Here is a 144,179-nt window from a genome sequence, read left to right as displayed (position 1 = left end):
CTTTATTCAGTTGCCTGTAGTCCACACACAACCTCATAGTACCTTCTTTCTTTTTAACCAATAACACTGGTGCACCCCACGGTGAAACACTCGGACGAATAAATTTCTTATCCAACAGATCTTCCAACTGACTCTTCAATTCAGTTAATTCAACAGCAGACATACGGTACGGAGCCATCGATATCGGCCTAGTACCAGGTACCAAATCAATCGAGAACTCAACTTCACGCTCTGGCGGTAATTCATTCACTTCTTCCGGAAACACATCAGGAAAATCACACACCACGGCCAGGTCGCCAATCACCAGTTTATCTTTAGCCTCCAAAGTCGCTAACAGCATAAACAACTCTACCCCATCTGCTACTGCCTCATTCACCTGTCTGGCTGATAGAAACAAACTCTTTCCTTCCTCAATCTCAGGAAATATCACAGTCTGGAAAATTCTTCCTCAGGAATCTCTCTCTGAACACAGCCCAAGTGATCTCAGCATTACCAGCAGTTTCTAACTCAGTGCGGGTAGCAACCCACCAATCATCAGCTTCCTCTGACAGCATATGCGTACCGAACCTGACCTTCTGGTTATCGGCACACTCCGTCACTCGGAAGATCCTCTCTATCTCCTTCAACCACTTCTGAGCGCCATCTGGATCGTATGCTCCCTTGAACATTGGAGGATTGTTCTTCTGGAACTCACTCAGTTGACGAGCAGCTCCCATTCCCACAACATTCGGATTTCCTCCAAGTACTCCAGCTAGCATACCCAGAGCCTTAGCAATCGCAGCATCATCTCTACCTCTTCCAGCCATCTCTATTCTGAAAACCCAACAAGCTAAACAATAAGTACTGATAGGGTCACACAACACCTATCCCGTACAGGGGAAACAGAATAATTACGACTCGACTCGACCGACTATGCTCTGATACCACTAATGTAACACCCTTCTAAAATACCCCAAATATTTAATTAAAACAACATATAAAACTCAGAGTAATTATGCAGTTAAGGGTGTCACACACAAACACTGCACACCATTCACCAATATAACTGTCATGCTCTTTTATTAATTCAAAACATAAGCATTTGCATAATACGCAGCTGATAGAAATCTCATCAATCATGTAAAACATGTAACATATTACATGTAAAATTATTCAACAAAATAAAAACATCCCATCCCGATGTTACATCTATCAGAGCACGACCCACTACGGAGACTACACTAGACTCCAAGCACTAGCTTCTACTCAATCACTGCTCGTTACCTGAAAAATAGTGTAAGGGTGAGTTCCTCAATCGATATAACAAGCATTATAAAATATCATGTAATGCTAAGTAAATAACACATTTCATCACCCAAATCAGATTACACATTCAGCAACGGCAATATCAACTCAATCATACTCAACATCAACACAACACACAACACACAACACACGTATAATACTGGAATACATCCATTCATATTATACGCCATACATCAATTATGCAATGAGACTCCATGCATGCGGTACCGACTATTTGTGAACATATAGTTCACCTCACCGTCCAAATCCAGGCACGGCTACCAAGCCCACTAGTCCCACTCATTTGAGACCTAGTGACTCACTCACTAATTCCTCACCATGGGAATTAGCTACCACCCCAAATGGGCCATGCTATGCACGCTAATCACCTAGCATGCAAACATCAACAACAGTCCAAAATGACTAACTCACTAATTCCTCACCATGGGAATTAGCTACCACCCTAAAGGCCACAATATGCATGCTAATCACCTAGCAATGCAACATCACAACAATAATCCACAATGGACCTATGCTCACACTCTAAGCCATAAAACAGTCCATTCACAACACATGCATAATATATACATTCACAATATTATGCATACAATCATACATCATCAACATATTCATCACATAATCAAATTATGATATGTCACATAATCAATCACAGCATTAGCACACTCTACTAATACCCCTTTTACTCAAAACAATGGGAAATGATCCCTATTACATCATACGCCAACATAGGCCAAACATCAAATGTGTACATAATATTTGAATAACAATTTTCTCACTTTCCAACAGTGTTAACCGGTTAACGCCCTGGGTTAACCGGTTAACGCAGTATAAACACACTTCCTGCCCAAAACTTAACAGTGTTAACCGGTTAACGCCCTGGGTTAACCGGTTAACGCAGGCAAAACAGCACTAATTTCACAATTCGCAACAGTGTTAACCGGTTAACACCCTGGGTTAACCGGTTAACGCAGACAAAACAGCAGTTCCTGCGCTAACACAAAGCAGAATGCAGAATTCTCCGCATGTTCCGCCGTTGGAGGACTTCCGGACCTCCGATTCCAATTCCGTAAAAAGCTATACGTTAGGGAAATTACAACACACTCAATTACAGGTTCAATTTCAGTTTTTACACAACATATCCATCACAATTTTCAGCGTTCAACAATCCCAATTAGGGTCAATTCAACGGTTTATCACTACCCATTACATGCTAACCCATAATACCCATTAAACGACGATAAACCCCCCTTACCTGAGTTAATCCGGCGAATCTTTAAGCTTCAAGCTTTTCCGTTCTTCAACCTTGCCCTCTTGCTCTTCCTCTTGCCCTTTCTCCACTTTCTCAATCGCTTCTCTGTTTCACGTGAAACTTTCTTTTTACCAAATGGGATTCTTTTTCCTTATTTCACACTTATATATTTTCCAATTTATATTATTATCCCAATAATAATAATAATCCAATAATATTCTAAATTTTATTTAATTAAATTAATAAAATAATATTAACTCAAATTAAATAATTATCTTATTTTAATCGGGGTGTTACAATTCCAGCGTTCGAGGAAGTACAAACTCCTCTTGAATCCCAGTAAGTGTACTTTTTAGGGATGGCAATTTGACCCATCCCTAATGGGCACCCGCAAATTTACCCATAACGGGTAGGGTAAAAACCCGTAAAAATGGGTATGAGCATGGGCTCGGGTAATTACCCATAAAAATAAGTGGGCATGGGTGCAGGTATGGGCACCTTGGTACCCACCCCGCCCCATACCCGCACACTATATATTTATGTATTTTCATTTATATTTATATATTTTAATTTATATTATTATATAAAAATGTATGTCTATCAATTATAAAATGTATGTCAATGTTAAACCATTATATATTTAATATAAGTGTTCGTTCATTTCAACAATATATTGTTTGAAAACTTTTTAATGTTTTTAAAAACTTAAAATTATATGATATTTCATAATTGATCTATTTATTTTTAATAAGAATGCGGGTCATGGATACGGGTATGGGTACTTACATACCCATAGGGTACGGGTACGGGTGCTAACTTTGGCACCCAAGCGGGTATGGACTCGGGCACGGGGATTTTTTCAAATCACGGGTATGGGGATGTGTACTATAGTACCCTGCCCAAACCCTACCCATTACCATCCCTAGTACTTTTGGTGTTTGTTCTGGTAAATTGTTGGGCTTTATTGTCAGTGAGAAGGGTCTTGAAGTTGATCCTGCCAAAGTCAAAGCAATACAAGAAATGCCTGTGCCCAAAACTGAGAAGCAAGTCAGAGGTTTTCTCGGCCGCTTGAACTATATCTCAAGATTCATATCACGTATGAATGCCACACGTGCGCCTATATTCAAGCTTCTTCGGAAAGATCAGTCTTGTGATTGGACCGAAGATTTCCAGAAAGCTTTTGACAGTATCAAAGAGTATCTACTTGAGCCTCTGATTCTGTCTCCACCTGTTGAAGGAAAACCGTTGATCATGTATTTGATTGTGCTTGATGATAGTATGGCCTGTGTTCTGGGTCAGCAAGACGAATCTGGAAAGAAATAATATGCAATTTACTACCTCAGTAAGAAATTCACCGACTGTGAGACTCGGTATTCTGTGCTAGAAAATACTTGTTGTGCGTTGGCTTGGGCTGCTAAATGTTTGCGCCAGTATATGTTGAATCATAGTATTTGGTTGATATCCAAAATGGATCCAATCAAGTACATTTTTGAGAAGCCTGCTTTAACTGGGAGGATTTCCCGTTGGCAGATGTTGTCATCTAAGTATGATATTGAATACCGATCTCAAAAAGCTATTAAGGGTAGTGTCTTGGCTGACCATTTAGCTCACCAACCAATTGAAGATTATCAGCCAGTATAGTTTGATTTTCCCGACGAAGAGATGCTGTACCTAAAAATGAAAGATTGTGATGAACCATTGCTTGAAAAAGGGCCAAAACCTGGTTCCCGTTGGGGCATGGTATTTGATGGAGCTCTTAATCAGTATGGTAATGGCATTGGGGAAGTAATTATCGCTCCTCAAGGCACTTATTTTCCGTTTACAGCTAGATTGACTTTCAAGTGTACAAACAATATGGCTGAATGAAGCTTGCATTATGGGGCTTGAAGAAGCCATCGATCTCAGAATCAAGTATCTTGACGTCTATGGAGTTTCAACTTTGTTTGTGAATCAGATCAAAGGTGAATGGGAGACGAATCAACCCAGTTTGATACCATATAGAGATTATGCGAGGAGGATTTCAACTTTCTTTATAAAGGTTGAGTTTCATCACATCCCTCGAGATGAAAAGCCGTGGTATTTTGATATCAAGTGTTTTCTCCAAAGTCAGATTTACGCCCCTGGAGCATCTTTGAAAGATAAGAAGACGTTGAGGAGGTTAGCTGGCAACTTCTACCTGAATGGTGATGTGCTTTACAAAAGAAACTTCGATATGGTTCTACTCAGATGTATGGATAGACACGAAGCAGACTTATTGATGACCGAAGTCCATGAAGGTTCCTTTGGTACTCATTCCAATGGACATGCTATGGCTAATAAGATGTTGAGAGCAGGTTACTATTGGCTGACAATGGAATCTGATTGTTGCAAGTTTGTGAAGAAATGCCACAAGTGTCAAATTTATGTAGATAAAATTCATGTTCCTTTTACACTGTTGAATGTCATTTATTCTCCACGGCCCTTCTCCATGTGGGGAATTTATATGATTGACATGATTGAGCCTAAAGCTTCGAACGTACATCGTTTCATTCTGGTGGCTATTGATTACTTCATAAAGTGTGTTGAAGCGACATCATACACAAATGTAACCAAGCAAGTTGTAAGGTTTATCAAGAATCAGATTATATGTCGGTATGGTGTGCCAAGTAAGATCATTACTGATAATGGATCAAACTTGAACAATAATATGGTGGAAGCACTTTGTAAAGATTTTAAGATTGCACATCATAATTCTTCTCCCTGCAGACCTAAGATGAATGGGGCTGTTGAAGCCGCGAACAAAAACATCAAGAAGATCATTCAGAAAATGGTTGTGACGTCCAAAAATTGCCATGGGATGCTCCCATTTGCTTTGCATGGGTACCGTACATCCGTCCGCACTTCAACAGGGGCAACCCCTTTCTCGCTTGTTTATGGTATGGAAGTTGTACTCCCAGTAGAGGTTGAGATCTCATCATTGTGTGTTTTTATGGATGCCAAGTTAACAGAAGTTGAATGGTGCCAAACCAGATATGATCATCTGAATTTAATTGAAGAGAAGAGGTTGACTGCCATGTGTCATGGTCAGTTGTATCAGCAGAGAATGAAGAAGGCATTTGATAAGAAGGTTAGACCTCATGTGTTCCGAGAAGGTAACCTTGTGCTCAAGAAGATTCTATCTTTCAAACCTGATGCTAGGGGCAAATTGACTCCTAACTATGAAGACCCATATGTTGTTAAGAGAGCCTTTTCAGGCAGTGCTTTGATTCTTACAACTATGGATGGTGAAGAGTTCACTCATCCTGTGAATGCTGATGTAGTCAAGAAATGCTTCACCTAAAAAAGAAAAGAATAACTCGCTAAGTTGAAAACCCGGAAGGGAGACTTAGGCAAAAATGAGCGTCTCGGTGGATTGAAAACCCGAAAGAGCGATTCAGGCAAAAACTAGAGACATGAAACATAAAATTTATCCCGATAGATTGAGTACCACACCCTGGGGCAATCTATGCAAAAAATAGGGATTATGGCAAGTAACTGCATTCGGTTGGTCCTGATCATTGGAGCCTTTTTGAGCAAGTCAATCAGTTCTGATTCATCACTCTCAACCGAAGCCAAGAGCGCAACAGATATTGAAGTTGGTAGAAGGATTAGTGATCATTATATTCAATGTAGCCTTTTTCCATGTAAATTACTATTTTTGAACTTTTGTAAAATATCTATGGAGTCTTGTCATTTATAGACTACCATCCTATTAAATAAAGTTGAGTCTTTTATCCAATTGTTACTACTCTTATTTATTCAGCCAAATAGAATTGAATTTGGCGATGATAATTTTGAAATTGAATTAATAAGTAAAAATCATTTTTGTCAAATAATAATGAATGCAATTACTTTAAGGAATATCAACAGCAATCTGATAACAGGTAAGTCCTAAAGTGCGAAGTATTGTTGGTTTCCCCCAAGCGGTTGGTTTGGTAGCCTTTTCCTCCCCAACGACAAGTCAGTTTCCCCAGTTGAGTTTGTAATCACCTCCTCAGCTGAGTTGTAGGCTCACATCCTCAACAGTTCGCATGGACCCAACACAAAGTTTTATATCCTGTAAGTCCCTAGCGGAGTTCATTTATGATCCCCAACAATGTTGATTCTTGAGCAGTATTTGATTTGGTCCCCTGCGAGGTTGTCTCATTTGATATGATGTTGACCTAAAATTCCCCGCAGAGTTAACAGTTCAGGTCCTCGACAGATCTTCTCTCTCTATCCCCAACCAGGTTTGAGATGTTTAGAGCCAGTTGATTTGTGTCCATTCCCCAACATGTTTATCCAGTAGGTGTTTCCATCTTGTTGAGATTAGTCGAGTGTTGTAAATGATGATTCAAATCAGTGACATTTGTATCCTTTGTGATTGTTTTGTCAGCAGAATCATCAATCATATACATGTGAATATACATCAGATATTTCATTATGCGTGCTATTGCATTTGATTCCTTATTTTCTAATCCTCTGTTATGGGGATATTGTTTCTCCATGCAGATTTGGTGCGTCTGTCCTCCTTCAATTGTAAAGTGTCAGCCCCTTAAGTAGAAAGAATTTAACCTTTCTCACTCCCCACTAAGTTATTTCCTCGTGGATGATTATTATTTCAGTTTCCTCCCCAGTTGATTACCTGGATGGAACCACTCCCCCTGAGTTATATCCTCATCGGGTCGAGTCTTTGTTTGATTGTTTCTTTCTAGCTCTTACCTAGACAAATATTTTTGGTTCCCCGAAAGTCTATTATCCAATAACTGGTAATATTCTTTCGATTTATGAGTATTTTATTTTTACCCAATACCCGGTAGGAGTAATTTACCTCCTTTGTTTTCTTCAGCGGATTCGTTTTCACGTTTCCCCAGGCAGTCTATCCTTGATATGATCATCTTAATTGATGACAAATATTCTCCTTTTTTTGGTTTTCTACCCAGTAAAAAGGTAGTTGTAATCCCTATTTCATTCCTCAGAGAGTTAATCCTTGATATGTTCATCCTAACCGATAACGGGTTTTCTCCTCTTTGCGGTCTTCTGCCCAGTAACTAGTAGTTGTAAATCCTATTTTCCTCTCTGAGTCTATCCTTGATATGTTCATCCTAACCGATGAAAAATATTCTCTTTTTGGTATTCCTACTTTTTCAGGAAGTCTATCCTTGATATGTTCATCCTAACCGATGACGGATATTCTTCCTCTGAGTCTATCCTTGATATGTTCACTTTAACCGGTGACGGATATTCTCTCCTTTTGGTCTTCTGCCCAGTAACTGGTAGTTGTAAGTCATATTTGATATTTTCCCCAGTAGTTTATTCTTACCCAGTAACCGGTAATGAATACACCTCCTTTTTCCTCAACGAGTCATCCTTGATATGTTTACCCTAACCGGTAACGAATACTTCTCCGTCAGATTATGTTATCTTCCTACCCGGTAACCGGTAATAGCTAGTGTAATTCTGGTACTCCTGTGTTGAAGTTAATTCTTCCCCAATTGAGTTTAGGTGCGTATTTCCTTAGTGAAATCACCATTGCCTTGTTTGGTTCAGCTATTTCAGTTTTGTTTTGATCTACCCGTTTCCCTTGCAAATTCTTATTTATCCCCAACCGAGTCCTTCCATTGATTTATTTTCATGGAATTTCCATCGTGTCTCCAGCAGTTTTTTAATTCATAGCCTGACCTACACACAACTTTTATTTCACAGAGTCTCTGTCTCTGCAGTGAGTTTTCCTTACGGAATGCATTATACTCCTGTGGACTTTCAGTCTCTCCGAATTTCTTTTCCTTTGTGGAAATATTTTCCCCACAGATATTATTTGAGCATTTTCATATCATATGCATCATGACGTCTCTTAGGGATCAAAATTTGTTTCTATATTTTGTTATTTAAGTCCATTCTACTGAGTCGATACGAAGATTTTAACCTTCACATCCTCAGTTAGAATGTCCTTAAATTGGGGCAGCTATAAGACCCCAATGTTGACCCTAAGATCCCTAATGTTATCTCATCATGTGCATTAGCTTTGGGATCACACCTTGGCATCCTCCTCACCCCTTATTCCTTGAGATTGCACTGGGAGAGGTCACCAAGAACATTTTGATTGTATCATACTTTGTCTTTCATTATTTAGTAACCAAAATACCAAAAATATGTCAATGTATAGTTTGTTGTTTTTGTAGGTAGTGTGTATGCTCACCTATGCTCCATCAAGCTCATATCAAGGGTTTGAGACCCTTAATGCAAGGAGACTAATCAAGAAATGGTTCAAAACGACTCTAGACATTATATATGGATCCCCATGGTCTTCACATATCATTTTGATCAAAAATTCATCAAGAGTTGGAAGCTTGTTTGCCTTGGAAGCCCTAATTCATCTGGGTATCTTGTGTGACTTCCTCAACAAGTTTCTTCACCATTTGATCAAATATTTAAAGGGATACTTCATTTTAAATTATATTATGCATATATGATCCTCAATGAGTCTCAAAAGTCAATAGAATATCAAGCTAGTAAGATGGTTCATGGTCGTTGAATAGAGAAAGTCAACTGTTCAAAACAGGGGTTCCCTAGATCCTATCTCCTACAATATTTGTCATATGAAAATTATTACAAAATATACCTTACTAAAAATGACATTACAAACAACATTCATGTTGAATTCAAGATCTAGTTTTGATTGGAAAGTCATTTTTTATGGTGAAAGATTAAAGGTCATTTTGTTTGAACCCCAGTTAGGAGGTAAAATTACCAAGACAATAACTTGCTCAATTTTTATGATATGAATACTATTAAAATACCATGATAAAATTAAAGATGTATACTTCAACTTTTATGTTTGGAAGAAGTTCAAATTCAACTTGCAATTGCATGTGCCAAGAGGAAGCATTATAGGTCATTTTGGGCCATTACCATTGAACAAGTGATTTTCCTCAACTTCTAAAATGCATAACTGCTTAATGAAAAATCCATATGAGGTCAAATTCATGACTAAATTGAATAGGTTTGAAATATCTACAACTTTTATGATGGAACATTTTCCATTTGAAGTCCATAGGAAAAGTTGTTCAAGGTGGAAGAAGTGAACATTTGACTTGGTACTTAGAAAATATTCAAATATGTTTGATTTTCCTACTTCCACCTCAAAATTCATCATGATCCAAGCGTCAAATGGAAACATTTTCAACATGAAAGTTGTTCCCCTTGATCCCACCTTTCCAAAAAGTCCGAGATCATCTCATTTGGATCAAAATTGAAGGACTTGGGCATGGGTGCAATGTGTGGTACCATTTGGAAGAATTTCATGACCAAACTCATTCCAACATTGCATGGCTTCATGCAACACTTTCAACATGACATATGCACGATTTTTGACCTTTGCAAATGATTGCTTGGGCTTTGTGCACGCCCATGCTAGATCATGAAGAAACTTTCTATTTTTGAATATTTGAAAGAAAGTGTGTGGAAATCAATTACATTGGCTATAAATAGGAGTGCATTGTGATCAGAACTCCATCAATACCTTGCCCAAGCTTTGCCAGACCAATCAAAACCCTCCATTCCATATAATTTCTGAAGATTTCTTTTGAAATCGAGCTTGAACTTCATCTTCTGTTTGGAAGTTCAAACTCCAGAAATTCACTTCCCTTTTCATCTCAATTGACTTCTGCAAGCAAGAGGAAGAGAAAGCAAGCAAATCCAGATCAAGATAAAGTGAATTTAAAGCAACTCGAAGGTGATTTTTCAGAAACTTCATGTCTTCAATTCTCTCCCAATTCTAAATCATTCTTTTTTATTTTTGGTTGTCTGAAGTCCTACCAATATAGGCGACAAGATTGAGTTGTTTTGAGGTCAAATCAAAGCAACTCAATTCATGATCCTCAAAATTCAAATCCCTGTATTTTTCTATATACTTGGAATTGGAGAAAATTGAGGCCAGATTCGAGCTCCTGAGCATTTTTTCTTTGAATCCATGTTCTTTTTATTTTATTTTAGTGATGGTTGATGGTGGACCAGTCCCGTGAGGTCCATCGGAGAAGAAGACCGGAGCCCTAGCTCCGGTGGTGTGTTATCACACCTCTCAACCATTAGATTTGTTTAAATTATTTTAATCTTGGCCTTTGGTTTTAATTACAAATGTTGCCATGCGCTGACTTTGGAACACCATGGACATGATGCACGTGGCCATCAGATCTGCCACCTCAATTAATGAGGGAGATCTGATGGCCCTTGTTTTTTTTTTTAATTTCTTTTTATTTTCCGATTTTCTATTTAATCCATTTATTTTATTTAATTCATATTAATTTCAGTTTTAATCCAAAAAAATATGGGACTTTCACCAAAAATCTTTAAATATTTTTCTCTTTCATTTCCTGAATTAAGATTATTTTTTGGATAAATTTTGATATTTTTCATTATTTAAATGTTTTTGTGCATATTTTTAATCGTTTAAAAATACTTCTGACTTTTCAAAAATCATGAATTTTTTTGTCTACAGTCCTTTGACCTTGTTTGGCCTAGGATAAATCTCTTGGCCATTTATTTTGTATTTTGAAGAGATTTTAGGTTTTGACCAAATTAAATTGAATTTAAATGTATTTTTAATTGATTAATTGTGTAAAAATTATGTTGAGCCATTTTTATTGACTTGTGATGTTTGACTATGTGTTTGGGTCTTGGTTAAGGGTTAATTTGACTTTTGTTGAGTTAAAATCATTGGATTTAGAGGATTATTGAAATGTACATTTTATCTCCCAAAATGATCAAATGATTTTAATTTGATAAAATTCCTCCCATGACCAATTTGTGTTTTTCTTTTGTCCCCTCCCTCTTCATCTTCAATCCCATTCTTTCTCACCCCTTTCATTGACCAATGAAATCTCAAAAATCCTAAGGCTAATTAGTTCATCAATAAACTTGTGTTAGATGAACCAATACAAGTATGGATGAGATAGGTCCACCCTTTAATCTTTTTTTATTTTTAATGTGTGGTATGTTTTAGGAGTTTGGTTCATTATACCAAATCTCTAATATGCATTAGCACCTAAATTTGTATTGCGCAACCTCAGATAGTTGTGACTTCTACATAAGTCCAATTACGATTGCTTAACATAGAGCTAAATTTGACCCTAAAGGCATAACATTCTAGTAAGTGAGATTGTAAGTCTCCCATCTTTCATGGTATTGTATGGAAACTTGGCCCTTTTCCCTTCCTTTGGAAGATGTCTTGGTTCAAGGATCCATGCTTATGAATAGATGGTTAAGTGGTCTCCAAAGAATGACTTAATCAATTGAAAAGCAAAACATCACTAACATCTAATTAACTAACATTTGACTAACTTTTATTAATATTGCTTTTACTTTCAAGTCATTTATTTTTTTATGCAATTTAATTTCTAGTCATTTACCATTCATTGTCATTTACATATACTTGTTTATGTTTATGCCATTTTCACTTTTCTCATTTGAGCGATATGTTGTGATTGTATATATTTGCTTGAGTATTTTGTTTGTGTTTGTGGTCTTAGGACCTTAAGATATCTAATAAACAACAAAAAACCGTAAAAAAATGTTTGTGTGGACTATTGGGTTTGATCTAAACTTTTGGACTTAGGATTAGGCAACATTCCAAATGCAAAAGGACTTGGCCAATTCCAACCTTTCTTAGACCAAGTTATTGTAAATTGAGCTTTCATCTGATGCAAGTATTGAGATCCACTTGAATTCATCTGCTACATGGTCTTGATGCAACTATTATTTTGATCTCATGCCTAATACGTTGTTATGGGCAAAATCAAGGAGTATTTTATTTGGTACATGAGAAGACAAAAGAAGACCATTGACTATGGATTTTCTTGCTTGGATGTGGCCATCTTTATTTGATGCCTTGCTCTTCATATTGCTAATTGCTTGTGGATATTTTCTTGATTCAAAGTCCAAAGGGAAAGTGGGTTTTCTATATGACATTCTTGTTTGTTGGATTGCATCTCATTGGTCAGATCTTTTCAACTCTTAACTTTTAATTTTATGCTTAGGATTAGTCTCTTCATCTCCTCCCACTTCTTAAATTTCAGGATCTCTCCCCCTTTTTAAAAAAAAGCCTTCTTTGCTTGTGATTTCAAAACTTAGACCTTATTTCAAATTAGAAACTTTGGCCTTATGCCATTGCATTTTTTTAAAACTATTTTCTTAATCAAAACTTGTAAATGAACTTAAAAATATTGACTTAAAATTTCAAAAGACAAAAAGAACTAACACTCGTTCAAACTTTTGCGCCCTTTGTGCCTCTTTTAAACTTAAATTTTGATTAAAAGCAATCCACTCATTTTGAAATTGTTACCACGAACTACGAGGTTTTGATCCCTCATTTTTATGTTGGTACGTAGGCACAAGTCCGAAGGTCTTGTCAAACACAAAAATATGATCAATAAATTCTTTTCTCATCCCCACACTCTATTTTTCTCAAACATATTTTATACCAAAAACACATACACACATAAAAAGGGCTCTCTAGGAGTACCTAGGACACTTTGGGTGCTAACACCTTCCCTCTGTGTAACCAACCCCCTTACCTGTAATCTCTGGCATTTTATTAGTTTTGATTTGAAAACTTCTTATCTTTGAGTTCTGTTCGTACTTTTCCCTTTTCCTTTAGAAACAATAAAAGTGTTGTGGCGACTCTGGTTTTATTGACGTTAAACTTATCCATAGTTTGATGGTCATGAATTTACCGCTACAGGAGCAAAGGTGAAATTTTGAGCTTGAACTTGAATTCTTGAAACACAACATTAATGGTTTGGTGAGAGCATCAGGAATTTGCATTGTTCCTGGTATGTGTTGTATCATGAGCTTGTCAGTTGATATTATTTCTCGCACAAATTGGTTGTCAAACTCAATGTGTTTTGTTCTTGCATGAAGCACCAAATTGTATGGAATCATGACAACATTGATGTTGTCACAAAGTAGAGTTGGGATTTGATACTTAACATGGAGTTTTGTGAGTCGATATTCAATCCATAATATCTCAATAATGGTGTGAGCTAGTGCGCAATAATCTGCCTTAGTGCTCAAGTGTGCTACCAATGATTGCTTCTTGGAGCTCCATGAGATAAGGTTAAGTTCAAGATACATACACAAGCCCAATGTAGATTGTCTATTATCCGGGTGACTAGCCCAACCTAGATCGCTATAACAGAGAAAAGAATTTTTTTGCACAAATTCAACTGGATTTAAAAGAAGACCACAGTGTGTGGTTCGACTTAGATATCAAAGGATGCGTTTTACTACACTCTAATGTGATTACAATGGCTTAGCTATAAATTGACACGCTTTATTGACACTGAAAGCTACGTCAGGCTGTGTTAAGGTCACATATTAAAGGGAACCAACATTTGATTTGTATAGGGTGGGATCAAGATAACTTTTATGCCATGCTTACTCAACCTGCAGTGGTTAAACATTGGTGTGTTCAGACCATTAGCACCTATCATGTTTTCCTTGGCCAACAAGTCGTTGATGTGTTTGGTTTGGGTGATAATGATAACTCCATTTTTCTCATCATGTACTTCAATACCAAGTAAGTACTTTGACTTCCCAAGTTTTTTAAAAGCAAACTTGTGACGAAGCTTGAAAATTAGGTCATGATTAAGCCTGAAAGAGGTGCTTATGATCAGGATGTCATCTACATAAACCAAAGCATACAAAGTGATGTTTCGATGTTAATAGATGAAAAAAGAATGATCACACTTGCTTGAGATAAACCCAAAATGGATGATGGATTTATAAACCTTTTCATACCAAGCCCCAAGGGCTTGTTTAACACCATAAATTTCTTTCTTCAGTTTGCAGACAAGGCAAATATTGGTGTCCACAAACCCAATGGTTGTTACATATATAATAATCCCCGGTTTTGTGTACATTGTGTATAGTTTATGTATTAGTGTAAATATTGCATTATTATGTAATTATCATTGAGTTTGATTATTTTCATCTCATTTTTGTAGGTATTCAAGAAATGATATTTATTCATTGTAATATAGGGCATTTAATAATATTCCCAACGCTTCTAACCGTGCGTAAATCAGAGTTACGGTTCTCAAGTTATAGCAAAAATAAGATTATGATTTTTCGCATTGCAGCAGAGCACGCTTAGCGGGATCTGCTACCGCTAAGCACGCCTTCACTTTCTAACACACTATATTTTCACGTTTTTTTCATTTCTAGGATCATGGTAGGGTATCTATTGCTCCCACTCATCACCAACATTTTTTGAGTAGATAGGCTTAGAAACAACATTAGAGGTTACATTTTGATGATCCGGAGCTGAATCTACATCAATCGGCATTGACGAACCGAGAGATTCCTCTTCATCTTGATTCTTCTCTTTGTACCCTTTATTGTTGGTGTTTTGTATGTAAGTTTATCTTGATTGTATGTATATTTATTGATCATGGTTATTGTATACAATCTCTTTTACAAATCCTTATCGATGTTATCTTTGATTTCAATATTTATCTTAATGGGTTTGGATTGCTATAGACATATACGATTCAAACTCGGTCTAAGATGAACATATATTATATTCTAAACTCTAGACATTGATTTAGGTCTAATATTCACAGTGGGTATCGATTATTAATGCTCCATATTGTTTGATAGGCTGAGAGATTATCTATTAGACAATATGGTAGAAATCTCGTAAGTGTTGTAGAAATAGACACTGTGTAAGACCCTAATTTTGACCCTAAGATACCTCATGGCATCATATCATTGCTCTATGCATTGCCTCAAGGATCATAGCATGTGTGGCTCCTTAATCCTAGGTTTGGGACTTGTGTGAGTTGGTTTGAGACCACCAAGCATGCTTGAATTGTATATTATTTCTTTTCTTATTTTGTTTGCTAAACAAAAGCACAAAAATATGTCACTAACCTCTTTTGTTTTGAAGCTCAAGTAATCATGAGATCCCTTGCTCCTAGGAGGCTTCTATGCTCAATGGAATGGCTAGATGAAGATGAAATCAAGCATGATAATGGTTCACAAAGCTCTAAATCATCATATATTCCTCCCAAGTATCTCAATTTTCCAATTTGATCAAGATAATCCAAAGGGCTTGAGGCTTGTTTCCCAAGGAAACCCTAATTCAATTATGCATTGAATGTGCCTTGCTCATGAAGCAACCTCAATCCATGATCAAATTTAATCATAGTAAGTTCTTTCATTCTTTATTTTATGCATATATGAGCCTATGTGAGTATCCTCAATCATTTATTCATCAATATTTGAAGTTTGGACTTGAGAAGTTGACCAGTAAGTCATCTGGCTAAACTGAGGATCCCTGAGACCTAACTTTTGATGTGTTTGTCAAATGAATATGAACCCCAGAGAAACAATGTTCTTAAGAACCATATGTACAACTTTTATGTTCATCGAAAATCCATTTGAAACTTGGAAGGTCGTAATTCATTTCAAAACATTATAGGTAATTTTGACTGAAACCCTAATTTTGGGTCAACTTCCCATGGACCTAACTTCTTCATTTTTTATGATTTTGAGGTGAGACCAATTTCATTGGAAATCTTAAGATGTCTAATTCAAATGTTATTTTGGACAAAAGTTCATAATCCTAAAAGAAACACATGTGATAATACAAAACATTATAGATCACTTTGGACCAAAACCATTGAATCTTGAAAAAGTCCAACTTCAAGTGCCCATAAAGTTCTCATAAAAACTCAAAATGATTCCAAATTTAAGTCCAAATTTATAACCTATAAAATATCTACAACTTTGATGTTGGAGGTTTTTCTATTTGAGGCTTGCATCATTGAAACAGAAGGGCTTGAAGTTGGTCACTTTTGGCAAATTTTTCAAAGGCATGTTTTGTACCTCAAACTTCAAGACCAATTTTCACAAATTTCAAAACTCCAAATGGATTTTTTCCCAACATAGATTTTGTTCCTTATGTCAAGACCTTTCCAACCATTACTCACATGCCTATGTTTGGATTTTCTATGTGTGACTTTCAAAGAGGGGAACATTTAGGCCCAATTATGCATTTCACTTTGAATCTTCATGCACAAGCCATTGCAGTTCAAATTGCACGTCCAAACCCTCTTCAAATGAGCTCATCACTCATTTCCATCCAAGATTGGGCCTCATATGCGCATGTACAGGCCCATGCATGGAGGACCCAATGATCATGCACACAAGTTTGGCACTTGCTTGCTTGCATCTCAACTATAAATATAATGCTTGCCTCATTCAAATGGGAACCTCAAGGCAACCTAAAACTCTGCAGAAGTGAAAACCCAACCATACCAAAGGAATTCTGATTTTTATTTTCTCAATTCAAGCTTGAATTTCAACAAAATCAGTTGATCTTCAAGACTTATTCCTTAGCCTTACATTCATATCACATCTCAAGATCAAATTGGAAGCAAAAGTTGGAAGGAATCATGCTGATCAAAGCTTCTCTTCAAAGGTATATGATCCAACTGTTTTGATCTGAATCTCATCATACAATGTGAATTGCTTGTGTTCAAATGGTTTTTTGAAGTCCTCGTGCAAGAGGCAAGCCAGTGTTGGCTTTGATTTCATGTTTTAAAGCATTTCAGTTTGCATACCTGGATTTTCAAGCTCAGATTTCTCATTATATAGAGATCTTGAGGACAATCCAAGGTTACAGGGGTGATGTACATCACCCCATCTTCATTTTGGTACCAGGCTCATATGTTTTGGTTGAGGTTCAAAAACCTGGAACTGGTGGCAGGAATCAGTTGGTCCACCGGAGAAGATGGTGGTTTCCACCACCATTCCCACGTAGATGACTCCAGGCCCTTGGATGAGGCTCCCACGATCTAATCTTGGCCATGCATTCAGTTGACTTATTTTAATTCGTTTCATTTCGCGCTTGACTAGTGACTTTGGTACCCACGCGCTTCTGAACCCTTGGATGTTGCCACGTCAATTAATGAAGTGGATCCAGCGCTCCCTGTTTTTTCTCTTTTTCTAATTACTGTTTTATTTTTCTTTTATTCCTTTTTATTTTAAAAATTCATAACTATTTTATTTGGAATCACAAAAATATGAGACCAACACTAAAATTTTTCTTGAAAAATCTAGTTTCATAATCTGATTTTTAATTATTTTTGTGATTCCATTTATTATATTTTGTGAATTATTTTGTTTTTAATAGTTTTTAATTCATTTTAAATACTTTTTTATATCAAAAAATTCCAAAAATATTTTCTTAACACATATGGATTATGATAAGTCAATGAAAAATATTCTCATCAATTTCTTAATTGATTTGAGATTTATTTGAGATTTTAATTCATTTGTGTTATTTTCCTTGGTTTTTAATTGTTTTAAAATAGTTTCTATTTTAAAAAAATGTTAAGAAAATTTGTCAAAACTTGTTTGTCCATGTTAGACTTATGATTATTCAATTGGACTTGTTGAAGTTGATTTAAATTGAAGTTGAAGTTTGACCATATTTTGTTCATTTTATTTTATGTATTATTTTAATTCCAAAAAATACCAAAAATTATGTTTGACTTTGTTGACCTCTAATCTTCATTTCTCTTCTGTTTTACATTGGTTGATGATGATTTCATTCACATTTGATCATTGTGTTTTGATTATGTCATTTGAATTCTTCTTTATCCATTTCATTTCATCTTCATCTTCTTCTTTTTATTTTGGCCAATGAGTTATTGATTTGTGGTTAGTCTTGACATATGAGAGGCTTAACATTCTTTGATCCAAATCAAACTCAACTTGATCAAAGATCAAGTGAGTTGCTTTGTATCCAAGATAGGTTGCTTCTTGGTCAAGCAAAAAACCTAAAATCCATACAAGGCCTTTCGTTCTTTTTTTTTTGGCATGACAAGTTGTAGGAGCTTGGCTTACTAGTCATGATCTCTAACTTGTGTTTATTTGCCTATAGTTTTATTGACCGGCCTCAGATAGGTGTGACTACTACATTAGTCCACTTACGATTGCTTAACATAGCGCTAAATTGTCTTATGACACACTAACATTAACCATTAGCTACTAGCTTTAATTCAAGCATTTAATTCTTGCAATTTACTTTAATGCAATTTAATTTGTTGCTCATTTATTCATATTTCCTTTTCCCTTTGCTCACTTGAGCTCATATTTTATGTTTATGTCATTTTCCTTTTGCTCATTTGAGCTTATTATTGTATATAAATATATTGTTGCTTTGTGATTATTTTGTCTTTGTTTGTGTGAACCCAATGCAAAAAGGAGAAAGGACTTAGAAGTAGAACCTTACCTATGCTTAAAGGAGTTCAAGAGCAACTAGGCCTCATGCCTTTAGAATGCTAAACTTGTTAAAGAGCAACTAGGCCTCATACCTTTAGAATGCTAAATCTTAAAGTTGAATTCAAAGGACCCATAATCTAAACTCATTCTTTGTCCATTCCTCTTATTGCATTGTGAACTTTTTGATTGTTTGTTATTGTGTGATAGGGATTCCAAACTTGAGATAGTAAGAAGGACCATTGTCATGAATAGCCAAGTTAAGAGAGACAAGCCAAATGGAGATCCTAGGAGCTTGAATGAATATTTGTTTGATTGCTTGAGTTAATTGCTAAGTCCAAAGGAAAGGAGCATCTTGAATCATCTTTATGATCTCAAGAAAAGGAACTCCAAGGGTTTTATCTCTTCTCTTATATTTACATGTTCAGGACTAGCCCTTCTCTTCTTCTCTCCACTCTAACCCAAGCCAGACTCATTTTGTGCAAACATTGACTTTGTCTCAAATTAGAAACCTAGGCCTTATGCCTTTGATTTTTCAAACTCTTTTCATTAATACTCATTATGAATAGATCCTAATTATACTTTGACTTCATTTTTGTAAATACACTTAACCTGTAAATACAACTCACTTCAAGTTGTTTTATGGTTCCAATGGCCACCTTTGTTAAAACCTTTTTCATAAACATTAGCCATAGGTTTGAGTTATCATAGTGGTTGATGTAAACCTCACCTTATCCTTAGTGATTGGACTATAAGTCTTCCATACTTATTATAGGGTGGATCCTTCACTAGTATGTTGAAGCTCTCCTCACATGGTGGATTGTTGGTTTAGGTTGAGTTTTCTCCCTTTGATAACAAAAGACCTTAAGGCTTTTGATCAAATTAATTCACCAATATTTTGAGATTTTTACCCCGAACTACGAGGTTTTGATCCTACCTTTGTGATGGTACATAGGCAATGGGTTCATCCATTCAAACAAAAAAATTGTAAATAATATGTATATTCTCTTCTCATTTCCCAATCTTGTTTGCACAAATCTTTTCACAAATACCAACCTACAATACACACTTGAAAAAAGGGCTCCCTTAGAGTACTAAGGATGTTTTGGGTGCTTAAAACCTTCCCATTTCATAACCAACCCCCTTACCCAGATCTCTGACATTTTTATTAGTTTTTTTGATTTGATAAAACTTCTTACTTGGTTTTTGTTCGCTTTCTAACCTTTCCTTTGGATAAATAGAAGTGCGGTGGTGACTCGAAATTGTATGCTTACTTTTGATTTAGTCAATAAATTTAAAGGTAACGAATACCCCGCTACAGAAAAGTGGCGACTCTGCTGGGGATCTAGCAACTTACATCTCTTCCTAGTGGGTTTAGCCTACTTTTTGCCTTTGTTGTATTGTATGTTTATATTTACTTGTGACATATTTTTTTTGCAAATTTGGGATGACTATATTGTTTGTAATGTATGATTTGCTTGATATATCAATTGATTGTATGCTTGGTGGTCTCTTGTGAGATGAGTTCTATACTCGAACTCGAGTACACTTATGATAGGAGAATGGCATAGTCTTGTTGACTTGTGTGGAGTTATTCCTCAGCAAGTTGACTTGCGAGTCCATTCACTTGGTGGATGTCTTGTTGGGATCAATAATGTCACACGAGTAGTCGTGGTTAGGCATTACTCTTTCCAATGTATACCTTAGAAGCCAAGGACCTCAGATTACCTAGCCCATCTTGGCCTATTTTAGGACATAGTGCGAAGGTCGTTCAAGTGTAATATTTGATACGATTGTTACGCGATACTACACTCATAATAGTCTCTCTTGAGAATATTTTTGGAATACGAGTAGTCATTTTATTCGATAATATCCAAAAGATGAGATGATGACTATGGGAACCTCTTTTAGAACATGATTGTCAGGTTTAACCATAGCACACTCCCTTTGGGTGGTTCTTAGCCGAGACTCCATGCTTGTGACTTGCAACAAACCCTTGATTCGCGGTTGATCAGTTCTCGTATATCCTCAATATCAATGGAATTTGGGTGTTGATAAGTTATAAACCATAATCCACCAAAATGGATGATTGATATTGAAGATGACTTGAGCCATCCCGTGACCTTTGTGTGGCGTGACTTGATTGATCCTTGAGTGTGATTGTTGCATCCATGCATTCATGCATTCATTTGCATCCATATCATCAACAAGAAAATTTTCAAGGAACTTAAGAGGTCTATTTGAAAATTTTCAGACATGGATAAGCAAAGAAGGAATACGAAGAAGTACAGTTTCAGACAACCTGACTTGAAAGAGTTAAGGAGTTTGGCATCCTATGTATTAGATCCCTTGGAGTTCAAAGCTCGCCATGGGAAGCTTCTGTCTATTCTTTCTACTCAGGTGGATGAAGGTCTGATGAGTGTGTTGGTGCAATTCTATGATCCTATGTACCATTGCTTCACTTTCCCGGATTCCCAACTTTTTCCTACACTTGAGAAGTATGCCTATCTTGTGGGTATACCTATTTTGGATCAGTTGTCGTTCAATGGCTTGGAGAGAGTTGCTTCGGCCCAAGAGATTGCTGACGTGCTTCATGTAGATGTATCTGATATTGGTGCTCATATGACTACCAAAGGTGGAACTCAAGGTCTCCCATCTGATTTTCTCATTACCCAAGCTACTTTGTTTGGGAAGGCCATGAGTGAGGACGCCTTTGAAGCTGTATTTGTACTTCTCATTTATGGGCTAGTGTTATTCCCCAACATCGATAATTTTGTGGATGTGAACACTATTAGGATTTTCTCTACTCTTAATCTCGTTCTGACTCTGTTGGGTGACACTTATTTCTCTTTGCATATGAGGAATGCAAAGGATGGTGGTACCATTGTGTGATGTTTGCCTTTGTTGTACAAGTGGTTTATTTCACACTTGCCGCAGACGCTCGCCTTCAAGGAAAACAAGGGATGTCTACGGTGGTCTACGAGACTTATGTCTCTCTCTAATGATGATATATCTTGGTATAACCGTGTATATGATGGTGTCCAGATTATTGACTCTTGTGGTGAATTCTCCAATGTGCCTCTTCTTGGTACATGTGGTGAATTAACTACAACCCTATTTTGGCTCGCCGTCAACTTAGGTTCCCCTTAAAGGATAAACCTAACAACATTCTATTGGAAGATGTGTTCTTTCAAGAGGGTAAAGATCCCTAGAACTTGAAGGGAAGAATGGTCCGCGCCTGGCGCAAGATTCATAGGAAGCGAAGGAAAGAGCTTGGTCCGAAGAATTGTATTGCTTTGGAACCCTACACCGCTTGGGTGAGGACGAGAGCGCTTGAGTACCACATGCCCTACGACTATCCGAGACCTACCCCTATGGTTATGGTTGGGACTTCAATCCTCCCTAACCAATGAGTAGAGGAGTTGAGAGATGAAGACCGTTCGCGTGCTTGGGTTCGTGAGCGAGAGGAACTACTTCAGCAACTCAGAGATAAGGATGTTGTGATAGAATTTCTGGAGCATCAGGTTATCGATGAGCTTGATGACGTGGTTACTTCTCTTCTTCCTCAGTCATCCAGGTATTGGAAGAGGAAGTACGATCGACTCGCCAAGGAGAAGGCAGATATGGAAGCAGCTTATGAGAGAGAGGTGAAGAGGCTTCGTGCAGCTTATCTTCCGGTCTCAAGAGCTTTGGACGATTGTTTCTAGGGCTCCATAGGATGTTTATTCTCCTTTCCTCTTGTATTGTATTTGGTTACCAAAATTGTACTTCTTCATTGGTGTAAAATTTTTCCAAATATTATTGCTATGAGTATTCCATGATATCTTAAAATGGTTAATATTTCCAAATATTTGCAAATAGATCTCTATAAATTTCCTCTGATTAAAAATAAATCATATGCATAAGCAGGTTTTGTTCAGCTCTGATCAGTGGTCTAACTCTTTGCTCTTCATTTATTTTGAAGACAAGCTGATGCACCGGTATAACACCAAAGCAAACCTTCCCAAGCTGATGGATCATCTAGAACAAGAGAACAGAGAGCTGAAAGAGGAAGTAGCTAGGCTGACTGCCATGATGGAGTCAGTGCTGGCTGCCCAGAGCCAATCATCTCCAACTCCTGCAACTCCTCCCGCGAGGACGGTTATTTTTGAGGTAGCTTCCTCAACCGTGCCTACCGCCACTGCTCATTTTGCACCTACTATGCCAGCTGGGTTCCCCTGGGGGATGCCCGCCAATTTCGTGCCCGAAGGTTTTGGTCCAACTCTCGCCTCTCTGCCGGCATCTATCCCGGTCCTTTCTGTGCCACCTGCCGTTGTGCACACCTTAACAAGAGTAGAAGACACCATCTATCATTCTGAGCCATCCGAGGGCCCAGATGTTTATGAAAAGATGGACGCGATGAACGACCAATTCCTTGAGTTGCGCAAGGAACTAAAGACTCTAAGGGGTAAAGACCTCTTTGGTAAGACTGCTGCTGAGTTATGCCTTGTGCCCAACGTCAAGATCCCTGTTAAGTTCAAAGTACCTGACTTTGAGAAATACAAGGGAAACACTTGCCCTCTCAGCCATCTTGTGATGTATGGTCACAAGATGTCAACTCAGACTGACAATGATCAACTCCTTATCCACTACTTCCAGGACAGCCTGTCCGGTGCTGCACTCAGATGGTACATGGGTCTGGATAGTGGGAACATCCGCTCCTTCAATGATCTTGGCAAAGCTTTCGTCAAGCAATATAAGTACAATATGGATATGGATCCCGATAGGGACCAGCTGAGGGCGATGTCCCAGAAAGAAAAGGAGACATTCAAAGAGTACACCTAGAGATGGCGTGAGTTGGCCGCTCAGATTGTGCCACCCCTCGAGGAGAAAGAAATGACCAAGACCTTTTTGAAGACCTTGAGTTCTTTCTATTATGAGAGGATGATAGCTAGTCTCCCTCGAACTTCGCCGAAATGGTGAATATGGGGATGAGGCTAGAGGAAGGAGTCCGTGAAGGACGTCTATCTAAGGATGAAGGCTCTTCTGCAAAGCGGTATGGGGGCTTTGCAAAGAAGAAAGAGGGAGAGGCACATGCTATGTCTTCCCATATCAAGAGAAGACCCTCTGTGAAGAGGAAGACTGTTCGCCCTGCCGTCAGCCAACACCAGGTGGCTCATATAGCACCTGCCTTTCGAGAAGCTCAACATCATCAACAACAACAACAATATCAACAACATCATCGTCCACAAGAGCAGGCCTACCAGCCTCGAAACAACAATAATACCAGTACCAGCTACAATAGGAAGAGGGTCACTTTTGATCCAATTCCAATGACCTATGCTGAACTCTATTCGTCTTTGATAGATAGAAAGTTAATTACTCCACGTGACCCTCCCGCTGTACCTACCAACCCTCAGTGGTGGTATAAGCCTGAGTTACACTGTGTATATCATTCCGGTGCTCCCGAGCATGATGTGGAGAATTGATATCCCCTAAAGACCAAGGTGCAAGACATTGTTAGAAGTGGGATTTTGTTTTTCGAGGACGTAGGTCCTAATGTCATGAAGACTCCATTGCCCGAGCATGGGAAAGCTGCTGTGAACATGGTCCAGGGTTGCCCTGGCAAGTATAAAGTCCTGTATGCCAATGATATCAGGCAATCTTTGGTCGAGATGCACAGACTGTTGTGTGGATACAGTCATTATGAGCATGACCATGACAGGTGCCAGGTGTGCACTGTCAATGAAAGAGGATGCCGACAAGTAAGGAAGGACATCCAAGAGACGCTGGATCAGGGTATGATCGAGATACTTCAGAATCGCAATGAGGATGAAGTTGATGTTATTTCCCCTATGTTAAGAATACCAGAGCCTGTTGTCGTCAAATATGATGGCAGCAAGAAGAAGGTTTCTCCATCTCTTGTAATCAGGCTAGCGGGCCCTGTCCCGTACTCTTTTGATAAAGCTATTCCATACAGTTATAACACAGTAATGCTAGAAGATGGAAAGGAGGTGTCGTTGCCCTCGACTTCCGTAGTGAGCATATCTGATGTTAGTGGTGTGACCCGTAGTGGTCGTGTTTTTTCGGCGCCGCCAAAACCCCACGAAGATATTGCGAGAAGAACTGTTGTTGTTTATCTTGTCGGTCCTATGTGGACTTCTTCTTCTTCGAATCCAACACTTATTGTGTGATGACACTAAAATTCACCGTATTTGCGACTCCGATTTCGCATGCATTTTAGTAGTTTTATTATTATTTTGTTGTGTTATTACTATGTTTCTCTTTGTTTTCAGGTTTTTACTTTAATCGGAGCCCCGATCGAGAAAAGGAGTGAAAAAGAGCTAAAAACCCTAAAATTCAGCATTTTGTACTTGTGGCTCTCACTGTGGCTGGCGCCATAGACCCTGCCATGACGTGTCCTAGCTCAACTTCCCTCAACTGCCACGTTCCCCACTACTTCCACTAAGGCGCCACAGATTGGCCTTGTGGAGGGCGCCACAAGAGGAAAAGTTATCTCGCTTTACTTTATTTATTTCCCGCACTCGCACTTTACTTTATTTATTTCCCGCACTCGCACTTTATTTTATTTATTTCCCTTACTCGCACTTTACTTTATTTATTTCCCGCACTCGCACTTTATTTTATTTATTTCTCACACTCGCTTTACTTTATTTATTTCCCGCACTCGCTTTACTTTATTTATTTTTCGCACTCGCACTACTTTTATTTATTTTCCGCACTCACACTACTTTTATTTACTTTCCGCACTCGCACTACTTTTATTTACTTTCCGCACTCGCACTATTTTTATTTAAACTAATGAACTTTTACTTTACCATGTCTAACTAAACCTATAAGGTTAGAATGTAAGGATCGTAATTGAACCGATAATCCGTACAATTGTTCGTAGAAACACTTAAGGGCTATTTTAACTTTCAACTTAGGTTTTCCCGCACTTAATTTCCGTTGGGTAAGATCGAAAGTCGTTCAACGTCTTTTTAGACTTAATTGTTTTTAACTATTTCAAAAACAGCGAAAGCGCTTTGTTTAGTTCATTAGGAGTTTTTAACTTAAGAAGAAAATAGATTTTAAAACTATTTTCGGTCGCGTTTATAAGTTTAGAGTCTGGTTCGCGAGAACCTCTTTTGGTTAAGAAATCCAGGTTAAAATACTTTTCAACTTAGTCAAGATACTATATTTCTTAAAAATAGGTTTACTACTCTAACGCAATGCGTGCCTTTTTATAAGTGACAATAAAAGGGTTTGATTAGGGAGTATAACTAGGTTCTGAATACACGAAAGCGACAGTTCCTATTAAATTAGTTCTTTTCAAAGTAGGAAACACTGCCCATAAGTAGTTCTATTAGCAAGTACTTGGATTATTAATTGATTATGTGAATTACATTCGAGCCTGTCTTTATTAATTGAACTTTATTCAATACTTTATTTTTCATTGCACACTCTAAAAACCCCTATTTTGATTACCTAAGATAAACACCATAACAATAGATAACGATAGATTGACACTTGGTCTCTGTGGATTCGACAATCTTTTATATTACTCTGACGCGTTCGTATACTTGCGAAAAGCACGCATCAAGTTTTTGGCACCGTTGCCGGGGACCAATCTCGTCAAATTTCATTACCCTGTTGTTATATCGTTTAGACTTAGGTTATTACCCGCTGATCCATGCGAAGAACTCGCAGCACCGGAAGCTTAGTATACCCTCTAGCAGAACCTGAACGTTACGCTCGCGCACGTTTATTCTTTCATAGAATTAGGAGAGCTATGGCCGAAGATCAAAACCAAAGACCTCTTAAGGACTTCGCCCAACAATCCAATGAAAAACCTAGTTCTAGTATAGTAAACCCAACCATCCCAGCTAATAATTTCGAACTTAAACCATCCCTGTTGCAACTAGTGCAACAGAGACAATTCGCAGGTCTCGCTACTGAGAACCCAAACCAACATTTAAAAATATTTCTCCAATTAGCAGACACTTTTAAAACCAATGGAGCTTCTCCTGAGGCAATACGTTTAAGATTATTCCCTTTTTCCCTCAGAGATAAAGCCCTATCATGGTTAGATTCCCTTCCACCCAATTCCATTACGACTTGGGATAACCTTAGAAGAGTTTTTCTTGCTAGATATTTTCCCCCAAGCAAGACCGCCGTTCTTCGAAACCATATAACTAGATTTACTCAGAACCAAGGAGAATCGTTGTTCGAAGCTTGGGAGAGATATAAAGAGTTGTTAAGAGCATGCCCACGTCATGGTTTAGAAAATTGGTTAATCATTCAAACCTTCTATAATGGACTTCACTATAACACTAAGATGACCATCGACGCTGCCGCAGGCGGCACGCTGATGAACAAACCTTATCCTGAAGCTAGTGCCCTCATTGAAGATATGTCTCAAAACCATCAATCATTGGGAGTCGAACGAGCGACAATTGAGAAGAAGGGAGCCCAAGGAGGAGTGCATGAACTAAGCTCTATAGACATGATGTAAGCTAAAATGGACGCATTAGCCTTTAAGGTCGAGCACATGTGCATAAACCCGAATACTGCAGCCGCAATTTCATCGGATTGTGAGATATGTGGAACCAAAGGACACCAATCTGCAGAATGCAGTCTATTAAACGAAACCCACTCTGAGCAAGTGAACTACACACAAGGGAACCCATACTCAAATACCTATAACCCTGGATGGAGGAATCACCCGAACTTCTCCTATAAAAACAATAACCCTATCCAAAATAATGCACCTCCGAGACAACCTGGTTATCAAGCCCCAAGACCAAATCAACCTATGCAACCTGTACCACCAAAGTCGAGCCTTGAGAAAATTATGGAAAATTTTATCACTGCTCAAACCCAACAAAATAAAGAGTTCATGAACCAGAACATTCACGTTAATGAACTGATTACCCAGTTAGGAACCAAGGTTGACCAAATAGTTACTTATACCAAGATGCTTGAAACCCAGATCTCTCAGGTAGCTTTAAACCAAGCCCCCCAGACCACACCTGGAGGACAATTCCCTGGACAACCCCAATAAAATCCGAGAGGGCAAGCCAATGCCATTACCCTATGAAGTGGGAACACTTATGATGAGCCACCAAACCCAAGATTGAGCGAACCCGAAACTTCTAAGGAATATACAACACCCCCGGACGAAGTAAAGGAACTAGAGGGATCTGAAAACCAGGAAGGTCAAGAAAAAGGAGAAGAGCCTAAAGATAAAACTTATGTACCATCCCCGCCATATAAACCACCTATACCATATCCGCAAAGACTCAAACAAACCCAGATCAATAACCAATATCAAAAATTTATTAAAGTTATAGAAAAACTTCACGTAGAAATCCCTTTCACAGAAGCCATCCCCCAAATACCTTCTTACACAAAGTTTCTCAAAGACATCCTTACCAACAAACATAGACTTGACGATCCAAAACCCTTGGAATGCAATTCTATTTCCGAGAATAAGTTAGCCAAAAAAGATAAAGATCCTGGAAATTTCTCCATTCCTTGTCTTTTGGGTAGTCATGTCATCGAAAAAGCTTTTCTAGACTTAGGAGCTAGTGTGAGCTTAATGCCTTTAGCGGTTTGTGAGAGGTTAAACTTAGGAGAATTACAACCTACTAAGATGTCCCTTCAGTTAGCCGATAGATCTGTTAAGTATCCGATAGGCATTTTAGAAGATGTCCCTGTTAGGATAGGTCAGCTATTTATCCCTACTGATTTCGTTGTCATGGACATCAAAGAGGACAATGATATACCAATCCTTCTAGGTAGACCATTCTTATCAACTGCAGGAGCCATAATAGATGTCAAGAGAGGAAAGTTGACCTTTGAGGTAGGTGACGAGAAAATAGAATTTATACTTTCAAAATTTCTTATGGCACCTGTGATGGGAGACGCATGTTATGCCTTAGATATCATTGATGAATGCGTTAGGGAATTAGAACAAGAACAAATTATAAAAACAATTAAGTTGCCATCAACTCTCATAATGGAAGATGATGACTTTAGAAAACCCTACATCGATGATAACCTTTACGAATGTTTATCCCTTACCCCAGATCCTATGCCATGCCCTAAGAAACCAACCTTAGAACTTAAGGAACTGCCTAAGAATCTGAGATATGAGTTCCTCGATGAAGAGATGAACCGTCCAGTTATAGTCAGTGCTACCTTGAGCCAAGAGGAAATGAACCAACTTTTAGACGTTTTACGAAGATATCCCTCAGCCTTGGGATATAATATCTCTGACCTGAAAGGTATAAGCCCATCCGTATGCATGCATCAAATTTCGCTCGAAGAAGATTCAAAACCCTCCAGAGAACATCAGAGAAGAATAAACCCTATAATGAGTGATGTTGTTAAAAAGGAAGTTCTTAAGTTACTTGAGGCAGGTATAATCTACCAGATCTCGTATAGTAAGTGGGTGAGCCCTGTGCATGTAGTACCTAAAAAGGGAGGCATCACAGTCGTGCAAAACGATAAAGGAGAACATGTAGCAAAACGATTAGAAGGAGGATGGCGGATGTGTATAGATTATAGAAAATTAAATAAAGCAACCAGGAAGGATCATTTCCATTTACCATTTATAGACCAGATGTTGGAGCGTCTAGCCAGACACTCTTACTTCTGCTATCTAGATGGATACTCTGGATTCTTCCAAATACCTATCCACCCCAAAGATCAAGAAAAAACTACCTTTACATGCCCTTATGGAACTTTTGCCTATAGACGAATGCCATTCGGCCTCTGTAATGCCCCAGCTACTTTTCAACACTGCATGATGTCAATCTTTGCAGATTACCTAGATGGTATCATGGAAGTGTTTATGGATGATTTCTCGGTTTGCGGATTTGATTTCCACAATTGTCTTGCTAACCTTGAGAAAATCCTAGAGAGATGCGTGGAGGTGAACCTCGTGCTAAACTGGGAAAAATGTCATTTCATGGTAACCGAAGGAATTGTTTTAGGACATATAGTTTCCGAAAAAGGTATAGAGGTAGATAGAGCTAAAATAGAAGTTATAGAAAACCTAAAACCACCCAAAACTATCAAAGAAGTCCGAAGCTTTCTTGGACACGTTGGATTCTACCGGTGTTTTATCAAAGACTTCTCCAAAATAACTAAACCTTTAACTGGACTTTTAATGAAAGATGCTGAATTCATTTTCGATGGAAAATGTAATGAAGCATTTAATCTTTTAAACCAAGCACTAATATCAGCACCTATTATGAAACCACCTGATTGGTCGGAACCTTTTGAGATAATGTGCGGTGCTAGTGATTATGCGGTTGGAGCCATTCTAGGACAAAGGAAAGATAAAAAATTACATGCCATTTATTATGCCAGTAGAACCCTAGACGCTGCCCAACTTAACTACGCAACAACTGAAAAGGAATTACTCGTTGTAGTCTTCACTATAGACAAATTTAGATCTTATCTAGTAGGAGCAAAAATTATAGTTTACACCGATCATGCTGCCATTCGTTACCTATTAAGCAAAAAAGATGCCAAGCCCAGGTTACTCCGATGGATTCTATTACTACAAGAGTTTGATTTAGATATAAGAGATAAAAAAGGCACTGAAAATGTAGTAGCTGATCACCTTTCTAGGCTAGAACATCTAAAACCTGACTTAGTACCCATAAACGATGATTTTGCCTATGATAGACTGATAGCTAGACTAGAAACCATTGAAGACGATAACCTAGGCACTCATGAGCACTTCCAAAATTCCTTAGCAATAAGTAACGTACCATGGTATGCAGACTTTGTTAATTACCTAGCTGCTGATATCATACCCCCTGATCTTGACTACCACCGCAAGAAGAAGTTCTTCCACGATGTGAGAAACTTTTACTGGGATGAACCACTCCTTTTCAAAAGGGGTAAAGATGGCATTTTTCGCCGTCGCGTTCTAGAAGAAGAAGTGAGTATAATTGAGCATTGTCACTATGCACCCTATGGCGGACATGCGAGCACCTCTAAGACATACGCCAAGATTCTTCAAGCTGGCCTATTCTGGCCTACCATGTTGCGTGATGTCTATGCTTGCATTGTCAAATGTGACAAATGCCAACGCACTGGAAACATTTCAAGGCGTGACAAAATGCCTCTAAGAAACATTCAGGAAGTAGAACTCTTCGACGTATGGGGTATAGATTTCATGGGACCTTTCCCACCATCCTTAGGAAACAGGTATATCTTAGTAGCTGTAGACTACGTATCTAAGTGGATTAAAGTCATAGCTGCACCCACAAACGATACTAGGGTGGTGATTAAGCTGTTTAAAAACTATATATTCCCTAGATTTGGAACGCCACATTTGGTCATAAGCGATGGAGGATCACACTTCATATCGAGAATATTTGATAAACTTTTAAGAAAATATGGAGTTAGGCATAGAGTAGCAACACCATACCACCCACAGACTAGTGGCCAGGTAGAAGTATCCAATAGGGAGATAAAACAAATCCTAGAAAAAACTGTTTCTATCTCTAGGAGAGACTGGTCTCAGAAGCTTCAAGAAGCGCTATAGGCCTACCGAACCGCTTTCAAAACCCCTATAGGAACAACTCCCTACCAACTAGTCTATGGAAAATCCTGTAACTTACCTTTCGAATTAGAGCATAAGGCCTATTGGGCCATTAAAACTTTGAATTTAGACTACCTGACCGCCGGAGAAAAGCGTATCCTTGACATTTATAAACTAGAAGAACTTAGGCAATCTGCCTACGAGAATGCAAAAATATACAAAGAGAGAACAAAAGCCTGGCACGACAAAAGAATAGTAAATAAAAACTTCAATATAGGCGACCTTGTTCTCCTTTTTAACTCTAGGTTACGACTCTTTCCTGGGAAGCTACGCTCAAGATGGACTGGCCCTTTCGAAGTATCCAAGATTCTGAGATCCGGAGCCGTAGAAATCAAGAACGAAACCTGTAGTCCATTCATTGTAAATGGACAAAGACTGAAGCTCTACGAAGGAGGAGACATTCCAGCATACTACTCAAGCCACACTCTGGTTGATCCACCGATTCCTACTACTACAGGTGTATAAATTCTGATCGTCAAGCTAATGACGTTAAACAAGCGCTACGTGGGAGGTAACCCATGGTTTTTCATTTTAATTTTTCGCATTTATTTAATTTAATTTAACTTTTATTTTCACCGAGACTAAATATTTGAATGGTTTGTATTTTCAGGATCCCTTTCCTAACTTTTACAGGATGCAGGATTTCGACGATATGCACGTAGCCTATAGAGATGATGCTTAGAGAGAGCGCTACATCGCTCTTTATCAGCGCCCTATGGCGCCCACACGTTATCCAGATCAGCATTGCATGGAGGCACTGGGCATTGAGCCGAGTATCCGATTTTTGAGCCACCAGCTTCATTGGGACGAGTTCGTTGATGACCTGAGTAACACCTACAGGAACTTGACATTGGAGTTCCTCAGTTCATTTGATTATGACCCGTACTCTGGACCGGATGGGTATGCTGCTTTCAGGCTCTTTGGAGTTGAGTACTCTTTCAGCCAGAAAGAGTTCGGTGACCTATTGGGTTTCCAGACCACTCCTGACGCTATCCCCGAGACACCTATGGGATACTTTCTGGGTAAGGAGGTGGAAAAGTTCTGGAGTGATATATCAGGTGGAGGAAGCCAGGATCCTTCAACGCAGCTGTCTCAGGCTATACATAACCCTGCTTTTAGATACTTCCAGATGATACTGGCACATTCCTTCCTAGGAAGACCGGATGCTAAGACATTACTGAGTGAAGAGGAGATCTTCCTATTATTTTGTGCATCCTAGTCTCGCCCAGTAGCATGTGGTAACTTTCTGTTATGTGGCCTCAGTGGTGTTTCCAGATCGACCGAAGGAGTCATCCATGTAGGAGGGATTATCAAACAGATTGCTATCGCTCTAGGTTTATCTCGCAAGCTGTTACATCTCCGGACCTACTGTGGGTACACTACCATGGATATCGACTTCTGTTTGACCAGAGGGTTGATGAGGAGAGCCTCCTTCCACCCATGTCAGTTCAGATTGCTAGTCGACAGCGAGGCGATTCATTATTTTACACTACCTGGTCCTATGATGACTAGTGTGCATGATCCAGCAAACTGGAGTTATGCTCTGGAGGGCCAGGGAGAGACTATCGAGGAGCCGAGATCGCCACCTATTGCTGAGTATACGCCTACACCACCTTCTCCCAGGATCACTGTATTCTCTATCAATCTATCATTGTAGACCCCAGACATCCGCACCCAGATTGCAGAATGTCGTAGAGAGATCGCAGAGCTTAGACAGGAGGTAGTTGACCTCACCTTACAGATGGGAGTATCTGATCTCACCTACGCTACCGAGGCCGACTGTTTATATCAGGAGATAGCCTTGCTCCGTGGATCTACTCAGGAAAACGAACCCCCTACTATATGATCTTACCATTTCATTTTATTTTATCTCTTTTTATGCTTATATTTCTCGCATTTACATAACTTATTTTATATCATTGCATTTGGATTCTACCTCGCATTTACATAAAATTATGCAAACCTCATGTTACTAGGAAATTACAAGATAAACGCTATCCGGACCCCCCAACCAAAAAGACAACGAGAAGCCCAAGCCAAAGGATCAAAATCCAGCCCAACCGAATTTTGCCTTGTGGCGCCCGCCACAGCGTCTGTATAAGCTCAGGGCAGACTCCTTTTCTTCACCATTTTTACACCTTCAAACCTTCAAAACCCATTTTTTCACCTTGCAAAAACGTCCTTGAACCCCACAAAAGCTCCCACCTTTCTCATCCTCACACCATACAAATCATTTTCCCGATTTCCATTTTCATTTTCATCCGTCAAATTTCATAAAAATCCAACCTTTTTACAAACCCATTCCATCTTCTTCACCACATTGCAAGAGCTACATAATGGAGTTCAATGGATTCATCATTCGAGGAGGGAAACCGGGTGATAGGCAAAGGAAGAGTATCGAACGGTTGCAAAATCGGGAGATCTTCCCGACAAGGTATGTTGATGAAAATTGTCTCTACACTTTGGGTATCTACCATAGCATATTTTATTTATTAGATAATTTAGGTTTGCATAATATCTTTTCAAACAAAGAACCTACCTATGAGCGATTGACAATCGAATTTTTAAGTTCTTTAATCTATATTGTCAATCCTAACACTGCTAGCACAGTTGGTACTGTCCGATTTAGAATGTTTGCTGTTGAATATGAATTCAGTACCGACGAACTAGCAAGCTTGTTAGAAATCCCTCATAGGGACGGTGCTATTTGTGAGGCCCATTTGGATTCGGATTGGTCAGTGGAGGTGTTTTCCTTCTGGAAGAGATTGTCAAACACTTCCATAAATTCTTTTGAAGGAATTCTTGCCTCGACTATCCATAATCCGGCCATCAGAGTTTTCAGATATCTGTTGGCATGTCCTATTTTTGGCCGGGAGAATCCAAATAAGGTCAATGCTCGAGAGCTTCTATTTTTGCAAGGAAGCCTCACAAATAGAAGAATTAACTCGATCCCGTTCATGCTCGCTCATATGACTTTGACTTTAAACAAAGCGGGACCGATTGTTTTCGGAGGATTGATTACGTCTATTGCTCAGGCGCTTAACCTGAACAATGAGATAGCTACCCTAGACCCCTTACCTCCTCGCACAATCAACCTAAAATTACTAAGAGACATGAAATTGTGCCGATTGAGGAGAGAATGAGGCTATGTTCTTATGGTTCATGGTGTAGCTATCCCATCTGTTGTTTTACCATGCACTAGACGTACTGATGTACGTGATGAAAGTAATTGGACCTACGTTTTAGATGCTTCACTTGTTTTAGGTCCTCTTCCTCCTAATGTTCCTGATGAGGCGGGACATGACATTGATGAAGAATATGATCGGAGAGAGATATCTCCCATACCTGATGTATCCCCCCATCATCCTTCACCACCACACACCGCACCATCTTTTTCTTTTGCAGGTACTGCTCCTGGCTTTTATATTACATAAGAGATGTGGCGTGACCACATGGCTAGAGAGCAAAGGCATAACGACCTACTCTCTACCATCCAACAACAACTGGCGGATAACATGAGCTTCATGCAAGAATCGCAGTGGAGGACAGATAGATCTTATGATACTATTTTACAGTCCCTGCTTACGATTACAAATACGCAAGCCCGACAGCAACAATACCACCGTCAACATACTGCACTCATCGAAGCCACTCAAGGTTCCATTTTGGGTAACCTTCGAGAGGTGAGGACTGCTCAGGATGCCCTACAGGCCAGGATGGATCAGAGAGACCGTCGTCGTATCCGATCCCGTCGTCCACCTCACGATGGCGAAGGCACCAGTGGTCAACAGTAGGTTGTCAGGTAACTCTTCCCTTATCTTATTTCGAAACATTGGGGACAATGTTCGATTTAAGTGTGGGAGGAGAGTTTATCGCTTTTCTCTATTTTTTGTTCAGTTTGTTTATTTTCTTTCGCTTTTCTCTATTTTCGTTCAATTTGTTTATTTTCTTTGCTGTTTTTTAGATAGTTTATTTATTTTTATATTTTATTGCCTTTTAGTTGTTTATTTTATTTTGCTTTTAGTTTAAATGTCTTAGATAATGCATGAGTCTGACGAGTCACCAAATATAGTGTATCTTTAGTACAGTCTAATCTCCCCATTACTTGAGCCCTACCAAAACAAAAAAAATTTGCAAAAATAAAACAGTGTTAGTCTGAAAGCTTTTGGGTTTTAAAGACGGGTTTGAGTAAGGATGCGGTGACTTAGGAGAACTTTGTGAAACATCAGTATTGTTTTAGCACCATAGAATTCGTAAATATAGGAATCATTCCCGAAACCCCATATACCATGGCCTTAATCATCATTTCAGTATAAGTCCTCAGTAGTTTATCCCAGCAGTCAGCTCCGACCTACGCATCTTCTATGTAGGGGACCGATGAAAATAAATGAATGATCCAGTAAAATAAATAAAAGAAAGCAAAAAGGAAACTCAGGTATAGGTGACCCTCACAAAGTCATTTAAACCAAAAAGTTTGTAAAAATTTACTACAAAAGTAAAAGAAAAACTCACCCACTGTTAGTTGGTTCAGAGGTATCTGGTGCTGAACTCGGTAGGGCGGATTACAATCCGATCCCCCACAACTGCAGTTGGGTCAAATAAAAGGGTTTACACAGATTTATGTGCCAGAAACCCCATGTTTAGATCATAATCACTAACATGTCACTCTGCTATGAAGCATGTACGAATAACGGGCTTAATGTGATTGCACCTGAATGAAAAGGACACAAAAAGAGATGAAGAGGCAAGCCTAGGTATTGTGGGATAATATGGGTTGATTAATATAGGAATGAAGTTTATGTCCGTATTTGCGGATTAGTGTCATTACGATACCCTTAGTTCACTTAGTTAGTACCTATCACTGCATCCTGACTTGAACTTCGATATCTTTTAACCTGAAGCACTCGTTTGGTTTTTCTTCTATGAGCTTTTCAATGTTTTGCTTGAGGACAAGCAAAGGTTTAAGTGTGGGAGAGTTTGATGACACTGAAATTCACCGTCTTTTCGACTCCGATTTCGCATGCATTTTAGTAGTTTTATTATTATTTTGTTGTGTTATTACTATGTTTCTCTTTGTTTTCAGGTTTTTACTTTAATCGGAGCCCCGATCAAGAAAATGAGTGAAAAAGAGCTAAAAACCCTAAAATTCAGCATTTTGTACTTGTGGCTCCCACTGTGGTTGGCGCCATAGACCCTGCCATGACGTGTCCTAGCTCAACTTCCCTCAACTGCCACGTTCCCCACTACTTCCACTAAGGCGCCACAGATTGGCCTTGTGGCGGGCGCCATGGACTTGTGGCGGGCGCCAGAAGAGGAAACGTTTTCCCTCCCAATTTCAAACTGAAGGGCATCCTTGTCATTTCCATCATTTTACTTGCTTAGAAATAGAAACTCGAATTCATTTGTTTAATCATCCAAACTTAGAGTAGAGGCAAACTTAGATGCAAACTTAGTTTCACTTAGGCATATATTTAGTATTTTAAAGTGGTAATCGCTTCACATTAGGGTGTTACCACAATTGTGTAATCGAGTTTGTGATCGAGTCTGTAATCGAGTTTGGAGCACTTTGGAAGGAAGTTAATCCTACCGCCATTTTCATTTCCACTTTGCATTTTATTCAACCCTCCGATTGGAGCAGGTTTTTATTACTTTGCCTTTATCTATTTATTTCCCACACTCGCACTTTACTTTATTTATTTCCCGCACTCTCACTTTACTTTATTTATTTCCCGCACTCGCACTTTACTTTATTTATTTCTCGCACTCGCTTTACTTTATTTATTTCCCGCACTCGCTTTACTTTATTTGTTTTCCGCACTCGCACTACTTTTATTTATTTTCTGCACTCACACTACTTTTATTTACTTTCCGCACTCGCACTACTTTTATTTACTTTCCGCACTCGCACTACTTTTACTTAAATTAGTGCACTTTTACTTTACCATGTCTAACTAAACCTATAAGGTTAGAATGTAAGGATCGTAATTGAACCGATAATCCGTACAATTGTTCGTAGAAACACTTAAGGGCTATTTTAACTTTCAACTTAAGTTTTCCCGCACTTAATTTCCGTTGGGTAAGATCGAAAGCCGTCCAACGTCTTTTTAAACTTAATTGTTTTTAACTATTTCAAAAACAGCGAAAGCGATTTGTTTAGTTCATTAGGAGTTTTTAACTTAAGAAGAAAAGAGATTTTAAAACTATTTTCGAACGCCTTTATAAGTTTAGAGTCTGGTTCGCGAGAACCTCTTTTGGTTAAGAAATCCAGGTTAAAATACTTTTCAACTTAGTCAAGATACTATATTTCTTAAAAATAGGTTTACTACTCTAACGTAATGCACGCCTTTTTATAAGTGACAATAAGAGGGTTTGATTAGGGAGTACAACTCGGTTCTGAATACGCGAAAGCGACAGTTCCTGTTAAATTAGTTCTTTTCAAAGTAGGAAACACTGCCCATAAGTAGTTCTATTAGCAAGTACTTGGATTATTAATTGATTATGTGAATTATATTCGAGCATGTCTTTATTAATTGAACTTTATTCAACACTTTACTTTTTATTGCACACTCTAAAAACCCCTATTTTGATTACCTAAGATAAACACCATAACAATAGATAACAATAGATTGACACTTGGTCTCTGTGGATTCGACAATCTTTTATATTATTCTGACGCATTCGTATACTTACGAAAAGCACGCATCATAGGGAAAAATACCTGAAACTGGTCATATTATCTAATGATCTAATTTAGGAGATACCTTGAAGTCTAAAGGAAGCTGAGCTCATGGCAGACATATTCAAGCCCCAAAAGGAGATGTGTGACTTCCTCAAGATGTGTCGTTATATGGTGGGCGAATTTAGGGCTAGGATCAAGGAAAGATATTAAAATCTTTTATTTGTAATGCGTTTTAAATTTTGTGTGTTTCCCTTTCTATAAGTTATGAACAATTGATGGGTTTCTCTTATTATAATTTTGAATTATGGAATAAATAAAGTACTTTGAATTTCTTTTATCTTTATCTTGCTTACAATCAATGAGTGGTTAAGATTCCTCTAATAAAATTGTTGCATACTCATGCATTCATCCATACAAATATATGCATAAAAAAATAAAAAATTATTTTTCTCCCCTATTTTCTCAGAATCATTACTCAAGATAATTTGACTCTCCGGCCGCCTTACCGAAATCGGGCTTGCCAAAAGAAGACCATGGAGAAAATCTAACACAACCAAGCTTCTTTCAGGGAAGATATGGACTCGGTAAAAGTAAATTTTGAGGGAATGAAGGATAAGATCGATCAAATTACATGCACCATCATTAACATGATGGCAAGAGAGGTTGAGGTTGACAAAAGGAAGGTTGCTTCCACATCTACCCTCCACCTGTGGATGGCAACCCCCTACAAGGATTCATCTATGATATCCAAGGGGGTGAAGCTCATATCACTTCAACAAAAATTAACACCCTTCACCTTGAAGGGTTTATCTCGATTTTTTTTCAAAGTGGGGCATCTTGTCCTGTACAAGTACCAGTTCACAAGATAACTACTTGGATCTAAGCCAACAATATGAGAATGAATACCATATGGGTATGGTTAAAGAAAGTAAACTAGTTGCTCACCCTACCACCATTATTAGGGAACCAAGGGTTGATGATAAATATAAGGTCTTAGAAGAAAGATTGAAGGTAGTTGAAGGGTTCATTGTTTTCAGAGTCGACGTTACGAGAATGTGCTTGGTACCATATATAACTATACCTTAAAAGTTAAAAACTCCTGAGTTTTAGAAGTACAGGGGTGTCGGCTTCCCTAAGAATCATCTCAAGATGTTTTTCAGGAAAGTGGTTGCCTATGAGGCTAAAAAGAAACTAATGATGTATAGTTTCTAAGATAGTCTGAATGGGGCCTATCTGGATTGGTACATGCGGTTGGAGAGAGCCCATATTAAGACTTTGGAAGACCTGGCTAATGCATTTCTAAAGCAATATAAATATAACTTGGACATGGCTCCCAATCGCATGTAATTACATAATTCGGCACAAAAGGGGAACAAATCATTCAAGGTGTACGCTCAAAGATTGAGGGAACTGGCTTCCCGTGTACAAACTACGATGTTGAAGAGTGAACTAGTTTATATGTTAATGGTCACTTTACAAGGCCCGTACTACAAAAATATGATAGGATAAATATCAACAGGTTTTGTTGATCTGGTGATATTCAGGGAAAGAATCGAGAATGGTCAACAAGTTTTCCTAATCTGGTGATAAGCGAAAAGATCAGAAAATCATCTTCTGGTTAACATAACAATAAAAGGTACCCTGACAAAAATAATTAGAAGAAGAGTGATACCAATGTTGTTACTATTGATGGGTATTCTCGGATGCCTTACAATCCTTATGTGGCTATGGTAAATCCTAATCAGTACCCACAACAAGCATACTTCAAGCCTCAAGATCAACAACCTAGGGCGCCACCTCCACATAATCAACAACATAATGGGTATCCTTGAAGGGATCAACAAAGGCCTAGGAAGGACTTTGATCCTATACCCATGACGTATACTCAGATCCTGTCGTACTTACTACAAAGAGGGTTGGTGGAGATTTGGCCTCTTGCACCCCCACCAACACCTCCTCCTCGTAGATATGATGTCAACACTAGATGTGAATTTCATGCGGGTTCACTAGGGAGTACTACTGATAAGTACTTGGACTTCAAGTTTAAGGTCCAAGACTTGCTCGACTGTAAAGTTATTTCTTTTGCTGCCAAAAATCCAAATGTTAAGAACAATCCAATGTCAGGACACGATGTCCCAACTATCAACGTCATTAAAAAATTAAAGGATAGTATATTAATCCATAGCATGGACCAAGAAAAAACTCCTATGTCTAGAATATATGAAAAATTGGTTGGTTGTGAGCTATTTGAAGAATTACATGTTGATTGCAAGGTTTATTTGTCTAATCCAGACAAATGTGAAAAGATGAAAATGTATCTTCAATAAATGGTGAACCAAGGTTTGGTTCAAATTGGATACTCAAGGAAGATAGAGGAAGTTTCAGCTATAGAATCTCAGGGGCACATACAACCTTTGAGATTCCTTATCAAAGATGAGAGGCACATGCATCATTCTAGATTCTTGTACCCATGTCTTCTCAATCGCAATTTAGATACCAGTTCTGATACCATTCCAAATTCCAGTTCAGATACCGACAAAGTCAGAAGATCCTATTGTATTTCATGTTTCGTCGCTATTTCCTTATAAAGGTACTAAGTATGTACCCTAGAATTATGCTGCTACAACATATCTGGGGGAAAAGCCTCTAGTGCTTGAACCAGCAGTTACTAATATAACTGGTGTTAGAGGCAAGACTAGAAGTGGAAGAGTATCCACTCCTGAGCAACAACTAAAGAAGAGCACTCCCGAAAGTTTGAAATAAAAAAAAGTTGTAGGCTCAGGGGAAGGACCTTCTAAGAAGGAGGTGCCCCAAGAAGAAGCTGAAGAACTCTTAAGGCTGATTAAGAAGAGTGATTATAAGGTGGTAGACCAACTAAACCAAACGCCTTATAAAATATCCATGTTGTCTTTTTTGTTAAGTTAGGAGGCTCATAGAGAAGCTCTATTGAAGATCTTGAATGAAGCGCATGTTACCCATGATTTAACCGTGAACCAGTTTGACGAAGTAGTGGCTAATATCACTGCTAGCAGTTGTTTGGGGTTCAGCAATGACGAATTACCGCCAAAAGGACAGGCCCATAATAAGGATTTATATATATATATCAATCAAATTCCAAGATAGCCTTATTTCAAGGGTATTAGTAGACACTGGCTCATATCTGAATATCCTGCCTAAGAACATTCTTGGGAAGTTGAATACTGTAAGAACATTCATGAAAGCTAGCACATTAGTAGTCAGAACGTTTAATGGCTTGAAAAGAATGGTGATCGGAGAAGTTGACCTACCAATATTGGTGGGGCCACACACATTTTTAGTTACCTTCCCAGTGATGGACATTAGCCCATCATACAGTTTCCTTCTAGGACGACCTTGGATTCATGCAGCGGGAGTCGTCACCTCCACTCTTCTCTAAATGTCAAAGTACATAGATGATAAGATAATAAAAATCATTGAAGGAGAGGAGGATATGTTTGTTAGTCACCTCTCATCATTCAGATACATAGAGGAAGATGGAGAAACATTGGATATACCTTTCCAAGCTTTGGAGATTGCGGAAGTCAGTCGAAGAAGAGATGGTCCAAAGGAAGAAAAGTCAACCTCGCCATGGGAGAAAATGTCAGAGTTTATCATAGGTAGAGATACATTGGGCTAGGGAAAGCTGTTGGAGATACCGGAGAAAAATAATCTATTTGAGTTGGGTTACAAACCGAATAATATAGGGTATCGGAAGAACAATAGAAGGAAGTTGCATACTCTCCAAAACACTTTCCACAATGTTGGGTATTGAAACGAAGATTGTGTCGCTGTAATTGAAGAAGAGGATGAAGGGATACCCAACTTGGTGTGTCGTTGTGCACCAGACATTTCTCTCAATAATTAGAAGGCTATTAAGATTTCAGAGATGATTTCAATTTCAAAGTTATTTACTGTTTTTTAATAATAAGTCCTTTGCTCTGCCCACGGCAAATTGACAAGCTTTGTAGGGTCTCCCTTTATTTTAGCGACTTATTTATGAATGAAATTGAGTTTTGTTTTCAATTAAGATCACTTTTATTTAATTATAAGTTTTCTTTTTTGGAAAAAATGGTAATAAATCTTTCATACACTTCCATTATAAGCACATCATTCTAAGAAATGATAATAAGAAAAATCTCCCTCATGCAGATTAATAAATGAACCTATTGAAAACAACACTACTATAATCCCGTACAACTTTGAATTCCCGATTAACCAAGTGGAAGAAGGCGATGAGGATGATTGTGAGCTTCCTGAAGAGTTAGTCAGACTATTGAAACAAGAGGACAAAGAAATGCGACTCATCAGGAACCAGTGAATGTGATCAATCTGGGAACAAAAAAAAACAGGAAAGATGTTAAGATTGGCGCTGCCTTCAATTATGATATCAAAGAAAGATTGGTCAAGCTTTTACATGTGTATGCATATGTATTTGCTTGGCCATATCAAGACATGCCAAGACTAGACATAGACATTGTCGTACATAAGCTACCGCTCAAACTAAAGTGTCCGCTAGTCAAATAGAAATTGAGAAGGACTAGACCAGACGTATCTCTCAAGATCAGAGAAGAAGTCAGGAAACAGTTCGACGCAGGATTCTTAGCCATGACCAAGTATCCACAATAGGTGGCTAACATCGTGCCAGTCCCAAAAAAGGATGGGAAAGTCAGAATGTGCATAGACTACAGAGATTTGAGTAGAGCAAATCCTAAAGACGACTTCCCTTTGTCACACATTGATGTACTGGTAGACAACACCGCTTAATTCTCGGTCTTTTCATTCATGGAGGAATTCTTCGGTTATAATCAAATAAAGATGGCTCCCGCAGACATGGAGAAAACCACGTTTATCACTCCCTAGGGCACCTTCTGTTACACGGTAATGCCTTTCAGATTGGAGAATGCAAGGGAAACATACCAAAGAGAAATCGTGACACTCTTCCATGATATGATCCACAAGGAGATATAGATTTATGCTTATAATATGATTGAAAAATCACAGACTGAAGAAGATCATATAATAAACTTGTAAAAGATGTTTGACCATATAAGGAAGTTCAAGTTACATTTGAATCCTGCAAAGTGCACTTTTGGAGTTAGATCGGGGAAATTATTGGGGTTCATGGTTAGCCAGAGATGGATTCAAGTTGATCCTGACAAAGTCAGAACCATCCAGGATATGCCAGATCCGAGGATAGAAAAAGGAGTTTGTGGATTCCTAGGAAGATTAAACTATATTAATAGGTTCATCTCACATCTCATAGCCACCTGTGAATCAATCTTCAAGTTGCTCAGGAAAGATCAAGCCATCGAGTGGAATGAAGGTTGTCAAAAGGCATTTGACAAAATCAATGAATATTTGTAAGAACCACCTATCTTGATACCACCAGTTCCAGGAAGACCACTTATAATATACTTAACAGTACTTGACAGTTCTATAGGATGTGTGTTGGGGAAACAAGACGATACCAAAAGAAAAGAACATGTAATATACTACATGAGCAAGAAATTCACGAATTGTGAATCTCAATATTCGCTCTTGGAGAAAACTTGTTGCACTCTAGTTTGGGTTGCTCGGCGTCTGAGACAATATATGGTGTGTCCTACTACTTTTCTAATATCCAAGATGGATCCTATCAAATATCTTTTTAAAAATACAGTAGGAACTGGAAGAATAGGTTGTTGGAAAATGTTATTGACTAAGTACGACATCCAATATGTCACACAAAAAGCTATCCAAGAGAGTGTGTTAGCAGATTATCTCGCTCACCAACCAATGGGGGATTATCAACCTATATGGTTGACTTCCTCGATGAAGACGTTATGGTGATAAAGGATTGTGAGATTCCAGGCCCCAACAAAGGACCTGAACCAGGATCACAATGTAAACTTATATTTGATGGTGCCTCAAATGCAGAAGGACATGGAATCAAGGATGTCATAACTTCTCCAATAAGTTACCATATTCCATTCACAGATAGGTTATGTTTCACATGCGCTAATAACATGGAAGACATGGTTTTGCTCAGATGCCTGGATGGATATGAAGCATACATGCTTATCAAGGAGATTCACGAGAATCCTTTGGCACTCATGCCAACGGACACACCATGGCTAAGAAAATTCTCAGAGCAGGGTATTACCGGTTGACTATGGAGACTGATTTCTTTAAATACATCAAGAAATGTCACAAGTTCCATATATATGCAAATAAAGTACACGTGCCGCCTACTCCATTGAATGTCCTGACTTCTCCATGGGCTTCCTCCATGTGGGGCATATACATAATCGAGATGATTGAGCCAAAAGCTACGAATGGATACCGATTTATTCTGCTTCTTACACTAACGTGACGAGACAAGTGATCACAAGGTCCATCAAGAAAGAGATTATTTGTCACTACGATGTTCCTAATAAGATCATCACTGATAAGGGGTTGAATCTAAACAACAAGGTAATAGACGAGTTATACGAAAGTTTCAAAATTTAACACCATAACTCATCACTCTACAGACCAAAGATGAACAACGCAGTAGAGGCAGCTAACAAGAATATCAAAAAGATTTTCCATAAGGTGGTAAAAACCTACAAAGATTGGCATAAGATGTTACCTTTCGTACTACATTACTATAGAACTTCAATTCACACTTCGACATGAGCAACTCCTTTCTCTCTGGTGTATGGCACTGAAGCGGTACTTCCTATTGAAGTCGAGATCCCCTTGTTGAGAGTCTTAATGGAAACTAAATTGGAAGATGCAGAATAGGTACAAACAAGATTCGATCAATTGAACCTAATAGAAGATAAGCGCATGGTTGTGATATATCACTAACAACTATATCAACGAAGGCTGAAGAAAGCATTCGACAAGAAGGTTAGTCCTTGTATGTTCGAAGAAGGCGGCCTTATGCTCAGGAAAATCTTACCCATCCATAAGGATCCTCGCGGAAAATGGACTCCAAACTATGAAGGGTCATCATACATCGTGAAAAAGGCCTTCTCTGGCGGAGCCTTAATTCTCACAACCATGGATGGAGCGGAGTTACCACGCTCTGTAAACTCCTATGCATTCAAGAAATAATATTCCTAGAAAAAGAGGATAAAAGCCCGCTAAGTCGAAAAACCCGAGAGGGCGACTTAGGAAAAAATTAGGGTATCATGGTGGATTAAAAACTTGAAAGAACCTATCCAGGAAAACAATTAGGGATTTGTATAAAAAATAAAACCCGATAAGTCGAAAACCCAAAAGGGACGCTTAGGCACGAAAGGGTATATCATCCCGATGGACTAAGACTCGCAAGAGAATTCTAGGAAAAAATTAGGGATATCCAAAAGGCATATGACTGCAATGCTTGGGCCTTATTACAACAAGAATTCAGATGGGAACAATCAATTCAGTCATCGTCTTCAAAAGAAAAGTTGCATGACCTTGAAGACATAGGGATAATAACGTATGTTGAATTCAATATGAACATAAAGTAATTTGTTTTCATTTCCATTTTACATTTTTCCACTTTCTCAGTGATCTCCCCTTACGGGAATTGCTTCTTGATGTACTATTGGCCATTTACGGATCAAATTTATCAATAAACAACATTCTTTCTGAAGCTTTATTTCTTTGCTTTCAATTTTTCCGCTTGATTACAAAAAATCAGTTATTTGTGAATAATACACTAAAACATCAGGTATAATAAAAATCTTTTTGAAAGCGTCTTTTACTTCGATTTTTCAAAACATCAAAAGGATCATAAACCTTCCAACGTTACATCTCAAAATGCAAGGTTCCTAAATCAACAGTCACAATTTAATCAGCACTGAAGTTTCTTCCTTTTAACACATTATCAAGCAACAATAAAATCTTGGCCCGGGCCATGGGCATGTCCAAATATCAAGGGGTTGGAGAGTCGGAATGTTACAGAAACCTTAATTCCCACAATTTCACATATTCAACATGCATATTATAAAAAAAGGCGATAGCCTAAAACACATCATGTATAAGCACATACATCAATTCAAAACATGCATCCCCGTGAACATGCATATCATAACATAGGGTTTATGACCGCTCCTAGAAGTCCAATCCCCAGCTATACCAATACAATTCCTCAAGCTAGGAATACTTATTGGTTTTCCCCAGTAAGTGACCTACTACAGAGCCTTCTAAACAAAGGATTTCCTCAACAAATCAACATATCCAGCAAATTAAATGATCACTATCAACCAATGAGTAGGTGCTCATCTCTCACATTCCCATCTCATCAACCTATCCCACGCATGGGATATGTTCTATCAGATATACAGGGTTCCAACATATAATAACCAAAGAATCATCAGAGTCTTGCCCGATTTTCATAACATGATTGGATGATCATAGGAATATTATGCAAGTTTCACTCGGATGGGCTGAAACTGAACAAAGGGGTTCTACCAGGGTTTTATCAAGCAACGATCAGAGGATCGTTAGAGTCCTGCCCAATTTCCGTAACATGATCGAATGATCATAGGAAATCATACGCAAGTTTCACCCTAATGGTTTGAAACTAAACAAAGGGGTTCTACCTAGGTTTTATCAACCAATGACTGGAGGATCGTTATTCTCCTGTCCGATTTTGGAAAAATGATCGAATGATCATGGAAATTGTATGCTAGTTTCACCTGGATAAGCTGAAATTAATCAACAAGGTCTCACCAGGGTTCCATCATAAATTGGTTGGGATACCAACAGAGTATCAATGATTATTTAAATCCTTGCTCATTTCCTGGATCCACTAAATACGGGATCAAAATTAGGGACCCTCTCTATATATAAACACCTCCTCCCAAGAGGATAAAGACTAGATGTCATCATCCTCCCCGTTTAAGTTGATTAAATAGGGACAATTGTCATACCCAAATTTGTACCATATTTCTACTAACTTAGGATCCAAATCACGAAGATGTCCAGAGCCTGTATAAGTCATTTAGTCAATCTCAATAACCTAAAAAGTCAAAGGAGGACCATTTTAACTTTTTGAGAGTCTCTAATCCCATCATGATTAACTGCTAATTTAGGATATTCTAGGAGCTAGTTTAGCATTACGATTTGTTATAATCTATGGTTATTAGTATATTTAGTAATAAATAGTGATTAGGAGATTAGAGTTTAGGGGTCTTCACTAAAGGTAGAATAATATCATTAATTTATATTATTAAATTAAGTAGACATTGATTAACTTATATTATTAATTAAATTAATTATATTTTGATTGATTTATAATTAAATCAATTAAACTAGATTAATTTATATTAATAATTAAGTTAATTAGATTATTTTAATATTTAGATAACCATTTATTAGTCAGTTTATTAAGTTAGTGGTATTGACTAAATAACCATGATGATTTGTTATTGTTTTAATGGTCATTTGTTTAAATCCGGACCACGTCATTCCAGGCCCATCACCCAATTGGGCCAGATGGGATGACCCAATCTCCAAGTCAGCTGGGTCACGATCGACCCAAATTTGCCACTGAACCGGGTTAAGACCATGACCCGGATTTATCACAAATTCCCTAATTCAATCTCAGAAACCCTAATTGGTGTGCATGACTGGAAACAAAGTGAATCAAAAAGCTGCAATTTCAAATTCAATCAGAAACTTTGTAGTGGTAAATTTATGACCATCAAGCTATGGATAAACTTAACATCAATAAAACCAGAATCGTCACCGCGCTTTTATTGTTTCTAAAGGAAAAGGGAAAAGTAAGAACAAAACCCAAAGAAAAGAAGTTTTCAAATCAAAACTAATAAAATGCCAGAGATTACAGGTAAGGGGGTTGGTTACATAGAGGGAAGGTGTTAGCATCCAAAGTGTCCTAGGTACTCCTAGGGAGTCCTTTTTTATGTGTGTATGTGTTTTGGGTATAAAAGATGTTTGATGAAATAGAGTGTGGGGATGAGAAAAGAATTCATTGATTATATTTTTGTGTTTGACAAGACATTCAGACTTGTGCCTACGTACCAACATAAAAATATGGGATCAAAACTTCGTAGTTCATGGTAACAATTTCAAAGTTGGTGAATTGCTTTTAACAAAAGTTTAATTGAGAATGGCACAAAGGGCCAAAGGTTTGAGTGGGGTTGTTAGTTCTTTTTGTCTTTTGAAATTTTAAGTCAATATGATTAAGTTTACTTACACATTTAATTTAGAAAAAAAGTTTGAAAAATTCATTGGCATAAGGTCAAAGTTTCTATTTGAAATGAAGTCTAAGTTTGAAATTATAAGTAAAAAAAGTTTTTGAAAGGGGGGAGGGATTTTGAAATTTAAGAAGTGGAAAAAGATGAAGAGGCTGCCCTAAGCATAAAATTAAAAGTTAAGAGTTGAAAAGGTATGACCAATGGGATGCAATCAAACAGACAAGAATGTCATATAGAAAACCCATTTTCCCTTTGGACTTTGAATCAAGCAATAACCAATAAGCAATTAGCAATATCAGACATCATGAAGATCAAGGCATCAAATAAAGATAGCCACATTCAAGCAAGCAATGCCCATAGCTAGCAGTCTTCTTTGTCTTCTCATGTATCAGATGAAATATTCCTTGATCAACTCAGGAGAAAGCATCATACATAAGATCAAAATAACAATTAGAATAGAGACAAAGTAACAGATGAAAACAGGATCCCAAAACTTGCATCATATGAAGGCTCAGTTCACAATCACTTGATTTCAAAATGTTGGCATTGGCCAAGTCCTTTTGCATACGGAATGTTGCCTAGTTCTAAGTCCAAAAGTTCAGATCAAGATCAACAGTCCACCAAACATTTTTTAGAGTTTTTTTGTTATTTATTAAGTGTTTTAAGGTCCTAAGACCACAAATAAAATCAAGATGCACAATCAAATATATACAATCACAAGATATGGATCAAATGAGCAAAGTGAAAATGGCATAAACATAAACAAATTAAATGAAATGTAAATGGCAATGAATGATAAATGACTAAAAACTTAAATTGCATAAAGTAAATGACTTGAAAGTAAAGAAATATTAATAAGAGTTAGTCAAATGTTAGTTAAGTGTTAGTGGTGTTTTGCTTTTTAATTGATTAAGTCATTCTTTGGATAACACTCAACCATCTATTCACAAGCATGAATACTTGAACTAAGACATCTTCCATAGGAAGGAAAAAAGGCCAAGCTTCCACACAATACCATGAAGGATGGGAGACTTACAATCTCACATACTAGAATGATATGCCTTTAGTGTCAAATTTAGCTCTATGTTAAGCAATCATAATTGGACTTATGTAGAAGTCACAACTATCTGAGGCCGGGCAATAAAAAATGAGGTGTTAATGCATGTTAGAGATTTGGAATAATGAACCAAACTCCTAAAACATACCACACACTAAAATAAAAGACCAAGAGGGATGGACCTATCTCATCCATACGTGTATTGATTCATCTGACACAAGGTTATTGATGAACCAATTAGCCATAGGACATTTGAGATTTCATTGGACAATGAAAGGAATGGGAAAGAATAGGGAGGAATATGAATGGGGGGGAGTGGGAGAAACACAAATTGGTCATGAGAGGAATTTTATCAAATTAAAATCATTCATTCATTTTGAGAGATGAAATGTACATTTACTCAATCCCCTAAATCCAATGATTCTAAACCAAAAAAAAAATCAAATCCACCTTGACCAAGGCCCAAACAAATATAGAAACGCCACAAGACCATTAAAATGGCTCAACATAATTTTTACACAATTAATCAATTAAAATTCAAATTAATAATGCATTAAAATACAATTTAATATTGTCAAAACCTAAAATCTCTTTAAAACACCAAATAAATGGCCAAGAGATTTATCCTAGGTCAAACAAGGTCAAAGGACCTTAGACAAAAAATTTCATCATTTTTGAAAAGTCAGAAGTATTTTTTAACAATTAAAAATATGTACAAAAACAATTAATTCATGAAAAATATCACAATTAATCCAAAAAATAATTATAATTCAGAAAATGAAAGAGAAAAATGTTTAAAGATTTTTGGTGAAAATCCCATATTTTTTGGATTAAAAATGATATTAATATGAATTTAAAAAAATAAAGCAATTACACATAAAATCGGAAAATCAAAAGAAATTCAACAAAACAAGGGCCGTCAAATCTGCCTTATTAACTGAGGTGGTAGATCTTATGGCCACATGCGCGCGTTCCAGCATGGTCCTTGGTCAATGCAATGTACGCGTGGTAATCAGAATGAACGCTCAAGATTAAAACATTTGAACCAGATCAGATGGCTTGGGACTTACCAACGCACCACCGGAGCCCTAGCTCCGGTCATCTTCTCCAATGATCACCACCGCACTGGTCCAACCTCACCTTCATGAAAAATGAAAAACCAAGATACTATTTCAAAGAGAAAATGCTCAGGAGCTCGAATCTGGCCTCAATTTTCTCCAATTCCAAGTATATAAAAAGATACAGGGATTTGAATTTTGAGGATCATGAATTGAGTTGCTTCGATTTGACCTCAAAGCAACTAAATCTTGTTTCCTACATTGGAAGGACTTCAGCCAACCAAAAATAAATCAAAATAATTGAGAAATGAGGGAGAATCGAAGAAGAGAAGTTTCTGAAATTTCACCTTCGACTAGCTTCAAAAATAGATTGATCTTGATATGGATTTGCTTGATTCTTCCTTATCTTGCTTGCAGTAATCAATTGAGATGGAAAAGGCAATGATTCTTGGAGTTTGGACTTCAAAACAGAAAGTGAAATTCAAACTCGATTTCAAAGAAATCCTCAAGAAATTTTATGGTGTGAGGGTCTGAGTTCTCTTGGCAAAGCTTGGGCAAGGTGTTGATGTGATTTCTGAGGCCATTAGCTTGTTTAAATAGGCAAGGGGATTGATCTTTGCACCACTTGAAATTTTGCCAAAATTGGAAACCAAGTTGCATGGATGCATGGGCAATGGTTTCGGCCTAAATAATGATGTAATCCATCTCCAATTCGAGCACAAAGTGTACTGAGGTCATCACATGTAAGCATGCAAAGAAGAATGATCATTTGAATCCAAATCTTGCCAAAACAAACCCAAGAAAGGAGACACGTGTAAGTCCCTCAATTTTGATCCAAATGGGATGATCTTGGACTTTTTTGGAAAGGTAAGATCAAGGGGAACAAATTTCATGTTGAACACTTTTCCATTTGAATCTTGGATCATGATAAATTTTGAGGTGGACGTTTGGAAAATCAAACATATTTGAAAGTTTTCTAAGTACCAAGTCAAATGTTCACTTTTTCCACCTTGAATAACTTTTGCAATGGACTTCAAACGGAAAACGTTCCTTAATAAAAGTTGTATATATTTAAAACCTCTTCAGTTTGGTCACAAATTTTATCTCATTTGGATTTGGCATGAAGGAGTTATGCATTTTAGAAGTTGAGGAAAATGACTTGTTCAATGGTAATGACCCAAAATGACCTATAATGTTTCCTCTTGTCACATGCATTTTAAAGTTGAATTTGAACTTATTCTAAACATAAAAGTTGAAAATTACATCTTGAATTTGATCATGGAACTTGAATATCTTTCATCTCATAAGAATTGAGCAAGTTATGGTCCTTGGCATTTGACCTCCTAACTAGGGTTCAGACAAAATGATCTATAATCTTTCACCATAAAAAATGACTTTCCATGAACAACTAGCTCTTGACTTCAACATGAAAGTTGTTTGGAATATCGTTTTGAGTAAAGTTTCTCTTGGAATAACTTTCATATGAAAAAACGTGTAGGAGATAGGGTCTAGGGAACCCCAGTTTTAGTTGACTTTCTCTGATCAACCACCATGAACCATCTTGAAAACTTGACATTATCTTGATATTTGGGACTCATGGATGATCATATATGTGTAATATGATATAATATGAATTATCCCTTGAAATATTTGATCAAATGGTAAAGAAACTTGCTGAGGAAGTCACAAAAGATACCCAGATGAATTAGGGCTTCCAAGGCAAACAAGCTTCAAAATCTTGACAAATTCTTGATCAAAATGATATGTGAAGACCATGGGGATCCATATATGATTTCTAGAGTCAATGCGAACCATCTATTGATTAGTCTCCTTGCAATGAGGGTCTTAAACCCTAAATATGAGCTTGATGAGGCATGGGTGAACACACACACTACCTACAAAAGCAACAAACTACACATTGACATATTTTTGGAATTTTGGTTAGTAAATAATAAAAAACAAAGTATGATATAATCACATATGCTTGGTGATCTCTCCCAGTGCAAACCGAATGAATGAGGGGTAAGGAGGATGCCAAGGTGTGATCCCTAAGCTAATGCATATGATGAAATATCATGAGGAATCTTAGGGTCAAAATTGGGGTCTTACAAACTTCCATTAATGGAATTCAATTTTGTTACATGGTATATAATTACAGAGAAATTAGACCAGTTACAAATCGGAAACCCTGATTTTTAATTACAATCAAGCAATCAAATCCTAAACTTCCTAATACAAATCAATAAAATATCAATCAAATTACAAATTTCCTAAAACAACTAATCTAAATTAATTATAAACCTAATTTTATAATATATATATATATATATATATATATATATATATATATATATATATATATATATATATATATATATATATATATATATATATAAACCTAAGACTAAAGCATAGTTGAGGACTAAAAAAAAGGAAATTGAAAACCCTAAAAGTAGTTGCAATCCTTAACCCTACCAAAGCTCCTTTAAATCTTGATACTCAGGGTTTTACATCAAAAACCTAAGTCATCAGAGCTTGACCACATAGAAGAGTTCCATTTGGACCTCGTACCTATAAAAGAAAGAGAAGAGGATTAGAGGGAGATCAAGGAGATTAAGAGTAAGAATCAGAAACCAGAATCAAAGGAAGGAAGGGGACTCAACTTTATTAGGTTGCGACAAGGAAGGTAAGGATTTCTCTGACCCCATGAATATGTGATAGTGTGTGATTGATGTTTAGAAGTTGGCTTAAGGTTTCAATTTTTTGTTGTGTGATTTTGTTATTTGATGGGTTTGTTTAGGGCTTAGGGTGGGCTGATCTTTGGATCAGCCAAGGTTTAGGGTTGATCTGGGTAGGTTTAGGGTATTTTTGGGCTTAAGTTAAGGTTAAGGTTCTAAGGGTTCATCTGATGAACTCTAGGTTCATTGTTTCTGGGTTTCTAGGTAGGGTTCATGTTGAACCCAAGTTAGGGTTCAAGGTTAGGGTTGAAGGTTCAAAGGGTTTCTGGGTTAATGGTTTGAAGTTTTGAAGATCCTGATTGAGGTTCAACCAGAGATCTTGGTTAGAAGTGGTTTGGCACGAAGGTGATCGAGTTTTGGGTTGGTGTTCATCATTTGGATGAACACCGGTTTAAGGTATGAAGGTTCCGGTTGAGTGTCAAACGGAAACCCGGGTGTTATGGTGGTTTTAGGGGTGGTGTCTGGGTTTGGTGGTGATCAGAGTGAAAAAGAGATATAGAAGTTTAGAGAGCGAGAAGGAGTAGAGAAAGAAGGTAATAGAGAAATGAAATGGATTGAAGGGATTTAGAATAAGTACTCCCTCTGTGTTCTCCTTGATGTGCGCCAAGTGGCACTCAGCCATGCCCCGGATCAATATACTATCTCAGTAAATTGATGACCACATGCTTACCATGCTCCCTCTCTGAATTTGTATCCCAACACTCCATTGTGCATACTTTGACTAGTAGGACTTGTCAAGGGCTATAGCCTTCAATTATTGTGATCCTTCTGATTGTGATCAGACAGCCCAGAGAGAGTCAACTGTTGACTCTCTCTCCAAGGACTCTGTGACTACATGTTGGGCTTAAAGTCTAGTGGGCCTTACCTCATTCCTACCCACACCTCCCAGTTTCAGCCCATTTGCTAGTACAATTGATTATACATCCATAGCATTTTATTTAGTCTCTTTATTTTCTTATATATTTTCCTTTCTTTTTAATAATTATTATTTAGGTTAGGTTAATCTTGAATAATTAATTAGTATAATTAGTGTTGATTAGTTTAATATAAATAATTTATAATTTAATTAGTTCATTATAATATTCTCTCTTATAATTAACATAATAAAAAAATATAAAAAAACTTATTTTACAATTATGGTTTATTAGAATAATTCCATGATTAATATTAGGGTTAACACTTAGACATCATTAGGGTTAATTAGGGTTTAATCAGGATAATCTTGATATTTCTTATGCTAATTAAATATGCTTAGTACTTTCTCAAATAAAATTAATCAGAATAATGTTGATATTTCTTATGCTAATTAAATATGTTTAATCAGGATATTGTTGATATTTCTTATGTATATATAACTTCTAATTTAGTTTCGGATTAAATTAATTATAACATTTTTGCAATTAACAAGTGAACTAAAATCAACTCCACACATTCAAATCTTAAGTCCTCTGCCCTTATGCATTGATGCATTTTCAAATCAAACACTTTCTCCATCCCCGGTGCGTTGATTTTCTTTTCAAGATCTAAAATCAAACAAACAAACATTTTTTAGAATAACTACGGTGCTTTGATCCTTCATCTAACATGGAGGTACATATTCATAGAGTCTTAGCACTCTAGCGAGTACGATAACAAAAAAACTTTTTCTTTTTCCTTCCGTATTAATCAAACTATTTTCTCTAATTAATAATATTTTCCTTGTATATAATCACCTTAAGCAAATAATAAATAATGTAAGCAAACATTCCCTTAGAAACACATTAACCCTAGAATTAGAGGAGGATCCCATTGAGTAAAATGAAGGTAAGGGGTGCCTAATATCTTCCTCTTGTTTAACAGACTCCCAAACCTTAGTCTCTTCCCTAAATTATAGGTTTTTTTATTATTTCCCTGTTCCTTAGAAACAAATAAAGGATGATGACGACTCTATGATTTTTCCAGCCTCGATATATATGGTCATCAATCTCCTTCATCCTTTGAGACTCTGTCAACATGTCGGACAAGATGTCTGTAACATCTTTATAAATATCTTGATTTCCCAGAGTTAACTCCTATGATTATTCACCAACATACATGTGAATGAGATGATGATTTCTCATATGCCCATACAAGATTGGGACTTCAATCATAATTTCTCCAGTAACTATATCAGTCTTATCAACCTGAGGAATGTTGTGAAGAGCAATATCTGGAACATATTTCTTGACACACAACTTGTGGCTAGACTTTAATATATTAAGAGTAACAGACATTCCAGTTTCACTAAACACGTTATCATGTTTTTGGTTAAACAAAAATCCAGACATACGAGAAAGAATGCCATAATTTTTCTTCTTCTTCAACTCCTTCTTCTGAACTACTACTGGTTGTTCAATGTTGGGAGGACCTCCAGCCTAACCATCATCCTTCCCTTCGATGAAAAACTCATGCTTGAATCTCAGAAAGTCCATACGTGGTAAATTAAAGTATGAGTAAGAGGTTGAACCAACTTGAGTAACATCTTGGTTTGCTTCTTAGGAAGGAAACTTCATAACTACTTATTTCTTCAACATTGAGATCAATACACATGTGACAACAACTTTCAAGCCTCCTGGTGATTGAACCATGGTCTTCACCAATCTTCTCTACAGAGGCAACCACCATCTTCATCTATATAAATTTCCTTCTCTTATGGCTATCACAAGGAGCAACAAAGTTTCTTACTCCAATCATCTGCCTAATGCATCTAAGAAATAAATCTTCACAAAGAAATCTGTGTGGGAGAAACAATTAGTACGAATATTAGGTTTACCAAGCCATACATGTAGATGTTACCTTTGAAGCCTCCTATTCCGCTGAGGATGCAACTGTCAATGGTGAGGTTGTCTACCATACAATTTACATAAGCAGATGGGAATGGAGGAGACACACTTAAGAAATTGGTAATCATGCTTGACCCGATGTTGAGACATGTTACCTGACATTTTTCATTCTGGTTTCTAAAAAGAAGCAATACACCTTTTCTTTGAATTCGGTTGCTCACTAGAATGCGTAACCTCTTTCACGTCTTTGAAGGTTATAACATCGATTTCTAGATTAGATTCACCTTCTTCATCAATAGAGACATTGGAGATTCTTCTTTGTTCCATTGGAACATTTGATAGTGACATTATTCCCAAATCCCTTTTCAATTCTTCTCATGACTTTACTAAATTTGTTATTAAGCCTAAGATATTCTTCAGAATTACATCCAACTTGAACATCACAATCTTTATAATTGTCAATAATCTTTAGAGGATTCTTAGCATCATGATGAATCTTTGGTTGATAAATATCTTCTCCTTCCTTAAAGTTCTCCATCTTGAACAAAATAATATTTTCTTGGAGCTCACCCAAACAGAAAAGGATGCCTGCTCTGATACCAATTGAAATTTATATTTCATAGGGGACAAATGTTGGATCAGATTTTTAGGCTAATAAAAACTATTGGTTGACTACTTATTACAACTTCAGGGAATAAATGTCAGACATGATGTATGGAACATTTTAAACCAAAACTAGAAAAACAGATTTCAAGCAAGATATGATAATTTAACTTTTACAAGATGCTGAATTAGAAAATAAGTATAGAACATAAGAGATTGATAACTCAGTTTGGTGAAATCGCACCTACGTTTGGGGGGCACTCTATACATGAAAGGAAATCCACTATTTTGAATCAATACCCTTATTCTTACAAGAACTAATAAACCATATGTTTTTCAAATCCTCTTCCTAATCATATTATCTTTCTATTTAAGGTCTCCCCCTAAATATGATAACCTACTCATTTTCATCTCAATCACTTAACCGTGATTGGTGTTTACAACTCTAGTAAAACAATACCAACAACTATGCCAAGTTAGTGAAACATAGATTGGTGTACATAGATTCAACACTAAACAACCTTTAGCGTGAAATATAAGAAACACTATGTTCACAGGCTCATGGGCTTAATGTCTTGGAACAAGGTTTACAACTTAATAAACAAACCAAACGCTATGCCTTTTTGCAATGAAAGGAGGCGCTAGAGTGATACAAAGACTCAAAAGATAAACCCTAACGCTATGTATATACAAAATTTGCACACTTCAAAAGTGACGTCCGAGTCTCCTTAAATAATAACGTAATCCCGGGCTTTTCTTCTTGGATTTTTTATTTAATTTCTTCCAGAATAATAATAGAATCTTGTTGTATTTGATTTGCTCCATAAATTTCTCCAATAAAAGATATGATTTGTTATTAATTCAAATTCAAATTCAAATCTCCATTTAAATTGATTTGATCTTAAGCAACTGTTAAACAAATAACACAAACACATTGCACAAAAACAACAACAAATATTATCAAATACAAACCATATTTTCGCTCCAAGAAGACAAAAATATTTGCCTACTAAACCAGGGCCAGATGTTGCACTGCACATGTTGGAACATCGTAATCCACATGTTGCAATAGTACATCCAAATTCATTCCTTTTCATAACTTGTAGATCTTCTGATGTATAGTGAATCTTGGATAGAAAAATATTGAACCACAACTACAATAGTTCTCAGATGTTACAACATACAATAAAATATATTTTGTTGATGAAGACCAAATGCTATAACAAACATGTTGAAACATTGTGTTCCACATATTACACCAGAGCATCCAAGACGACTCTTCTTTATATAAGTCTTCTTTTTAGACTAGTTATTGGACCAAAATTTCCTTGAAGGTACATTCAATCAAATCTTCTTTGACTGAAATAAATCCAAATCTTTTCCAGTTTATTTTGGATTATAACACAAAATTCTCCTCAAAAGTAAAACTCTGGATCATCTGAAGAAGTCAACGCCTCAACACTTCTGAAGGACATCAGAAGACAATCAAAACTCAAACCTTAAGCCTATTGATTAACTAGTTTTGTCAAGCACTTTAGCCAAACAACTTTTGCAACTAGTCTTCTCAAGCACTTTAACCAAACGACCATTGCTTAACTTGTTCTATCAAGCACTTTAGCCAACATCTTTTCTTGGCAACAAAATCAAATCCTATAACACATGCTAGAACATCTTGTTTCACATATTGCCTAAATTACATCTTGAATATATGTTGTTTTGCCAACATTTTAGAAAATCCAAAAGGAACAACAAGCTGAATCCATGTATTTCTCTTGTTAGGAAGATAAGAATCATATACTGGCATCTAGAGCGTACTTTGGGGTCACTTAGGAGATTTGGGAGATTGATTATATTTTATTCAACGTGTCTTTATTTAAATGAAGGTGTGTTGGAAATAACATCGGTGTACAAACTGATGACTTAGGATTAACATAAATTGACCTTAGCAAGGAAACTTATACTATGAAATCATTCATCATGGCATCTCAAGCAAAACAAATGTTCTATGTTACTGATCCTTCTGACAAAAGATGGTCAACCATTCTCCAGAGAAAATACATTCCTCCTAGTGATGAAAATTAATATTTAAAGTTGACTCCTTCTTATGCAACACACGTGCCTACCTCATTTAAAGAAGTTGATACATATGATTTACATGGTATTCATTATGATCATGAAGAAAGCATCTGGGAAAATTAATCAGTTAATATTTTTTATTTTTTATTAATAATTTATTGTATGCTATAATTTCTAAGTGTTAGATACTAATAAATATTATTATTTTAAATTATAAGTGTTTAGAGACAATACACCAAAAATGTCACTGATCACGTTGTGGATCTTATTTGAAAAAGTATTGCAGAATGAATGTATTGCAAAATATATTTGTATGTTGATTAGTTTATTATTTGATGTAATGATGTGTAAATTGTATGTTCTTTTGATGCAATTTTGGTTTTGATGTAATACACTTTTAGGTTCTTAATAGTTGCCAATTTGTTTTTAATTCACAAATGTATTGTCTTGTTGTATTTGGTTTGGTTCTGATTCACAAATATACATGTTAAAAAATGAGAATTCTATAAAATAAAAAATATATATTTAAAAAATAAAAATATTTCACCACAGTTGGTTCTGGAAACCGTAGTGATATATAACGCGTTATCCAGTATAATAAAACTAAAAAATAGCGTCGTTGGGTATTGAATCAATGACCTTTAACCTTTTCAGTACAATTATTTATTTTAACCGTGATGATATGTAGCGTTCTTTCCATCTTATTACCATGAACAATAGCCCATGGTGGTAAGTGTCTCACTTACTACCACACGCTATCATCAACATAAATCTCAACCAATAAAATGTCACTCGGTTTTATTGATAAAATGAGTTTTATCAACTAGTCTTCTTTGAAGCTTGTTTTCAAGCATGCAATTGCTTAGACAATTGTATCATGCTCTAGGAGTTTTTTATAGAATTTATAAAGCTTTCTTAAGTTTGAAAACATGATTAGAGAAAGTTGAGTTGATAAATTTTGGAAGTTGATCAACAAACACATACTCCTGGGTGTAACCATTCAAGAACGCAATCTTTACATCCATTTGGAAGAGTTTAAAATTCATTATGCAGGAATAAACTAATAACATCCTTATGGTATGGAATTGAGCTATAGGAGCATATCTTTCATCGAAATATATGCCTTCATATTGATTGTATTCCTTCATAACAAGTCTGGCTTTGTTTCTTAATGAGTTTCCTTATCCAGATCTTGCACTTGTTCTTGATCTAGAACTTCATATTGACTTTGTTATACTTCTAGATCTCTATCCTTTTATTTTAGGTTTGTCTTCTTTAAGACATTGTAAGTATGACATGCACCCTAGGGAGGGTGAATTAAAGTTGCCCAATTTGTCTCGATTTTGCGCTATGTTCTTAATTTTCTTTTGATGTGAAAATGATATATTCTTAGCTTAGATAAAGTGCAGAAAATTAAAGTGCAACAAATGTAAATAAGACAAGCATATATTCTAGTTCCCCTTATTAACCAAGGGCACATCTAGTCCCTTCACGCCTTAAAGAATTTTCCATTATGTTGGATCTTTGTACATTCCTCACACCAAGATCTCTCTTACAATATTCTAACATAAACACCAAAAACTTTGGTGAACTTTTAATCAACCCAATTCAAAGAACCTTTTTACAAACACTAAAATATGGTGGACTTTGAATCTCTCTGAATCAAAGAATCTTCTCCAACACAAACAAAAAATATACCACTTTCTATTTGCAAATACTTTCAGAAAGTGCACATACTTTATTTATAAACTAAGTCACCACACACTTTATGATCAATTACAATACTTGAACAAATTTGAATATATGAAGTTGTTCTTGAATCAATTTCAATAGACAATTGATCTTCTCTTTTAATGTACAATTCAATAATATATGAACATTAAGTGTTCAGAAATTTGAATGAAAATTTTTCAATGAAATGAAAGTGTATGCATAAATGTTCATTGTTTTATGATGTATGAACACTTTGAAAATTGTTTGAATTGTATGTAAATTTTGTATGAAAGAGGTGGTTTTTAAAACTGGTGTATTTTTGCCTTAAATACACCATAAGAAACCTCTTTGAATTAATGTAAAAGTTTAAAACATAAAATAAGATAGATAATGAACATCTTCTTATATATACTTGCACAATAAACAACCTTTACTTCTACATGTTTAGGGTTAGTGTCATAAAAAGTAACGTGAAAAGATTCTTCTGTAGTAAGGGTTCTTTTGTTAAAGACTCTAAAAGTTTTGTTCGAAGTGGAATATCCTATGAATATGCCTTCATCAACTTTTGCGTCAAATTTTCTGAGGTTATCCTTCCTGTTGTTAAGAATAAAACATTTGTACCCAAAGACATGTTAGTGAGAGATATTTGACTTTCTTCCTCTATATAGCTCATAAGACGTCTATTTTAGAATTGATCTTATCAAGACACGATTCATAAGATAGTAAGCAGTGCTTACTGCATCAACCAAAAGGTATTTTGGAATACTTTTCTCATTGAGCATCATCTTCACAAGCTCTTCAAGAGATTTGTTTCTCTCTCTATTAACCCATTTTGTTGGAAAGTCCGCGGAGTGGAAAATTGTGTCAAATAACATTCTCGTTACAAAATATTTTTAATTCCTCACTTTTGGAATTCTCCGTCGTAATCGCTTCAGATCAATGCAATGCTTAACCCTATCTTGTTATGGATAAACCTTGGATAATTTACAAAAGGCATCAAACACGTCTCTTTTCTGATATAATAATAATGTCCAAGTATAGAGTGTGAAACCATGTTTTGCAGGTTAGTAAGAATCCTTCTTGAAGATGAACTTGCTTTTGATGATGACAACAAGTCTTTAATAATAACAAATAAAGTACAAGCATAACAAGTGGTTAAGTATGCAAGCAGACAAAGCCAGGGTTTAATGATACCTCCAAATATTCTCTGATGATGGAATTCAGCTAAAATAAATCTCAAGCCTCATCTCTAAGAAGAATTCAAGCAAGTGTTTGTATGATTGTTATATGTAACAAATCTTGAAGCTTCAAAGTATGAAAGATAGGAAGTGTGAAAACTCTACAAGTCGCGTCTGAGTGAATAATATGTTGTAAAAGCATAATGGATTTTTTTGTAAAGTTATATCACACACACACACACAAACAAACACACATTAGAACAAGTTTTATGACTTATTTTTCTTAAGAAAAATTTTCTAATTTTTTTTTAAAGCCATACCAGTTGAATCAGAAGTTGTTAGAAAAGCTCTAGGCAATTTTCTATACTAGCCAATCAATTGTCACTTATACCCAATTGATTGAGTTAGTGCAAAAATGCATCCTAAACGGTTAGGACAACATCTTAATTAATGGTAATGGCTATATGTCTTTTCTTTCATTTTAAATCCTTCTAAATGATTATCTTTAGGGCAACCAATCGATTGGAGCATGACGTCAATTGATTGACTCACTAACTTTGGACACACAAAATTTCCTTCTTCGTGTCAACCTCTAGCCTATAAATAATGGTCCACTCTATCATATTTTCACATCCAGAACCGTGAGCTCTTATATCTCACTCCCCACTCTCTCTCTCTCTCTAAAAATAATTTCTCACTTTCTCTCTCGTAGAAATTTAGCCATAGTGTTTTCGAGAAAGGTCTTTTGCAAGGGAGGCATCTTTGTATTTCTGGAAGTGTATTATTGTAAATATTTTGGATCTATGTGCTTGTAGGTATCAAGATGGAAATCCCACAGAAGATTCATCTAAAGTTTTGATGATGACAACGATGATTAATGCTGGTGGAAATAGCTTTCAACTCTTTGATGATGTTGACCTAACCGAGGAAACATCTCATAACTCATCAACAACTTATGTCGCAATGCTATATCATGTGATTCACGATGGTAATTGTTATAATCGTTGGTAACTTTGCATTCAGAATTCCATTTACCTCGTTAAGATCTAGGAATCCTGATGTTATATGATCTTTGCTTATCGTTCCAAGATTATTTTCCATATGGAGAAGGTACTTAGGTAGCATATCTATGCCAGAAGTTGTTATGGTATGGATCTCATCGATGAAGGATAAATGAGGTGACATGAAATTGGAATGTTGATTGAAGATTTTCGGGGCGATCTTGGAGGTAACTTCCTCCATTTCTCAACTATTCTGGTAAGTATTTTCCTTTGGATCTAGGACGACCCATTTGTGGAATTTTCGCGAGAATTAAGATTCAATTCCTACAGACGACACCACTGTTCCATTTTGGAACCAGAATTATGTGTATGTTAATGATGAATTTACTAAGCTGGTGGTGTTAATCACTGATACTGCGACACGAGGGTAGACCTGCAAGGTTAACACTTTAACGCCCAAGTCAGTTCAAAATTTAAGATGCATGTAGTGAAAGATGGAGATAAAAAAATTTTATCTTGAATGTCTCGTGATATGACTTTTATACCTTAGGTCATTTGGAGTGGATTGACATCAGTTTGTGCCTTTACCTCTTTGGACTTTTGACTGGCCCAAAATAGTTTTTCTTCTGAAAAGTTCCTACTCATGGGTTAATGTGCCCAACCTTATCATCTTTACCTCCGTAGTTCCTTCATGGGTAATTTGGAGGACCTCACACATTTCTTTTGCAATCTCGTAGTGAGAACTCACAAGAACTCATCAAGACCAAGAATGATAGTGATCACGATTTTTGCTTTCAAATTGTGTTTCATATTTTCCTTATCATCTTTGGTCAAATACTTTTTAGGTTTGTTCATTAAAACACCATCAACTTTGTATGTAGGAACAAATGTACCTTTCTTCACAGTCTTCCAAATTACCACGATCCACCCCCTCGATGAAGAACTTCATCTTTTCTTTCCACATATTATAACTTTCTCCATTAAAAAGATGGCGATTTGTTTAGTGAATAGATCGAATTTATTTCGTACCTCCTAGGACGATTAGACTTTAATAGGAGTTAGATTTTGATGCCACTTGTTGAACAAGTGACTCCAAACACAATAGAGTGAGGCGATTTGTAGTATTTAAAATTCGTGATTAATTAGAAAAATTGTTTACTTAAAACAAAAAATTGTGTTAGTATTGAATGTTGGCCTACATCTGTCCCTAAGAGATCTTCTTAAGAGTTTAATTAATAACTTGAGCTTTTACAGGTTATGCCCACTGACATTTGATACAAGCAAATCAAGAGAGTTACACTACCTTATCCCCCAACCAAATAAGAGCTTTTACATTGGCTGAGCTCACAAACCAAGTAGGGATTTTACCAGCTAATCTTAATACCAAAACATGACATTTGTCGGGATTAGTTCTAGAACCAAACAAAGATTTTCACTCTTTATCTCAAGAATCAAACACAAACCTTCAAGAAAATCGCACTCTAGAAATAAAACAATAGCACGACACTAATACAACACTTTCCTCACAAGTAGTTTTCACCAGTGCCGGTCCTGACTTTTTAGAGGCCCATGGCAAATAACAAAAATGGACCCCTAATAAAAAATATAATTTAAAAAAAAATAATAACCTTGTATTTTTAAACTAAAAATATGTTACTGAATTCACTTCCCTACCAAATCCTTGTATTCGTCAGCGTTGACATTAGTTATAAGCACTTCCTCCTCCAACCTGAATATTGTGAGAGCCTTTTCATAAGTCTAAATAAATAGTATAAATAATATTAGAATCAACCTTGATATAGTTAATCATAAGTAAAAATTACCAAATTAAGATTATATGCTAGCTATGGTAGAAGTCTTAGACAAGAGAATATACTTACATAAGCAAGAGCCTTGCAATGACCACACCTAAATACAATAATGAATTTGTACGGAAAATAAGATTCAGAAACATTGAAAACGAAAAAAGATTACCATATCATAAAGTTATAGAAGATTGTGTTAATCTATTCATACCATGGTGCATAGAACTCCACTAGAATATATTTTGTTTCATCTAAGACAGCCTTATCAAAGTTATCAAGGGGGAAAAACTACCATACTAGATGGAAGTGAAAGTATCTTCATGTTGGTACCTACATTAATAATATATTTTATACTAATGATAATATATCAAATACTGGCGCTAACGAAATGAAGTTTAAAAATATTCAAAATAATATAAAGAACATAATAGATGACTAACTACCAAGGAAATATATAATATAATAGTGACAATCTATAAGACATAAATAAAATTGAAAAATAACATGGGGTGGTTAGATTATTCTGCTAAGTATTCATAACATTACTCAAAATTGTAAAAGTAAGTATTTGCTAGAAATGTGTATGAAATGATGAAATTAACAAAGAAAGAACGATCTTATGTTAAAGATTCTTGAAAAAGCATACAGGAATATACAAAGTTTTGTTTAAACTATAAAAAAAACATTTCACATAACTTAAAATTTCTAATAAATTAAAAAGAGTCTTTCTCAAAAAAAATTTGAAGCAAATTTATCAACTAAGTCTTTATATTTTAGTGTCTCCAAAAGATCATTAAACAATGAATAAATAAAATTAGAAATTTAAAATAAAATAAAATTAACAATTACAAAATAAAAATAATCAATGATGAAAAAGTGAAAGAAAATCATTAATTCTTTAATTTTATTTTACTTTTTATATTTTATATTCATCTTTAAATAGTTTAAATCATTAATATTTACCATAAAAATTATAAAACTATGCAACAATAATTTAAAAAGTATAATAAGGAGGATTGAATCCCCGGCCTTTACCACCATGTTTAAAAGTTAATCTTATACCGCTTCGCAAATGATAAATTCATATTTATTTTTCATTTTATAATTTATTTAATATAATATTAGACATATAATTTACTTTTTTTTAAAACAAAATAAGACCCCTTAATTTGAAGGCCTCGGACTAAGGATCGTCTTGTCCGTCTTGTCCTTGCTCAATGTCCTTGCTCAATGTCGACCCTAGTTTTCACTCACAAGAGAACTTTAGTTAAAGAAAAATATTAAAATGAGAAGAGAAGAATAATAAAATAGTAAAAAATAGAAAAAAAATATGAATTTTATTGTGTTTTTAAATGAGGAAAGCCTTTCTTTATATAAGAGAAAATATGATTAAAAAGAAATAGTTCATAGGTCAAATTAAGGTACATTTACTAAAATCTTATCACAATATTAAAATATTTTTATTATGATATACATATAAACTTGTGTATATTTCAGCCGTTTTATAACTCTTACATAAATTTTATAAATTAATTTATAAAAGTTAAGTAATATAAAATTATAAAGTGATAAAATGTCTATAAATTAATTTACACACCTTTCTAATTGTAATATAAACCTATAGTTGTTTTAACTTCATGTATTAATTTTACAGAAGAAATTAATTAATGTAACTTTTTTTTGATAAACAATTAATGTAACTTTTTTTATTCATTGACTAATGTAATTTTATCTATAGTAATTAATTCTATTAAATCTTACTCACCTCACACATGTGTTGTGACGTGGGAGGATTCTAGCCGATAGATCATCAGTTATTAAAGATTGAAAATTACACTCAATTGATAAAAGAAATAATGAAAAGGACATGCAAAGAGACTCAAAATATAAAAACAAAACGTCTTAATAGTTTTCAAGACCAGAAGAGTAGAGGGAGTGATCACGGGTTTCTCTTGACTCTTTCACATATACATCTCCTGTAGTAGTAGCAGCCAACATAGTAGCAGCCAACAAAAAAATTTGATTCCATTTGTTTCCCAAATACTTGAACTTTTTACAACTGGTCCAAATCAAACAAACAAACTAGAACTTTTTACTTTTCTTTGATGTGTAGTTTAACATCTATTTTAACTAAGTTTTTATAATAAAGAATACACTCCTTATCACAAGTAAGGGTAAAAAAAAGGGGCTATTTAGGGTTAATTAAGCTTTGCAAGTTTCTGACTTTATAAATAACAAAATTAAATTTATGTTCATTAGCAGACATTATCTTATTTTTAAGTTTATGTCTTATATTTTTGAAAATTAGAATGATAGGTTAGTTTATTTAAATATATATTTTATATATGCTTTATTTTATTTTTAAACTAATAGTATATAAAATATATTTTAAAGTAAATAGTCTCGTAATCGAAAAGAAAATCATTTAATCGATTACATCATATAGTTGTTTTAGGTTTTCTTTTTTGGATCAGTTTTTTTTTGTATTTTGAAAGCCCTTAATTGATTAACATCTGTTTTCAAAATAGCTCTTGGGATATGTTGTGGTTGAAGATGTTCTGGTTGGATATCTATGTCTAAGTAAATTTTTGCATTTGAAACTTCATTTATAACCAGACCATCCTCTCTTGGTCTTATTTCTATTTTCCCAAGGCTATTATTTACCTCAGATTTTTCTATTCCTAATTCAGTTATTTCATTCAGCCGTATGCATATGTCTTATTTTATCTCCCCACTACTCTTTTGGTTAGCACTCACCGCTCCACTTTTCAACTCAATGGAGCCACAATTCTTTTTCTTTGGGATATCCATCATATTAGCGATAAATCCCGACTTGAACTAGCAGGAGTTGTCATTTGTTGCGATAGATGACCGATTTGTAACTCTAAATTCTTAATAGAGGCCTCAATGTTCTTGTTAATTGTCAGCTGGTTCATTACCATCTCTTCATGATATTTCTTTACTCTATCAAAACCTGCTTGAGTGGTTTGCATAAAACTTACTAAGGCTTCTTCTAATTGCGATGATATCCTTAGTGGTAGATCTTGAGGTGCTTATGGGCTGAAACTTTGAATGTGATTATTCCCAGTTACAATTTGAATACTTATCCCACCTTAGATAGGTAGTAGAGGAAGGGTTTGGCTCATGATAGTTTCTCTCATATTGTGCCTTTACAATGTAACTATATGGTGTACAATAACCATTTTGGTGACCTTCACCGCATAAGTCGCATCATAACACTTCAACGAGATTAACAATTATCGAGCTCAGAGTCGATGCTGCAATTTTCTTTTTTAAGGTTTCAATCGGAACTAACAGCACATGTAGAAGATCCTCTCTATTGTAGATTCCTTCTTTACCTAACACACACAAGCAAAAGACAATACCTTAGTAGCACTACACTATAAGAACAAAATTTGAAAACTAAAATGAAAAGATGGAAAACATTTACAAAAATTCAAAGACTAAAAATAACTAAATACAAGATTTACGAATGCTGTACACTATTATCTTGTTGAAAATATCAACAATCCCCGACAACAGCACCAAAAAACTTGATGACAATTTTACTAGCAAGTGTACTAGTGTTGTTATCGAAGTAATAAAAATAAATTTGTATCTACATGGATTGCCAACTTAAACAAGTTACGTTGTGCGATGTGATTAAAACAATAAATGGGGGGGGGGGGGGGTCAGGTTGTTTTTATCGAAAACGAAAGAGAGAAGTTTTTATAACAAATTTGATAAAAGGGCTAGGTTTTATTGTCAGAATCCCCCATTTCTACTTGATTGATGAACCACGCATTTTTAACAGACATGCAGTGAATACAGAGTTACACGCAGGATAAACTCTACCACTACACCCAATCCCTTGGTTGTGTAGCTCACTAACCTAAGCTTCAATTCCCTGATCCTTTAGGCCAATTGTAACCTCAAACTAGGCAATAAAGCTCGTTAATCCCTTAGTCATAGTTCTTAATTATACTATCCCTAGTCAATTAGAAAATTCAACAATTAAATTATGTCAAATAAAGAACCCTAGGGTCAGTAGTCACTTTTATCAAGATCAATTCGAATGTTGTAACAAACAAAAAGCAATGCCCATAGTCAATAACTAAATAATAACAAAGATTCAAAGAAATTACATTAAGATCATCCAATCATATGTCCCAATCAAGTAGAAATAGGTTTATCATCAAATAAAACCTAACCTATGATGAGTCTAGCTACTCATGTTGAAATAATTCAATACTATAAGTGTAGATGCAAAGAACATGAAAAACCACTAAAGAAGAAGCTCTCCAATGGCTTCAATGGCTTCCAAAAGCTCCAAAAATCGCTCTTTAACGTCACTTTCTACTCCTTGGAATCGACCCATTTTCTTCTCCTCTTTTTCCTTATAAAGAAGTCAAAAAAATGTTTCAGGAAAAATTTGCAACGCGGGCGCGCCATATGACAATGCGGGCGCGTTATACCTCAGCACGGGCGCGTAAAATCTAGAGGCGAATCAGCTTGTTTTGCTCTTATTTTTACCAATATTTTCACTAAGTTCTTTTCTTCGCCCAAAAGTTCTTTTTCAAGCTTTTTTCACTCTTTTACCTCTAACTTTCTCTTTTCTTGTCATATTTAGTTAATTTTTCTTACTAAATAAACTACATTGATAGCTCGTCATCAACCACTGGGTTGATCTCAAACTGAAAGAAGATTTTAATGTTAGACGGTGTGGCTAGTGATCGAGAGGGGGGGTGAATAGATCACCTCTTTTAAATTTAACGGATTTGAAATTTTATCAGAGTTTTCAAAGTTGGCGGAAAAATCAGTCCCGAATCGACTTCCGTCTATTCTGAACCGCTACTAGAAAGCCGGACACACAAGTTTAATTGCTGGATTTTAATGAGAATGACAGAAACAATTCACACTAGAATTTTAACTAATTGAATGCACTTATCATTAAAGTCTATTTCCAATGAATAAAATCTAGTTAACCGTTTTGTCAAACAGTTGGTGTGTATGTGATCGATGATGAACAACAATGGAGTTTGATTAAAAGTTTTCTTGCCACTGCTGTCTTGCAACAGGAACAATCACCACACACTAACTGAAATTTCGAAAACAGTTTTAAAACGTAAAGAGGAGTAAGGTAAGAATACGATACGCAGAGATTTGGTAAGGAAGTTCCCCACGTCGTCCTCGCGTGTGGGTACGTCTCCCTCTCAATTTCAAATGAAATTGAGAACTTTGATTATCAATATTTGCCGAATCCGTTGATACAAGGTTATGATACAAAGACAGAATTCTAAACTCTAAGAACCTCTTCTTGTATGAACCTTCACTTGATCTGAGCACGATCAAGATTTTCCTGCACGAAATTGCAAACAATTCACCGGTTCCACGACCTGCTTGCGAAATCCCCCGATCTCCAAACGCAACGCTGCGGCTGAATATGTTCTGCAAACGTGACTCCCAAACCCTCAAGAACACTCCAGTTCTTGAAGGACAAACCAGTAGGTTTTTCCTAGAAACCCCCTTCAATCTTCAACTCAGCTAGATCCTCGATCGTTCCACTGCAAACCACAGCTAGATCCTTGATCGTACCACTGAACGTTATCTCGATGCTTCTTTAATCCAAAGAACAAGAATGGTTATGTGTAAATGTTCTTGAAGAAAAGTGATTGAGAAGATGAAGAAGATGAAGTCTCTTTCAGGTTTCTAATTGCTCTCAAACAATTGCTCCAACACTGCTTTTGATCTTGTGTTCAATTGTTTTCCCTCAATGAATTCGTGTTTTGCACTGCTGTTATAACCTGTCTTATATATGCTGCAAAACAGTTACTGTTATACCACAAAACAGCTTTATGTATTGATACATAAGAGTGTGCATCGATGCGTACTGTAAGATATGTGAAATTTTGGTGAAATTGATTAATCATGTATCGATGCAAAAGTCGTGTGTATCGATGCATGTGATTATTACACTAGTATGTATCGATGCCTGATGCGTATGTATTGATACACAGGCTGTTTCAATTAGTCATGTATCGATGCAGGGATCGTGTGGATCGATGCATAGAGTCTTTTGCCTTTCATGTATTGATGCATGACTCGTATGCATCGATGCATACTGAACAAAAATGTTTTGTGATTTATCACATGCTGTATGTATCGATGCAGAGGCTTATGTATTGATGCATACTGACACAAAATGCATTTTAATTGTTATTTTAAGGAAAGTATCAATGTAGGTCTATATGTATGGTTATGCAACAATAGAGTGGGATGAAAAACATAATAAAACACAAATGTATCATGTAATGTAATGCACAACCAACATTTGGATGATGATCACACAATTTGCTATCATTAAAAATTAATTCAAGGTAAAGAATTTTCTCACATTTAACACTAGGTTGAGCTTGAACTGAACCTTGGCTTTATACCGAGATAAACAAGAACCTAAGAGATTTTACCAACACGCTGACTCAAACCTTAATGGAGACTTGATCACTCAATCCCCAAACCAAAGCTTTTCACGTGTTTAGCTTAGAATCCAAATAAATAATCACTAAATGGATGAATTTTTCAACCAAGGTTAATAACACATCATTTGTAAACTTACAAATCTATCCTTCCAGAATTACAATTTCCTCACTCACAAAACGACTTTCTCAAAAGCGTTGCGACTAAACTTTAATGAGAGAAAGTAAACAAAAATATTTTTCTAGAGAGAGTGAGAGGTGAAGAATGAAAACATGTTTTCTGGATGTGAAACTATGTAGGAAGTGACCTTTATTTCTAGGAAATATGTTGGCACGAAAAAGGAAAAAGTTGTGTGGCCAAATTTGATGAGCCAATCGATTGGCATTATGTTCCATTCGATTGGTAGGCCTAAAGGAAAAAAACATTTAACCATTACCATTTATTAAGGCATTTTCCTAATCGATTAGGATACATGCCTTAATAAATGGTAATGCTAAATCTACATAGGTGCCAATCAATTTGCAAGAACAAAAACATGTCCATAACTTTCCTGACGGTTACTAACTTTTTTGGCACAACTTCAAGGTATTTTTAGAAATATTTTCTTGAGACAAATACGTTTAAAAATATATTTTATTATGCATGTGATTAACCATATACTTTATGAGATAGCCTTTGTGCTTTTACAGATTATATTCACTTAAACATGTTGAGCCTTTAATGTACTTCAAGACTTATCAGATGCTTCATTCATTTAGACACTAGCTTAAGTTCACTTTGATATGTGACTTGAGTTATATTCCATTGGGTTTCCATCATAAGAGAGTCAAGCCCATGAAAGCCTACTAATTTGGTTTGTATCTTTGAGCGCTTTACGCTTGACTATAGTTGTTACCATTAATGACTGTTGTCATCATTAATTTCTAGTTGTCATCATTAAAAGTAGTTTTCATCATTAAAGGCATATCTCCATTGGATATTCCTAGATCGATAACATAAAAAACAAGGTTCCACGGAGGTATCTAATAATCGAACTCATCCAAATTTTATGGCTCTGGATTTTAGGGGGCTAAGGTGCATGTTCAGTTGAAGTTTTGTATATCCATACCATATCCCTGTTGGTGACCTTCTTAGGCTTCAAAATAGTCTTGATAATCATTAAGGAGCATGGATCAAACTCTTCTCCCTCTAAACTGAGTCCTACATGAATTAGAATATTTATGATCAAATGCCCATATGGAAACCAAGTAGCTTCATTTCTTTTGTAATCCAACATATGTTTGATTACTACATTGGCCTAGTTTGTCTCAATGTTATTGTCTAGAAGGAAAGTGACCACAACATTAATCCTCAATAGTTGCTCGTATTTGAAATTCCTCAGAATGAGAGCAAGAACAATTAAGTTATTCTTTCTAGAGAATATACTTTGTTGATGTTTGTTAAAGGAACAAACTAATAGAGGATGACAATGTGATGTTCTTATAGAGGATCAAAATGTTGAGTTTAAGCTTGGATCTGACCATAAGAAACTGATGGTTGCTTGAGTACACATGACCAGATGATATTGTTGACATATGTACTAGATCGAAACATATTTGCACGCGCTCAGTTGATGCTTCAACTTATATCATTGCTTCTCCGTTGTCTTCCCCTTCTTGGAGGTAGTGAAACAAGTTCTTTTACTTGGACAACATACCCCATTTTTCTTACAACCCCTTTTCCTATATAAGTGTGAATAAATTATGGCACTTGTTCTTCGAAATTATAGCCTGTGTAGGTCAAAAAAATTGTGATTAAGTCAGCATAGGGTAGAGTGGAGTTTTTCTTTTTTCTATGTAGCATATGATGAAGTATGTCATTTACCCAATTTTTCTCAACTTGGTCATCCAAAAACCAAACACTAGGAATGTATGATTTTTAGATGGTGCTAAAGTTACTTTTCTTTTGGAAAAGCACATGATTCACTATGCAGTGAATCAATGTACTATATAGGCGTTGTCACAACATAAGAAATACCCGAGTGTACGAATGCTCAAAATACAACAGAGTCGCCACCGAAGTTTATTTTTTAAAGGGAAAACTTAAAACTCAAAAAGAACAAAAATATGGTCATCGCAACCAAATTCAGGTTTGGGAGTCGATTATGCACGGGGAAGGTATTAGCACCCCACACATCTGTTGTACTCAACGGGGACTATTTAGTCAGCTTTCCAAATATGAGTGTTAGCACAATGTGTTTATGATTTCTTCTAATTATTATGGGTTATTTTCAAGAGAGAAAAGACTAAAAATAATTTTTTTATTAGGGTGATTGATGAAACGTTGAATCTCACTCCTAGGTATCCCCATGTGCAACAGGGAACTCAAAGTTATGTTGTTCTTTGTGAGAACATAATGATTTTTTATTATGGTGCTTGACAAGATGTTGAATCTTGCTCCTATATATCCTTGAGTGAGATGGGGAACTCAAAGATACGTAGTTCTTTATGGAAAATGTTTGTTGGTTGGTTGGTTTTAGTGAATTATTTTTAGGTTTCGTTCAAGAGGTTAAACATTGCTTGTTGCTCGCATATGGGAGGATGAAGTGTTTGTGTAGATGTCACGTCGGAATGAATCCTACTCTAATCGCATTCGAGCGGTTAAGCATCGCTTATTGCTCGTGCATGGGAGGTTGAAACATTTGTTTGTGTATCGTGTCATAATGGATAAAACATTGTTCGTTCATAAAAAAGTTGTTCATCGCGCTAAGGCGGAAAAAGTAGGTTTGATGAGTTGATGTTATTTTTTATGCAGAAAGGCAAGTTATACGCCTTGTGTCTGAATACTCGAGGAAGAAAGAGGCATATGACCAATTAATCCTTTTTAAACCTATTTTATGAAGAAAAAGGCGAACTGAGTCACGATTCCTTAACAGAAGACAAACATCCAAGCTATATGAATTGTATCCGAACACTCGAGGGAAAAGAGGCCCACGTTCAATTAATCCTTTTTCTTCCATAAAAAAATGAAGTAAATTCGGTTAATTATTGTATTTTTGTCCTGAGGACGAGTATTCAAAAGGCAAGCTATGCGACTTGTATCCAAATACTCGAGGAAAAAAGATGCCTAAGCGCAATTGATGTTTTTTCATCTATTTTTGATTTATAAAAGAAGTTCTAAGTTGATTAAATTTTGAGAGAATGACAAGTACTCGAAAGATAAGTTATATGGTTTGTATCCAAATACTCGAGGAAGAAAGAGGCATACACCTAATTAATCATTTTTCACTCGAATTATTTGAGAAAAGGTTTTGGATAGGTTGACGAGTATTCGAAAGGCAAGCAATACAACTTGTATCTGAATACTCGAGGAAGAAAGAGGCATACACCCTCATTAGTCCTTTTTCATCCGGCTTTATTTGCGAAAATATTTTTTGTGTGAATATGAAAATAAGTTTTATTTTATTTGTGAAAAATAATAGATTGATTTTGATAAAAATGGAACACTGATTTTATTTATTTTTTATAACATTAACTAATTTATGAAATTAATTATCCAAATAAGACACTTGATTAATCAAAGTAATAAAAGTAAGATAAAATAGGGTGCATACATAGGTCAGGGGGTGAGCAAAAAAATAAAATGGGCTTAAGGCCCAATACTAGATGAAAATATAAAAAACAAAGGGTGTGATGATGGGAGGAGGGGTGGATTAATAAAAAAATAAGGCCCAAGGTTGAGGCCTAGAAGCCAAAAAAATAAGAAGAAAAATCAAGAGCATGTGTGGTCGTCTGATGAAAATCAAACGACCTTGATCAAAAGCAAAGATCAAACAAACTAAAATTTTCTTAACCAGTAGATCAAGATCCAAGGGCCTAGATCTAAAGGGCACCATATGGATTTCTGCACAGGAGTATCCATGTGTTTATCCGTGCTTTTTTTTTATAAATAATCACTTAGTTTTGAATAATTGCTTGCAGGACCAAACTAGGAAATCCTTAGGCATATTTGTGCATATTTTCCAAAAGTCAATTGCTCAACTGATGTTATAGGTTAAGGATGTCTTTAATGAAGTAAACAAAAAAGGATAAACAAAGAGATTTTTGGTTTCTACTGTGTCAAAATCCCAAGTAAACTGGAAAAGTCATAAGTTTGAGATAAAGTAAAGGAAAAATAAAACTTGCTTCAATTAAGTAAAGAAAAATTAGTGTACTTAATCATACATTTCTTCACAAACTTGTTTCTTGCTTTGGTTTGAGTACTTTGAGTTCTATTGAGTTCTTGTAATGATATTTTCACCTCATTCCTAATGCTAGAACCACTATATATACTAATGTAAAAATAATTGTGTACAACGATTATTTTTCTAATGTGTAACACATAATCTTCTATAAAGTTTCCAATCTTCTACCATGTTTCCACGTGTCTTCGACGTTTGGATAAGATTAAACATCAGTTATTAAATATAATCCTTTTACTTTTCCTGAACCATCACAACTAATAAGTTAACATGTCGAGTTTTGAGGATGGGCCATCTCAACATTTGGAAAAAAAATACTAAGTTAAAAACTCATCACCAAATGTGTCGAACTCGACATTTATGGTCGAATGTTGATCTTGTCGCACATGTAATCATGGTACTTATTTTAACTAAGTATCATCTTAGTAGCACATCCTCTTTTTCCAACTCTACATGTCGAGAATTCCAAGATAACAAATTGCCCACCAAAAATGCCCCTTTCGACCGTTTGAGAGACAAGTGGCGTTTTTTAAATTGCCAACACTATTCAGAGTAGTGTGCTGATGTCACCATCATCATAACCACTTTATTAAAATGTTTGAGATGTACACCAAAAGATCTTCATCATGGATCTGATTTCCTAGGGAAAACGCGGGCCACATAATAAAACACTATCTTTTTATCCATCTCTGAGCCAATAAACATGTGTCCATTAAAGACGGTGACTATTTTGTTCTCAAGAGAGTAGATAAACAAAGAGTTTCTTCTATTAGACTATAAATATAGCTTATTTCACCATTCTCTCTTTTTTCACTTCATCTCCGTTTCTCAGTTTAGAAAAACTACGTATTTTCTCTCAAAAAAAAATCCTTTTCACCATTCTTACACCATTTATGGAAAAGGCATCTTCATTAAATCCAAAAGCATCAATCCCTCTTGCTGCAGTTGTCAAAGTTCCCATCCAAGTTAGAAACCAAGTTATGTTCCTAAGCCACCAATGGAGAAGAAAAAAACCCTAATTTGGAAATCCCATGTACTAATTTCTTTCTCTGTTTCTGATAAAGTGCATGCATTTTTTGGTCCACTTCCTAACCATATTACGAATGTTGATAAAGTTAGGGAAGTATTCACTTGTTACTATTACACCAAGCCTCATGATTACTTGAATAAAACTTATGATTTGAGCTTTTCACTCGGCTCCATACACCAACCAAAAGGATTACATTCGGTGGCTCAACAATATGAGTGGAAGAAAGCACACATTTGGAAGGAATAACGTATCTTTGAATAGATTCAACTGTCTAGGTTTTGCCCTACGTACATTTCAGAAATGCTTCTTGTAGTGTTGCAATTCTGGGAAAGCTCAACAAATACTTTCCAACTCCATTGCAGAATGATAACATCGACTCTGCTCAACGTATCTGTTATTACTGGTCTTCGACTAACTGGTGACTTCATCGACCTACCCGATAGGATAAGTGTGCCATTAAATTTAACTCTAAATGTGCTAGCTCTAACATCTTATTGCTGGCCATTTTCAATCCCAAACTGAGGAAGTGTCAGATGAAGAACATATTGCTTTTATGACACTTTTGTGTCTCATTATATATTTAGATCTAAATCCCTCAAAATAGCCAAGAGTTTTGTTAATTTTGGCTAATCAATTGCATGCGGACAAAATATTTGTGTAGGCAATTGATTCTTGGCTCCCTTTATGAATTACAAGGGCTTGCATCTCATGCCCTGAAACATTTTAAACCAAAAGCCAACCTCTCAATTGCTAGTCCTTTTTAGCTTTTACAACTTTTTCTTAATGTCACGTTTGAGTCTTCTCCAAATGCAGACATACCAGCTAGTCATGCTAAAGAGATTCATAAGCGATGAATCGAAGGCACCAGGTTGTCCCTCTTACCCCGAATAACAAATGACTTTTGACACATGTTATTTTCATTGAATATTTTATAATGTTTTCCAAGCGTCACTCTTTTACTTCTTTTATGACCCCTTTTACTAAACGAAGTTATGGTCCATATTTGTTTAGGAAAGGATTCCCTGCTCTTGATGTTGAACCCCGAATCAAAGTTATTGAGATTTGGAAATTTGACCTTACCCCTAGATTGTTGTCAACTAGGCTTGGGACTACCAAAGGTAACTTAGGGCTTGTTGGTTATTAACCTAGCCTAGCAGCTCGATAGTTTAGGTTTAGCTAGAGTTTACCCAAATCTCTTTTCAGTCAGAAAAAAGATTTATGTCTCAGCATCATTGAGATAACTGAAGAAGAATACCTAACGTGCCTCGCTCGACAGTCTGATGAGCTCATCAACCTCACATCTTTTCAATTTCAAATATATTTTTTATTGTACTCAAGAGTTCGACACATGGTGGAAGAATTACCATACTAACAACTTTGTAGATGTGTTGACTCTGATGCATTACCTAACATAAGCTTTTTCTTCTATGCAGACCAAATTTAAGAAATGGTAGAGGTACACATATTAAATAAATCTGAGCTTTTCAGCGTTACTTTGAAACTGTGTACAACCCAAATAATCTTAGTCAAACTATCTTTGAGGAGTCCCTTACTTTAAAAGAAAAACTTGTTGAAAAGATACATAAATTGAAATTCCCTTCTTATGTAACAGATATGTATTCTTTTGATTTTGAATTTCACCCACCAAAATTTCCACCTTTGCCTACTTGTGAGTTTTATTTGGCCTTTCGACCCCCATCTACATGGTGGTTTACTTATGGGTCTTCTTTAAACATTTTGCAAAATGAACGTAAAAGATCCACTCAAAGAGTAGTTTCGACTAAGCATGATATACATAGGTATAGAGGTCACCTTCATGTTGACATCGAGGATGTTAGGATCTTATCTCCTGAATCTGCATGTGAGGTACAACACCTTTTGGATTACCCTTCTTAGTATCATCATATCATTTAACATGTTATTGTCGATCCTTTGCAGTTGTTGCTGTAACAAAAGCTAGAAGGGGCATTGTTGATGTTGGAGAAAAGTATGATCAACCAGCCGAGGTGACATGGGCATCCTACTTTATTCATTTTTGCATTCTTTATTGATTTCATCGTAACTCCCACTCTTGTTTCGTATTCGAAAAAGGGGAGGTAGTTCGACCACCGTTGTCCCAAGCAAAAAGTCAAGCAGGAGGAAAGGGCTTCTATCGAAGAAGAGAAAACAAAGGTTTGTATCTTGACCATTTTAAAATTTCAATTTTCCCTCTAATTATGATAATAGTTTCTAATATTTTATCCCGAAGTCGAGAGCATCAAGGGTGGCCTCTCAAGAAATTAGAAGATGTAGCCTTCAAAGACTTTGAGAGGGAGATAGGTTATGTCGAATCTTCAGAACCTGAACCAAAAAAGAAGAAAAAGAAAGAAAAAAAAATCAAAACCCTTATGGTTGGTCTGAAAAAGATAGGTTCTTTCTCGGCTCAAGTTTTTGAGAAAGAATAGATACAAGTAATCCCTTCAGTGGCCCACAAGAAGGACAAAAAGAACAAACCAGTTGTCGTGTCCAAGAAATCTAAAAGTGCTAACTCTAGCCCTGATGCTGATACAACCCACATATTTATTTTGTTCATAGTTCTTCTTTGTTTAACATTTCGAGATGATAACATAAATGTAAAATTTATGTAGGAACATACTTCTACCAGGTTTGGCACTATCTCTGCCAACGCCATGTTGAGCATTAATTATACATTGCCCGTTTCCAAAATCTTTCCCTTATTCCAGCTTGGAATTATCATAGAGGCTTACAGGGAGATCACTGTTGAAAAACTCACAATGATAGTCGAAGAAAAAAATATGGATCAAAAAGAAACAATCGAAAGCCAGCATCACAAGGAACTATCTTCCGACTTGAAGAGTCGAGATTTCAACCGTACAAACATAGACTTGGACACCGAAGAGGATGTTTCTCAATAAGGAAAGCTAAACACTGACATCTCTTCCCGATTAAACCCAAAAAAAAGTTACGCTTCACAAAAATAACAACACATCACCCAATATATAGAAGATCCAACTCGAAAAGATGCTTCAACTTTTGGCAATGAAGCTCTCAAAACTGGGTCAGACGCTATCATACCTCCACCCTCAACCAAAGTTATTGTAGCTTCAATCCCTCAACTCGGTTTCAGTTCCAACATTTCTGTTAGTCAAGATGAATTAAAATAAAGGAAGAAGAAGAATCATGTGGGATATCTGAAAATGATTATGGGTGGTCAAAGTCTTTCAGTTGATAAGTTTTATGGTGAGTGTGTGGACGCTCTTCTTAGATTGTTAAAAGATAAGCTCCTCAATGGATATTTATTTAAGGAAATCTAGGAAAAGTTTGTCATTGTCTATGGAATTAAATCCTTCTTGAAGAAACTTAATATTCCTCGTGTTGTTGTCAGCTTTATCTTGGAATTTAGACCACTACTTGACAAAATAACCCAAAATCTTCAGAAGAAAAATGAAGTCAAAGCCAAGCTAACATCACAAGCTAGTGTCAATTCCAAATAGTGGGCTCTAGATGTCGAATCTCGAGACTGAGTCGAGGAACTAGAAATGGAGATTAAGAAGACCGCCTCTTATGATGCAAATATTCTAAAGTGGAAGTAGCAGATTGAAGAGTTGCCGTCAAAGATAAAGGAGGCTGAGAAAAATGAAAGCTAAAAATAATGGCGCTAACTTGGATAAACTAGACGACGAAGCTAAAATTGGTCTTCAGCAGTTCAACAACATCGGCAATCTAGATGTGTTGATTGAAGAATTGACTAGCACTGCCCAACTGACCAACATCTAAATTGTAGAAGCCAAGGCTTACTTTGAGAGACTCAAAGTCATTCTTCTATTTTAACTTTGTAATTCTTGTTCTCTTTTATGTGTTTAATCTTTCGACAATGTCACTCTTGTGAACTTGATTATTCCACTTTTGACATTGGGAATAGCGTCTTGTTTTTAAATTAATGGTAGTCCTCTATTATTCTCTTATCTGTATTTCCTATAACATAGACTTGTAATTTTTTAGGCACTTCCCATTTATGTGCAGGATTTGTCTTCGACTCTTCGACTTCGTAAGAATTATTTGTAAATACTTGGAAAACTTTAAATGGTCTTTCCTAATTTGGAGACCATTTTGCCAAGGTCTTGTCCTTCTTATCCATGGGTAAAATGAATTTCCACACCAAATCGCCAACCAAAAAGGATTTTTTCTTAACATTTTTTTGTATGCTTTGGATAACTCGTTCTTTCTGCCTTATAAGTACATCTAACGTTATTAACCTTTCTTTGTCTAAATCAACTAATTCGTCTAGCATCATGCTCCAATAATGATTAGTTGGCACTTCTGTTGGCCTCTGAAACCTAGTTGATTGTAGATAGATCTCGACAGGCAATACTGCATCGTGTCCAAAAGTCATTCGAAATGAAGTTGAGTTAGTTGATTCCTTAGCATAATTTTTAGAAGCCCAGAAGACTAAGTCCAAGGTCTTATGTCAATTCTTTAGATTCTAGCCTACGTGATTTTTTATTAATCCAATTATAATCTTGTTGGCTACTTCAACCTGGCCATTTACTTGGGCATAATAAGGTGTGGACATGAATAACTTAATCCCTAATTCTAAAGCAAACTGCACCATTTTTCGACTAGTGAATATTAAGCCTTGGTTGGTGGTTATTTTTTGAGGGATTCCAAACCTATAAATAATATAGTTTTGGATAAAGCTTATAACCGCTTCTTGGTCGAGATTAACCAAGGGCATGACTTCTATCCATTTGGTGAAGTAAAATATTCCGACTAGGATATATATCTGATGCTTAGATGATGTTGTATGTATCTTACCAATTAAGTCTAAAGCCCGACCCTTGAATGACCAATCTTGATTATTGAGTGCAATTCACGTGCTGACATGTGTTGAATACTTGCGTGTTTTTTACACTCTTGGAAACTTTTGGTGAATTCGATACAATCATTTAACATGGTCGGTCAATATAATCCTTATCAAAATGAAAACCACTTCATTTTGTGGCCTGCTTAATGAGCACCGCATGCTCCAGTATGGATGTCATAAATTGCTAAATAAGCCTCTGTTTCACTGAGACATATGAGTAAAATTCCTTTTGGAGTTTTCTTGAACAATTCATTCCCAACGATGATGTAACTTAAAGCTCTATATTTGGTATTTTGACCTCTCATCCCCGTTGGGTTTTCTAAGTACTCTACGTTTTTTTTTCGCCAATTATTGTTTAACATATTGTCAATGGCAAAATTTTCAAAAAATTTAGAGTTAGTCATTTAGTTATTTCTTCAAACCCTTCTGCCCCCATAAGTTTTATTGTTGACAATTCTGAAGGGGGAAGGCTGGTCGTAATCATTTTTTCCCAAATTTTGATTAACTTTCCTACCTTATCCTTGGAGAATTTATAGTATGAAGTATTTTTTCCAGTTCATTTGCCTCTTAATTTTTTATCCTAGGCACATGTCTGATCTCGACTGAGTCAAATCTTTGTAATGGCAAAATTTTCATAACAAAATATAACAACAAATTTTCTTTGATGCAATTGTATTCCTTAGTTAATTGCTTTACTACTAGTTCTAAGTCACCTTTAATCACAACTCCTTTTTCCCCCAAGTCAAGTAGGATCTTGAGGCATGTTATCAAATAATCATATTCAGCCTTATCATTAGAGCAATGACCTTCGATTTTGAACTTGAATTTTGTTGGAATCCCTTTGGGTGAGATAATCAAAACCCAAATCCATGCTCCTTTCCTATGACTTGATTCGCCAATGTAAATCTTACAAGGTTCCAAGTCTAAGAAATTTTGAATTGTTTCTAAAATTGCGTGATCAACTATAAAGTCAATAATAATTTTTCCTTTCATGGCCTTCAAAGGCGCATATGTTAAGGAATACTCAGCTAGGGATAAAGCCCATTTCCCAATTCTACTATGCAAGATAGGTTTTGAAAGCATATGTTTAATGATGTTAAAATGTGAATAAACGTAAACGTCAACTGGTTTTATATAATGCTTCAATTTTGTACAGGAGAATATAGACACAGACACATTTTTTCTATTTCACTATACCTAGTATTTGCATCATTCAAGACATGAATGAGATGATATATGTCTCTTTTGATACCATTATCATCTTCTTGGGCTACCATGTTGCCAATGGTCAACTCAGAAACAGAGATATATAACTTCATTGATTTTCCTTTTGCATGAGGTAACCGAATCGGAGGGTTGGACAACTATGCATTTATTTTATCGAAAGTCGCTTGATGTTGATACTCTCACCTAAATCCTTCTTCATTATTTAAACATAATAATATAGATAAATCTTTTGTTTTTCCACTTAAGTTTGAGATAAACATCCTTATACAATTGATATTTCCCAATAACGACTAAAGTTATTTCTTGGTCAAGGGAGGCCCTGTCTCTAGTATAACTTTGGTCTTGTTCTAATTTATCTCCATTCCCTTTTTATGGATAAAGCCTAATAAGTATCCTCAATCAACATAAAAATCCCATTTTAATGGATTCATTTTTAATCCATATTTCCTCATCCTTTCGAATGATTGTCGAAGATGGACTAGATGACCCTTTTTGGATGAACACTTGACGACAATGTCATCAATATAGACCTGCATAAAGGTCTCAATGAAACAATGGAATATTACGTTCTTTTTCCATTGGTATGTTGCACTATCATTTTTTAGACCAAATGGCATAACTACCCACACGTACATTCCCAGTTCCCCCGAGCATCTAAATATCATTTTGGGTGCATCATCTTTTGCAATGAAGTTTTGATTATAGCTAGAATAGCCATCTTGCATCCATAGGCATTCATAGCCTACTGTTGAATCAAAAATCATCTTCGCCACCGGTATTATGTATTAATATTTAGGGGTCACTTTATTTAAATATCTAAAATCTATGCATACCCCAAATGTCCCATTTTTCTTAATGACGATAACTATATTAACAATCCACTCGACATACCTGACAGTTCTAATGAACTTTCTCCTCAAAAGTCTTTCAATCTCTTCTTTGATATTTGATATGATATATGGGGTTCACTGCCTGGGTAACTTCTTTATAGGCTTCTTGTCGTGATGAATTGATAATTTTAATTCTACCAGATCTTGATTGAGGCCAAGCATCTCAATGTAGTCCTATGCAAAACAATCCTTGTAGTCTTTTACCAACTGAATTATTTGGCTCCTAAAGCTTCGATCCATATTGGTGCGTATATAAGTGGGCCTTCTGACTGATCCATCTCCTAGGTCGACTTCTTCAAGTGGATCTTGAGCCTGGATATTTCTTGTCGAAGTCATTGGATCTTTTTCGTCGTATATGCAATCGAGCCTCTGGTTTTCTGATCTTCCCAATTGGTGATCAATAATGTCAATATTGTGGCTTCCATATCCATCTTCTTTTGTAAATTGGCTTATTGAGCCGCTATTACTTGATTTTTGGCCACATAGACCGTAATTTGAGTCCAAGCGCTCGACTCAGACATAATAGGCATCATCTTTATCTCCCCGTCTAGTTGGGGCAACTTCGCCTTCCTCTAGTTGTTGCTCCCACCACACTTCATGCTCCCATATGAATCCATGAGTCGGATGGAGCTTAATAGAGTGAAAAAAATTCTCTTGGGGTGTGCAACCCTGATCTGCTAGTGGGCAATTTGCAATATTCACCGAGTTCTTATCAAAAAATTTCTTGGTGACATGGTTCACTTCTGCCATGAAACAACTTTGATCGGCCTGTATGTTCTCGACTAAGCCATCCTCTATCCATATGGATACTCTTTGGTGGAGAGATGCAGGAAGAACCCCAATCCCATGAATCCACTCTCTTCCCAATAATAAATTATAATTATCCTTAGATGAAATGACCATAAACAAAGTTGGTCTCACTCTGGTCCCGACTTCCGAATCCACTTGAGTTACTCCTAAATAACGACCAATATTTCCTTCATAATTAGATAGAACCATATTGTGGGGCTTTAAATCAGTGTCGAACTTCCCTAATCTTTTCAGCAGAGAGTGTGGCATTAAGTTGACTTCAACGCCTCTGTAGACCAATATCTTATTGACACCAACATTGTCAACTATTGCTTTTATAAACAAAGGTTTCAGATGACTCATCATTCCTATATAGGGCCTCTCAAAGATTGCATTTTGTTCTTCTACACAACCATCAATCATTACATAATAACAAAATGGCTTATGTCCAGTCATACCTCTGTTGGAATATTCTTTCTGCGTATCTGTCACTTCAGTAACCACATCACATTCGACAAGAAAGACTGATACGACATTGCAAAGAACGTCGAAGTCGCCTTCTGACGCTGAGAAATTACCAGTGACCATTTCACATCTTCGTCTTTAGCATTTGTTTTGACTGGTGGCAAAGAGGGAAATATTCTCTCTTTCACTGGCCTTCTGGCCACTTCACCATCTGGTTTTTACACTTTACAACTAGTGCTAGACCCTCCAGCTTCTAGAGAAGATTTATTTTGTCTTTCATATCTCCTTCACTATGTCATTGTCATGGGATTTTTGCCCATGTAATTAGGATTGTAGAAGTATCTCTTGGACACTTAGGAGTTATCCTGATATGACGAATCAGTGCCTAGCTTTACCACCTCCCAATTTTGTTGGTTGGTGTTACTTTTGTTGCGGGGATGAACCCACTCACCAATAGAAACATTCAACGAAGGGGTGTAAATGGTTCTTTGACCTCCTCTTTTTCCTGAGGCCATATTTTATGTCCTATATGAGACACGTCTTTTGCTAACAGTGAAATTTGCTCATCTATTAGTATAACCGCCCCCTTCGATAATTGGGGTTTGATGTTCTTAAGGCCTTCAATAGCCTTCTTGTCAAAAACCACACTTTACCTTTGGCACAACATTACTTAAGAATCCTTTAACTTACACCTGTTGAGGAAAGCTATCAATTCCTCTTCAACATGTGGATACATCACCTTGAATTTTTCAGCATATTCTAACTCAGACACAACCTCGATGGTCTCGTTGGGGCCTTCAGTAGCCTCGACAACCAAGAATTCAAATAGTTCATCATAATGAGCTTCCTTTATATACAGGGGGTCATCATCCACTTGCATCAGAGTCTTGGCTTTCTCTCCAAATTCCAGACTTCCCTCTTTCAATGCTTCTTGCACCAGATCCCTAAAAATAACACATTGGGAAGTTTAGTGACCAAGCAAATTGTGGAACTTACAAAATCCTCTCTTACTTCGTTGCTCTAAAGTGGTGTTTTTAACCGCTTTGGCACTATAATTTGACCATCAGCAACCAGAAGTTCAAATATATTGTCACACAAAGTTACGTCGAAGGTATAAGTTTTTGCGATAAACTTATTATTTTTAGATTCGACGGGATTCTTCCCATCAGACGGTTTTAATGATTTACAACATAAAGAGGTCATGGGTTTTGTTCTGCCACGTTAACATCTATTTATTCTACCTCTTCATACTATATGTCATATTCTTGGTCTTTTTCGTCTTCTTCTATATAAGCGACTTTTTATTTCTTATGAAATTTGTTTGACCTAGCCTTTTTAGATTTTAAGCGTTTGACCTGTCAAACTCTATCTGCTAACTGGTCCATGCCCCCTTAGATATTGGGTGTCTATTTTCTTCCTAATGGAATAATCTAACCCACTGACAACCATTTTGACCAGTTTGTGTTTATGAACTAAGGTGAAACAACTTTTCTTCAATAGCCTAAGTCTATTCAAATGATCTTTGACTTCCCCATGTAGAATTGTTCATGAGACACTTTCACTAACTGACTCCAGTTATGTATGGAGTGTGGAGGGAGTGTAGTGAACCACGTGAAGGCATTTTTAGTGAGAGAATTTGGAAATTATTTCAACTTCAAATCCTCATTGTTCGCCATATCACCTGCCTTAGTTAGGTATTAAGTGATATGTTTGAAAGTCTACTTTCTTGTATCTCCCGCAAACTTAGTAAATTTGGGGACTTTTCAGCCCATAGGGTATTTGGTTTATAGTACATATTGTAGCACCTCAAATTTGCACCTATCATTGTACATACATTCTCATATTAGGTCATAACATAACATGGTCCACTGCATAACATTGCATTGTCCTATTTGCCTCAAGTGCAAGCCAATCAAGAGAATTAGGTCAAACTGGTCAGGAGATCAGTCAGTCAAACAAGCAAGTGCATTTCTCAAGGAGCCAAGGCCCTAGGGTTGGTCCAACATGTTCACATGACTTGGGGATCCATTTGAAGTGTTTTGGTCAAGGATTGGATGTTCAGAAGTCATCATTCAATGCACAGTCAGTCAGAAACCCTAAAAAGTCAAACTTGGTCAACTGTGATTGATTTTATGGTTTTGATGATGGGATTTGGTTTGAGAGAGCTTATTCATGTCCAAATGGGCCTCATATATCATGTCAAACACCATCATGGAAGAATTTGAAGCCAGATCAGAAATTTCCAAAAATAGAAACTGTACCTGTAATTGAAACCTGCCAAAAATGGAAAGTCTTGATCCTCAAACTTACATCATGATACAAGCTTCAAATGAATTTTTGCCCAACATGAAAGTTGAAGATCTTGTTCTCCCATTTCCAAAAAGTCCAAGAATACTCAATTCCCGTGTATGGTTGGCAAGTTATGATCAAATCATTTTCAGAAATTTTTGAACTTCAAAAGGCCATATCTCTCAAACCATTTGGCCAAATTTGGTGGGGTTTTTTCCAACAAGTCACATTTGACCTCCTCTTTCCAAAAATGTAACCATCACTCACCAAAACATCATAGATCAAAATGGCATTTTTTGACTTACTTGAATTAATTTCAAGTGAAGTGAAATTTTGACCTTTTAAAATAACCATTTGTAATCACTTTGGCCATTGGAATATGTTCAGAAATGACATTTGAGACTTGTTGGAGGCCCATTTTCGTGCAGTACACACACCCATCCCCAACTTGCTTGAAAATTGGCAAAAAGTACACTTTTCACCAACTCCATTCCACATTTTCATGAACCTTGATCAGTACCATTAAACAGGGTATATATTCATCATTTTATCTCTGAAACAAACCCTAGAAGCCACTCAAAACCAACAAAAAACTCATCTCTCTAAAAAATCCATTTTTTCCCCATCTTGAGAAATCTGCAAAAACTTCAAGAGAACTCGACCTTGCCTTTGTTGTTTCACCATCCAAACATCATTGTGAGCTCATTGCAACATTGTTTCACCAACTGTAACCATCATTTGCTCGACTGTTTTTCAAAGTTTCATCAATGGCAAAGTTTGGTTGAAGCCCTTTCAAGCTATCTCAAGCCAAGCCAACTTCACCATTCACCTTGTGGAGCTTGGACCTTCACCTGTTTTGAGCATTTGCAAGCAAACAACATCAAAATCTCAGCTGCTCCTCACTCTTGGTACCATTAGTTGCTTAGTTCTTTGAACTTGCTTTGCTTTAATAGCAATTTGCTTCGAGGTATAATCCCTTTTTCTTCATGTAGTCTGGAAGACCTGGCCTGTTACTTGGCCAGGCAACTGTCTGAAGTCCTCCTTAAGAGGCAATGTTTGTGGATGTTTAATTTTGTCCTTGCATAGAGTCAAAGACCTCCTAAGTGAAGAGGCAATTGGCAGAACCCAAGGGATATGCAACCTATCCCCTGCTATTCTGTGTGTCATCTGCTTTGCTCACACCACTGTGTTGATGCATTGCAGATACAAACCCAAGATCTTGTACAATTGTACAGTTGAGTCAGTATCAAATGTGTAGAAGGGTTCCCACTTTCTGAACCCACACATTCTTGTCTTAAGCTCTCCCAGGCCAGGGATAAGAGCTGTGAAGTCTCATCTTCACTCACCCTTCATCTGCTTCACCTTAGCCCCTCAATGGCAAGGTTAAGAGCTAACACTACCCAGTTCCAGTGGTTTGTTTGTTGAGGTTGATATGACCCCTCGACTAAAACCTGACCTTGTTTGAGCCCTTTGCTTGCATATAGTGTGTGCTACCTGTGCTTGTATGTTTGTTTGACTTGCTTCCTGTGCAAGTTAGGTTTAGTTTAGACTTGTTTCCTGTGCAAGTTAGGTTTAGTTTAGACTTGCTTCCTGTGCAAGTTAGGTTTAGTTTAGACTTGCTTCCTGTGCAAGTTAGGTTTTGCTTGGCTTGCTCCCTGTGCAAGTTAAATGTGTGTGTGACTTGCTTCCTGTGCAAGTCATGATTAGGATAGGCTTGCTTTCTGTGCAAGTTAGCTAGAAACCTTAACTTAGGGATGATTTGCATGATAACATCTAGGCTCGAGTCGTAGTCTCCCTAGTTGTGTCTCCCTCTGTTATCTGGTTAGGCTAGTCCTGTATCCCTCCGTAGGGGAACTACGTCGCCCTGATCCTCATACCAGATGAGGTACGTAGGCAGGAGATGAGCTGATCTCTCCGGGCGCCCTTTTTCTTTTTCAACCCTTTGTGTTTCAACCCCCTTGGGTTGCGTTTTGGTTCGGATGCTGATGTAAGTCCAGTGATTGGCAGTCGAGCTCCACGTTTGCCTTTGCCAGTGTTTGTTTGTGTGTGTGTCAGCCGAGCTACGAATGCTCTGATTCTCCTTCGTCCAAGGAGATACGTATGCATAGGATGCGATATCCTAGCGAGCATGTGTCGTTTCCCTAGTCCGAACTACTTCGACTCTGATGTCTATGCCTGATAGACTAAGTAGGCCCAGGATGCGATATCCTGCCGAGTCAGTCTCTTTTGTTTTCTTGTGTCTCTTTCAGCCAGTTGTGTGTGTGTGAGCAGTGTTTTAGCAACCATTTTTTCCTTCCTATTGTGCGTGGATCCCGTCGAGTACGACGGATGCGTAGGGGTGCTAATACCTTCCCTTCGCATAACCGACTCCCGATCCCATTCTCTTTGGTCGCGAGTGTCGCATCACGCGAAAAATCGGCGGGAAACAAGAACAACAGAGCCGCCACCGTGCGTTATTTATCCCGAAAGAGGGAAAGGAAACGCTCGAAGTAAACCTAGGAAAGAACATGGTCTCGCGACCAAAGAGAATGGGTTCGGGAGTCGGTTATGCGAAGGGAAGGTATTAGCACCCCTACGCATCCGTAGTACTCTACGGGATCCACGCACAATAGGAAGGAAAATGGTTGCTAAAAAACACTGCTCACACATACACACACACTGGCTGAAAGAGACACAAGAAAACAGACTGAAACTGACTCGGCAGGACATCGTATCCTGGGCCTACTTAGTCTATCAGGCATAGACATCAGAGTCGAAGTAGTTCGGACCGGGGGAACGACACATGCTCGCTAGGATATCGCATCCTATGCATACGTATCTTCTTGGACGAAGAAGAATCAGAGCATTCGTAGCTCGGCTGACACGCACGCAAACACAAACAAGGCACACACAGGCAAACATGGAGCCCGAATGCCAATCACTGGACTTACATCAGCATCCGAACCAAGACACACACACACTGGAACCCAAATGCCACTCGATGGACTTACATCGGCTTCCAAGCACACAACAACACAACAAGTTAATAGGGAGTCGGGGATTCGAGCCTATAACTGTCAAGCACACACTCAAACAAACAGACAACAAATTGCTAAGGAGTCAGGCACTCGAGCCTAGCAACGGTCAAACAACACACACAAAAAGAAAAAAGGGCGCCCGGAGAGATCAGCTCATCTCCTGCCTACGTACCTCATCTGGTATGAGGATCAGGGCGACGTAGTTCCCCTACGGAGGGATACAGGACTAGCCTAACCAGATAACAGAGGGAGACACAACTAGGGAGACTACGACTCGAGCCTAGATGTTATCATGCAAATCAACCCTAAGTTAAGGTTTCTAGCTAACTGGCACAGGGAGCCAGCCTATCCTAATCATGACTTGCACAGGAAGCAAGCCACACACACACTTGACTTGCACAGGAAGCAAGCCAAGCAAAACCTAACTTGCACAGGAAGCAAGTCTAAACTAACCCTAACTTGCACAGGAAGCAAGTCAAACAAACATACAAGCACAGATAGCACACACTATACACAAGCAAGTGGCTCAAACAAGGGTTAGGTTTTAGTCGAGGGGTCATATCAACCTCAACAAACAAACCTCTGGAACTGGGTGAATGTGCTCTTAACCTTGCCATTGAGGGGGCTAAGGTGAAGCAGATGAAAGGTGAGTGAAGATAAGACTTCATAGCTCTTATCCCTGGCCTGGGAGAGCTTAAGACAAGAATGTGTGGGTTCAGAAAGTGGGAACCCTTCTACACATTTAAAACTGACTCAACTGTACAATTGTACAAGATCTTGGGTTTGTATCTGCAATGCATCAACACAGTGGTGTGAGCAAGGCAGATGACACACAGAATAGCAGGGGATAGGTTGCTTATCCCTTGGGTTCTGCCAATTGCCTCTTCACTTAGGAGGTCTTTGACTCTATGCAAGGACAAATTGTAAACAAACACAAACATCGCCTCTTAAGGAGGACTTCAGACAGTTGCCTGGCCAAGTAACAGGCCAGGTCTTCCAGACTACATGAAGATTAGAAGTATACCTCAATGCAAATTGCTTATACAAGCAAAGCAAAGCAAAAGTTCACAAGGAACTGAGCAACTAAAAGCACCTGAAATAGTCAAGCAGACATTAGTATGCAACTTCAAAACAAAGCAAAAGGAAACAGACATTAACAGTTAGTCAGAAGCAAATGAATGTGCAAGGCACAGGGCTTAAGGCTTGAGCCAAGCCACCTACAAAACAAACAAGTTAATCAATGATATTCAAGCAAGCTCAATCAAAAAGAGTTGGTCTCATTGGTCATTTGTTGGTCAACCTGAAAACATGAGCTCAAAGGTGAGTAACAGGACCACTAGGGCGAGCCTAGGGTCAAAAGAGAATGAAAAAGTCAAAACAGCAAAGGGCAAGCATCCAAAATCATGTTCAAACAATCAAGAAACAAAAACAATTGGGCTCACATTCATATCAATCACCATCATCATTTCATGAACAATTTAGGTCAGAGTGTTGCAAACAGAAGCTCATAGAAGTCAACAGCAAGACTTAACTCAAAAGCAATCTTAAACATTTCCAAAAATCACCAAATAAATCATGACCAATCACAACCCACAGCATGGTAAGCATGTCAAATTTCATCTCATTTGGACAAGTGGAAGGCAGTCAATGAAAATCAGAAAGTCAAAGCAATTTTGAACATGCTCAAAGAAGTCAACCAAACATGCATCAACTTGAAAAATTCATAAATCAGAGATGGCATATGATAAATGAATGGGACCAAAACCATGTCAAAGATTAGGATGTCTAGTTATCTCATGTAAAATTTCATGTCCATCTAATAAAGTATGAGGATTTCACAAATGAAATGGCAACATGTATCACAAGAAGTCAACATTTTGGTCAAACAGGGGAGAAAATCTCAAACAATTACGAAATGCCACAAATAATTCCAAGAAAATTCACATGTAAACTAGACATACAAGAGTAGGTTCATGCAAAAAATCAATTCATTTGGAGGTCAGGAAGCATGGTATCAAAAATCATGAAGTTGCACATCAATGGTGTGACACAAATTGTCACACCCTAATTCAAAAAAATCATATCTCATAAACCAGCAATGATAAATTCACAAACTCTACACCAAAATCACCATGAGTGTGTCTAGTTTAAGCACAAAAAATTTGGGAGCCATTGGATAAAGTATCACCATTTCACAAATGTTTTGGGAAGATGTACAAAATTTGGTCACATTCTACAAACCCTAATGCCATTAAAAATCCAGCCAATCAAAAAAATCATTAAAAAACATGATAAAATACTAGACATTCATGTGAGCAAGATGCAAAAATTTTCAGGAATTTTGGAATTGAAATGAGTGAATTATGAATTTTGGAAGTTGAGTAACAATTTGGAACAAATAAACAAAATGGACATGGTTTACTAGGTCAACAAGGTTGACCGAGTGGCATTCTGGTAATAACACCCTCATTAATCAAAACGGTGCGCACAGGGGAGGCAGAACGAAATGTTCTGATTGGCTATTACGGAATGGAACAGTGCTCAACCATCATGCACACGTGAACAGTCAAGTTTCTGGGAAATTATTAGGGTTTTCTGGGCAGCAACAACAATGTTCATCCCCAATTCGAGTTCTTCAGAAAAATTTCCAGAAATTAAAATTGGTTACACAGAAATGTTCAGCACGGCAAGGCAAACAACAATCCATTATCAATTTCCATTAATACACAACAATAAGCACGAATCGAACCAAAGAAACCTAAACATCCAACTTTGCTCATGAACAAAAAATTTCCAGAAATGAATAATGAGTATACCAATAGAACCATTAGAGCACATACATGACAAATCCAAGCTTCATTTTCATGGAAACAAACTATGGAGAGAGAATCGAGCAAAAAAGCATATGAACAACAATCTTCATTTTCAGATTTCTTGCAAAATACTTAACCAAATTACATGAGACAAAGTTCATAACAATCAGCATACCAAGACCTACACTAAGCATGGCATGGTTTGGCAAAACAAGTAAATCGAAAACTGACCAAATTGGAGAGCAGATGCAGATTCAGGTGTTTTCTGGCTTGGATATGCTCAAACAGGTGCAGCCTTGTGCTCCCAATGATGGATAGTGAAGATGCCTTGGCTCAGTGTAGCTTGCTTTTGCTCGAATTTCCATCTGCCATGGCTGAGCTTTTTGAAAACAGTTGCAATGAAGCTGCTTACAGATGGAGAAAAGTGGTTGCAAAGTGCTCACAAGGTTGCTTGGATGGTGAATCGAGCAAGGCAAGGCTTGGTTCTTTGGAGGATTTTTTGAAGATTTTGGAAAATGGCCAAAAATGAATTTGAGAGAGTGTGAGATTTTCTGCTGGTTAGATGGCTGCTACTAGGGTTTCCAAGTGACAGAAAATGATGAATATATCTGCTGTTTAAGGGTACAAATGATGGTTCATGAAAATGTGGGATGTAGTTGTTGAAAAATGTACTTTTGGCCAATTTTCAAGCAAGTAGGTGATGGCTATGTGTACTGCACGAAAATGAGCTTGCAACAAGTCTCAAATGACATTTCAGAACATGTTTGGATGGTAGAAATGGTTGGGAATGATTATTTGGAAAGTTCAATTTTTCACCTCACTTGAAATTAATTCATGCAAGTCCAAAAATGCCATTTTGATTGGTGAAGTTTTGGTACATGAAAATTACATTTTTGGAAAGAGGGGATCAAATGTGACTTGTAGGAAAAACCCCCACCCAAATTGGCCAAATGGTTTGAGAGATATGGCCTTTTGAAGTTCAAGAATTTCTGAAAATGATTTGATCATAACTTGCCAACCATACATGGGAATTGAGTGTTCTTGGACTTTTTGGAAATGGGAGAACAAGATCTTCAACTTTCATGTTGGGCAAAAATTCATTTGAAGCTTGTATCATGATGTAAGTTTGAGGATCAAGACTTTCCATTTTGGGCAGGTTTCAATTACAGGTCCAGTTTCCATTTTTGGAAATTTCTGATCTGGCTTCAAATTCTTCCATGATGGTGTTTGACATGATATATGAGGCCTATTTGGACATGAATAAGCTCTCTCAAACCAAATCCAACCATCAAAACCATAAAATCAGACACAGTTGACCCAGTTTGACTTTTTAGGGTTTCTGACTGACTGTGCATTGACTGATGACTTCTGAACATCCAATCCTTGACCAAAACACTTCAAATGGATCCCCAAGTCATGTGAACATGTTGGACCAGCCCTAGGGCCTTGGCTCAATGAAAATTGTGCTTGCTTGCTTGACTGACTGATCTCCTGACCAGTTTGACCTAATTCTCTTGATTGGCTTGCACTTGAGGCAAATAGGACAATGCAATGTTATGCAGTGGACCATGTTATGTTATGACCTAATATGAGAATGTATGTACAATGATAAGTGCAAATTTGAGGTGTTACAGCTGCCCCTATTCAATCAGCTGGGAACCCGAATGGATGAGAGCAACGGCTGTCAGACTTTCAGGGTAAACAGGGATTGAATACCAAGAACCGTAGAAATTTGCACTCTGCCGGATAGGATACAAGAAGAACCACGTCATTTACTGATGACGCCTGCAATTGACAACTTCAGAAAAGCGAAACCATTTACCGATGGTTAGAAACTGGTAACTTGATATTTACCGATATCAACTTCAGCAAGACCATTTACCGATGGCTGCTGGGAAACAACTCTGATGTAAAAGGAAGCGAGACCATTTACCGATGGCGGCTTCAAAGGAACTTGACATTTACCGATATCAACTTCAACCCGACCATTTACCGATGGCTACTGCAACTGGAGATCTGATATTTACCGATATCGAAGAAAACGGGGCCATTTACCGATGGCGGATAAAACCGGGCATTCAATATTTACCGATATCGAAGCATACCGGGCCATTTACCGATGGCGTCTCCACTTGGGGAGGAACAAAATCTTTGTGGTGTAATCGGACAAGACGTTTACCGACGACTTCTGGGGATCTTGATTTTATCAACACGAGAACAAAGAATGACCAGACATTTACCGATGACTGGGAATGAGAAGTTTATTGGGGAGATACAAACAAATATTCGCAACCGGAAACCAGACAGGACATTTACAGATGACTCTACTGGGGATTTCTAGTTGGGGATTATCAGACATTTACCGATGACTGCAGAAAAGACTCGATGTTTACAGACATCGAAAGATGATGTTTACCGACATTAAAAAAATGACCAGACATTTACTGATGACTGGGTGAGATTGAGATTCGATGTTTACCGACACCGAAACAATGGCGTTTATCGACACCAAAAATGATGACCAGACATTTACTGATGACTGGAGAGAATACCCGATGTTTACAGACACCGAAACAATGGTGTTTACCGACACCAAAAAATGATGACCAGACATTTACTGATGACTGGGGGAATATCCGATGTTTACAGACACCGAAACAATGGTGTTTACCGACACCAAACAAAGAAACACACGCGGGTGCTAGTATGACACTTGCCGGTATCACAAGAACGACTTTTTAGATATGTCAAGGCAAGGTCGACCACTTGCTGGGGGTCTCACTGGGGAGAAACAAACTTTCCGTCATCAACGGGTGGGGTAATGAACCTTTGTGGGGATATCAATCCTGAATGCTGTCAAGAGCAACTGTAGCAGACTTGCTGTGCTGATGTTGAATGAAATGATCCGCCTCTGCCGGGGATACGGTCTGATTGGGTTAACACATGAATGCATATGTTTGAATTTTTCTATGGCGTAATGCTCCATATTGAATGGGAATGCTACGCGGTTTGAGGATGCAATGATCACTAAAATGCAAAAATGCAAAAATGATGAAAAACTCCGGCTGGGGAGCCAAAACTGATCGGGCACTCCAACTCTGCGGGGAGACTCTGCAAGGAGAGCAACGACTTCTCACTCATGTTGGAGAATAGCACTGCTGCTGGGGGGAAGGTAAACTCCGCTGGGGATATCCTTCAGTCCACAGATAGGATAAATGTTGGAGATAAATTTCAATGAACCTGCCTCACTCAGGGAGGAAATCGGCAAATACAGGCCTGCTGGGGATAGGCAATCCTTAGATCTGTTGGGGAATAGAAGGCACTATCCATAGACGTCTCCGCAGGGGAACATAGCTCTGATAGCTTCCAAACTTGCTTGGGGAAAATATCTGCTGAGGAAACGTCCTCACAGACGCCAATCCTGAAAAACAGCACAACAAAATGCCCCCAGGGGATACATGGACAAGATACGCTCAAGTGTCCTCAACATTCAAAATGATTTTCAAATGTTTCATCATCCTGCAAGCTATTGTTTAGCCTTCATGTTCTTATATGCAATGTTTATCAAAAATTCGGACATTTTTGCAAACAAAACAGTAAAAATAAAAACCAAAGAGCTATTTATCTGAATAACGACTTTTATTGATTGAAAATGTGCCTGAAAAGGCAAATACATTGGGAGGCAATTCCTAGAAAGAGGTAATTGCGCACAAAAGGAAAAATCTATCCTAATGGCAACGTGAACACGGCATCCACTATTTCCCAATTCTGTTATAACTCACAGATCATCAGTTTTCCTCCCAACTCCTTGCTTTCTGAGAAGAATGACTGGACGGATCATATCTTTCGAGATGGCAGATGACAAAGCTTGATGAAGTACAGACAACTCAGACTGTAGTCTTCGCCTTAATCCCTCTTTTGGCTGGATCGCCCTTTCGGGTTTTCAATCCACCGGGATACCCATTTTTGCCTAAGCCGCCCTTGCGGGTTTTCGACTTACCGGGTGTACAAATTCTTTTCATTTTTATCCCTAATTTTTGCCCGAACCTTTTCTTTCTGTTTTTTGGTTCGCCGGGATGCCCATTTTTGCCTGGACTCTTTTTCTTCTTGTCCAGCGGGTCAATTTATGCGAAGTATTTTTTGACTACATCTGAGTTAACATGAGACGGAAAATCTTCACCATCCATAGTTGTAAGCATCAAGGCTCCACCGGAGAATACCTTTTTCACAACATAGGGACCTTCATAATTAGGAGTCCACTTGCCCCTGTTATCTGCACCGGGAGGGAGGATCCTCTTCAAAACTAGATCACCGATCTGATAGCTTCGAGGACGCACTTTCTGATCAAAGGCTCGCTTCATCCTTCGCTGATACAACTGTCCATGGCATACAGCTGCCAGCCGTCTCTCTTCGATAAGGCTCAACTCGTTAAACCTTGTTCGAATCCACTCGGCTTCGTCCAGCTTGACATCCAATAAAACTCTCAGAGAAGGAATCTCCACTTCAACAGGTAGGACAGCTTCCATACCATACACAAGGGAGTAAGGGGTTGCCCCGGTCGACGTACGTACTGAGGTACGGTACCCATGCAAAGCGAAAGGCAGCATCTCATGCCAATCCTTGTACGTAACGACCATCTTCTGCACAATCTTCTTGATATTCTTGTTCGCCGCTTCTACAGCACCATTCATCTTCGGTCTGTAAGGAGAAGAATTGTGATGTTCAATCTTGAAATCTTTACAAAGCTCTTTCATCATCTTGTTATTGAGATTCGAACCATTGTCAGTGATGATTCTCTCAGGAACTCCATAACGACAGATGATTTCCTTCTTGATGAACCGGGTAACCACTTGTTTGGTAACGTTAGCATAGGAAGCTGCTTCCACCCACTTGGTGAAATAGTCAATCGCTACCAAAATGAAGCGATGTCCATTCGAAGCAGTAGGCTCAATCTTTCCAATCATATCAATGCCCCACATGGCAAACGGCCAAGGCGAATTCATGACATTCAGAGGGCTTGGTGGTACATGCACCTTATCAGCATAAATTTGACACTTATGGCACCTCCGAGCATACTTGAAACAATCGGATTCCATAGTCATCCAGTAATAACCCGCTCTCAACAACTTCTTAGCCATTGCATGCCCGCCGGCATGAGTACCGAAGGAACCTTCATGAACTTCTTGCATTAACATATCCGCCTCGGGTTTGTCCACGCATCTGAGCAAGACCATGTCAAAGTTTCTCTTATACAGCACATCATCCTGATTCAAATAGAAGCTTCCAGCTAGCCTCCTCAGGGTCTTCTTGTCATTCTTCGACGCACCTTCAGGATACTCCTGAGTCTTGAGGAAGTTCTTGATGTCATAATACCACGGCTTCTCATTAATCACAACAGACTCGGCTGCAAACACATACGCAGGCTTCTTAAGTCGATTCACCGCAACATGTGGCACATGATTCCACCAATGAACTTTGATCATAGACGACAAAGTTGCCAAAGCATCAGCCATTTGATTCTCATCCCGGGGGACATGGTACAACTTCACCTTCTTGAAGAACTTCAGTATTCTTCTGGTGTAATCTCTATACGGAATCAAATGCGGCTGGTTCGTATTCCAATCTCCATTGACTTGATTGACCACTAGAGAGGAATCTCCAAATATGTCAAGAGTTTTGATCCTCAGATCAATGGCTTCTTCTATCCCCATGATACAAGCCTCATACTCAGCTTCGTTGTTGGTGACGTCAAACGTCAATCTGGCAGAAAAAGGTATATGAGCACCTTTAGGATTGATCAATACTGCCCCAACACCGTTACCGTTCATATTCACAGCCCCATCAAACATCAGTGTCCATTTGTCATCTGGATCCGGTCCTTCCTCAACAAGAGGCTCTTCGCAATCTTTCATCTTAAGATACATGATGTCTTCATCAGGGAATTCAAACATCATAGGCTGATAATCTTCAATCGGTTGCTCGGCGAGGTAGTCTGACAGAATACTACCTTTGATGGCCTTTTGTGACGTGTACTGAATATCATATTCTGTTAGAATCATCTGCCAACGAGCAACGCGTCCGGTGAGAGCCGGTTTCTCAAAGATGTACTTCACTGGATCCATCTTAGAAATCAATAAGGTAGTATGGTTCAACATATACTGCCTCAGTCGGCGAGCAGCCCAGGCCAAAGCACAACAAGTTTTCTCGAGCAGTGAATATCTTGTTTCACAGTCGGTAAACTTTTTGCTAAGGTAGTATATGGCATGCTCTTTTCGACCAGACTCGTCATGCTGTCCCAATACACACCCCATCGAGTTCTCAGTCACTGACAGGTACATTATCAGAGGTCTCCCTGGAACTGGAGGTATAAGGATTGGAGGTTTCTGTAAATACTCTTTAATCTTGTCAAAAGCCTTCTGACAATCATCATTCCACTTGATCGCCTAATTCTTTCTGAGCAGTTTGAAAATTGGTTCACACGTGGCAGTTAAGTGAGATATGAACCTTGCAATGTAGTTCAACCTCCCTAAAAACCCACGGACTTGCTTCTCCGTTTTCGGTTCAGGCATCTCTTGAATAGCTTTGACTTTCGCTGGATCAACTTCAATCCCTTTCTCACTGACAATGAAGCCTAAAAGCTTCCCTGATCTCACCCCAAACGTACACTTGTTCGGATTCAACCTCAGCTTGAACTTTCTCAACCGGTCAAACAGCTTCTGCAAATTAACCAGGTGCTCCTCTTCTGTCTGCGACTTCGCAATCATATCATCTACGTACACTTCAATTTCTTTGTGCATCATGTCATGAAAGAGAGTCGTCATTGCCCTCTGATAGGTAGCACCAGCATTCTTTAGCCCAAATGGCATCACCTTATAGCAGAACGTGCCCCAAGGTGTAATGAATGTCGTCTTTTCCATGTCCTCTGGCGCCATCTTGATTGATTATATCCGGAGAAACCATCCATGAAAGAGAATACCGAGGATTGAGCCGTATTATCCACCAATACATCAATGTGAGGTAATGGGAAATCATCTTTCGGACTCGCTCTATTCAAATCCCGGTAATCGACACACATTCTGACTTTACCATCCTTCTTCGGCACAGGAACGATGTTGGCCACCCATGGGGGATAACTCGTAACAGCCAAAAAACCCGCATCCCACTGCTTCTGAACCTCTTCCTTGATCTTAGTTGCCATGTCAGGACTCGTTCTACGAAGCTTCTGCTTGACCGAAGGACATCCTTCTCTAAGAGGTAATCGATGCACCACAATGTCTGCATCTAACCCAGGCATATCTTGATATGACCAGGCGAATATCTCCACATATTTTCTCAGCATCTCAATCAGCCTCCTCTTGACAGAGTCCTCTAAAGCAGCCCCAATCTTGATTTCTCTTTTGGCGTCCTCAGTACCCAAATTAACAACCTCCAACTCCTCCTGATGAGGTTGGATGACCCTTTCCTCCTGCTCTGACCAATTCTGCTGGGAGTTCACAGTCTTCCTCACTCTCCTCTTCAGCTTGGTAGATGGGATTGTCGAAATCATACTGAGCCATAACAGAACTGTTCATAGTGAGTGCCATAAGATCGCTTCTGCATGTTTAATGCTTTGTTTTAGAAAAAAGAGTTCAATAAAGTCACAAAAAACAAAAACATTGCCATTTTTATTGTTTTTGAAAAAGGATGAAAACAAAAAATAGAAAGACAGGGATCACAAAGTTTGATTTCAAAAAATGTCCTTCATTAATGATAATCATTAAAACATGATGAGGCCCTACAATGAATCACTACGCCTTGGGCAGATCGTAGGATTTTCATGCAAAATGAAAAAACAACAGAAAATTACTCTGTCAGAAGAGTAACTTGAACCACTTCTTCAGCCGTCCAGTTGTTGATAGACCCCCCTGGTGCACACGGGCGAACCCAGTTGTCCAGATCACAATCACTGTCACAGTCTTCACTACCGGTTGCAGAGACGTCGCCATGATTCATCAGCCCAGCGCTGGTAAAAGTACTCGGACCCGCTTGACCATTCTGCTCTGCTTGGAGAGGCTCGTAACCAACGCCAAATTTGTCTTCTTTGACAGGCAAGTCCACCATCTTGCCCCAGCCTTCAGCTTTGCCAGAATCAACAACCTCCTTAGCCTGCTTGTAAGAAGTAATTGAAGCACCTGGCTTCCTCTGCTCAGCGTACGCCACTTTCTCAAGAGCCACAGTCTCAAACGCCTGACATAAGGTTTCGTGGATCTCGCCATCCACCTCAACATACTTGAACGAGGATAGATGACTCACCAGAATCTCTTCTTCACCGCACACAGTCACAATCTGACCGTTCCAGACATACTTGAGTTTTTGATGGAGAGTCGACGAGACTGCCCCTGCTGCATGAATCCATGGACGCCCCAATAAACAACTATAGGCGGGCTGGATGTCCATAACATAGAAGATGATATCGAATACCTCAGGACCTATCTTCACAGGCAAGGTAACTTCCCCACACACAGAACGTTTGGATCCGTCGAAAGCACGAACGATCAGGTCACTGGGAGTAAGCACAAACCCTTCCACATCAATCTTCTTCAGAATCTGCTTAGGCAACACATTCAGCGACGACCCGGTGTCTACCAATACGTGAGACAACACTGCCCCCTTGCACTCCATGGTGATGTGCAAGGCTTTGTTATGGTTCCGCCCTTCAGGCGGTAAGTCCAGGTTGGTGAATCCTACACCATGCCTGGTGCTCACATTGGCCATCACACCCTCCAGTTGATTGACAGAAATCTCCTGAGGCACGTAAGCCAGATTTAACATCTTCAGCAAGGCATTACGGTGTGCCTCAGAGCACAACAACAGTGAAAGTATAGAAATCTTGGACGGAGTTTGATTCAACTGATCTACAATCTTGTAGTCACTCTTCTTGATTATCTTCATAAACTCCTCCACGTCTTTCTCAAATGACCCCTCGGGCGCTTCCTTCTGGACAGGCTCTTCCTCAACCACAGCTTGCTTACCCTTTGCTCTGGCGAGAGCCTCAGCATTATTGTCCCTCAAAGGCTGCGGTGCGAACAGACGACCGCTTCTGGTAAAACCTCCTGGACCCCCTACATTGTCCACAGCCGGACCAACAGTTGCAGGAACTCTATTCGGTAAACCAATTGTCACTGGAGTTTGATTCACTGGTCTCGTCTGACTTTCAGCCCTTCTGTAACTGCGGTGAGCATTATCATACTTCCACGGCACGGCTCTACTATTCTCAACAGCCCTTCTTCCAGACGCGGCGATAGTAGTTGGAGCACTGATGGTTACAGGCACGGAAATGGTAACTGGGGTACCATTTGTTGCAGGTGCACTAACGACCCTTTGTCCACGCCCTTCAGACGGTTTAAAGTAAATGGTGATAGTTGACACTGTTCCACGATCTTTTACAGCCCTACTGAATTGCAAACAACCCTCATCCATCATACCCTGGATACTGGCCCTTAACTGGTCGCAACCATTCTCAGATTCTGCACAGCCCAAACAATCCTCATCACAACCCGAGTAAACACCCCCATTCAGCAGACGGCCCTTCACAACTAGCAGAGAAGTCTGAACATCATCAACATTAACAACCAGATCTTCAGCTTCTTTCTCCTCAATATTGTTCACTCTATGCCCACCATGCTGAGGCATAGGGTTGTTTACGACGTTAGGCACTGGAGCGAAGTTGATCGCCTTGGCATCGATCAAATCTTGGACCTTGTGCTGGAGAGCCCGACACTTCTCAGTATGATGCCCTGGTGCCCCAGAGTGAAAGTCACAACGGACGTTGGCGTCGTACCCAGGAGGCAATACTGTAGGCGGAGCCATTGTACGCAACTCAACCATCCCCAACCTGAGTAGTTCGGGCAGCAGTTCGGCGTACGACATGGGTAGCGAATCAAAACGTCGATCAGGCATCCTTTGTCTGGGCTGATACGGACGTTGTTGTTGTTGTTGTTGCGGTTGTTGAACTCTTTGTTGTTGTTGTTGACGAGGTTGAGGTGCCGGAATGGTCACTGCAGCAACCTGACAGCGTTGACTTCTGTTCTGATCTCTGCGGTATTGAACAGCATTAGTTTCACCCTCTCTTCGACGAGGTGCCCCAGCAAACGGCTTCTTAGAAGAAGAGGAACCAGCATCTTGGATCTTCCCAGTTTTAATCAAACTCTCAGTCCTCTCTCCACAAATGACAACATCAGAAAAACTACCGAATGGGCAGCTCCCCATCCGGTCCATAAACACACCCTGAAGAGTACCGATAAACATATCTGTCAACTCCCTCTCCAGCATAGGGGGTTGAACTCTAGCAGCCAGTTCACGCCACCTCTGGGCGTACTCCTTGAAGCTTTCATTGGATTTCTGACAAAGACTCTGCAGCTGAGTCCAGCTCGGTGCCATGTCCATGTTGTGTTTGTATTGCCTCAAAAAGGCCTCACCCAGATCCCTCCAGCAGCGGATAGAATCTCTCTTCAATTCCATGTACCAGTCCAAAGAAGCCCCAGATAGACTATCTTGGAAAAAATACATCCACATCTTTTCATCATCGGTATACGCAGAGATTTTTCGATAATAAGCCTGCACATGGGTGCGAGGGCAAGAAGTACCGTTGTATTTATCGAAGGACGGTGCTTTGAACTTGTAAGGGATTCTCAAACCTTCCACCAACCCCATATTGGTAACATCAAAACCGAGAGAATTCTGACATTCCATAGCTCTAATTTTCTCAGCGAGGGCATCAACTCTACGATCCCTCTCATTAACCCTTCCCAGAACGTCTTCGTCTTCACTGAGCAGAGAAAACATATCCTCTTGTCTGTCAACAATCGGAGCAGGATTACGGGCCGGGACACGGACTGCTCTGGCATTAGCGGCATCTGGAACAATAGGTTGACCGTTGATTCGAATACCCCCCAACTCATCACCTACAGCATAGTTGTTGATGGGTACAGCAGCAGCAACATTATTATCATTGACCGGGCCTCCCTCTGGCGGAGCATGGTTGACCGGTGGAATTGCAGCCTCTTGTCTCTGAACCATGGCTCGAAGTTCTTCTTGACCTTGTGCAACCCCTTGCATCATATTCATAAACTGGGCCATGTTAGCCTTCATCTCAGCCAACTCAGCTTGAACTTGATCCATACCTCTCTGTTGATTCAGTCTTGTTGAGTAGCGGTGCGGACGTTGATCAGCTATCCTGCCTGAACAGGAACCAAGAGTGAGAAGTCACGACCAAGAACACCTGTTATGCAAAATGATATGAGTATGGTGCTAATGATGCGTATGATGCACATGATATGTTCATTTCCCAGGCATTCAAAGAGCCTGAGTCATCCTCAAAAGATGGCAACCTGCAGCAAAAACAACACAGAAGCACAAAAACAACATACACAAGAGTGATGAGTACAAGGTGAAACCAACAACCTCATCTATATGAGTAACAGGATCATACAACAAAGTCGACAAAGAAAATCCAAACAATCGGAGTACAACAATGAATCCCATCCAACAAGCCTGGAGGTGATTCTCAACATACATATCAAAGATACAAGCTAAGACAAACGGCCTCCCGGAATGAGAGTCTTCAAGTACTGACACTGGTCTATCAACAGGTCACATTCTGAACATTCTGGCAAAAGAGTGATCTTCTCCTTCAGTTGTCGTCTAAGCTCTACCACTTCTCCTCCAAGGTGGTTCTCTGATGCCTGTCTCAAGTCTACTTCCTTCTTCAACTGGATGTCTTTATCTCTGAGTTGCTTCTCCAAGTCTCTGATCTTCTTCTGATAGCTGGCCTCAACCCTCTGCAGCCTCAAGCACTCCCGGTGTTCTGCATCTAACATGCTCTCCACCTCCTCGTAGGATCTCTTCTTGCTTCTCAGTCTGCTAGCATCTTCTTCTCGCACTCCTCTGAGTTGATGAGCCAAGTTCAACCTATCAGCTTTGGCTTTGTACAGCTCCATCTGGGTATCTTACTCCTTCTCTCTCAAACGGCGATTCTCCATCAGGTCTTGCTTGTACTGCTCCGCAGGCACACTCTCAGCAAGGATCAAAGGTGGTTGCTCCTGCAACGGCTCCATCCTATCGTAGGGTAACAACAAAGTTTCTACTCTCTCCTTGACCCAATTAGTGTAATCGGGCATAGCAACGGCAAACTTCTTCCCCAAGACAGATCCATCCTTCACACCAATAGACTTCTAAGCTCTCCCTATCTGCTCCAATCTGGCCGAGTCACTCTGCTTCTCAAAATACACACTTTCAGCTACCTCAGCCTCAAGTGGTCTTCCCTTCATCACAAACCCCAACTGGCGAAGAGAAAGAACTGGGTTGTAATTGATGCAACCCCTAGTCCCTATGAGTGGCACATTACGGAATCCTCCACAGCTCATAATGACGTTACGCACATCCATCCGGTAAGATTGCCACCTGATATCATAGGAGGTAAGAGACATAACCCTCTGAGTCCACTTATGCGTGCTCTGAGCATCCACAAAAGGTCCACTGACTGGCAGGAGAGACAAGAACCATCTGAGCAAAAGCGGGAGACAACACCTGATAGCCCCACCCTTACCATGCCTACTGTGAATAGCATAGTAAGTGTCAGCTAACAGAGTAGGAACTGGATTTCCTCCAATGAAAATACTGACTGCAGCATAGTCAACAAAATTGGGCATACTCGGAAACAGGACGATCCCATAGATCATGACGGCCAACTGAGCATGAAAGGCTTCCCAACTTCCCTTCTCTGCTTCTTCTCTATCTACCCTCAACAGAAACTTCAAAGGCAATCCTACAACATCCCCACTGGACTTCCAACTATCACTGACTTCCTTGATACCCAAATGGAGAGCTCTGGCAACAACTCTGAAATCAACCTCCTTGGGCACATCCAAGAAAGGAACCTGACACCGGACCGGGACACTCAGCAGAATGGAGTACTCCTCAAGAGTAGGCGCCAACTGATAATCTTGAAAGGTGAAACAATGAAGCTCTGGGTCGTAGAACTGTAGAAGAGTCTACAACGGCACCGGATCGACTACCATCTTCAACAGGGTCAGAATATCTCCATACTGGTCAACAAACCCCTTCTGGTTACCACTGGTCATAAGGTTGCTCAACTCAATCAGAGACGTCAAAGGTTCACGGTGAAAGCTGTAGGAACAAGTCTTCCGCTTCAACTCTGGGACTGTTGCCATCTCTATTAGTGAACAAGCTCTGGAATGTACCTGAGAAATGATATGCATGCAGGGATTAGTTTTTTTCTTTTCTTCTTTTTTTTCTTTTTTTTCTTTTTTATATTGCGTATTTTTTTGAAAATAAACATGCTATGATGCAAATGATGCAGACACGACTGGTTGGCTGTGTCTCTCAGAACACAGGATCAAAACTTCGGCTTGAACTCGGAACCACAAATTCATCTGAAACCCAAAGTCATCTGAGACCCCAAAATTCTGAACCAATAGTCACCAACAGGATCACAAGTCACCAACAAGTCACCAACAAGTCACCAACAAGTACCTGTACCTGTAATAATGATCATTCCCTCCCCACTCACGGGTGTCATCTAGGCCAGGGTAAGTGAAATTCTAGTTATCAGACTTTGGATGTCACACTGGTTGTTATGACATCCAATTCTGCACAGACAGGGATTATGCAGAACTTAATTGTAAGTGCAGTAAATAACACAAGTAATTGTTCACCCAGTTCAGTCCAACATGACCTACATCTGGGGGCTACCAAGCCAGGGAGGAAATCCACTATTAGTAGTATCAATTCAAAGCTAAACTCACCCGTTTACAACTTATCACTTAATCCCTACCCAATGCAATTTCAATCTTAATCTAAGATCAGAGTTCCTACTCACTCCCCCTCAATCACCTCAGTGATATTAAAAACACTTTGAAGTCACACTTCAAAAACAACTCTTGGTTGTGCTTCACAGCTTAAACCAAGATACACAGCACTCACGCTTAAAAGCTTTGAGTGACACAACACTTACAACTCAATGAACACCCTATGCCAAAGCAATCATCTATTTGATAATGACTTGGCTTACAAGATACGTCTAATTCTAGACTCACAAAAATACAGCAGTGAAGTAAGATGGACACACTAAATCTTCACGCCTCAAAATCCCTGAAACTGAATGGAGGAATGCCTTCCTTTTTATATTGCAGCACCTGGGCTTTTGCACCTGTATTTCCCTGAATTTTAGGTCACATACGTTCCCTCAAATTCAATATTTAGGTTGCTAACAAATAGGCTATTTGTTAGGTTCATTGAATGTAGCTTGGTTGTTGATTTCCTGAATTTTCTCTAAGCTGTTGACTTCCTAAAGAATAGCCTGAGAAAGCTGTAACAGAAAACTGAACAACCTACAATTTAGCATATGCTGTCAGGCATGAATGTCACGACATTCAGCTTGACATCAAGGTCCATATGCTGAGTCTGTTTTCCCAGAAAACAGACTGTACAAATCTGCTGATCTGTACATGATCAATATGACCATACTACAGTACCAGCTTACATTAGTAAATGTCAAAGTGTCCAACTTAACATTTACACATTTGGCCTTAGGTTAGTTCTGTAATTCTCTTGAAGAACAAACTAACTAATATGCTGAAGTATAGCAGAACACCACTCTGCCCAATCTTCAGTAGCTGCTGTCAATGATGAATGTCACAACATCCAGTTTGACATTCAATCAGTAGGCCTTATGCCAGGTCTGGTTCTTCCTTGATAACCAGACTGCAAGTGAATACTAAGTTCTAACAGAGCTTCTGTTCCTTAGTATCTGTTGACAGGTATGAATGTCACAGCATTCAATAATCCTGTGTTAGCTAGTCCTGCAGTAACTATAATGTAGTTACATATACATGTCATGACATCAGTCAAGACATTAGTGTTTTACCATACAATGCAGCCAATTAAACACCTACAAACTCCCCCTTTGGCAAATTTTTGGCTAAAACACTTTGATCCCCATAACAGAGTTCATAGCAGCGGAAACACTCACCTAGCAGGAAATAATACTAGCTAAAACACTCAGAGTGGCAGCACACTCACACACATGGAAGTTAAATAAAAACTTCACATAGCAGCACACACATATTAGAAGTTGCACCTAAACTTCAATATCTGCTGCAGGGGGGGGAATCTTCAGATCTGTCATGAGAGACTTACTCTGTTTGTCAGGGATGGATGGTTATTACTCCCCCTTTTTGTCACAAATGTTGCCAAAGCCAACAACATTGTCAGAGCACAATGACAGAGTTCCAGACTTGGTTTTACTTCATAGTTTCAACCAAGTTCACATCCACTTGATCTTGCTTCACAGCTTCGATCAAGTGATCACCCACTTTTGCTTTACAGTAGGTACCACCATATCAGATGCCATAATTTTGTTTCTGACATCCAGAACCACTCCTGCATGAACAGCATCCTTGAACTCCTGCAGGTACAGAGGCCTTCTCTCTGTAGGGTGTCCCCTTACCCTCTTGTATTCACCCTTGTTGCGCGCAGCATAGCTATGATGAGTTGACCAATCATAGTCTTGTACAAATTGTTTAATAGGCAGAGATATTAAACAATTTATCCCAACCATCAGTGGTTGCTATAATGTCTCAGAGAGACATATTCCCAGTTTGCTCCTTAAGTTTTCAAACTGAGTAGCATCCAGAGCCTTTGTAAATATGTCAGCCAGTTGAAGATCCGTGGCTACATGTTCCAAAGTGATCACCTTGTCTTCCACCAGATCTCTGATGAAGTGGTGCCTAATGTCAATATGTTTGGTCCTGCTGTGTTGGATGGGATTCTTGGAGATGTTGATGGCACTGAGATTATCACAGAACAATGTCATGACATTTTGAGTGACATTGTACTCAGTGAGCATTTGTTTCATCCAAACCAGTTGGGAGCAACTGCTTCCAGCCGCTATGTATTCAGCCTCTGCAGTGGACAAAGAGACACAGTTCTGCTTTTTGCTGAACCATGATATGAGGTTTTCTCCTAAGAAGAAACATCCACCTGATGTGCTTTTTCTGTCATCAGCACTTCCAGCCCAATCAGCATCACAGTACCCAGATAGGACAGGCTCAGACCCATGTGAGTACAGTATCCCATAGTCACATGTCCCATTGATGTACTTGAGGATCCTTTTGACTTGATTCAAGTGACTCACCTTGGGCTCTGCTTGATATCTGGCACACACTCCAACTGCATAGGAAATGTCCGGTCTACTTGCAGTTAGATACAGCAGACTACCTATCATGCTTCTGTATAGGCATTGATCAACACTGGGTCCTCCATCATCCTTGGTTAACTTCAGATGAGTAGGAGCTGGAGTCCTTTTGTGCCTGGCATGATCCATACCAAACTTCTTAACTATGTTCTTGGCATACTTGCTTTGGGAGAGAAACATGGAGTCCTCCATTTGGTTTACTTGCATTCCAAGGAAATAGGTCAGTTCTCCCACTAGACTCATTTCAAACTCAGATTGCATCTGGTGAACAAATTTTTTAACCATTTGTTCTGACATTCCACCAAAGACTATATCATCCACATAGATTTGAGCTATCATGATTTTGCCTTCCTCATCCTTCACAAACAAGGTTTTATCTATGCCACCCTTTCTGTATCCATTTGTGGTCAGAAATTCGGTTAACCTTTCATACCAAGCTCTGGGTGCTTGCTTCAACCCATACAAGGCTTTCTTCAGCTTGTATACATGCTCAGGTTGGTTAGGATCACTAAACCCTTTGGGTTGTTCCACATAGACTTCTTCATTCAGGTAGCCATTCAAGAATGCACTCTTCACATCCATTTGAAAAAGCTTAAACTTCAGGATGCATGCTACCCCCAACAGCAATCTGATGGACTCAAGTCTAGCCACAGGAGCAAATGTCTCATCAAAGTCTACTCCTTCAACTTGAGTGTATCCTTGAGCTACTAGTCTTGCTTTATTTCTAGTAATTACTCCTTTCTCATCAGATTTGTTTTTGTAGATCCACTTGGTACCAATGATGTTGGACCCTTCAGGTCTTGGAACCAGCTCCCATACATCATGCCTTGTGAACTGCTCGAGTTCCTCTTGCATGGCAATGATCCAGTATTCATCAGTCAGGGCTTCTTTCACATTCTTTGGTTCAACCTTGGAAACAAAGCAGGAATTGGAGTTTATTCCCCTTGACCTGGTAGTTACACCACTGGTGGGATCCCCTATGATAAGATCCTTAGGGTGGTCTTTCTGAATTCTGATAGATGGCACTTTGGCAGGTGCTTCTACTTCACATTCAGGAGGAGGTTCCTGTACTTCTTCAGGCTTGACTGGACTGTCAGTTGGACTATCAAGGAATGTTTCAACATCCTCCATGACATCGGTTCCTTCCTCTTTATCATCCACAATGACATTTATGGATTCCATCAGGACATTGGTCCTGTAGTTGAACACTCTATAGGCTCTGCTGTTCGTGGAGTATCCCAGAAATACGCCTTCATCACTTTTGGGATCTAGCTTCCTTCTCTGTTCACGATCTGTGAGAATGTAGCATTTACTTCCAAAAATATGAAAGTACTTCACAGTGGGTTTTCTACCCTTCCATATTTCATACAGAGTGGAGGAGGTTCCTTTTCTCAAGGTGACTCTGTTGTGAACATAGCACGCCGTATTCATTGCTTCAGCCCAAAAGTGCATAGGGAGCTTCTTTGCATGAATCATTGCTCTGGCAGATTCTTGAATAGTTCTATTTTTTCTTTCAACTATTCCATTCTGCTGAGGAGTTATAGGGGAGGAGAACTCATGGCTTATTCCTTCAGATGAGCAGAACTCATCAAACTTGGAATTCTTGAATTCAGTGCCATGATCACTTCTAATCCGGACCACACAACTGTCCTTTTCTCTTTGAAGTCTTATGCACAGATCCTTGAAGACATCAAATGTATCTGACTTCTCTCTGATGAAGTTTATCCACGTGTATCTGGAATGGTCATCAACCACCACGTAGGCATACTTCTTCCCTCCAAGACTTTCCACCTGCATAGGTCCCATTAGGTCCATGTGCAGCAGTTCCAGAACTCTGGAGGTTGTGGAATGTCCCAGCTTTGGGTGTGACATCTTGGTTTGCTTGCCCACTTGGCATTCTCCACAGACTCTTCCTTCATCAAACAGAAGCTTTGGCATTCCTCTGACTGCTTCCTTGGATATGATCTTCTTCATTCCACGTAAGTGGAGATGGCCAAGTCTTCTATGCCACAGCTTCACCTCCTGTTCTTCCTTGGCTGAGGAGCAAGTTGTGGAAAAGTTAGAGAGGTCAGGTTCCCACAGATAGCAGTTGTCTTTGGACCTGGTTCCTCTCATAACTTCCTGATTGTCACCATTTGTCACAATGCACTGCTCCTTCGTAAACTGAACATGAAAACCTTGATCACACAGCTGACTTATACTGATGAGGTTTGCAGTTAGTCCTCTTACTAACAGCACATTGTTCAATTTTGGCACTCCAGAACAGTCCAGTTTGCCCACACCTCTGATTTTTCCTTTGGCACCATCACCAAAAGTCACATAGCTGGTGGTGTGAGGTTGAATGTCTACCAGTAGATTTTCCATACCAGTCATATGTCTTGAGCATCCACTGTCAAAGTACCAGTCTTCTCTGGAAGAAGCCCTTAGGGCAGTGTGTGCTATCCTAGCATACCATTGTTGCTTCTTAATGGGAACACATCGCTTGCGTGTGTTATGCTTAGGTCTGACAGGTGAGGCTCTGTTAGGGAAGCCATGAATCCAGTAGCAGAAGGCTTTTATATGTCCAAGCCTGCCACAGTGGTGACACCTCAAATTCTGGAATATTCTCTTCTGATGATCATTCATCCTAGCTCCTCGATGTTGAGACATTGGTTTTGACATCTGCTTGAACTTCTGAACTTTAGCCTTTGGGCGTTTGTGTTCAGCTCTTTTTCTAAATCCTAGCCCAGATTTGGTTCCAGACTGCTGTCCCACCTTTAGGATTTCTTCCAAGGTGTCAGTTCCCTTATTCATCATTCTGATGGATTTGGTCATCTGGTTCAGCTTGGAGGTCAGCAGGGCTATCTCATCATTCAGCCCTTCTATGGCAGACATTTGTTTCTGTCTCTCATCTTCCAGTTCCTTGATGAGTTTCTTCTGCTTTTCACCTTGTGCACGTACTTCTGCATTGGTGGTACACAGCTTCTTATATGCTGCAGCAAGTTCATCAAAGGTCAGCTCATCTGCACTTGTGTCATCTTCAGAGACACACACACTAGTTAGTGCAGTGACATGTTTGGCAGATTCTCCTTCAGATTCACTTTCAGAATCTCCTTCAGACCATGTGATAGCTAGCCCCTTATTTTGCAATTTGAGGTAAGTAGGACATTCAGCTCTGACGTGTCCATACCCTTCACAACCATGACACTGGATTCCCTTCCCATGGTTGAACTTTTCTTCAGAAGTTGATCTTTTCTTAATGTCAGACGGGATGTTCTTGACATTGGGTCTACCTCTTTGATCAATCTTCTTCATGAACTTGTTGAATTGCCTTCCAAGCATGGCTAAGGCTTCTGATATACTTTCATCACCTCCAGTATATCCTTCTTCTGCCTCCTCTTCAGCATTAGATACAAAGGCTATGCTTTTCTTCTTCTCAGCATACTCACCTAAGCCCATTTCAAAGGTTTGGAGAGAACCAATGAGCTCATCTACCTTCATATTGCTGATGTCCTGAGCCTCCTCTATGGCAGTGACCTTCATAGCAAACCTCTTAGGCAAGGACCTGAGAATCTTTCTTACAAGTTTCTCTTCGGCCATTTTCTCACCTAGTCCACCAGAGGTGTTTGCAATTTCAAGAATATTCATGTGGAAGTCATGAATAGTCTCATCCTCTTTCATCCTCAGATTTTCAAACTTGGTTGTCAGAATCTGAAGTTTTGACATCTTCACCTTGGAAGTACCTTCATGAGTTACCTTGAGGGTATCCCAAACTTCCTTAGCTAGTTCACAATGGTGCACCAGCCTGAAGATGTTCTTAGTGATTCCATTGAACAGTGCATTCAAGGCTTTGGAATTTCCAAGAGCTAATGCCTCTTGTTCCTTGTCCCAATCTTCTTCAGGAATCTGCACACTGACTCCATCTTCTCCTGTCCTCATTGGATGTTCCCATCCTTTGTTGACAGCTCTCCAGACTTTGCTGTCTAGAGACCTTAAGAAGGCTATCATACGAGGCTTCCAGTCATCATAATTAGAGCCATCCAACATGGGTGGTCTATTTGAGTGTCCTAAGTCCTTGTCCATGGTACTAGAAAGTAACTTCCCTAAATCTCACCCAGAACTTCACAGGCAGGGTGCCTGCTCTGATACCAATTGAAATTCTAGTTATCAGACTTTGGATGTCACACTGGTTGTTATGACATCCAATTCTGCACAGACAGGGATTATGCAGAACTTAATTGTAAGTGCAGTAAATAACACAAGTAATTGTTCACCCAGTTCAGTCCAACATGACCTACATCTGGGGGCTACCAAGCCAGGGAGGAAATCCACTATTAGTAGTATCAATTCAAAGCTAAACTCACCCGTTTACAACTTATCACTTAATCCCTACCCAATGCAATTTCAATCTTAATCTAAGATCAGAGTTCCTACTCACTCCCCCTCAATCACCTCAGTGATATTAAAAACACTTTGAAGTCACACTTCAAAAACAACTCTTGGTTGTGCTTCACAGCTTAAACCAAGATACACAGCACTCACGCTTAAAAGCTTTGAGTGACACAACACTTACAACTCAATGAACACCCTATGCCAAAGCAATCATCTATTTGATAATGACTTGGCTTACAAGATACGTCTAATTCTAGACTCACAAAAATACAGCAGTGAAGTAAGATGGACACACTAAATCTTCACGCCTCAAAATCCCTGAAACTGAATGGAGGAATGCCTTCCTTTTTATATTGCAGCACCTGGGCTTTTGCACCTGTATTTCCCTGAATTTTAGGTCACATACGTTCCCTCAAATTCAATATTTAGGTTGCTAACAAATAGGCTATTTGTTAGGTTCATTGAATGTAGCTTGGTTGTTGATTTCCTGAATTTTCTCTAAGCTGTTGACTTCCTAAAGAATAGCCTGAGAAAGCTGTAACAGAAAACTGAACAACCTACAATTTAGCATATGCTGTCAGGCATGAATGTCACGACATTCAGCTTGACATCAAGGTCCATATGCTGAGTCTGTTTTCCCAGAAAACAGACTGTACAAATCTGCTGATCTGTACATGATCAATATGACCATACTACAGTACCAGCTTACATTAGTAAATGTCAAAGTGTCCAACTTAACATTTACACATTTGGCCTTAGGTTAGTTCTGTAATTCTCTTGAAGAACAAACTAACTAATATGCTGAAGTATAGCAGAACACCACTCTGCCCAATCTTCAGTAGCTGCTGTCAATGATGAATGTCACAACATCCAGTTTGACATTCAATCAGTAGGCCTTATGCCAGGTCTGGTTCTTCCTTGATAACCAGACTGCAAGTGAATACTAAGTTCTAACAGAGCTTCTGTTCCTTAGTATCTGTTGACAGGTATGAATGTCACAGCATTCAATAATCCTGTGTTAGCTAGTCCTGCAGTAACTATAATGTAGTTACATATACATGTCATGACATCAGTCAAGACATTAGTGTTTTACCATACAATGCAGCCAATTAAACACCTACAAACTCCCCCTTTGGCAAATTTTTGGCTAAAACACTTTGATCCCCATAACAGAGTTCATAGCAGCGGAAACACTCACCTAGCAGGAAATAATACTAGCTAAAACACTCAGAGTGGCAGCACACTCACACACATGGAAGTTAAATAAAAACTTCACATAGCAGCACACACATATTAGAAGTTGCACCTAAACTTCAATATCTGCTGCAGGGGGGGGAATCTTCAGATCTGTCATGAGAGACTTACTCTGTTTGTCAGGGATGGATGGTTATTACTCCCCCTTTTTGTCACAAATGTTGCCAAAGCCAACAACATTGTCAGAGCACAATGACAGAGTTCCAGACTTGGTTTTACTTCATAGTTTCAACCAAGTTCACATCCACTTGATCTTGCTTCACAGCTTCGATCAAGTGATCACCCACTTTTGCTTTACAGTAGGTACCACCATATCAGATGCCATAATTTTGTTTCTGACATCCAGAACCACTCCTGCATGAACAGCATCCTTGAACTCCTGCAGGTACAGAGGCCTTCTCTCTGTAGGGTGTCCCCTTACCCTCTTGTATTCACCCTTGTTGCGCGCAGCATAGCTATGATGAGTTGACCAATCATAGTCTTGTACAAATTGTTTAATAGGCAGAGATATTAAACAATTTATCCCAACCATCAGTGGTTGCTATAATGTCTCAGAGAGACATATTCCCAGTTTGCTCCTTAAGTTTTCAAACTGAGTAGCATCCAGAGCCTTTGTAAATATGTCAGCCAGTTGAAGATCCGTGGCTACATGTTCCAAAGTGATCACCTTGTCTTCCACCAGATCTCTGATGAAGTGGTGCCTAATGTCAATATGTTTGGTCCTGCTGTGTTGGATGGGATTCTTGGAGATGTTGATGGCACTGAGATTATCACAGAACAATGTCATGACATTTTGAGTGACATTGTACTCAGTGAGCATTTGTTTCATCCAAACCAGTTGGGAGCAACTGCTTCCAGCCGCTATGTATTCAGCCTCTGCAGTGGACAAAGAGACACAGTTCTGCTTTTGCTGAACCATGATATGAGGTTTTCTCCTAAGAAGAAACATCCACCTGATGTGCTTTTTCTGTCATCAGCACTTCCAGCCCAATCAGCATCACAGTACCCAGATAGGACAGGCTCAGACCCATGTGAGTACAGTATCCCATAGTCACATGTCCCATTGATGTACTTGAGGATCCTTTTGACTTGATTCAAGTGACTCACCTTGGGCTCTGCTTGATATCTGGCACACACTCCAACTGCATAGGAAATGTCCGGTCTACTTGCAGTTAGATACAGCAGACTACCTATCATGCTTCTGTATAGGCATTGATCAACACTGGGTCCTCCATCATCCTTGGTTAACTTCAGATGAGTAGGAGCTGGAGTCCTTTTGTGCCTGGCATGATCCATACCAAACTTCTTAACTATGTTCTTGGCATACTTGCTTTGGGAGAGAAACATGGAGTCCTCCATTTGGTTTACTTGCATTCCAAGGAAATAGGTCAGTTCTCCCACTAGACTCATTTCAAACTCAGATTGCATCTGGTGAACAAATTTTTTAACCATTTGTTCTGACATTCCACCAAAGACTATATCATCCACATAGATTTGAGCTATCATGATTTTGCCTTCCTCATCCTTCACAAACAAGGTTTTATCTATGCCACCCTTTCTGTATCCATTTGTGGTCAGAAATTCGGTTAACCTTTCATACCAAGCTCTGGGTGCTTGCTTCAACCCATACAAGGCTTTCTTCAGCTTGTATACATGCTCAGGTTGGTTAGGATCACTAAACCCTTTGGGTTGTTCCACATAGACTTCTTCATTCAGGTAGCCATTCAAGAATGCACTCTTCACATCCATTTGAAAAAGCTTAAACTTCAGGATGCATGCTACCCCCAACAGCAATCTGATGGACTCAAGTCTAGCCACAGGAGCAAATGTCTCATCAAAGTCTACTCCTTCAACTTGAGTGTATCCTTGAGCTACTAGTCTTGCTTTATTTCTAGTAATTACTCCTTTCTCATCAGATTTGTTTTTGTAGATCCACTTGGTACCAATGATGTTGGACCCTTCAGGTCTTGGAACCAGCTCCCATACATCATGCCTTGTGAACTGCTCGAGTTCCTCTTGCATGGCAATGATCCAGTATTCATCAGTCAGGGCTTCTTTCACATTCTTTGGTTCAACCTTGGAAACAAAGCAGGAATTGGAGTTTATTCCCCTTGACCTGGTAGTTACACCACTGGTGGGATCCCCTATGATAAGATCCTTAGGGTGGTCTTTCTGAATTCTGATAGATGGCACTTTGGCAGGTGCTTCTACTTCACATTCAGGAGGAGGTTCCTGTACTTCTTCAGGCTTGACTGGACTGTCAGTTGGACTATCAAGGAATGTTTCAACATCCTCCATGACATCGGTTCCTTCCTCTTTATCATCCACAATGACATTTATGGATTCCATCAGGACATTGGTCCTGTAGTTGAACACTCTATAGGCTCTGCTGTTCGTGGAGTATCCCAGAAATACGCCTTCATCACTTTTGGGATCTAGCTTCCTTCTCTGTTCACGATCTGTGAGAATGTAGCATTTACTTCCAAAATATGAAAGTACTTCACAGTGGGTTTTCTACCCTTCCATATTTCATACAGAGTGGAGGAGGTTCCTTTTCTCAAGGTGACTCTGTTGTGAACATAGCACGCCGTATTCATTGCTTCAGCCCAAAAGTGCATAGGGAGCTTCTTTGCATGAATCATTGCTCTGGCAGATTCTTGAATAGTTCTATTTTTTCTTTCAACTATTCCATTCTGCTGAGGAGTTATAGGGGAGGAGAACTCATGGCTTATTCCTTCAGATGAGCAGAACTCATCAAACTTGGAATTCTTGAATTCAGTGCCATGATCACTTCTAATCCGGACCACACAACTGTCCTTTTCTCTTTGAAGTCTTATGCACAGATCCTTGAAGACATCAAATGTATCTGACTTCTCTCTGATGAAGTTTATCCACGTGTATCTGGAATGGTCATCAACCACCACGTAGGCATACTTCTTCCCTCCAAGACTTTCCACCTGCATAGGTCCCATTAGGTCCATGTGCAGCAGTTCCAGAACTCTGGAGGTTGTGGAATGTCCCAGCTTTGGGTGTGACATCTTGGTTTGCTTGCCCACTTGGCATTCTCCACAGACTCTTCCTTCATCAAACAGAAGCTTTGGCATTCCTCTGACTGCTTCCTTGGATATGATCTTCTTCATTCCACGTAAGTGGAGATGGCCAAGTCTTCTATGCCACAGCTTCACCTCCTGTTCTTCCTTGGCTGAGGAGCAAGTTGTGGAAAAGTTAGAGAGGTCAGGTTCCCACAGATAGCAGTTGTCTTTGGACCTGGTTCCTCTCATAACTTCCTGATTGTCACCATTTGTCACAATGCACTGCTCCTTCGTAAACTGAACATGAAAACCTTGATCACACAGCTGACTTATACTGATGAGGTTTGCAGTTAGTCCTCTTACTAACAGCACATTGTTCAGTTTTGGCACTCCAGAACAGTCCAGTTTGCCCACACCTCTGATTTTTCCTTTGGCACCATCACCAAAAGTCACATAGCTGGTGGTGTGAGGTTGAATGTCTACCAGTAGATTTTCCATACCAGTCATATGTCTTGAGCATCCACTGTCAAAGTACCAGTCTTCTCTGGAAGAAGCCCTTAGGGCAGTGTGTGCTATCCTAGCATACCATTGTTGCTTCTTAATGGGAACACATCGCTTGCGTGTGTTATGCTTAGGTCTGACAGGTGAGGCTCTGTTAGGGAAGCCATGAATCCAGTAGCAGAAGGCTTTTATATGTCCAAGCCTGCCACAGTGGTGACACCTCAAATTCTGGAATATTCTCTTCTGATGATCATTCATCCTAGCTCCTCGATGTTGAGACATTGGTTTTGACATCTGCTTGAACTTCTGAACTTTAGCCTTTGGGCGTTTGTGTTCAGCTCTTTTTCTAAATCCTAGCCCAGATTTGGTTCCAGACTGCTGTCCCACCTTTAGGATTTCTTCCAAGGTGTCAGTTCCCTTATTCATCATTCTGATGGATTTGGTCATCTGGTTCAGCTTGGAGGTCAGCAGGGCTATCTCATCATTCAGCCCTTCTATGGCAGACATTTGTTTCTGTCTCTCATCTTCCAGTTCCTTGATGAGTTTCTTCTGCTTTTCACCTTGTGCACGTACTTCTGCATTGGTGGTACACAGCTTCTTATATGCTGCAGCAAGTTCATCAAAGGTCAGCTCATCTGCACTTGTGTCATCTTCAGAGACACACACACTAGTTAGTGCAGTGACATGTTTGGCAGATTCTCCTTCAGATTCACTTTCAGAATCTCCTTCAGACCATGTGATAGCTAGCCCCTTATTTTGCAATTTGAGGTAAGTAGGACATTCAGCTCTGACGTGTCCATACCCTTCACAACCATGACACTGGATTCCCTTCCCATGGTTGAACTTTTCTTCAGAAGTTGATCTTTTCTTAATGTCAGACGGGATGTTCTTGACATTGGGTCTACCTCTTTGATCAATCTTCTTCATGAACTTGTTGAATTGCCTTCCAAGCATGGCTAAGGCTTCTGATATACTTTCATCACCTCCAGTATATCCTTCTTCTGCCTCCTCTTCAGCATTAGATACAAAGGCTATGCTTTTCTTCTTCTCAGCATACTCACCTAAGCCCATTTCAAAGGTTTGGAGAGAACCAATGAGCTCATCTACCTTCATATTGCTGATGTCCTGAGCCTCCTCTATGGCAGTGACCTTCATAGCAAACCTCTTAGGCAAGGACCTGAGAATCTTTCTTACAAGTTTCTCTTCGGCCATTTTCTCACCTAGTCCACCAGAGGTGTTTGCAATTTCAAGAATATTCATGTGGAAGTCATGAATAGTCTCATCCTCTTTCATCCTCAGATTTTCAAACTTGGTTGTCAGAATCTGAAGTTTTGACATCTTCACCTTGGAAGTACCTTCATGAGTTACCTTGAGGGTATCCCAAACTTCCTTAGCTAGTTCACAATGGTGCACCAGCCTGAAGATGTTCTTAGTGATTCCATTGAACAGTGCATTCAAGGCTTTGGAATTTCCAAGAGCTAATGCCTCTTGTTCCTTGTCCCAATCTTCTTCAGGAATCTGCACACTGACTCCATCTTCTCCTGTCCTCATTGGATGTTCCCATCCTTTGTTGACAGCTCTCCAGACTTTGCTGTCTAGAGACCTTAAGAAGGCTATCATACGAGGCTTCCAGTCATCATAATTAGAGCCATCCAACATGGGTGGTCTATTTGAGTGTCCTAAGTCCTTGTCCATGGTACTAGAAAGTAACTTCCCTAGATCTCACCCAGAACTTCACAGGCAGGGTGCCTGCTCTGATACCAATTGAAATTCTAGTTATCAGACTTTGGATGTCACACTGGTTGTTATGACATCCAATTCTGCACAGACAGGGATTATGCAGAACTTAATTGTAAGTGCAGTAAATAACACAAGTAATTGTTCACCCAGTTCAGTCCAACATGACCTACATCTGGGGGCTACCAAGCCAGGGAGGAAATCCACTATTAGTAGTATCAATTCAAAGCTAAACTCACCCGTTTACAACTTATCACTTAATCCCTACCCAATGCAATTTCAATCTTAATCTAAGATCAGAGTTCCTACTCACTCCCCCTCAATCACCTCAGTGATATTAAAAACACTTTGAAGTCACACTTCAAAAACAACTCTTGGTTGTGCTTCACAGCTTAAACCAAGATACACAGCACTCACGCTTAAAAGCTTTGAGTGACACAACACTTACAACTCAATGAACACCCTATGCCAAAGCAATCATCTATTTGATAATGACTTGGCTTACAAGATACGTCTAATTCTAGACTCACAAAAATACAGCAGTGAAGTAAGATGGACACACTAAATCTTCACGCCTCAAAATCCCTGAAACTGAATGGAGGAATGCCTTCCTTTTTATATTGCAGCACCTGGGCTTTTGCACCTGTATTTCCCTGAATTTTAGGTCACATACGTTCCCTCAAATTCAATATTTAGGTTGCTAACAAATAGGCTATTTGTTAGGTTCATTGAATGTAGCTTGGTTGTTGATTTCCTGAATTTTCTCTAAGCTGTTGACTTCCTAAAGAATAGCCTGAGAAAGCTGTAACAGAAAACTGAACAACCTACAATTTAGCATATGCTGTCAGGCATGAATGTCACGACATTCAGCTTGACATCAAGGTCCATATGCTGAGTCTGTTTTCCCAGAAAACAGACTGTACAAATCTGCTGATCTGTACATGATCAATATGACCATACTACAGTACCAGCTTACATTAGTAAATGTCAAAGTGTCCAACTTAACATTTACACATTTGGCCTTAGGTTAGTTCTGTAATTCTCTTGAAGAACAAACTAACTAATATGCTGAAGTATAGCAGAACACCACTCTGCCCAATCTTCAGTAGCTGCTGTCAATGATGAATGTCACAACATCCAGTTTGACATTCAATCAGTAGGCCTTATGCCAGGTCTGGTTCTTCCTTGATAACCAGACTGCAAGTGAATACTAAGTTCTAACAGAGCTTCTGTTCCTTAGTATCTGTTGACAGGTATGAATGTCACAGCATTCAATAATCCTGTGTTAGCTAGTCCTGCAGTAACTATAATGTAGTTACATATACATGTCATGACATCAGTCAAGACATTAGTGTTTTACCATACAATGCAGCCAATTAAACACCTACAGTAAGGTCGAGAGAAACGCAGCATAAATAACCTTTCGCAGAACATCATCATATACACACCCGAAGTATGTAACGATAATATCCCACCAGGGTCTGAACTGCTCGTGATATCAATGTTCCGCTAAGTGGCGCGATACCACCCGCTTCCCATGAATCACTCTATTCCTAAGTATCCTAGATTTCACTCATAGCCTGGGTATTGGGCCTTTTACCTCATGTAACTCCCACCCCAACAGAGAGAAACAGACAACCAGCCAGCCAGGTGAACAGATGAATATGAATGCAAACATAAGTGCAAACATGAATGCAAATAATAAATAAATGAATGCAATAAATAACAGCAAACAGCAACCAAAACCCTAACCTAGAGAGCGCTAGGAGAGACTCGCTTAGGGAAGATGGACCAGCATAGGTCAACTTCTCTAGTCCCCAGCAGAGTCGCCAGCTGTCGCATCACGCGAAAAACCGGCGGGAAACAAGAACAACAGAGCCGCCACCGTGCGTTATTTATCCCGAAAGAGGGAAAGGAAACGCTCGAAGTAAACCTAGGAAAGAACATGGTCTCGCGACCAAAGAGAATGGGTTCGGGAGTCGGTTATGCGAAGGGAAGGTATTAGCACCCCTACGCATCCGTAGTACTCTACGGGATCCACGCACAATAGGAAGGAAAATGGTTGCTAAAAACACTGCTCACACATACACACACACTGGCTGAAAGACACACAAGAAAACAGACTGAAACTGACTCGGCAGGACATCGTATCCTGGGCCTACTTAGTCTATCAGGCATAGACATCAGAGTCGAAGTAGTTCGGACCGGGGGAACGACACATGCTCGCTAGGATATCGCATCCTATGCATACGTATCTTCTTGGACGAAGAAGAATCAGAGCATTCGTAGCTCGGCTGACACGCACGCAAACACAAACAAGGCACACACAGGCAAACATGGAGCCCGAATGCCAATCACTGGACTTACATCAGCATCCGAACCAAGACACACACACACTGGAACCCAAATGCCACTCGATGGACTTACATCGGCTTCCAAGCACACAACAACACAACAAGTTAATAGGGAGTCGGGGATTCGAGCCTATAACTGTCAAGCACACACTCAAACAAACAGACAACAAATTGCTAAGGAGTCAGGCACTCGAGCCTAGCAACGGTCAAACAACACACACAAAAAGAAAAAAGGGCGCCCGGAGAGATCAGCTCATCTCCTGCCTACGTACCTCATCTGATATGAGGATCAGGGCGACGTAGTTCCCCTACGGAGGGATACAGGACTAGCCTAACCAGATAACAGAGGGAGACACAACTAGGGAGACTACGACTCGAGCCTAGATGTTATCATGCAAATCAACCCTAAGTTAAGGTTTCTAGCTAACTGGCACAGGGAGCCAGCCTATCCTAATCATGACTTGCACAGGAAGCAAGCCACACACACACTTGACTTGCACAGGAAGCAAGCCAAGCAAAACCTAACTTGCACAGGAAGCAAGTCTAAACTAACCCTAACTTGCACAGGAAGCAAGTCAAACAAACATACAAGCACAGATAGCACACACTATACACAAGCAAGTGGCTCAAACAAGGGTTAGGTTTTAGTCGAGGGGTCATATCAACCTCAACAAACAAACCTCTGGAACTGGGTGAATGTGCTCTTAACCTTGCCATTGAGGGGGCTAAGGTGAAGCAGATGAAAGGTGAGTGAAGATAAGACTTCATAGCTCTTATCCCTGGCCTGGGAGAGCTTAAGACAAGAATGTGTGGGTTCAGAAAGTGGGAACCCTTCTACACATTTAAAACTGACTCAACTGTACAATTGTACAAGATCTTGGGTTTGTATCTGCAATGCATCAACACAGTGGTGTGAGCAAGGCAGATGACACACAGAATAGCAGGGGATAGGTTGCTTATCCCTTGGGTTCTGCCAATTGCCTCTTCACTTAGGAGGTCTTTGACTCTATGCAAGGACAAATTGTAAACAAACACAAACATCGCCTCTTAAGGAGGACTTCAGACAGTTGCCTGGCCAAGTAACAGGCCAGGTCTTCCAGACTACATGAAGATTAGAAGTATACCTCAATGCAAATTGCTTATACAAGCAAAGCAAAGCAAAAGTTCACAAGGAACTGAGCAACTAAAAGCACCTGAAATAGTCAAGCAGACATTAGTATGCAACTTCAAAACAAAGCAAAAGGAAACAGACATTAACAGTTAGTCAGAAGCAAATGAATGTGCAAGGCACAGGGCTTAAGGCTTGATCCAAGCCACCTACAAAACAAACAAGTTAATCAATGATATTCAAGCAAGCTCAATCAAAAAGAGTTGGTCTCATTGGTCATTTGTTGGTCAACCTGAAAACATGAGCTCAAAGGTGAGTAACAGGACCACTAGGGCGAGCCTAGGGTCAAAAGAGAATGAAAAAGTCAAAACAGCAAAGGGAAAGCATCCAAAATCATGTTCAAACAATCAAGAAACAAAAACAATTGGGCTCACATTCATATCAATCACCATCATCATTTCATGAACAATTTAGGTCAGAGTGTTGCAAACAGAAGCTCATAGAAGTCAACAGCAAGACTTAACTCAAAAGCAATCTTAAACATTTCCAAAAATCACCAAATAAATCATGACCAATCACAACCCACAGCATGGTAAGCATGTCAAATTTCATCTCATTTGGACAAGTGGAAGGCAGTCAATGAAAATCAGAAAGTCAAAGCAATTTTGAACATGCTCAAAGAAGTCAACCAAACATGCATCAACTTGAAAAATTCATAAATCAGAGATGGCATATGATGAATGAATCGGACCAAAACCATGTCAAAGATTAGGATGTCTAGTTATCTCATGTAAAATTTCATGTCCATCTAATAAAGTATGAGGATTTCACAAATGAAATGGCAACATGTATCACAAGAAGTCAACATTTTGGTCAAACAGGGGAGAAAATCTCAAACAATTACGAAATGCCACAAATAATTCCAAGAAAATTCACATGTAAACTAGACATACAAGAGTAGGTTCATGCAAAAAATCAATTCATTTGGAGGTCAGGAAGCATGGTATCAAAAATCATGAAGTTGCACATCAATGGTGTGACACAAATTGTCACACCCTAATTCAAAAAAATCATATCTCACAAACCAGCAATGATAAATTCACAAACTCTACAACAAAATCACCATGAGTGTGTCTAGTTTAAGCACAAAAAATTTGGGAGCCATTGGATAAAGTATCACCATTTCACAAATGTTTTGGCAAGATGTACAAAATTTGGTCACATTCTACAAACCCTAATGCCATTAAAAATCCAGCCAATCAAAAAAATCATTAAAAAACATGATAAAATACTAGACATTCATGTGAGCAAGATGCAAAAATTTTCAGGAATTTTGGAATTGAAATGAGTGAATTATGAATTTTGGAAGTTGAGTAACAATTTGGAACAAATAAACAAAATGGACATGGTTTACTAGGTCAACAAGGTTGACCGAGTGGCATTCTGGTAATAACACCCTCATTAATCAAAACGGTGCGCACAGGGGAGGCAGAACGAAATGTTCTGATTGGCTATTACGGAATGGAACAGTGCTCAACCATCATGCACACGTGAACAATCAAGTTTCTGGGAAATTATTAGGGTTTTCTGGGCAGCAACAACAATGTTCATCCCCAATTCGAGTTCTTCAGAAAAATTTCCAGAAATTAAAATTGGTTACACAGAAATGTTCAGCACGGCAAGGCAAACAACAATCCATTATCAATTTCCATTAATACACAACAATAAGCACGAATCGAACCAAAGAAACCTAAACATCCAACTTTGCTCATGAACAAAAAATTTCCAGAAATGAATAATGAGTATACCAATAGAACCATTAGAGCACATACATGACAAATCCAAGCTTCATTTTCATGGAAACAAACTATGGAGAGAGAATCGAGCAAAAAAGCATATGAACAACAATCTTCATTTTCAGATTTCTTGCAAAATACTTAACCAAATTACATGAGACAAAGTTCATAACAATCAGCATACCAAGACCTACACTAAGCATGGCATGGTTTGGCAAAACAAGTAAATCGAAAACTGACCAAATTGGAGAGCAGATGCAGATTCAGGTGTTTTCTGGCTTGGATATGCTCAAACAGGTGCAGCCTTGTGCTCCCAATGATGGATAGTGAAGATGCCTTGGCTCAGTGTAGCTTGCTTTTGCTCGAATTTCCATCTGCCATGGCTGAGCTTTTTGAAAACAGTTGCAATGAAGCTGCTTACAGATGGAGAAAAGTGGTTGCAAAGTGCTCACAAGGTTGCTTGGATGGTGAATCGAGCAAGGCAAGGCTTGGTTCTTTGGAGGATTTTTTGAAGATTTTGGAAAATGGCCAAAAATGAATTTGAGAGAGAGTGAGATTTTCTGCTGGTTAGATGGCTGCTACTAGGGTTTCCAAGTGACAGAAAATGATGAATATATCTGCTGTTTAAGGGTACAAATGATGGTTCATGAAAATGTGGGATGTAGTTGTTGAAAAATGTACTTTTGGCCAATTTTCAAGCAAGTAGGTGATGGCTATGTGTACTGCACGAAAATGAGCTTGCAACAAGTCTCAAATGACATTTCAGAACATGTTTGGATGGTAGAAATGGTTGGGAATGATTATTTGGAAAGTTCAATTTTTCACCTCACTTGAAATTAATTCATGCAAGTCCAAAAATGCCATTTTGATTGGTGAAGTTTTGGTACATGAAAATTACATTTTTGGAAAGAGGGGATCAAATGTGACTTGTAGGAAAAAACCCCACCCAAATTGGCCAAATGGTTTGAGAGATATGGCCTTTTGAAGTTCAAGAATTTCTGAAAATGATTTGATCATAACTTGCCAACCATATATGGGAATTGAGTGTTCTTGGACTTTTTGGAAATGGGAGAACAAGATCTTCAACTTTCATGTTGGGCAAAAATTCATTTGAAGCTTGTATCATGATGTAAGTTTGAGGATCAAGACTTTCCATTTTGGGCAGGTTTCAATTACAGGTCCAGTTTCCATTTTTGGAAATTTCTGATCTGGCTTCAAATTCTTCCATGATGGTGTTTGACATGATATATGAGGCCTATTTGGACATGAATAAGCTCTCTCAAACCAAATCCAACCATCAAAACCATAAAATCAGACACAGTTGACCCAGTTTGACTTTTTAGGGTTTCTGACTGACTGTGCATTGACTGATGACTTCTGAACATCCAATCCTTGACCAAAACACTTCAAATGAAAATTGTGCTTGCTTGCTTGACTGACTGATCTCCTGACCAGTTTGACCTAATTCTCTTGATTGGCTTGCACTTGAGGCAAATAGGACAATGCAATGTTATGCAGTGGACCATGTTATGTTATGACCTAATATGAGAATGTATGTACAATGATAGGTGCAAATTTGAGGTGTTACAGCGAGACCATGCTTTTTTCCAGGTTTACTCTGAGCGTTTCCTTTCCCTCTTTTGGGATAAATAACGCACGGTGGCGGCTCTGTTGTTCTTGTTTTCCCGCCGGTTTTTCGCGTGATGCGACAGCTGGCGACTCTGCTGGGGATAATAGAGAAGTTGACCTGTGCTGGTCCATCTTCCCTAAGAGAGTCTCTCCTAGCGCTCTCTAGGTTAGGGTTTTGGTTGCTGTTTGCTGTTATTTATTGCATTCATTTATTTATTGTTTGCATTTATGTTTGCATTAATGTTTGCATTCATATTCATCTGTTCACCTGGCTGGCTGGTTGTCTGTTTCTCTCTGTTGGGGTGGGAGTTACATGAGGTAAAAGGCCCAATACCCAGGCTATGAGTGAAATCTAGGATACTTAGGAATAGAGTGATTCATGGGAAGCGGGTGGTATTGCGCCACTTAGCGGAACATTGATATCACGAGCAGTTCAGACCCTGGTGGGACATTATCGTTACATACTTCGGGTGTGTATATGATGATGTTCTGCGAAAGGTTATTTATGCTGCGTTTCTCTCGACCTTACCCTGGCCTAGACGACACCCGTGAGTGGGGAGGGGATGATCATTATTACAGGTACAGGTACTTGTTGGTGACTTGTTGGTGACTTGTTGGTGACTTGTGATCCTGTTGGTGACTATTGGTTCAGAATTTTGGGGTCTCGGATGACTTTGGGTTTCAGATGAATTTGTGGTTCCGAGTTCAAGCCGAAGCTTTGATCCTGTGTTCTGAGAGACACAGCCAACCAGTCGTGTCTGCATCATTTGCATCATAGCATATTTATTTTTCAAAAGAAACGCAATAAAAAAAAGATACAAAAAAAAGAAAAGAAAAGAAAAGAAAAAACAAAAAAAAAACTAATCCCTGCATGCATATCATTTCTCAGGTACATTCCAGAGCTTGTTCACTGATAGAGATGGCAACAGTCCCAGAGTTGAAGCGGAAGACTTGTTCCTACAGCTTTCACCGTGAACCTTTGACATCTCTGATTGAGTTGAGCAACCTTATGACCAGTGGTAACCAGAAGGGGTTTGTTGACCAGTATGGAGATATTCTGACCCTGTTGAAGATGGTAGTCGATCCGGTGCCGTTGCAGACTCTTCTACAGTTCTACGACCCAGAGCTTCATTGTTTCACCTTTCAAGATTATCAGTTGGCGCCTACTCTTGAGGAGTACTCCATTCTGCTGAGTGTCCCGGTCCGGTATCAGGTTCCTTTCTTGGATGTGCCCAAGGAGGTTGATTTCAGAGTTGTTGCCAGAGCTCTCCATTTGGGTATCAAGGAAGTCAGTGATAGTTGGAAGTCCAGTGGGGATGTTGTAGGATTGCCTTTGAAGTTTCTGTTGAGGGTAGCTAGAGAAGAAGCAGAGAAGGGAAGTTGGGAAGCCTTTCATGCTCAGTTGGCCGTCATGATCTATGGGATCGTCCTGTTTCCGAGTATGCCCAATTTTGTTGACTATGCTGCAGTCAGTATTTTCATTGGAGGAAATCCAGTTCCTACTCTATTAGCTGACACTTACTATGCCATTCACAGTAGGCATGGTAAGGGTGGGGCTATCAGGTGTTGTCTCCCGCTTTTGCTCAGATGGTTCTTGTCTCTCCTGCCAGTCAGTGGACCTTTTGTGGATGCTCAGAGCACGCATAAGTGGACTCAGAGGGTTATGTCTCTTACCTCCTATGATATCAGGTGGCAATCTTACCGGATGGATGTGCGTAACGTCATTATGAGCTGTGGAGGATTCCGTAATGTGCCACTCATAGGGACTAGGGGTTGCATCAATTACAACCCGGTTCTTTCTCTCCGCCAGTTGGGGTTTGTGATGAGAGGGAGACCACTTGAGGCTGAGATAGCTGAAAGTGTGTATTTTGAGAAGCAGAGTGACCCGGATAGATTGGAGCAGATAGGAAGAGCTTGGAAGTCTATTGGTGTGAAGGATGGATCTGTCTTAGGGAAGAAGTTTGCCGTTGCTATGCCCGATTACACTGATTGGGTCAAGGAGAGAGTAGAAACTTTGTTGTTACCCTACGATAGGATGGAGCCGTTGCAGGAGCAACCACCTTTGATCCTTGCTGAGAGTGTGCCTGCGGAGCACTACAAGCAAGCCCTGATGGAGAATCGCCGTTTGAGAGAGAAGGAGCAAGATACCCAGATGGAGCTGTACAAGGCCAAAGCTGATAGGTTGAATTTGGCTCATCAACTCAGAGGAGTGCAAGAAGAGGATGCTAGCAGACTGAGAAGCAAGAAGAGATCCTACGAGGAGGTGGAGAGCATGTTAGATGCAGAACACCGGGAGTGCTTGAGGTTGCAGAGGGTTGAGGCCAGCTATCAGAAGAAGATCAGAGACTTGGAGAAGCAACTCAGAGATAAAGACATCCAGTTGAAGAAGGAAGTAGACTTGAGACAGGCATCAGAGAACCACCTTGGAGGAGAAGTGGTAGAGCTTAGACGACAACTGAAGGAGAAGATCACTCTTTTGCCAGAATGTTCAGAATGTGACCTGTTGATAGACCAGTGTCAGTACTTGAAGACTCTCATTCCGAGAGGCCGTTTGTCTTAGCTTGTATCTTTGATATGTATGTTGAGAATCACCTCCAGGCTTGTTGGATGGGATTCATTGTTGTACTCCGATTGTTTGGATTTTCTTTGTCGACTTTGTTGTATGATCCTGTTACTCATATAGATGAGGTTGTTGGTTTCACCTTGTACTCATCACTCTTGTGTATGTTGTTTCTGTGCTTCTATGTTGTTCTTGCTGCAGGTTGCCATCTTTTGAGGATGACTCGGGCTCTTTGAATGCCTGAGGAATGAACATATCATGTGCATCATACGCATCATTAGCACCATACTCATATCATTTTGCATAACAGGTGTTCTTGGTCGTGACTTCTCACTCTTGGTTCCTGTTCAGGCAGGATAGCTGATCAACGTCCGCACCGCTACTCAACAAGACTGAATCAACAGAGAGGTATGGATCAAGTTCAAGCTGAGTTGGCTGAGATGAAGGCTAACATGGCCCAGTTTATGAATATGATGCAAGGGGTTGCACAAGGTCAAGAAGAACTTCGAGCCATGGTTCAGAGACAAGAGGCTGCAATTCCACCGGTCAACCATGCTCCGCCAGAGGGAGGCCCGGTCAATGATAATAATGTTGCTGCTGCTGTACCCATCAAAACTATGCTGTAGGTGATGAGTTGGGGGGTATTCGAATCAACGGTCAACCTATTGCTCCAGATGCCGCTAATGCCAGAGCAGTCCGTGCCCCGGCCCGTAATCCTGTTCCGATTGTTGACAGACAAGAGGATATGTTCACTCTGCTCAGTGAAGACGAAGATGTTCTGGGAAGGGTTGATGAGAGGGATCGTAAAGTTGATGCCCTTGCTGAGAAGATTCGGGCTATGGAATGTCAAAATTCTCTCGGTTTTGATGTTACCAATATGGGGTTGGTGGAAGGTTTGAGAATCCCTTACAAGTTCAAAGCACCGTCCTTCGATAAATACAACGGTACTTCTTGCCCTCGCACCCATGTGCAGGCTTATTATCGAAAAATCTCTGCGTATACCGATGATGAAAAGATGTGGATGTATTTTTTCCAAGATAGTCTATCTGGGGCTTCTTTGGACTGGTACATGGAATTGAAGAGAGATTCTATCCGCTGTTGGAGGGATCTGGGTGAGGCCTTTTTGAGGCAATACAAACACAACATGGACATGGCACCGAGCCGGACTCAGCTGCAGAGTCTATGTCAGAAATCCGGAGAGAGCTTCAAGGAGTACGCCCAGAGGTGGCGTGAACTGGCTGCTAGAGTTCAACCCCCTATGCTGGAGAGGGAGTTAACAGATATGTTTATCGGTACTCTTCAGGGTGTGTTTATGGACCGGATGGGGAGCTGCCCATTCGGTAGTTTTTCTGATGTTGTCATTTGTGGAGAGAGGACTGAGAGCTTGATTAAAACTGGGAAGATCCAAGATGCTGGTTCCTCTTCTTCTAAGAAGCCGTTTGCTGGGGCACCTCGTCGAAGAGAGGGTGAAACTAATGCTGTTCAATACCGCAGAGATCAGAGCAGAAGTCAACGCTGTCAGGTTGCTGCAGTGACCATTCCGGCACCTCAACCTCGTCAACAACAACAACAAAGAGTTCAACAACCGCAACAACAACAACAGCAACGTCCGTATCAGCCCAGACAAAGGATGCCTGATCGACGTTTTGATTCGCTACCCATGTCATACGCCGAACTGCTGCCCGAACTACTCAGGTTGGGGTTGGTTGAGTTGCGTACAATGGCTCCGCCTACAGTATTGCCTCCTGGGTACGACGCCAACGTCCGTTGTGACTTTCACTCTGGGGCACCAGGGCATCATACTGAGAAGTGTCGGGCTCTCCAGCACAAGGTCCAAGATTTGATCGATGCTAAGGCGATCAACTTCGCTCCAGTGCCTAACGTCGTAAACAACCCTATGCCTCAGCATGGTGGGCATAGAGTGAACAATATTGAGGGGAAAGAAGCTGAAGATCTGGTTGTTAATGTTGATGATGTTTAGACTTCTCTGCTAGTTGTAAAGGGCCGTCTGCTGAATAGGGGTATCTACTCGGGCTGTGATGAGGATTGTTTGGGCTGTGCAGAATCTGAGAATGGTTGCGACCAGTTAAGGGCCGGTATCCAGGGTATGATGGATGAGGGTTGTTTGCAATTCAGTAGGGCTGTAAAAGATCGTGGAACAGTGTCAACTATCACCATTTACTTTAAACCGTCTGAAGGACGTGGACAAAGGGTCGTTAGTGCACCTGCAACAAATGGTACCCCAGTTACCATTTCCGTGCCTGTAACCATCAGTGCTCCAACTACTATCGCCGCGTCTGGAAGAAGGGCTGTTGAGAATAGTAGAGCCGTGCCGTGGAAGTATGATAATGCTCACCGCAGTTACAGAAGGGCTGAAAGTCAGACGAGACCAGTGAATCAAACTCCAGTGACAATTGGTTTACCGAATAGAGTTCCTGCAACTGTTGGTCCGGCTGTGGACAATGTAGGGGGTCCAGGAGGTTTTACCAGAAGCGGTCGTCTGTTCGCACCGCAGCCTTTGAGGGACAATAATGTTGAGGCTCTCGCCAAAGCAAAGGGTAAGCAAGCTGTGGTTGAGGAAGAACCTGTCCAGAAGGAAGCCCCCGAGGGGACATTTGAGAAGGACGTGGAAGAGTTTATGAAGATAATCAAGAAGAGTGACTACAAGATTGTAGATCAGTTGAATCAAACTCCGTCCAAGATTTCTATACTTTCACTGTTGTTGTGCTCTGAGGCACACCGTAATGCCTTGCTGAAGATGTTGAATCTGGCTTACGTGCCTCAGGAGATTTCTGTCAATCAACTGGAGGGCGTGATGGCCAATGTGAGCACCAGGCATGGTGTAGGATTCACCAACCTGGACTTACCGCCTGAAGGGCGGAACCATAACAAAGCCTTGCACATCACCATTGAGTGCAAGGGGGCAGTGTTGTCTCACGTATTGGTAGACACCGGGTCGTCGCTGAATGTGCTGCCTAAGCAGATTCTGAAGAAGATTGATGTGGAAGGGTTTGTGCTTACTCCCAGTGACCTGATCGTTCGTGCTTTCGACGGATCCAAACGTTCTGTGTGTGGGGAAGTTACCTTGCCTGTGAAGATAGGTCCTGAGGTATTCGATATCATCTTCTATGTTATGGACATCCAGCCCGCCTATAGTTGTTTATTGGGGCGTCCATGGATTCATGCAGCAGGGGCAGTCTCGTCGACTCTCCATCAAAAGCTCAAGTATGTCTGGAACGGTCAAATTGTGACCGTGTGCGGTGAAGAAGAGATTCTGGTGAGTCATCTATCCTCGTTCAAATATGTTGAGGTGGATGGCGAGATCCACGAAACCTTATGCCAGGCGTTTGAGACTGTGGCTCTTGAGAAAGTGGCGTACGCTGAGCAGAGGAAGCCAGGTGCTTCAATTACTTCTTACAAGCAGGCTAAGGAGGTTGTTGATTCTGGCAAAGCTGAAGGCTGGGGCAAGATGGTGGATTTGCCTGTCAAAGAAGACAAATTTGGCGTGGGTTACGAGCCTCTCCAAGCAGAGCAGAATGGTCAAGCGGGTCCGAGTACCTTTACCAGCGCTGGGCTGATGAATCATGGCGACGTCTCTGCAACCGGTAGTGAAGACTGTGACAGTGATTGTGATTTGGACAACTGGGTTCGCCCGTGTGCACCAGGGGAGTCTATCAACAACTGGACGGCTGAAGAAGTGGTTCAAGTTACTCTTCTGACAGAGTAATTTTCTGTTGTTTTTTCATTTTGCATGAAAATCCTACGATCTGCCCAAGGCGTAGTGATTCATTGTAGGGCCTCATCATGTTTTAATGATTATCATTAATGAAGGACATTTTTTGAAATCAAACTTTGTGATCCCTGTCTTTCTATTTTTTTGTTTTCATCCTTTTTCAAAAACAATAAAAATGGCAATGTTTTTGTTTTTTGTGACTTTATTGAACTCTTTTTCTAAAACAAAGCATTAAACATGCAGAAGCGATCTTATGGCATTCACTATGAACAGTTCTGTTATGGCTCAGTATGATTTCGACAATCCCATCTACCAAGCTGAAGAGGAGAGTGAGGAAGACTGTGAACTCCCTGCAGAATTGGTCAGATTGCTGAGGCAGGAGGAAAGGGTCATCCAACCTTATCAGGAGGAGTTGGAGGTTGTTAATTTGGGTACTGAGGACGCCAAAAGAGAAATCAAGATTGGGGCTGCTTTAGAGGACTCTGTCAAGAGGAGGCTGATTGAGATGCTGAGAGAATATGTGGAGATATTCGCCTGGTCATATCAAGATATGCCTGGTTTGGATACAGACATTGTGGTGCACCGATTACCTCTTAGAGAAGGATGTCCTTCGGTCAAGCAGAAGCTTCGTAGAACGAGTCCTGATATGGCAACTAAGATCAAGGAAGAGGTTCAGAAGCAGTGGGATGCAGGTTTTTTGGCTGTTACAAGTTATCCCCCATGGGTGGCCAACATCGTTCCTGTGCCGAAGAAGGATGGTAAAGTCAGAATGTGTGTCGATTACCGGGATTTGAATAGAGCGAGTCCGAAAGATGATTTCCCATTACCTCACATTGACGTATTGGTCGATAATACGGCTCAATCCTCGGTATTCTCTTTCATGGATGGTTTCTCTGGATATAATCAGATCAAGATGGCGCCAGAGGACATGGAAAAGACGACATTCATTACACCTTGGGGCACGTTCTGCTATAAGGTGATGCCATTTGGGCTAAAGAATGCTGGTGCTACCTATCAGAGGGCAATGACGACTCTCTTTCATGACATGATGCACAAAGAAATTGAAGTGTACGTAGATGATATGATCGCGAAGTCGCAGACAGAAGAGGAGCACTTGGTTAATTTGCAGAAGCTGTTTGATCGGTTGAGAAAGTTCAAGCTGAGGTTGAATCCGAACAAGTGTACGTTTGGGGTGAGATCAGGGAAGCTGTTAGGCTTCATTGTCAGTGAAAAAGGGATTGAGGTTGATCCAGCGAAAGTCAAAGCTATTCAAGAGATGCCTGAACCGAAAACGGAGAAGCAAGTCCGTGGGTTTTTAGGGAGGTTGAACTACATTGCAAGGTTCATATCTCACCTAACTGCCACATGTGAACCAATTTTCAAACTGCTCAGAAAGAATCAAGCAATCAGGTGGAATGATGATTGTCAGAAAGCTTTTGACAAGATTAAAGAGTATTTACAGAAACCTCCAATCCTTATACCTCCAGTTCCAGGGAGACCTCTGATAATGTACCTGTCAGTGACTGAGAACTCGATGGGGTGTGTATTGGGACAGCATGACGAGTCTGGTCGAAAAGAGCATGCCATATACTACCTTAGCAAAAAGTTTACCGACTGTGAAACAAGATATTCACTGCTCGAGAAAACTTGTTGTGCTTTGGCCTGGGCTGCTCGCCGACTGAGGCAGTATATGTTGAACCATACTACCTTGTTGATTTCTAAGATGGATCCAGTGAAGTACATCTTTGAGAAACCGGCTCTCACCGGACGCGTTGCTCGTTGGCAGATGATTCTAACGGAATATGATATTCAGTACACGTCACAAAAGGCCATCAAAGGTAGTATTCTGTCAGACTACCTCGCCGAGCAACCGATTGAAGATTATCAGCCTATGATGTTTGAATTCCCTGATGAAGACATCATGTATCTTAAGATGAAAGATTGTGAAGAGCCTCTTGTCGAGGAAGGACCGGACCCTGATGACAAGTGGACACTGATGTTTGATGGGGCTGTGAATATGAACGGTAATGGTGTTGGGGCAGTGTTGATCAATCCTAAAGGTGCTCATATACCTTTTTCTGCCAGATTGACGTTTGACGTCACCAACAACGAGGCTGAGTATGAGGCTTGTATCATGGGGATAGAAGAAGCCATTGATCTGAGGATCAAAACTCTTGACATTTATGGAGATTCAGCTCTAGTGGTCAATCAAGTCAACGGAGATTGGAATACGAACCAGCCGCATTTGATTCCGTATAGAGATTACACCAGAAGAATACTGACGTTCTTCAAGAAGGTGAAGTTGTATCATGTCCCCCGGGATGAGAATCAGATGGCTGATGCTTTGGCAACTTTGTCGTCTATGATCAAAGTTCATTGGTGGAATCATGTGCCACATGTTGCGGTGAATCGACTCGAGAGGCCTGCGTATGTGTTTGCAGCCGAGTCTGTTGTGATTGATGAGAAGCCGTGGTATTATGACATCAAGAACTTCCTCAAGACTCAGGAGTATCCTGAAGGTGCGTCGAAGAATGATAAGAAAACCCTGAGAAGGCTAGCTGGAAGCTTCTATTTGAATCAGGATGATGTGCTGTATAAGAGAAACTTTGACATGGTCTTGCTCAGATGCGTGGACAGACCCGAGGCGGACATGTTAATGCAGGAAGTTCATGAAGGTTCCTTCGGTACTCATGCCGGCGGACATGCAATGGCTAAGAAATTGTTGAGAGCGGGTTATTACTGGATGACTATGGAATCCGATTGTTTCAAGTATGCTCGGAAGTGCCATAAGTGTCAAATTTATGCTGATAAGGTGCATGTACCACCAAGCCCTCTGAATGTCATGAATTCGCCTTGGCCGTTTGCCATGTGGGGCATTGATATGATTGGGAAGATTGAGCCCACTGCTTCGAATGGACATCGCTTCATTTTGGTAGCGATTGACTATTTCACCAAGTGGGTGGAAGCAGCTTCCTATGCTAACGTTACCAAACAAGTGATTACCCGGTTCATCAAGAAAGAAATCATATGTCGTTATGGAGTTCCTGAGAGAATCATCACTGACAATGGTTCGAATCTCAACAACAAGATGATGAAAGAGCTTTGTAAAGATTTCAAGATTGAACATCACAATTCTTCTCCTTACAGACCGAAGATGAATGGTGCTGTAGAAGCGGCGAACAAGAATATCAAGAAGATTGTACAGAAGATGGTCGTTACGTACAAGGATTGGCATGAGATGCTGCCTTTCGCTTTGCATGGGTACCGTACCTCAGTACGTACGTCGACCGGGGCAACCCCTTACTCCCTTGTGTATGGTATGGAAGTTGTCCTACCTGTTGAAGTGGAGATTCCTTCTTTGAGAGTTTTATTGGATGTCAAGCTGGACGAAGCCGAGTGGATTCGAACAAGGTTTAACGAGTTGAGCCTTATCGAAGAGAGACGGCTAGCAGCTGTATGCCATGGACAGTTGTATCAGCGAAGGATGAAGCGAGCCTTTGATCAGAAAGTGCGTCCTCGAAGCTATCAGATCGGTGATCTAGTTTTGAAGAGGATCCTCCCTCCCGGTGCAGATAACAGGGGCAAGTGGACTCCTAATTATGAAGGTCCGTATGTTGTGAAGAAGGTCTTCTCCGGTGGAGCCTTGATGCTTACAACTATGGATGGTGAAGATTTTCCGTCTCCTGTTAACTCAGATGTAGTCAAAAAATACTTCGCATAAATTGACCCGCTGGACAAAAAGAAAAAGAGTCCAGGCAAAAAAAGGGCATCCCGGCGAACCAAAAAACAAAAAGAAAAGGTTCGGGCAAAAAATTAGGGATAAAAATGAAAAGAATTTGTACACCCGGTAAGTCGAAAACCCGCAAGGGCGGCTTAGGCAAAAATGGGTATCCCGGTGGATTGAAAACCCGAAAGGGCGATCCAGCCAAAAGAGGGATTAAAGCGAAGACTACAGTCTGAGTTGTCCGTACTTCATCAAGCTTTGTCGTCTGCCATCTCGAAAGATGTGATCCGTCCAGTCATTCTTCTCGGAAAGCAAAGAGTTGGGAGGAAAACTGATGATCTGTGAGTTATAACAGAATTTGGAAATAGTGGATGCCGTGTTCACATTGCCATTAGATAGATTTTTTCCTTTTGTGCGCAATTACCTCTTCCTAGGAATTGCTCCCCAATGTATTTGCCTCTTCAGGCACATTTTCAATCAATAAAAGTCGTTATTCAGATAAATGGCTCTTTTGTTTTTATTTTTACTGTTTTGTTTGCAAAAATGTCCGAATTTTTTGATAAGCATCGCATATAAAAACATGAAGGCTAAACAATAGCTTGCAGGATGATGAAACATTTGAAAATCATTTTGAATGTTGAGGACACTTGAGCGTATCTTGTCCATGTATCCCCTGGGGGCATTTTGTTGTGCTGTTTTTCAGGATTGGCATCTGTGAGGACGTTTCCTCAGCAGATATTTTCCCCAAGCAAGTTTGGAAGCTATCAGAGCTATGTTCCCCTGCGGAGACGTCTGTGGATAGTGCCTTCTATTCCCCAACAGATCTAAGGATTGCCTATCCCCCAGCAGGCTTGTATTTGCCGATTTCCTCCCCGAGTGCGGCAGGTTCATTGAAATTTATCTCCAACATTTATCCTATCTATGGACTGAAGGATATCCCCAGCGGAGTTTACCTTCCCCCAGCAGCGTGCTATTCTCCAACATGAGTGAGAAGTCGTTGCTCTCCTTGCAGAGTCTCCCCGCAGAGTTGGAGTACCCGATCAGTTTTGGCTCCCCAGCCGGAGTTTTTCATCATTTTTGCATTTTTGCATTTTAGTGATCATTGCATCCTCAAACTGCGTAGCATTCCCATTCAATATGGAGCATTACGCCATAGAAAAATTCAAACATATGCATTCATGTGTTAACCTCACCAGACCGTATCCCCGGCAGAGGCGGATCATTTCATTCAACATCAGCACAGCAAGTCTGCTACAGTTGCTCTTGACAGCATTCAGGTTTGATATCCCCACAAAGGTTTATTACCTCACCCGTTGGTGACAGAAAGTTTGTTTCTCCCCAGTGAGACCCCCAGCAAGTGGTCAACCTTGCCTTGACATATCTAAAAAGTCGTTCTTGTGATACCGGTAAGTGTCATACTAGCACCCGCGTGTGTTTCTTTGTTTGGTGTCGGTAAACACCATTGTTTCGGTGTCTGTAAACATCGGGTATTCTCCCCAGTCATCAGTAAATGTATGGTCATCATTTTGGGTGTCGGTAAACACCATTGTTTCGGTGTCTGTAAACATCGGGTTTTCTCCCCAGTCATCAGTAAATGTCTGGTCATTTTTTGATGTCGGCAAGCATCATCTTTCGATGTCGGTAAACATCGAGTCTTTTCTGCAGTCATCGGTAAATGTCTGATAATCCCCAGCTAAATCCCCAGTAGAGTCATCGGTAAACGTCCTAACTGGTTTCCAGTTGCAAATATTTGTTTTTTCCCTTAGTGAAGTGTTCCCCGGTCATCGGTAAATGTCTGGTCGTTTGTTTTGATGTCGGTAAACATCATCTTTCGATGTCGGTAAACGTCGAGTCTCATCCCAGTCATCGGTAAATGTCTGGTCATGCTTTGTTTCCTTATTGATAAAATCAAGATCCCCAGAAGTCGTCGGTAAACATCTTGTCTGATTACACCACAAAGATTTTGTTCCTCCCCAAGTGGAGACGCCATCGGTAAATGGCCCTGTATGCTTCGATATCGGTAAATATTGAATGCCCAGTTTTATCCGCCATCAGTAAATGGCCCCGTTTTCTTCGATATCGGTAAATAGCGGATCCCCAGTTGCAGTAGCCATCGGTAAATGGTCGGGTTGAAGTTGATATCGGTAAATGTCAAGTTTCTTTGAAGCCACCATCGGTAAATGGTTTTGCTTCCTTTTACATCAGAAGTTGTTTCCCAGCAGCCATCGGTAAATGGTCTTGCTGAAGTTGATATCGGTAAATATCAAGTTACCAATTTCTAACCATCGGTAAATGGTTTCGCTTTTCTGAAGTTGTCAATTGCAGGCGTCATCAGTAAATGACGTGGTTCTTCTTGTATCATATCCGGCAGAGTGCAAATTTCTACGGTTCTTGGTATTCAATCCCTGTTTACCCTGAAAGTCTGACAGCCGTTGCTCTCATCCATTCGGGTTCCCAGCTGATTGAATAGGGGCAGCTGTAGCACCTCAAATTTGCACCTATCATTGTACATACATTCTCATATTAGGTCATAACATAACATGGTCCACTGCATAACATTGCATTGTCCTATTTGCCTCAAGTGCAAGCCAATCAAGAGAATTAGGTCAAACTGGTCAGGAGATCAGTCAGTCAAACAAGCAAGTGCATTTCTCAAGGAGCCAAGGCCCTAGGGTTGGTCCAACATGTTCACATGACTTGGGGATCCATTTGAAGTGTTTTGGTCAAGGATTGGATGTTCAGAAGTCATCATTCAATGCACAGTCAGTCAGAAACCCTAAAAAGTCAAACTTGGTCAACTGTGATTGATTTTATGGTTTTGATGATGGGATTTGGTTTGAGAGAGCTTATTCATGTCCAAATGGGCCTCATATATCATGTCAAACACCATCATGGAAGAATTTGAAGCCAGATCAGAAATTTCCAAAAATAGAAACTGGACCTGTAATTGAAACCTGCCAAAAATGGAAAGTCTTGATCCTCAAACTTACATCATGATACAAGATTCAAATGAATTTTTGCCCAACATGAAAGTTGAAGATCTTGTTCTCCCATTTCCAAAAAGTCCAAGAATACTCAATTCCCGTGTATGGTTGGCAAGTTATGATCAAATCATTTTCATAAATTTTTGAACTTCAAAAGGCCATATCTCTCAAACCATTTGGCCAAATTTGGTGGGGTTTTTTCCAACAAGTCACATTTGACCTCCTCTTTCCAAAAATGTAACCATCACTCACCAAAACATCATAGATCAAAATGGCATTTTTTGACTTACTTGAATTAATTTCAAGTGAAGTGAAATTTTGACCTTTTAAAATAACCATTTGTAATCACTTTGGCCATTGGAATATGTTCAGAAATGACATTTGAGACTTGTTGGAGGCCCATTTTCGTGCAGTACACACACCCATCCCCAACTTGCTTGAAAATTGGCAAAAAGTACACTTTTCACCAACTCCATTCCACATTTTCATGAACCTTGATCAGTACCATTAAACAGGGTATATATTCATCATTTTATCTCTGAAACAAACCCTAGCAGCCACTCAAAACCAACAAAAAACTCATCTCTCTAAAAAATCCATTTTTTCCCCATCTTGAGAAATCTGCAAAAACTTCAAGAGAACTCGACCTTGCCTTTGTTGTTTCACCATCCAAACATCATTGTGAGCTCATTGCAACATTGTTTCACCAACTGTAACCATCATTTGCTCGACTGTTTTTCAAAGTTTCATCAATGGCAAAGTTTGGTTGAAGCCCTTTCAAGCTATCTCAAGCCAAGCCAACTTCACCATTCACCTTGTGGAGCTTGGACCTTCACCTGTTTTGAGCATTTGCAAGCAAACAACATCAAAATCTCAGTTGCTCCTCACTCTTGGTACCATTAGTTGCTTAGTTCTTTGAACTTGCTTTGCTTTAATAGCAATTTGCTTCGAGGTATAATCCCTTTTTCTTCATGTAGTCTGGAAGACCTGGCCTGTTACTTGGCCAGGCAACTGTCTGAAGTCCTCCTTAAGAGGCAATGTTTGTGGATGTTTAATTTTGTCCTTGCATAGAGTCAAAGACCTCCTAAGTGAAGAGGCAATTGGCAGAACCCAAGGGATATGCAACCTATCCCCTGCTATTCTGTGTGTCATCTGCTTTGCTCACACCACTGTGTTGATGCATTGCATATACAAACCCAAGATCTTGTACAATTGTACAGTTGAGTCAGTATCAAATGTGTAGAAGGGTTCCCACTTTCTGAACCCACACATTCTTGTCTTAAGCTCTCCCAGGCCAGGGATAAGAGCTGTGAAGTCTCATCTTCACTCACCCTTCATCTGCTTCACCTTAGCCCCTCAATGGCAAGGTTAAGAGCTAACACTACCCAGTTCCAGTGGTTTGTTTGTTGAGGTTGATATGACCCCTCGACTAAAACCTGACCTTGTTTGAGCCCTTTGCTTGCATATAGTGTGTGCTACCTGTGCTTGTATGTTTGTTTGACTTGCTTCCTGTGCAAGTTAGGTTTAGTTTAGACTTGCTTCCTGTGCAAGTTAGGTTTAGTTTAGACTTGCTTCCTGTGCAAGTTAGGTTTTGCTTGGCTTGCTCCCTGTGCAAGTTAAATGTGTGTGTGACTTGCTTCCTGTGCAAGTCATGATTAGGATAGGCTTGCTTCCTGTGCAAGTTAGCTAGAAACCTTAACTTAGGGATGATTTGCATGATAACATCTAGGCTCGAGTCGTAGTCTCCCTAGTTGTGTCTCCCTCTGTTATCTGGTTAGGCTAGTCCTGTATCCCTCCGTAGGGGAACTACGTCGCCCTGATCCTCATACCAGATGAGGTACGTAGGCAGGAGATGAGCTGATCTCTCCGGGCGCCCTTTTTCTTTTTCAACCCTTTGTGTTTCAACCCCCTTGGGTTGCGTTTTGGTTCGGATGCTGATGTAAGTCCAGTGATTGGCAGTCGGGCTCCACGTTTGCCTTTGCCAGTGTTTGTTTGTGTGTGTGTCAGCCGAGCTACGAATGCTCTGATTCTCCTTCGTCCAAGGAGATACGTATGCATAGGATGCGATATCCTAGCGAGCATGTGTCGTTTCCCTAGTCCGAACTACTTCGACTCTGATGTCTATGCCTGATAGACTAAGTAGGCCCAGGATGCAATATCCTGCCGAGTCAGTCTCTTTTGTTTTCTTGTGTCTCTTTCAGCCAGTTGTGTGTGTGTGAGCAGTGTTTTAGCAACCATTTTTTCCTTCCTATTGTGCGTGGATCCCGTCGAGTACGACGGATGCGTAGGGGTGCTAATACCTTCCCTTCGCATAACCGACTCCCGATCCCATTCTCTTTGGTCGCGAGACCATGCTTTTTTCCAGGTTTACTCTGAGCGTTTCCTTTCCCTCTTTTGGGATAAATAATGCACGGTGGCGGCTCTGTTGTTCTTGTTTTCCCGCCGGTTTTTCGCGTGATGCGACACATATTTTGATAGGGAAGACACAAAATTAGGTTTATGTAGGCCTATATTAAGTTCGTTTATGGGCTAGGATGTTTTCTACCATATGTGCCAAACTGTTTTGACCTCTTAAGTTGTTCAGTTGAAAATTTCTAACCACTTCCTCGGCATACTGGTTACTATTTAGCAACATTACTCTTGGGTTATTATGACTTATATATTATTCGTCCTCTCTATGCGTGGGTGGTTTTATCAGTTGAAAACCCAAATGTGGTTTCCCTTGGTTGATAGGGGCTGCTTTATTATCATGCATTCCCATCAGTCTGACATTTGAGATTTGAGGAGTTGGTTGTGGCTGGACCTGGGGAGTGTCGAAGAAATCGACTATTTGACCCATTTGGTTTGCTAATAATTCATAAATCATGTTGGTGTTATGAATCAAGGGATTGAACACCATACTGATATGTTGAGTCAACATATTAATCATTGTTGGTGGCATACCATATGGATATTCTCTTATACCCATAGGAATAGAAAAACTTGGAATATAAGGTAGCCTAGGATCTCCTAGAATTGGTCTTATGAACGTGAGATTAATTGGGAGACTCACGGATTATGATGGGGGAACTTCCCCATTAGATAGTATCAGTGATATTGGAATTGATGATATTGTAGGTGTGGTTGTTCCAACAGAAGTCGAAACAACCACATCTCCAGCCATTGATTCGGTCAGTTGTTCTTCCTGCATTTTGGGAACTTATCTGAGTGTTAGGAGAAGAGGATATATTCAAAGGTGGACACACCATTTCAGGGAGGGCTTTACCACTTCTTAAACACATACACATATTACCATTAGGAATATTTCACGCTAGAACAAATGCATAGATTAAAGTAAAAATAACTGTCTACAATGACTAATTCTCTACTATGTGACACGTAGTCTCCTGCGAAGCTTTCAATCTTCTACCATGTTTCCACGTGTCTTCAACGTTTCGATAAGATTACACATCAATTATTCAATTTAATCCTTTTACTTTGTCTCAACCGTCATGGGTGATAAATCAATCTTTCGAGTTTTGAGGATGGACCATATCAATATTTGGAAAAAGTACTAAGTCAAAAACTCATCACCAAATGTGTCGAACTTGACATTTATGGTCGATTGCTGATCTTGTCGCACATGAAATTATATGTCCTTATTTTAACTAAGTATCATCTTAGTGTCGCATCCAATATGTCGAACTCTACATGTCGATAGTTCCAATATAACACTCAGAGATTAATTTATGGGCCTTAATTTGATCACGTGGCCATCAGGGCAAAAAAGAAAAATAGATCAAAGAGGGAGATCCAACGGATTTCACATTGTTTGCTAACTCTCTTTATCCCTCTTGTTCCGCCTCTATCTTTATTCTCTCTCCACCTTCATGTGTTCATTAAATGTTCATCATGAACATGATGAACAATCAAACACATAAATCCAAAATTAAACTAAATCAAGAACATAAATCCAGTCAACATACACAATAACCACAAATTCCCAAAAACTAATTATGAACCCTAATCCTAAATTCAACCGGATTGCTAAATATGAAGGGAGTTAATCCATAAAAAAGGGAACAACTTAAAATGCTTGCATAAACATGTTAGTCGGTGAAATAAAAGCAAAACGTGACAAAATTACCAACCCAGATTCCGACGAAATGAGCAACTTTCCGGTGACCTTCAACAACTTTTCGACAAGAAACCCAATTTCCTGCGAGGTTAGTTTCTTGCCTTTTTTCGATTTCCTTGCTCATTTTCCACTCTTTCTCCTCTACTCCTTATGAACTCTCCTTTTTGAATATATATTCATCCTTCTTAGTTTGTTTTTGATGAAGACAAAAGGTTATCTTAAGAAGAAAGATCAAAGAAGAAAAATATTGAATAAAGTATCAAGTTTATGTCAAATTTTGAATTTCAATACTATTGGATCATAAACAAAGGTACAATGTTTAAATCAATGGTTATAGATTTCTCAAGAACTAATCTTTAATATATGCGTTGTTTCAAAATTGCATTTAAAAAAAAAAAATCTTTCTCATAAGAATATTTAATGAGCATGTATTCAACAAGCAAATATTTGCCCCAATGGTTGAGTGGGTATGTTAAACTACTTAGGTGTCATGGGTTAAATCCTTGAGTATGTCATTTTAACTTAGAAATATTTAAACATTTTTATTGTGTCAATCTATTATCTTTAGGCAATAATCAATTGTAAAAACTCATTACACTC

The 144,179-nt window shown here is 39.0% G+C and overlaps 1 non-coding gene across 1 annotated transcript; it reads right to left on the bottom strand.

Annotated features, from left to right (window-relative positions):
- Nucleotides 1-26,993: 26,993 nt before the first annotated feature.
- LOC127077758 (small nucleolar RNA R71) lies at nt 26,994-27,100 on the bottom strand. Its single transcript, XR_007787533.1, has one exon. It is a non-coding gene; the product is annotated as a small nucleolar RNA R71 (small nucleolar RNA).
- Nucleotides 27,101-144,179: the final 117,079 nt, after the last annotated feature.

The sequence above is a fragment of the Lathyrus oleraceus genome, chromosome 4 (genome assembly GCF_024323335.1).
Source record: "Lathyrus oleraceus cultivar Zhongwan6 chromosome 4, CAAS_Psat_ZW6_1.0, whole genome shotgun sequence".
Taxonomy (NCBI): domain Eukaryota; kingdom Viridiplantae; phylum Streptophyta; class Magnoliopsida; order Fabales; family Fabaceae; genus Lathyrus; species Lathyrus oleraceus.
This window is presented reverse-complemented; position numbering and strand designations above follow the sequence as displayed.